The sequence below is a fragment of the Phoenix dactylifera genome, chromosome 2 (genome assembly GCF_051530095.1).
Source record: "Phoenix dactylifera cultivar Ajwa chromosome 2, Ajwa_hap1_PhDact_Kaust_v1.1, whole genome shotgun sequence".
NCBI classification, from domain to species: domain Eukaryota; kingdom Viridiplantae; phylum Streptophyta; class Magnoliopsida; order Arecales; family Arecaceae; genus Phoenix; species Phoenix dactylifera.
In genome coordinates, this window is record NC_143191.1 from 50802888 (window position 1) to 50946516 (window position 143629).

The 143629-nt window shown below is 40.2% G+C and overlaps 7 protein-coding genes, 2 non-coding genes and 1 pseudogene across 23 annotated transcripts; 4 read left to right on the top strand and 6 right to left on the bottom strand.

The window, feature by feature from the left end:
• Positions 1–10613: 10613 nt before the first annotated feature.
• LOC103723513 (syntaxin-132-like) lies at positions 10614–20547 on the top strand. The gene is made up of 11 exons (XM_089929140.1): positions 10614–10631; positions 10861–10917; positions 12637–12685; positions 12815–12903; positions 13702–13775; positions 13876–13918; positions 18200–18260; positions 18386–18411; positions 18502–18579; positions 20017–20082; positions 20292–20547. The coding sequence occupies exons 3-11, from the start codon at positions 12679–12681 to the stop codon at positions 20454–20456; spliced, it is 609 nt and encodes a 202-aa protein (XP_089785266.1). The 5' UTR covers positions 10614–10631; positions 10861–10917; positions 12637–12678; the 3' UTR covers positions 20457–20547.
• Positions 20548–28330: 7783 nt separating this feature from the next.
• On the bottom strand, positions 28331–40295 carry LOC103723515 (pentatricopeptide repeat-containing protein At4g35850, mitochondrial-like; annotated as a pseudogene). The gene is made up of 14 exons (XR_016398956.1): positions 40249–40295; positions 40008–40149; positions 39759–39921; positions 39528–39593; positions 39253–39350; positions 38806–38923; positions 38510–38716; positions 34807–34883; positions 33138–33189; positions 32735–32803; positions 30703–30768; positions 30542–30619; positions 30089–30190; positions 28331–29817 (listed from the first exon to the last, which is right to left on the bottom strand). The product of XR_016398956.1 is annotated as a pentatricopeptide repeat-containing protein At4g35850, mitochondrial-like (transcript).
• A 1382-nt stretch (positions 40296–41677) lies between these two features.
• On the top strand, positions 41678–51317 carry LOC103709145 (phenylalanyl-tRNA synthetase class IIc family protein). 2 transcript variants are annotated; one of them, XM_088716816.2, is made up of 10 exons: positions 41678–42042; positions 42485–42678; positions 47183–47389; positions 47464–47581; positions 47721–47833; positions 48401–48580; positions 49100–49144; positions 49646–49750; positions 50822–50935; positions 51018–51317. In XM_088716816.2, the coding sequence occupies exons 1-10, from the start codon at positions 41769–41771 to the stop codon at positions 51066–51068; spliced, it is 1401 nt and encodes a 466-aa protein (XP_088572942.1). In that variant the 5' UTR covers positions 41678–41768; the 3' UTR covers positions 51069–51317. The 2 variants fall into 2 exon arrangements, with proteins under 2 accessions (XP_088572942.1, XP_008792581.1); XM_008794359.6 differs by having other exon boundaries at positions 47721–47797.
• Positions 51318–54026: 2709 nt separating this feature from the next.
• LOC103709143 (Mitochondrial substrate carrier family protein) lies at positions 54027–67505 on the bottom strand. Of its 9 annotated transcripts, none has more exons than XM_008794354.5 (9): positions 67348–67505; positions 67106–67216; positions 63796–63857; positions 63463–63699; positions 63205–63372; positions 62992–63041; positions 62745–62877; positions 58015–58052; positions 54027–54404 (listed from the first exon to the last, which is right to left on the bottom strand). In XM_008794354.5, the coding sequence occupies exons 2-9, from the start codon at positions 67209–67211 to the stop codon at positions 54308–54310; spliced, it is 891 nt and encodes a 296-aa protein (XP_008792576.1). In that variant the 5' UTR covers positions 67212–67216; positions 67348–67505; the 3' UTR covers positions 54027–54307. The 9 variants fall into 9 exon arrangements, with proteins under 9 accessions (XP_008792576.1, XP_008792579.1, XP_008792578.1 ...); XM_008794357.5 differs by having other exon boundaries at positions 54268–54404; positions 63011–63070; XM_008794356.5 differs by having other exon boundaries at positions 54358–54500.
• An 878-nt stretch (positions 67506–68383) lies between these two features.
• On the bottom strand, positions 68384–76329 carry LOC103709142 (uncharacterized). Of its 3 annotated transcripts, none has more exons than XM_039125239.3 (4): positions 76004–76329; positions 70289–70855; positions 70000–70119; positions 68384–69822 (listed from the first exon to the last, which is right to left on the bottom strand). In XM_039125239.3, the coding sequence occupies exons 2-4, from the start codon at positions 70808–70810 to the stop codon at positions 68698–68700; spliced, it is 1767 nt and encodes a 588-aa protein (XP_038981167.3). In that variant the 5' UTR covers positions 70811–70855; positions 76004–76329; the 3' UTR covers positions 68384–68697. The 3 variants fall into 3 exon arrangements, with proteins under 3 accessions (XP_038981167.3, XP_038981172.3, XP_038981169.3); XM_039125244.3 differs by having other exon boundaries at positions 70289–70825; positions 76004–76199; XM_039125241.3 differs by having other exon boundaries at positions 75810–76042.
• A 2971-nt stretch (positions 76330–79300) lies between these two features.
• Positions 79301–81593, top strand: LOC108510829 (uncharacterized). Its single transcript, XM_017840980.4, has 2 exons — positions 79301–79439; positions 81100–81593. The coding sequence occupies exons 1-2, from the start codon at positions 79349–79351 to the stop codon at positions 81222–81224; spliced, it is 216 nt and encodes a 71-aa protein (XP_017696469.1). The 5' UTR covers positions 79301–79348; the 3' UTR covers positions 81225–81593.
• Positions 81594–84240: 2647 nt separating this feature from the next.
• LOC120110410 (uncharacterized) lies at positions 84241–95158 on the bottom strand. Of its 2 annotated transcripts, none has more exons than XM_088716820.2 (8): positions 94757–95158; positions 94131–94682; positions 90898–93590; positions 90523–90792; positions 90298–90378; positions 84906–85017; positions 84747–84807; positions 84241–84619 (listed from the first exon to the last, which is right to left on the bottom strand). In XM_088716820.2, exons 1-8 carry the CDS (start codon positions 94818–94820, stop codon positions 84520–84522), a joined length of 3933 nt encoding a protein of 1310 aa, XP_088572946.2. In that variant the 5' UTR covers positions 94821–95158; the 3' UTR covers positions 84241–84519. The 2 variants fall into 2 exon arrangements, with proteins under 2 accessions (XP_088572946.2, XP_038981162.3); XM_039125234.3 differs by having other exon boundaries at positions 84747–84813.
• Positions 95159–95260: 102 nt separating this feature from the next.
• Positions 95261–95332, top strand: TRNAP-AGG (transfer RNA proline (anticodon AGG)). The gene has a single exon. It is a non-coding gene; the product is annotated as a tRNA-Pro (tRNA).
• Positions 95333–120731: 25399 nt separating this feature from the next.
• Positions 120732–120803, bottom strand: TRNAP-UGG (transfer RNA proline (anticodon UGG)). Its single transcript has one exon. It is a non-coding gene; the product is annotated as a tRNA-Pro (tRNA).
• Positions 120804–124397: 3594 nt separating this feature from the next.
• On the bottom strand, positions 124398–136949 carry LOC103724304 (uncharacterized). 2 transcript variants are annotated; one of them, XM_039125231.3, is made up of 5 exons: positions 136555–136949; positions 136363–136478; positions 135669–135737; positions 135531–135580; positions 124398–128301 (listed from the first exon to the last, which is right to left on the bottom strand). In XM_039125231.3, the coding sequence occupies exon 5, from the start codon at positions 128110–128112 to the stop codon at positions 124888–124890; it is 3225 nt and encodes a 1074-aa protein (XP_038981159.3). In that variant the 5' UTR covers positions 128113–128301; positions 135531–135580; positions 135669–135737; positions 136363–136478; positions 136555–136949; the 3' UTR covers positions 124398–124887. The 2 variants fall into 2 exon arrangements, with proteins under 2 accessions (XP_038981159.3, XP_017702418.3); XM_017846929.5 differs by having other exon boundaries at positions 136704–136911.
• Positions 136950–143629: the final 6680 nt, after the last annotated feature.

Sequence of the window (143629 nt, forward strand, 5' to 3'; positions counted from 1 at the left end):
TTCCACCTGAGCCTATTGATTAATTGTTGTTGTAGATTTCTCTATATTTTGATTCTCCATGCTTGATTATTCTGTACATGCATTTGAGGGAACATTGAGAGGAAATATGAGGGGTTGATGAGTAATCAATTTGATCTGAATTGTGAAATGACTTCTTTTGTAAATTGATTCCATTTCCTCTATTTCAAAGATTTGTAGAGCCTTTTTAGTGGTATATTGAGTTGTATTGCACTTCCTTGACCCTCACTCCCAACCCTGATGTTAGTTTATGATTGGGTCGGAGTTGAGTGAATGGTAGTCTTGATCATACTCCTTTTTAGTAGAGTATTAGGAGGGTGCATTATGGCATTTATGCATGGCTTGGCAGTATCTACAGGACACCTATAGTCGATGGGGGTTGAACATCGGCCTTTGTGCACATAGTAGCCTTCTGGGTGGGCGGAGCCCAGTCCCTTCCTAGGGGGGGACACGGCCCTAGGCGTAGGATCGGCCGGTCCTACGACTTATATTCTGCTTGCCGCCGGGCATAGTAAGACCCCGCGAGGTGCAGTATGGCTTTCCGCGGATGTAGAATTCCCGCGAGGTGCCGTTTAGTATGTAGATGTGAGATGGATTTCTGTTCTGGATACTGGCCAGCATTTATATGATCAGTGTGGTGTCTTATCCTGCATATGCATGTGACAGTAGGGAGTTGTTGCTGGTTCGCCTGGGGCGTAAAACCCACCTCCCGATAGCTGTCTAGCATTTATGTTATCGGTATGGTGTCTTATCCTGCATATACATGTGACAGTAGGGAGTTGTTGCTGGTTCGCCTGGGGCGTAAAACCCACCTTCCGACAGCTGTCTAGTGATGATTTACATATTGGTGTGGTGTCATATTCGATGTATGCATATGGCAGTAGGGAGTTGTTGCTAGTTCGCCTGGGGCGTAAAACCCACCTCCCAATAGCTGTCTTGTTGATGATTCAGCCTATTGACACCTGATTTATATGATTCAGTACTATGACCTGTTGAACATATTCATGAGTAGCATATATGTTGACTTGATTATTCCATATATGCTTCAGATGAGCTGATATTGATTGTGGTGATATTGATGATTTACTCCATATTCTTTATGTTGAGTTCATGTTCATCTTGTTATTGATCTTGAGATTTTACCTCGAGCCATGATTATATCTTGTCTCATGTGCATAGTACTCTCTACTCCACTCACTGAGTATTCATATACTCACTCCCCAGTTTGGTGTTTTTGATTGCAGGGCAGGTATTGTATAGAGAGGAGCAGGGTTAGAGATTGTCTGCTTACTGTGCCGCTCCATAGTATAGTATAGTATAATGTAGATAGAGGTTTATACCCTTTTGGTATATTATAAACCTTCTGTTGTATATAGTGTATAGTTACAGTCGTAGATCCTGTTGTGGATATGGGTTTGACCATAGATGGAATGGGAACCAGATTTTTATACATATGAGTTATATGCCTGAGATAATGTATTGATATATATTGTCCAGGTTCATTATGTGACGGATTATGTGATTGCTGCTCTGACAGGTAGTGTGTTGTATGTATTGAGATAATCCTGACAGGTCACTATAGGAAAAGTGATCATTTTGTGCATGCATCATGCCAAATTTTTCAAGATTCATTGATGATTGATAGGTAGTAGGGTTCTACGCGGTGGCTGGTGGCCTTATGCCTACCCGCACCCTAGGACCGTCGCGGCGGCCCGCCGGGAACGGGGCGGGGGTCGTGACACTTCCCAAGAGGGAGTCTCCTGCGCCGCTTGCTCGGCCGCATCAGCCTCAGCCCCAGCAGCCTCCTGCTCCGCCTCGAGAATGGCGGGAACATGAAGGTCCCGTTGTCGGAGCTTCCGAGCACGCTCTCTACTTCGACCCCCATTCTTGGCCGAATATCTTTAAGGTCGAGCTGGAGGCAGAACCGCTGCATCTTCCTTCGGAAGTTCTCGAAGCCGCGGAGGAATCCGTCCACGGCCTCCTCCTCCATCAGATCGCGGAACTCTTCCGACTCCTTGAAGAGTGCCACCGCATCTCGGGCCTGCTCCAGCACTCTTTTTTTCCGAGCTTCGAGCTGCTCGACCTTCAGGCGGAGAACCCCCCTTCATACTTATAGCCGGCGGCCTCGGAGCGGGCCTCGGCTAGATGCGCCTCGGAGGTGCGCAACTCCGACCTCGCCAGAGTATGCGAGGCTTTCTCCTCCTCGAGCTGGTTGACCGCCGATCGCCGCTCGGCTATGGCAGCGTCCATCCACGCGATGGCCTCCAACTGCACGGCCTCAGAGTCGGCAAGCCTCTTCTCGGCCCCCTCCAGCAGCCTTTGGCCCCTCCGAGCCTCATTCTGGCACTCCGAAGCGATGAGCACCAGCATGTCGATCTCATGAAAATGCTGTAGGAAAAGCAATGATAAGTGAAAGTTAAGGAAATACCAATAATCGAAGCAAGAAAGAGGAGACGACTTAACCGGACGGCATTGCAGTAAGTCTGATCGACAAGATTGCCGAGATCGACGGTTTCGAACTCGGCCCAGTCAACTGGGAGCAATGCGCGGCGAAATACCTCGCGCGCGACATTGCTATCACGGAGGGCCGAATCGCCCTCATGAATCGGAGACTTCGGGTTATCAGACCACCTTCCGGGGTGATCGCCGACCCCGGACGAGCTCGGGATGTTGGCCCCCGACGAGCTTGGCCTACCCGAGCTCGGAACGGCGGGACGAGGCGCACTCAGGACCCTGCTCGGCTCGGGGCCCGAGCATCGCAGGCGGACGACTAGCCGCCCCGGCCGCTGGGAAACGGGGACGGGGCAGGCCGAGGGTGCCGAATCCCTTGCCCTCCTAGAATCCGAGCTCGCATGCTCGGCAGCTAGAGTCTCCTTCCGGACGGATCCAAAAGTTCCAGCCCCAGGGCCCCTCGCCTCGGTAGGAGCAGAAGTCGAGGCCAACCTAGCCTTCTTCCTGGGCTCAGGATGAGCGCCGTCGGCCTCAGCCGCTCTCCTTTTTAGTCGGGCGAAAAGTGCAATGTTGCTGGTCACCATGTTGGGAATGTCTGAAAAGAAGAAAAAATTTTCAAGTGTGAGATCAGCACCAAAAGAGAAGGAAAGAAACGAATAAAACAAAAGACAGCAAAATGAAGGAGCAGTGCGACCGCTCTTACCCTCGGGGCGCACCGAGCTCAAGCCGACATTCATCAAGGCCTCCTCGCTCAGGAGGTCGGTCAGAAGGATATTCTTTTCGAGGCCATGCAGAGCGTCGATAACCCTCTGCTCGTCCGCCGAAAGCTGGGGGAGCTTATTCAGGGCCTTCAGCCAGGGCTGCCCCCACCTCGGATCAAATCCGCACGAGAGCTTGGAGGAAAAAAAGAAAAATTTTTCGTTCCACTCGTGAATGGAGGAAGGGGCACCTCGGAAGAGTGGCCTACCGCCCGAAAGGCGAGGTAGAGCCACTCTCTGTCCGCCTGGTTCGACTTCAACATGAAGCACCGGCGGAAGACGTTCACCGAGGTCGATATCCCGTGCGCAAGGCAAAGGGATAGAAACCCAATGATGGTCCTCCACGAGTTCGGAGCGAGTTGTGCTGGGACGAGCTGGTACGTCACCAGCAACTCGTTCACAAACTCATGTAGGGGGAACCTAACGCCGGCCCAGAGTGTCTCAATGTACGCCCCGACCCGACCTGGAGGAGGTCTCGTCACCCGGTCCACCGAACCGCAAGCTCAAGACGAAATCTGGTCCGAAACAAAAATTTGGAACGGATCAGCTCCAGTTCCTCCTCGGTCAGGCTAGACCCGACCTCACCTGGACCACGACCCATTCCAGAAAGAAAGACGAAGAAGGAAACAAGGGATGAAGGAGGAAGAAAAAAGAGGAAGAAAAAGGAAAAATCCTCCGAGCTAATGTAGGAAAATGACCTACTGTGGAGCCGCCGGAAATCGCCTCAGGGCACTGCCGGGAAGACTCGGTCACGACTGGGAAAGAAAGAAAGGAGACAAAGGAAGAAGAGGGGAGCAGCAAATGCGGCGGCCAAATGAGAACTTTTAGGGCCAGGTCTGGGGTTTATATAGAGCCTCCCAACGGCCTAGATCAGAAGACGGGATTCCGCCTTCTGTCCAGATCGTGACACACGTCAGCTCCGAAAATCGAAGCGGCGTACCAACCTGGATCGACACCTCAGAAGCGAAATCGAGGCGGCGTCCCATTGGATCCTGCAACCTCATCATGAGCCCACGACATGAAGCAATCTCAAAAAATGAAAGGGCGTCGCCCCGTCTCCTCTCATTAAAGATGCCCCGAAGCACGCGGAACGCCAGAATAATTTGAAGCTTTCTGGCCCCCACTAGTACAGTAAAGGCAACTACTTTCCTCGCTCGAGCTCATAAGCGGCTCGAACTCGGAAGTCGGGGAGTAGTGTTAAGGAAAAATAGATCGCCCCAAAACATGTGAACGCATCGCCGGCACGCGACTGGAGGCGCCCGACCTGGGGGCGCCCGACTTGGAGGCACTCAACCTCGAGACTCCTGACCCGGGCACCCGACCTGGAGGCACCCGACCTGAAGGCGCCCGATCTGGAGGCGCCCGACCTGAAGGCGCCCGACCTGGAGGCGCCCGACCTCAAAGCTTCCGACCTGGCGCCCGACCAGGCGCTCGACCTCGAGACTCCCGACCTCAGCATTCTTGACCTCGGAAGCCCGACCTCACCATCCACCCGCTGCAGTCACATCCTTCTGCAGCTTGACCAGGGATCATGCCCTGCTACCGCTGTCTTAAATTAATGCGCATGGCCTCCGCAGATCTTCGGCTCACTCAACAGTTAATGCGCATGGCCTCTGCAGATCTCCGGCTTACTCAACAGTTAATGCGCATGGCCTCTGCAGATCTCCGGTTCACTCAACAATTAATGCGCTTGCTATCCATGGGTCTCAGGCCCTCCACGGCGACCAGTTGACCCACTCGACTACGTCCAATCACCCACGACGACTCATTGGCCCTAGCCTGATCTCCCACGGCAATGCATTAATTCATATGATCGTGCTCAATCATGACGGTAACTCGTTTGCCCCGTCACATCACAGGTAATCCTATACTCCTCTATAAAAGGAAACATCTCCCTCTTAGAAAGGGGGCTGGACTCTAAAAAAACTCCTGAAGATAATTTCTCTCCCCCTACACAATAGCCCCCTCTGACTTAAGCATCGCAAGGCTGGCGCCAGAAACTCCGGCCACCGGCTTCTTGCAGGTCCTCCGGAGGACACAACCCGCTGACGAACCGCCGCCCGCTACTCTTGCTGAAGCTCCTCCTTCTCAGCCAGTGGTCACCCCCGGGTCCAATTTCCAGCAACAATAGCATTTCAAACAAACCATATTGACTTGTAGGAACACTAATGACCAATTTGTGCAAAGAATATCTTACTTTTTGAGACGAATTTATGGCTACAAGTTTTTTTTTAAAGTACTATTTTGGAATTGTGTTAGAGAAAGAACACTAGCATGTCAAAATTCAGTAAATGAATTCTGAAAACAATTGCTAGCAAATTTAGTTCCAAATTTGAGATGTCTACAACTTGACAATAATAGCATTAATCGAGATCAAATTTAGGTTTAAGTTATCGATCCATTTACAGATTCCTTCAATCAAGACTTGAGTTAGTTTCATGACATGTCTTTACATTACAAGGTAGTTACCTATTTCTCTTATTCTATCTACAAGTGTTGGGACTAAATCCAAAATAGCAATTGCAACCCTGCAACAATAATATCAGCTAACTATAGAGAATAATAGCCTCTGATTTTTCAGTTCGTTAAATAACTAAATGGTTGCATGGGGGGGAGTAAGCTTGATGCAGTGATGCTCCTTGGATAATTTAACAAATTTATATAATATTAGTTCCATACTATGCATCAAGGTGCATTAGATACAAAACAAATATTTGATATAATTAGTTTAAGGTCTGCAAACCATTGCAAAAATTCTATCTAATGTGAGTTTTATTTTGTAGTTATTCTTCTTTTTTCTTTTATTGTCACCATCACAATAATGCTATTAGAAATTCCATTCAAGAAGTCAAAATTCCTTTCAATAAGTCAAGCAAAGTTTTGGAAGCATAACAAAATATTTATTACAATGGGGAAACAATCTTTAGACTTTTTAGTGAATTCTTTCTAAGCCTATCTTTCTAAAGATCTTTGCGTGGAAAGTAGGCACTCTTGTGGCGGCCACTACGACCATGATACACGAGTCAAAGAGACTCATCGAAAGTAGGACATTAGAGAAAGGGATTGTCTAAGTTGTATGATTCACACCCTGGTTAAAAGTCAAGTTGGGCTTGGATTCGAAGCTGGATGTAGTTTGGGTCCAATAAGCAATGAGGTTGTTGTTGGGTTCAAGAATTTATAAAGATGGGCTAAAGAAACATGTTTTGGTGTTCATGATAAATTGCTTAACATATTGTTCCATCTCATTCCCTACCTATGATCAGTGATTCTTTTTACATTTAGACCTCTTCTCCTATAATTAAGGGAAGAATGGATGACCGGATTAAGGGTTTCATAAAAGATGAGTTTTGAACATGGAACCTCTTTTAAATATAGGAGAGGTGCAACCATAGGGCTATACCCTACTTTAAGACATATTTGGATGATTGGGCTGAAAATCCTACTAGATTGGTGGGTTGAGCATGTGCAACCAGTAAAAACATAAGATTATAGACTGGGCTAGACCTATATTCGTAAGTACTTAGTATAAAAAAGGTTTATTTTTTTTCTTCTATAGGATTCGAGTGGGTCAACTTCAAAGCTATTTCTGGGTACTTATATAAATATTAGGTATAGCCCAACCTATAATCCTATGATTTTGCTGGTAGTCATCATAGTTGTTGGAGTAGGAAAAGTGAGTTGCGTCCCACCCAGAGGTATTGTCCGCTTTAGGAAAGAACACCCACCTTTTCAGGGCGATGTTCCCTCTCACGACTTTGCCTTTCAAAAGATGCCTCTAGGAGGAAGGGGTGTTGCCGCTCTATTTAAGGCACAATTTTTGCCACTAATCAACCGATATAGGACTAATACCATCCTAACACTACCCCCTTTTACACCCCTAATACTACCCCCGAGTGGGAAGGATTGTGCGGGGGAGAGATCCACACACCCGGGGCGCCCTATCTGTTGGAGCAGGAAAAGTGAGTTGCATCCCATCCAGAGGTATTGTCTGTTTTAGGAAAGAGCACCCATTTTTCAGGGCGGTGTTCCCTCTCACGGTTTTGCCCTTCAAAAGGCGCCTCTAGGAGGAACGGGTGTTGCCCCTCCATTTAAGGCACAATCCTTTCCACTACTCAACCGATGTGGGACTAAAAGTTTGTGACCCTCTTTTACACCCCAAATAACAGTCTATAAATATTTTAGTTGGATCTTGAACTTGACTTCTTTTAATATGTAATTAGTGGTTAACTTGGCATAGTTAATGCACATGATTATGGGTTAGATTTGGCTCATTTAGTAAAATCTTCAAAGGCTTAGACTTGATTTAAGCTACTATCTGAATTCATCAATTAAACATGGACAATAGTCAACTTTGTCGTAAAACAAACTTTATTATAACTCATGGAGCATGGTACGCCATATCGGCTCGAACCGAATGGTACGGAGCGTATTGTACTGTACTGATTCAGGACTGATATCCGATATGGGTGGCATATCAATACTCGATACGTAAAAAAAATTCAATACTATACTGTATCGATATTGTACTAGTGTAGCACTGATGTGCGATAACCAGTCTTAGCCATGAAATTTCTCGGTTGCCCCTCATTTTACTTTAGTAAAAGGAAATATGCTACATCAATCTTATCCATCTTTATTTTGTTTTTTTTCCTCGCCTCACATTCATTATAATCAAACCAAACTCCCCGTAGAATATATTAAAAAATTCTTTTCTCCTGCAATATAAGACTGTCTTCTGTCCTAGAGCAAATCCTAACTAAGTTTCTCATGGACTCAATAATGTTGGGTCCCACAAATCTTACTCTTAAGCTCTAAGGACAGATGTCTCCTCCTAGCCATGTAAAAAACGAAGTCTTTTCCAATAAGACAAAATTGCCCCTATGTCTCCCTTCCCCTATTATTTATTTTTTATTTCAGAATCTCTTTTTTTTTTTTTTTTTTCTAAACCAAAAGGGATAGGGGAGGAAGGGGCAAGCACACCCCCGCGTAGCAGCCCCCACTGGGCCTGCCAGGAGAATGTTCGATGCGGGCAGAAATGGCCGTGTGTTGGGCACCCCGACCAGTTTTACTCATGCCTTTCCCACCCATGGGCCCGGCTCAGCTACCCCTCTGAGCTCTGGCTCGAGTCCCAAGTGTGAGTACGTCACACCTGGCACCACCCCGGCTACTAGCGGTCCAAGAGCGATTCTATACCTCATGTCCAACTCGAACTTGAAATCATGAGGTTAGAATCTCCGTCCAATACCACTAGACTACCACCTTGGTGGCTCCAGAATATCTGTTAACTAAAATAAATCTTTCTATTAAGGAAGCATTTCTCGTTGAGTGGACTTCAATCATCCTGGAGGAGTGACCCCCGCTAAAATCGACTCCTTCCTTCTCTGTATTTGCTTACATGGCGTGCTTCTAATGGTCCACTGACTGTGCCGCGTGCTTTTTGATGTGGAGCAGCTGATCTGAAGCCTTAAAAAATCCCCGCGGAGGCCTTCCGTCCGTCCTTCCTCGGTTTTCAAATTGGGACCCTAGACTTGGATTTCGCTCGTCTCCCCTTGGAGAGTGGAGACCAGGTCTATTACATTGATATCGCGTTGAATTCTTGGCTCCTGGAGCCGATTCTAGCTCTAGATCTGGGCATTTACTGCGGGAATTTTGGTATCTGGAGCCCATCTCCTTGATTGAATTGTTTCTTCCAAGATGAACAATCTTCTCACGGTATTTTTCTTTTCCTTCAATATAAATCCCTGCAATTCTTTTGGTTTTCATGTAAGGATATAATTTTGGGCCATAAAGTTCTATAAACCCTTGGTTTATGTCAGTAGGGTTTTAATTTTTATGGTACCCACAACCCAACATGGAAATATGTGCTTTAGTAAAAATCAAAATTACTTAGGGTTAGAATTTTATTTCTTATTTTTATTTTAAAAATAAAATCATAGAAATTGAGGCTAGAAACGTGTTTGTTGCTATTATTTTTATCTTTAAATTTTCAAAAATCGTTTTCATTGTCTTTAGAAAAAGGAATGTAAGAAATTCTTGTTTTCACTTTTTCAAAAATAGGAAACTTGTATCTTTTACCATCACTATGGACACCACCTCCATTGTTGCCACCATCATTGCTGCCGTGGCCATATCAATCACCACCGCCATGCCGCCACAACCATTGTCGCCACCACTCGCACAGTCTTTGCCACACTTCCGTTGCCACCATGGCCCCCTGCACACCACTCCGCCATCATTGCCGCCACCACCACATTGTCAATGCCCCCAGCACCACTGCCATCATGACCACCAGGGCACTATGGCCTTCATTGTCTCAGCCACCACTTTCACTACCCTGGCCACCATTATCATATTTATGTTTTTTAAAATAATCGACTACCAAACATGTTTATATGTTTAGAAATTTAGAAATAAATAGAAGCAAAATTTCTATTTTTATATCTGAAAATAAAAAAAATGAAAGTGATAACAAACGGCGCCTTAGTGTTAGATAGATTGCATCTTTTAGTGGTTATAATTCAACAAGATGAATGGTGCCCCAATTAAGATCCAGGGTTTTCTAGGGTTCACCAAGAAGGAGTTGCATCCATGTCTGAAGGTTTGGCTCAAACACATCATATTATAAAGTTCTTGTGTAATACTTGAGATGGAATTGCATTAATTAGTACCGGGCAAATGTGGTTTTGATTGTTTTGGATGTGGTAGATTCAACTATATTGAACAAAACTTGCACGAGTTTCGTTCATTCTATTGAGACTCATTGAGCATACAGAACCTTAGAAATGGGTCATTACAAGCTTTTTAATATGAAAAAGCCTCACATCCTGATGCCTTCCCATTCAAGTGGATCTGGGTCAAAAGCTACTAGATACTGTTTTCTAATATAGAACCCTTTTATTCATTTTCCCCTTCATGTCTTTAGATTTAGATTCTTGTTAACATCATGCATGACAACAAGTACGCATGATTAGGACAGCATCTCCTAATGTTATTTGAACCTTCTAAAGAACCTTTTTTTTAATATTTATCTTCAATTATTTGTAGAAAAATGATTTTGACACTGTATGTAAAACTAGAACATGATCAGGTATAAGTCTTTTAATTTTTCATAATGACGTGGCATATAAGTTTGTCCTTTCTATAATTTGTCTTTTATTTGGAAGTCGAGAAAGCAATGGACAGATAACATAGAACTATAGATTTTTCCATGATGGTGTTTATCTGAAGAGGATCTTGCCCTTTTCTGAGAGGAACTTGCCTATTGTTTTTAATTCTGTTCTTTTCTTTGGCTAGTTTTGCCAAAGAAATCTTACCTTTTCTTCTTATTGTGTTGTTTGATAGGACTCCTTTGAGCTCTCTTGAGTTGAAGCTTCAAGACATGGAGATATTGAATTAGGAATCCAGGTTCCAACAAATTCGGGAGAACTGGTGTTGGGAAACTTCTTCCAACAGATAACTATGGCTTATTTTTGGTTACATGAGAGATGACTACTGTCAATTATTCTTTTGACAAATTATGTGTACATATGTGACTGTCTCAGACATTAATAAGCAGTATTACACTATTGATACTTTCCCTTGTTCTGTTTCTCATGTACTATTGATACTTTCCCTTGTTCTGTTTCTCATGTAGGTTCAAGAGATCGAGAAGCAAATTGAGACGCTATCAAAACTACTGAAGAAGCTTCAGGTATGGACTTTCATGTTATTTCCGGTTCAGAAAAGGCCATTGGATTATGTTTTTGTTCATTATAGCTTGAGATGTTATCCATTTTCAGTTTCAAGGCTTCAATAATCTTCCAGTGCACCATCTGAACTTATTCATGATCAGAACTAGATCAGTTGTATTCTTTCTCAATATGGAATCACAACATTTGAAAATATTGGTGTAATTAAGGTGGCTGTTTTTTGTCTGGCTTGTGTGACCAACCCTGTCTGATCTGTAAAAAATTCATCTGATTACTCACTCTGGATTTTAATTTCTGAAGCTTAAATACAGGTTGATTCCAGGCCTTTATATTGAAAATCCAGTTGTAATGGCTATACAGAATTATAGATTATATAATTTATAAGAGTAGGTGTCATGACTCTTGATAAAATCTAGGAATGTGATAGTGTTGGTATTTAATTTATCCTTTTCAGGGAAGGTATTTGAGCATGGGGCTGTAAGACTTTCCATTGAGCATTATCAATCATGTTATACCAATTTTTATAGGCTAGGACTTGTTGGATGTTCTGAAAATATTTATTATTGTTATTTTGTTAGAGATGTAAAGTTCTTTCTGAACCTTTTGGCCTAGGTAATTGTTTGTGATGTGGAAAAACTTGTAGACCCAATTTGAGTTTCATTTATGTTTGGATAAGCCTTTTAATGATTGTAATCCGATGGTAGACCTGGTGGAGCAATAGCTGATCATTCGCAGGCATAATGTTTTTTTTTCAACAGTTATATGCTTGTGTATATTAAAGCTTGTCCTGTCCTGTGTTTATTCTTTTCAGGCTTTTGTTTTGAAAGAAGCCAAATTACTTTGGGAGATTTTCATAACTCTTCCTTTTGGAGACAGAGAAAAGACTTTATTTAGTTGTTACTAGTAGGAAACTTCCACATAGGATTGTGTACACACTCCAGAATCTTTCCAGAAAGTCATCCCTGCATCTGCTTCCTAAGGATTTCCTCTTTCAGATTTTTCTAGAGAAACTTGCTTCCCCATACCCACACCCAAATCTGCATCTACACCCACTTCAAGTAACTAAGACTTAGCTGCAATGAGGCTTGATTTTTGAAGTGCTTAATGAGATTGGGCTTGGACTTTTAAGCTTGGAAGTTTAACAGGCTTGGGTTATCATAGGTAAGTGGTTGTGGTAACTTTAGAAATGCTTAACAGGCTTGGGTTTTAAAATTTGAAGGCTTTACTTTTGTTACCAATTAGTAAGTGGTATGTGAAGGAGATTATTTGCTTATCAGGTCCCTTTGAATTGCACTATGATGTATGGCACCATCTGTTTTCATAGTGTGATGCCACATCTAACCACAGGTCACTACCAGCTGCCAAATTAACCATGGCAACTGCATTAAGGAAATAACTATGAAAGATGGAGTGGGTATATATTTTAAAAATGAGTTCTAGCTGATTTTTCAGATCATTTCAGGGTCCATATGATGTGGATGTTTGATTGAATTTCTTATTTGCACTCTGTTTTTGGGTGACTTTTTAGATATTATTCTTCCTGGTTTTAATTTTTCCTTATACAATATTTTTATTTTATAAAATTAATGTACAAATTTGAAACTACAGTTTATTTCAAGTACTTCTAGAGCTCAGATGGCGAATATCTGATGACTGTTTCTGTTTGTTCATGATAGCTTCTTGTTCTTTTCCTGTCGCTAATTTTCTGGTTACATATGCAGGATGCTAATGAGGAGTTTAAAGCTGTTACCAAGGCAGCTGCCATGAAAGGTAATGTGGTAAGTTCAATATAATCATTAGCTAGCAGAGATCTTCCAAAGGGAGCCTGCATGCTTTTTATGATTCAATTTTGTTATCCATTTAACAGTCATAACACAATTAGTACATAACTGGTTGCAGCCATCAAGAAGCGCATGGAGAAAGATATTGATGAAGTTGGGAAAATTGCACGCCTAGCAAAATCAAAACTTGAAGAACTAGACAGAGAGGTACGAGGCTTCATTTTTGGCCTGTTAAAGTGAAAACGGAAGGCAGTGAAATTTGCAACATGTCTTGTTTCAAAGTTTTCAAATATTTTAATGTAAAAGTCAGAACATATCTTGGCAAGTAAAACCTCATTTCTGAAATTCAATTTATTATGCACTCTAGAACATTTTTTTGGATTATTTTGGCTGTTTTTGTCTTCCCTTTTCTGAGATATTTTCATAATTCTGTTTTGACCAATAAACTTGTACTATCTTGAACGTTTGTATAAGTTTAATCTACCTATTTTTCATTTTGTGGCATTCTATCTAATTGGTAAATTTCTCCAAAAATTTAAGGAAATTGAAGCTATCAGTCACTATTTATATTTCTTACAAAAAATTATATTATATTGCTTCTCTTTTGATTATTATATTTCTTGATCTCTTTCTAGTGAAGATCTTTGTTATTTTCTATATTGCACTGCAAAATATTACCATTTTTGACCATTTTTCTTGTATGGATTCTTTTGGATCATTTTCAACTTACAATTAATGCTGCTTCTATTCTTCACTATGAGTTAACTAAGTGCACATTAGTTCTAGTAGAAGTTCTGAAGCTACCACATGATTTGTTATTGAAGAAGAAAAAGTTATTTGGTTTAGTTAATTTGAAACATTGCTAACTAAATTTTAGGGAAATGATTTTTTGAGTCACTTGTGCCACTTTTTTTCCTGCTTTTTTCACTTATGTCAGAGCTATGAGAGTTTGACTCTATGTTAACCTTGAATCTCACTAACATTGGGCTTTGTTTCTAACTTCAGAATTTAGCTAACAGACAGAAGCCTGGATGTGGAAAGGGATCAGGCGTAGATCGATCTAGAACTGCAACTACCATGTGAAACTTTCATGCCAAAATACATGTTCATTTTCTTTAATATTTTTGTTAAAAGTAAATTTATGGTTACATTTGTCTCATTTACTGACTTTGAATGCAGTGCATTGAAAAAGAGGTTGAAAGAACGGATGTCTGACTTTCAGGTAGTGCATTTGTTCCCAATAATTTATAACAAAGCAATCATTTTGATGGAACCTGTTTATCTCAATCTTTTGATTCAACATTTTAGTGACCTTGTAATAAAGTTACATGGAAAATGTTATTGTAACAGAAGAGAATATTTGAAAGCAAAATAAAGAAAATGCTTTTCTTCTTCTTTATTTATTTTGTGAGACAATTTTCTTATTATTGTAGCATAATATTTTTAACTATCTTGCAGAAATTAGTTAAATCACACCATTTTACTCATTAGGCATTCCATGCTTATAAAAATTATCAGCATACAAGATCAAAATACCGATATTGACACTGGAAGATGGCTTTAAGTGTTTTGACAAGAGAAAGGAACATAATTCTTTTGCCAATTTATGAGGACATTCTACTTTTCTTTTTTGACTAGATTGTTTACCCTGGCTCACCATCAACCGTCGTGATAAATTATAGTTGAAAGCAGGATGAATGCAAGACAAAACCCTAAGAAAATCTTCTTCAGGAAAATTGCTCTTCATGATTTGTTTCCAGAAATATAGAAAAGACTATTTAGAAGTTAACTAGAACAAAAGAAATCCACCCTACACAACAAAGATCTCTTCTATTAGCTCCCCAGGAAATCACCTGCGCTGTACACAACCGCCCGCCTTTAAACATTATAAGAAAATTGGCATTGAAAATCTTCCTAAAGTTGACTCCATGATAAACTCCAAACCAAAGAAGAGTGCTTTGTCATGAATTCCCATAGTTGTCCTGATTGAGAATCTTTACACTCTGTATCCTCTTTCATGTTCCTACTGAAAACGATCTGCTTTGCTTGATCATTTGTTTTTTTTGGAAAAAAAATCTCTACTGTCTGAAAGTGTTGCAAGCGTCTTGCCCTCTATTCACCCTGAGGTTAAGGTATCAAAAGGATCATCAAGCTCCCCATCCAGTCTTGATTAGAAGAGAGGCGATTAGGAGAATGACCTCCTTTATATTTATTATGATAGACAATCAGTAATAGGAGCAAAGAAGGTCAGTGTTATATTTCTTTCCATCTCCTCCTTGATGGTTTTAAGCATCGTAAGAGTCATTAGTACCTCTAACCAATGTTGAGTGAAAGAAAGACTGGGGAATTTCCTCTTATCCCTATGTCTCAAACGACTGTCAATAAGAGCATAGGAGGTTAGGTGCTATGATGTTTGTGGAACTTCCATTGTGTCTTCTGCTCCATGAAAAGACTTTAACCACACCTGTTTCCCTTCCCATCACTCTTAAGATAGACAAACATGGGACAGATATGAGTATCGCATTGTGCCACATCACTCTACTTCATCTCCAGGAAGGAGTAACAATTGGCTTACCTCCAATGATGGCATCTTACAATAAATACAAAAAAGAATAATTTAGTTCCTTTTCAACATATAAAAACAATACAGATGAGTTATCACCTAAAAGGACATAGGAGAGGAGGTCATTTGAGGATTCAACTAAGAATAAATCACTGAAGCAAGTCAATGGAGTTATAAGGGTGGTGACATGCCTTACTCATCATCCATTTGAAATTTGAACAATTTAACAATATATTATGCTTTGTAACATTCATTTTTCTCATGCATTTGCATGGAAATGAAGAATTGCGTAGACCTCTTTTTTAATCACCTAATGAAATGAGATCATTGATCCATCTTGTCCTCTCTTTTAACTGTTCATGTCCCTCCCAAAAGCAGCTCCACTTATTGTCCAATTCTACTAGGTTGATACTCGACTAAGATGTAGACTTTGCATAATTTTTTTTACTACCCATTTGACAAAGTTTTGTTTATTTGCATTAAAACTCCACTGTAACATGGTTATAGGAGTGCTTTACAATTTAGAGGAACCTCTTACCCAACTCTTGGTGCACTCAAAATTGCAAACAACGCAATGAAACAATGCTCCAACAGTGAAAGGGTAACATGGAACACATTCACCAAACTTAGCTGATTGTTGTTTGAATATTAGTTTGTCTGCAACCACCAAACAAGTGCATAAAATCTGTTCCATCTTATAAATGTTTCCATCAAATTTTAATAATAAAGATGTTCTGAACTTATCCAAGACACAATATCTACAGAAGGATCCTGATCTACTTCTAATCTTGATGACCCAATTAAGAGCATAAGTCTTCTCTCACTTTTCAGGCACGAGAAACCTTGTAAGAATTCCTTCACACAAGTTAAGAGGAAAGCATAGTTGTTACCGGCAATAGTGCAGGCGCCTAGGCTACTTACTGCCCAGGCTACAAATAGACCTCTTAATGCCTAGGCGAGATTGCCTGGGCCATCATTTATATATACATTCATATACATAAAGATTCATATATACGTGCATATATAAATGTATCTACATCTACATTATATATACATATATGTATGAATTTATACTATATATAAATGCATATGTGCAAATATAATATTAGTTTGTATATATAAATGAAGTGTAGGTTAAAAAATACATAAGAACACTTGTATACATATATGTGTATATACAACTTCATAGATGTATGTATCTGAATATGTATACAAGCACATATATACAGTATAAAGTATTTTCTTGTGCTCCTTTCTTATATGACGCATGCATATTGATAAGGCAGTGAGGAACTTTATATTAACCTCAAGAAAAATAATATAATGTTAAAAAATAAATTAACTTAGATTTAAGTGTTAAACAAGTAACCACAAAAGGTTCGTTCATTCAACAATCGCCACTTTACTCAATCTGTAGCAAGACAGATGACTAAGGGAGCTCGACAAACTCCACCAATTCAGCTAAAACAGCAACAACAACAACAAAATATATTGTTACTTCAATAACATTTATTATAAATTTAGTAAAAGTTTAACAAATTATAATATATCTTGAAAGAGAATTGTTTATGTTCATAACGTATTCCTTAAGGTACGTTAAAAAGTTAGCTTATTGAAATAGTTTAAAATTCTAATTGTGAAAATAAACTACTTGAATCGGAGAATGATTGAGTGAATATGTACAAAGTCTATTGCCTGGGCAATTGCCTAGATGCCTAGGTGACTGCCTAGGCTATGGGCTAGTCTATCGCCCAGAGCCTCCTAGGGTATTTGACATCTATGGGGGAAATACATCTTGTCTTGGTTTACAGGAGTTGTGCTAGCTAATACCATTCGAGGTCATTATTTGTGATGTGGAATCTCTTTGATGCCATACTTCCTGTTTGATTCCATAACAACACTACCGAGGACTACTTATTCTCTTTCTTGCTGTTGATCATCTGAGCATGTCATCAGTGGCTTTGCTGCAATGCCACATTAGTCTATCTTTTGCAATCCAATCAAATGGAATTTCTCCTATTGGCTTAAATATTCTCCATAGAGTGTTACACCCCCCTTCTAGGTGTTTCCTTGTGCAAAATATTTCTTCTCTAGAACTAGGTTTCCCTGCTACCAGACCCCAAACTGCACCCACATCTGGTAATTGAGGGATTTTCTCTTCTTCCTTGAGCTCTCTCTATCCATAAATTTACAAGCTACATCTGGCACAACTACATGGATGCATAAATGAGCACTTACATATATGGGTGTGTGCATGCATGTGTGATGGCAGGTGCTCGGGTATGTGGGAGCAGCATATAGAATTTTAAGGTTTTGTTGTTGCTTGAAACATACTACTAAATCTTGCAATGCCTAGCTTTTAGTCACCTTGATTGGGAAAAACTAGGCTTTCTAGTGACCCTTTCGGACTGTATTTTCTTTCAAATGTGGTTGTTGCAACATTTGTTGATAGTATTTACTTTCAACATAATCGAGGCAAAATTTCTGAATAGTTTGCCCAGCAGTTTTCAAATAAACGTATTTAGAACATGATCTAAGCTCTAGAGGTAGATTTCCATTAGTTTCTAATGAAACTAAATTAAAGAAACGGTGCAAATGAGGAAAAAATGGACACAAAGTCAAGCTTTTTAGGGAGTTTCAGTCAGAGGTACTTTTTAGCAAAAATTAGCCAATTGAAATTGACCCATTTCAACTGGAACCCAGAAAATGGGGACAGTTTTGGAGTCTCTCCTTTAAAACCAGCTTGTTTTAGCCAAGAAGTTTTGTTCTGGTCGGAGGCTTACACTTTGTTTCCTAACTCGAGTGATAAAAGAACATGGAGAAACTTATCATCCTGATTTCAAGCATGCAAGATGATAAATTCCTAAAATTACCAGGAAATTTTAAATCCAAATCAGTAGATTATATTTTCAGTTGCTTATGTCCAAATATTCTATGCAGGCTCTGAGAGAAACAATCCAGCAGGAATACCGGGAGGTTGTTGAGAGAAGGGCTTTTACAGGTTTTTTGTAGTTGTATCAAAAATCAAAATATTCATGGCATTTATGTATTTTCTTCTGAGGCTTTTTCTTATCTAATCTATTCGCTGTCTGCTTCTATTTTCCTTCTGGATTTCCACAAGAACAGTAACATGCAATCATGCTGATGAGGAGGTGAGGTAATTCTTTATAAAAGACAAATTTTTGGTAGCACTACCACTAATTTTATATTTATGCTACTGGATTGTTGCTTTGACTTTACAGACAATTGACCGATGGATAGAAACTGGAAACAGCGAGCAAATTTTTCAGAGAGCAATTCAGGAGCAAGGACGTGGCCAGGTTTCCATATACATAAGCATACACGTTCTTGGGTGAATGTTCTTCAATTATTTGCTTTATTCAAATTCTGAAAGAAGGTGGTTGAGCAGTCTTAAAGTGTCTTCAAGAGCTCTACGAACCTCTTGAGGAGTGAAGCAACATTGTCAAAGAAGAGAAGAGCAATCTACAAAGCGATAACTATTCTCTTACCTCTTCCTTAAGTGCATAATTGTATTACCTGCTCATTTAGGAGCTTTAACCTTCTTCCCTATTTTTTTTTATAAGGTTTGTTAGTGAGCCCGTAAAACCAATGGTGTAGGTTGTTGGTGAGCCCGTAAAACCAACGGTTAGGTTTAATTAGTGATCCTGTAAAACCAATTGTAGGATTTTTGGATTGTGAGCCCGGTAAAACAATCCAATTGTAATCCGAGGGATTATAGTGAATTTTCAAGGGAACGCTTGGGAGTGGACGTAGGTGCCTTGGGGTGCACCGAACCACTATAGCTCTTTTGTGTTTGTATTGTGTTTATTTTGCTTCCACTGTACTTATATACTTTAACATAAGCCAAAACAATTCACCCATCTATCAACTTAATTAAGGTCCTAAAAATTTAGAAAACCCAATTCACTCCCCCCCCTCCCCCTCTCTTGGGTTGTTATCTTTGGCAACAGGAATCTTGGTGATTTCTGTTCTTGGTGAAAGTCATATGGAAATAAAAAGATGACTATTGAAACGAGGAATAAAAAATAAAAAAAATGAGTTAATAAAATAAATTATACTTTATTTTAAAGTATAATGTAAGATTTTTGGATTATTTTGATCTCACACTGAGGCAATAAAAAAAACTATTTTTAAAAATTTAAAGTCTTTAGTGTAATATATTATTTGCTGTTTGATTGCAATATGGCAAACAACAATGTTAATAGTAATACTTTATATCTCTTTGGAATCTAATTTCAGAATGTTTCCATCTTATCTCAAACTCAAACTCGCGGATTCTTAGTTTAATTTAGAGAAATGGCTTCCCAACATATAAAGAAATGAAGAAATGGAAAAAGATTCGTATAAATTAGTACTAGCATAACCCCACACAACCCTAGTTCTGGATCAATTCTGGCCAAAACTGAAACTTTTCAGTTTTGGTTTCAGAGTATTCAGTATTGGACGAAGCAAGAAATCATGGATGAGGAATCCCTTAGCAAGTGATGATATTTAGCTGAAGAGTGGATGGAAGAAAAAATCAACTATAATTTTGAAGGACATAGTATGCTGATATGTCTGTGATCTGTGAGTTCCATCATTTCATCACACTTGGAAGGGGAAAATCTGAAGGGAGGTGAAGTTCTCCAAGGATTCATCCATTAAATCTATGCCTTTTTTTCTTGTTTCTTTCTGATGCTATTTTTCTTGCTTTCTCATCTCATATCGAAATCATCTAAATCCAATTTCTTGTGTAGATTTTCCTCGACATGGCAGTATTGGTTGAGGCACAAGGTGACATTTTGGATAACATTGAATCCCAGGTATGGTGCCATCTTCTTGATGAGTACTGGGTACCTATAGGTATCATTTGTCTCATTATCGGAATGGAGCCATTTGTCATATTCCTGGTGCACCATACATGTCGTTCATGGTAGAGTTAGGGACTACTATAATTGACATAAATAGTAAAAAAAGGAAGCTCCTCGCAATGTTTTGTCATTGCAGCATGTTTTTCTTTTCTTTTCTGCAGGTTTCAAGTGCGATCGACCATGTCCAGTCTGGAGCAACTGCTCTACAGAGAGCAAAGAAGCTACAGAAAAACTCCCGTAAATGGATATGCATAGCTATATTAATCCTTCTCATAATTGTCATCATTATAATTGTAACTGTAATTAAACCATGGTCAAAAGGCTAGTAGTGTTTCAGGATTAGACTTCATATATACATGTATATATTGTCTCTTAAATGTATCTTCTCTTGCGAGTTTAATGACCCATTTATATTCATATGGTGCTGCATCGAGGCTTCCCTTGCCTTGGGAGGATATGAGCATGGAGTGGGGAAAAGATCGATGCGATCGATGCGCAAATTATTAGTAGGATTGATTTTCATTTATGTTTAGTTCTTGCTGACCAAAAATTCTATTTTCATTCCTTAATTTAGCCGGGTATTTTATGTTTGATCTCTGGCCCATGCCCAATGTGTATTGGCAGGTCTAATCTTGTATAAATACAGGTTTAACATTCAGCTGTGCAATTAAACCATCAATTGGCGGTCTCTCTTAAAAATGACCTTGAAGAAATTAGGGTTAGGTGGCTAGCATCCAAAACTTTTTCATACAGGGACTGCCTTGCCTGGCCAGGAAAGAAGCCCTTCGACCCTAAACAGGGGCCATCTCTGAATTAATCAAGGTTGTTTTTTGAGAGTTGTCAATTGTTTTAGCAAGTTTGTGGTCGATATACATGCTTCGATGACCGGTCAGCCAGCATATCCCATTCATCTTGTTAACTCCTGATCAATTCTTGTCCTAAGCAAGTTAGCTTGCATGCTTGCACTTCACATGGCTAATGGAAGCAGGTAATTGTGACCAAGGCGATGAATTTATTCATCTGAATAACTGATACCTGTGTCTAAGGGCACATTTTGATGACAAGATTTGTACAGGTGTGGTACTCTTTTAAACTACCAAAAGTGCTGCAAATCTGTTTGCTTTATCATATATATATATATATATATGAAGGATGCGGGATGACCGATCTTTTATAGGATGTTATCTTATGTGAAATGGAATCATGCATGAAAGGAGGGGGTGGGGGAGGAAGAGAGAGGGGAGGAAAAAAAAAAGGGGGCTAAGTGTCGGAACAGAGCAAAAGCTTGAAAATTATGCATGTTGAACAAATACCTCTTTCTCCAGCTTGAGACTACTGTTTTCAAAAAAAAAAAAAAAGTATGTATTTTCTCTTTTACATTTTTCCTTTGAAATTAAGAGAACAAAAAAAAAATCCTCTAAAACATGTCCGCCTTAGTTCAATTTACATGGTTAATTCTAAACTATAAAATATTTGGTTAATTCTAGGCTTTGAAAATTAGCCCTCCTGTTAGATTCCTAGCATGGTCTAAACCAATGACATGCCACTAAACATAAAAAGTCAATTTCCAAGAAAGGAAACTTACCTTGTTACCCAAAAAAAGACAGGAAACTTACTTCTCAGAGTCTACGATCTAGCAAGCATTGGGAAAGCTTTCATAGATCTTCTAAATTTTGAAAGAATTCATAACGAGACAAGTAAAAAAAAAAGATGGCAAGATTTTGAAGGAACCACATCCATGTGAGATATGCTATTGTTGGTGCCAGGCCCAAACAACAACACCCAAAGAAACCAAAATAAGGAGCTGAAGAGGGGAAGCAAAAGATAACAATCAGAGGTAAATCATGAGAAAAGCCAAATCAACAATATCCCCATGAAGGACATCACAAAAATATACAAGTAGTTTTCTTCTTCGATGCTTGCTTAGTTGAAAGCTCCTTTGGCAACACAAACAAGAAAACAAAATAAATGAGCCCTCATCAACTATATGCATGATTAAGCTTAAACCATGGTGATTACATAAAACATGCAAGCCCCCACCAGAGAAACACCCTTCCATTCAACGAAGTGATTGAAATGAAGGAAAAAATTTAGTATGGACACAAACTAATTCAATGTCAAAGAACACTTCAAATGCTACTAAAAAGGCAAATATCTAAGGATAGCCAGAAGCCAAACAGGTCTCCCAGAATAGCCGGTCCTCTTCAGCAGAATCCACCACCTCTTCCTCCTCTAATGCCGTCACCTCCCCTGGCGACCATGTCATCACTCTTTCGTGCTCCATGTTAGCATCATCATCGATAACAACATCAACACCATCATCAACACCATCATCAACACCATCATCATCATCATCATCATCATCATCATCATTGCTGAAGTTGTTGTGATCGGTGTGGACGTTGTCATGTGGGTCATGGATGCATGACTCGGTGTCATCTTCATCGGCTGCTGCGTCTTCCTCCATGGTTAGGATGGCGCGGCCGGTGAGGGGATCCAAGTCGGCCTCCGAGTCGCCGCTGGCTTCCATTGCCGGTCACCAGGAGTAAATGGCTCAGCTCTTGATGGAGTCAGAACATGTAATGGCTTTAAGGGGCAGAGATGGCCATGGTTGATGTGATGGGAAGAGTGACCCAGAAGAATGGAGAAGTCCACCAATGCCTTCTATTTGCCTACATACATATGCGGAGTACGCTGTGAAGAGTTACAAGAAGCTTTGTGGAAAACAATGATGCAAGATAACAAGGAAATAATTGTTAGAAAAAAAAAATGTTATTATTTATTTTTTTATAAAGAAAAGCAACTATAGAAGCATATTTAATAGAATTATCCAGTTCAGACATTTAAAAAGAATAATACCTCATAATTTAAATCATGTGGAGGAGGGAGGAATTCAGTGGGCCACAACTCAGTTTACTCTCTCTCTATATTTCACCAAACTAGATTTCATATGAGCAAATATGGTGGAGGGTTGCGATGCTGAACTATTTTAATAGCTAATCAAGTCTAATTCGAGTTTAATTTCAAACCAAGCCAAAAATGATGAGTCCATTTCAATTTAGGTGGGGCCAATCAGGCTCAGTTCGAGCTCAAGCCAAGCTTGATTCAAGTTTGGTTCAAGCTCGATCTTTCTTTCTATCATTTCTTAAAACAAAGGTGGCAATTTTTTTCCGAGAGAAAGAGATAAAGGAGGAGATCCAATTACACTGTAATAACCCATCCAAAGTTTTTTCAGATGTACTAAGAAAGAACTGACCCCAGAACCTGTAGCTGCCAAGCAAAGGGTTGCAGGTAGGCCCCAATTACAACTAAAGATGGCATTTAATTATTTAACTAGATCTAATGGTTGATTATATAATAATAACTTAAATATATCAGATATAAAGTTTTAGTTTAAGTCTCATCAAGCCAATTCTGATCAAATTGGATTCGTATCGATTCAACTCGAACTGGATTTCAAGCTTATGTTAGAGTTCAAGATCAGTTGAATAACATTTGAATGAAACCCAATTTATACTTATTTAAACTTCAAGTTAAGCTGCTCAAATCAGTTCTGCCCTATCATAGAGAGAGCAGAATCTAAACCCTTATTTGTTTACAGGAAAAAAAGGTAAAAAATTAATTCTGTCTTGCATAGCCAGTAAAAGAAATATTTAGCTTCATCTAAAGCGAAAAAGAATTGTTAATGAAAACATTATTCACTGGGGATTGGGATCCTTATCCTAACAAAGATATAGTTCCCGACCAATCTGAACCTTTAAATCTCACCTTTCTGAAAAGAGCACTTGTAAGCTTAAGAAGAACCTCAAAAAAGGTTGCCCAGATGAAGTGTAGTTTCCTGTTTCTTGGACTTCCATTAGCACCTTTTGAAAGCTACATATGACCTTTATGACCTTTTTTTCTCTGAGATTGCTTTGTTACTAAAGCATGAGACATGCTTTAGTGACACAAAAATCTTGTACAAAAAAGTTACAAATAACTCATGCTTTTGCAGCAAAGAGATCTGAAGGTGAAAAGTTATATAGCTGATAGATGCACAGAGTTAGTTGAATCATAGATTCATAGCTAACACATAAACTGCAAGTCCTCCAGAATCCTAGTTGTGAGAATTACCTTTGCAAATCCTATATGAGGACTTTGGTCATACCAAAATCTGAACCAAAATTATCTCCTCTGGATAAATATATTGCTGTCCAAAAGAAACCGGCCTATAATATTTCTTTCTAAAAAGAGGTGACTTTGGAGAGGTATTTTTTTTTCTTATCTGTATCATTGCATTTCTAACAGGAGCTAAAAAAACAAAGACCCATGTCAATGACCACATCATAGATTGGCAACCCTGGTGCCATCAGACCAAATTTATGTGGTACACATCATAATCAGAAGAGTGTGAATTGACGAGAGTTCTTGCGCAATAAATTATTTCTAGTAGTTGTAGCAACCCAAGACCTCACCCAAAATAGCTAGTCGTAAAGTATTATTTGGGTTCCTTGATTTGTATAAGTACTCAAGATCTATCCAGCGAATAACTGATGTGGGACTAAACACATACCCGCACGGATCCTTACATACTCCCCTCGCTCAAGCCCTGACGTCCTCATTGGGCTAAGAGTTTTAAATCCATTCAAATCTAATCACAAACATCACGATCAGTTTATGGTCATCCCCAATGGATCTGTACTGCAGTGTCCCCTAGTCCACATAGATTATGGACTAGATCCACTTTGATACCATTTATAACAACTCAGGACCTCACCCAAAATGGATAGCCGAAAAGTATTATTTGGGTTCTTTAGTCCCGTATAAGTACCCAATATCTTCTCGGCGAATAACTGATGTAGGACTAAACACACGTCTATAGTCTATGTGGACTATAGGATACTGCAGCACGGGTTAATGGAGGCTAACCACGAGCCTATCGTAGTGCATATGATTAGATTTGAATGAATTTGAACCCTTAGCTTAACGAGGATGTCAGGGGTTAAACGAAGGAAGTATGTGAGGACCCGTGCGGGCGTGTGTTTAATCCCATGTCGGTTATTTGCCGAGGAGATTTTGGGTACCTGTACAGAACTAAAGAATTCAAATAATACTTTCCAACGAGCCATTTTGGGTGAAGTCCTGTGTTGTTACAGTAGTGATAATTTATTACCTTTTTCAAGTATTTAGACTTCGATAATTATAATACCGCTAGATAGATTTAAAGAAATCAAAGATTCTACAATGAAAAGGATTTTGGTTGCAGATGCCAAGGGTCACTGCTCGTCCATAACAATGATAGTTGGCAAAGTATGGAAGCACCTAAAACTGCATATAGGACACCTAGCAAGTCCAACAAGAGTTGTGTAGATCCACCGCATTCATAGCTGGATATAGTAACAGAGGAGTCTCCTTGGAGTCCCCACTAGCTAGGCTTCGGAATTAATTCTTAGGTTTTACACCATGCTGCTGAGATGCAACTAGGGTTTCTCGGTAACCTTAGAGACTTAAAAAAAAAATCTAAATGAGATTCTTTTTCTATTTAACATAAGTTTCTGATCAATTAAATGTGGGTAGAGTTGTATAACTAATAAAAGTTAGGTTAACATGCTTTTGGAGCGTTTTGGTTCCAAATTCTTCCCGGTCGAAATCAATAAAGGATCTTTCAGAATAAAAACCGAGATCTTGACCTATGATGTACATAAATGTTTAGAAACAAAAAGTCACAAATTTTTAAAATTTTCTACTCATGCATCAAATGAAAATAAAATTGACATCTTCAATAATATGATAGCATGCTGTAGTTTGATCTTTAGCTTATGAACGTGCAAATTAACTGCAATTCTATATCGAATTAATATTTTAGATCTACAAATTAAATAGCTTATGCTATATTTCTGCTCACTAATTATATTACTATCGTTGTTTCTTGCTGACCGTATGCATAAGTAGGAGATCTCAAAAATTCATGATTTTTTATTTCTATATATTTTATGTCATAGAACATGACCAATAGAACAGATTTGGTTTTTGAGGGGACTTTTAATGATTTCCACTAGAAAATATTTGGAGCCAAATACTAAAAAGTATTTCAGCCTAACTAAGAAATACTTGTTATATATCATAGTCTCTACCAAGAAATTTCCTCTAATTAGGTTTGTAGCGAACTTATTATGTCGGGGTACGGGACGCATCAACGAGCTTAATTTCCTGGTTAATCTAAGGTGAGATCATCTAGCTATGTCACAGTTATCTGATCAGGTTATCTGATCCAATTAGCTCCATGGTTTTACTTCTGGAAATTGATATGCTTTGGAAGCCTTATACCTTATCAACCAAATAACCGTACAAAAATGAATGTTTAATTTAATACAGTTAAGCCCCTTTATAGCAGTTGTCTAACATGATACTACTAAGATCGAGTATAACCACTTCTCTGCTAAAATAATTGTTTTCTTAAAATCTCTGAAACATAACACTATCAGCTTTTAACAGTATATTCAGCTGAAAAGAGAAACCAAACACACATTCCAACAAGTTCTATATAACCATTTAATTAGCTTATCAGCAAAATTACTGATCTTGTTATGAGTATTGACAGCCAAGATTAATTTCTTTGAAACTTTAATCTCAAAAAATAAAAATAATAAAAAAAAAACAAAGGATTCTTTGAGACCTGACTATAGAGTACTCTACATAAACTTTTTCTAATTTAAATTTAGGTTTTTTTTGTATGAATATCCTCCTAAATATCGAATTTTATATTAATATCCTTCTAAAATTGATATTTGCATGTATACCCTCGCAAAATACTTGTTTTCTTGTTCTATCCTTTTTTATCTTTTTTTCGCATATGTACCCACGTCATCTAACACCATTAAAAAATTAATGGTTTCAAATTAAAATGACTAAAATATCCTTAATGGATAAATGTGAAAAAAAAAATATTTATAAGGCGATTACGATGGAGGACAAAAAAAAGTAATTTCAAAATTTTATTTTATTTTTAATTAAAATAAATATGATTTTTATTAACGGTGTTAGAGAACCATTGTATTGAAGTATTTGTACAAAAACAGTATTTTATGAGGGTACAGAAATAAATATAAATTTAAGAGGGTATTCACGTATATTTAAATTTTTAGAAGGATATTTATACAAAAAAACCCTTTAAATTTTTGATATTTGTACCTAAAAGGTTTTCGTAGTAGGAAAAAAAAAAGAGAGGCAAGATTAGGCAAAGTGGGTGAAACAGTAGGTAGATAGGCAGGTTCTGGTAGTATTGCCAACGTGAATGCTGATGACTTAAAAATGAGGAAACGGTGACAATGGATATGGCCATATGGGATTGCGAACAGTGGTCCATGGGAGCCGCCCTTCTAGAAGAAGCTCAAGAGATGCCAACCAAGACAAGCAATAATGGAGGAAAAGCAAACGGACTCTTCTTTTTCTTCTGGAATTGCTTGTAGAAGAAAGCATTGGAGAAGGTGAAGTGGACCCTAGAATTCTAGTTGCCTTGGAAGGACAGTGGTCAAAGGTAATCATGGATTATACTATCTGAATCATGCTTTTCCAACATGATCATCAGCTTACTTTGTTAAAAACTAGCATGGCATTTGAGAAAAATGAGATTCGGATGGATGGATATCATGAATAGTACATGACTATGATTCAAGCACTCCTTTGTAACTCCTTCAATATGAAGCCTTTTCTCCAGTGACAAGGTATCCAAACATAGCCTTGTACTAGGATGCTACAACCAAAGAGAAAAAATTGATGCATGCTTTATAAAACATGACCATCATGATGGTTTGACACTTTTCTAATCATGTTGTAAATTATAAATAAATGGCATATGAATCACGGTCGCCGTCCGTGTTTAGTGTTAATTACAAAATGGCCTATGTATGCTTTGTAACCAAGTGATTGGAGAAACAAGACACTGATTATTAAAAGTTCTTACTTGCTAAATTGACCTAGTTACTGTAAAAAGGCATAGAGTACGAAATACTAGAATTTTGAAATCATGATGAATCGTAGTTTTTCATGGTAGAACATGCTTTGATTTGGATATGATGCAATGATATATTCCAGCCAGTAGTTTAGCTCTTGTTCTTGGATTAGGTCAAATATCAGCCTAGGGGAAAGTTGGGCAAAACTGACAGGCATTGGCATGACTAGATATAACCGAGATATCAATTTGATCTTCATAAACTTAGAGCCAAACCCAAACTCTACCTGGAACCATCAAGAAATTTGGTCTTGTTATGGGACTGAATATGAGACCCCCACTAGAATTTCTACAAGGGACAGGCTGAATATGAGAGGAAAGAATAAGAGGAGAGAGAAGAATAAAGAGACCGATGCTTCCTTTGATAACTGTATGAGGAAGACTAATCAGATTTTAGGTCATAATATTGTCCCCAACCCATCATTCCCCAGTGTTTTAATGGATGTAGCCAGCTTCTCAATCTTACTGCCAGATGAGAAAGAGCCAAACATGAAGCTGCAACACCTTTATGTTCTGCCATGCTCACTGCTTGAGCCATAAGAGTTGCTAGCTCGTGTCATATATAACCTCTTTAATTTTCAAGGCCAGATAAAATCTAACTCTGGCCATTTTCAAGAAGCTCTTACAAATGGGCAACATCTGAAGATGCTTCTAATCACATATAAGGCTTGAAAAGAATCAAGTATAACCAACTGGAGACAATGGAGCCTAAAGAAACCCATCAACAAAGCATTCCCTTAACCATTCCTTTGCGATTATAATCGCCAGGTTCCACTTCAGGAGTTGTCAGTTTTTCAGTTCCTATGTTACCAAAAAGAAGTGATTATAGGACTACATGAGAAAGCAGCTATTTTTAATTGGCTGTGCCTGTGATAATATATAGATAATGCTTCTTGCAAAACTTCCACGAGGTTCACATTGCAATTATGTATTAATTGCCTGCAGGGGACGAAGATCATCACCTAAATCTTCAGGAATTATTAGCAGATCACAGAAAGACATAAAACCCAAGAATCACTTTAGCTATCAGCATAGAATTCTTTTTTTATCCTTTCTTTTATTCTTTTTGCATTGAAATGAGCATAGGATTCTAGATTGACCACAATTCAGCAAAACTGTGGAACAAAAGCTGCTGGCCCTACCACTGCCAGGTCAGTGCAATATGAGAAATAATGCAATCAGGAGCTTAAATGCTAGTACAGTTGCCAACAGTCCTAGTTTAGCTGGTTTTCATCTCCCTCCACTTGGACGAGATCCACTGTTCAAGGTTCAAACCATGGTGGTGGCATTCCCCCCACATTTCTCACTAAAAGAAAAAAAAATGCTAGTAAAGTTATCTTTGTTACAATTAAAAATAACCATCAAGTTGTTGCTCTATAGAAGACTATGTAAATTAATTTTTTTATCTATAATTTAACACTAAAATTGTGCTCTGTTCTGAATATCTTGTACAAGTAGACCTCATTCATATTACAATGTTACTTTCGGTAGCCTCTAACTGAAGATGACTGCACCTGTAAAGCTAAGAAGCACTGCACCCAAATAACATACAGGGAAGAGAAGGGGGTCCCTGAAAGCAGACTGCAAAATACTGGTCCACTCTAAGCATTTCTTCTTCCTCCAAATCTAAGCCTGAGATTATCGAGCGTGCGTGAAACCATCAGAAGCTGTGGATCATCTACTGGTATCTCCCGTTGCTGGAATAAAGAAAAAGCATCCGATATTTTCTCAAGGCACTATAGACAGTGTGTTCTGTATAGGAATCTATCATCTTAAGAAAATGGCATATAACAATGGTGCGTCCAGTCATATGTTGACCATTTTAAGGCCAGTTTGACATATTAGGCTGTAAAATCATATGCATGCATCTATTAGAAAATAAACTCTCTGTATATCGTTTGTCTACTTGTTCCACAACGACTCAACTATGTTGAAGCATCGTATGCAACAGTAGAAGGAAAACAGTACCTTCAAACCCTCGTGGTAGGCCTCCACCACAGGAAGAGAAGGATCAATCTTGCGGCTTTGTAATAGATCCCATATATAATTGGCAGTGGTGTATCCACCCATCTGCACACAGTTAACAGCTTAATGTATTACTAGAGTTCATGAAAGTACCAGTTTCGAGCTCTACAACATTCCATTACAGAGCAACTAAATACAAACAGATCAATTATTTAATGTAATCCCTTTTTTGAAAAACCTTCTAGACATCCAATATTACATGCAGTTAGTTTACCTAACAGAAACCTTCAATGCATTCAGCACCACTTCACGACAGCCAACAGTCAGATTTGGCGCAAAAATTCTCAGGATAATATGATCATGAACTCTAAAGAAATAAAAACTATATCTTGGAAGAAACAAAAGCAGGAAAATCACTACCTTTTTTGGTAATCAGAATTATATCCATCTGCTTACCTTTTCACCTGCAGCTGCCAGGAGGAGATCGCTTCCCATCTTGGGATTCAAGAAAAATCCTATTGCATTCATTTTTCCCTGAGATCGTAAAATGTAATATGCAAGCCTAGTAAATTTGATAGAAGTAACAAGCAGACTCAAAGATCAGAGGAATCAATTACCAGGGTATCTTGTGCAAGTTGCATCCCTTGAGGAGTATAACCAACCATTGCTCCATCAACTAATGTCTATGGAATCCGAGGTACAAGAAATTAACACAAACAATCTTTCAAGTATTATGAAGCAGATCATTCAAGCAGAAAATCAACTTTGTGCAAAATTTGGTTGCAACATGAAGAGCAACACAGGAAACTAGACCACAAGAAGATCATAAAACACTAGTAAAGAGGGAATTGAAACATCTTCTTTCTTCTTCCTCTCCTTTTTTTTTTTATAAATTTAGCTTTTTTATCTCCTTCCCTTCCATTTTCCCTCTATTAATTTTGGAAGAAAAACAAGATTCTAATTGAAAATGTTGCACATCTCTCAATGAACATATCTACATATCATGTCCAAGATTACATTCCACAAGCTGTAAATGATTTCAGAAAGATGGAAACGGATAAATATTACTCTTGCAGAGAACTTCCTTAGTCAACCATGTAAAACAATCTATTTCAATATTACAATTTCTTCAAATAATAGCAAACTAAAAGGATTGATTTGACAATGTTGAATTTCAATAACTATGACTAAAATATTAGCAAAAAATCAATAGTGAAGCAGATAATTATTAATCACACAAGCTATGTGACTATGCTACCCAACTCATCGTTGAGTTGATATGGGGGTATGGCATCCGCCTCGTTGAGAGGAAACCCAAAGTTCAAATCCCCAAGAATGTACTTCAAGCATTTTGAGCTTAGGTGTTGTGGATCTTGATGGAAATTCAAGTAATGGAAAGGTCAAACATGACTTGATGGTCTGGAAACAGGTGGTACAAATGCCTAAACAAGCAGAACTTAGGGCTATTTTGACCTGAAACTGTTAGACTAACTTCACCCACCTAAGTGTTCCATGGTTCAAGTTTTGGTCAAGAATGGCAAACCCATCAACAGGTCAGGTCAAGCTTAAGCTAAGGTACTTTGTCATGTCAGGTTACTACATACTTTTTTACGAATATGTTATTAAAGATCAGTAAGTAAGGCTGCATATGGGTTGGGTCAAACTAGGGCATGCATGACCCCAACCTCACCTGAACCAATTTCATATTTGGGTCATGATTTTAGACCCGCCAATCCATTACCTAATTGCGTCAGGTGGGACCAGATCTACAGAAAGAACTATAGACCAGCAGGTTGTTCAAGTAGGGTCGAGATCAAGTATGACCTAGACGCAACCCAAAATGACTAGGTTCGGTTAGGTTTGCTGTTCAAGTCAACCATCTAGCTATTCTTTCCCAGCTAAAATATAATATTGATATTTAAATATAAAATCATTAAAAAAATAAAACTAAAAAGAGCGAACTGAAACTTGAAATTTCATTCAAAAACCTTTTAAATTTTATCCAAGTAATTTACCATTCTTAAATTTACAAACTGTAATTATATATATATAGATAGATAGATGTACTTAAGGACATTACAAATTAGAATCCACCAAAACAAATAATGAAATATTCATATTTAAATATAATTAAACAAAAAATAAAAGAGAGATACAGTTGTTGACATGAAAAAGAGAAAATAGTTTGAATGAAAGTTTACTCGATGAATTAGGAAAGATATTCAAAAGTGAAGGAGAAGGTGTATATGATTCGGATTTTTAGATTGGGTCAGGTCGGGCCCATTTTTTATTGGCCAAATTAGATCCGGATGATGTATGGGTCGGATCGGGCTAGGTCAGTTGAAACTACACGACCTAGATCCGAACCAGAATTTAGATGGGATCCATTTTTTAAACCCGACCTAGCCCATTGGTCTTCTAATACACATCAGATTGGGTCTAATCAGGCAGGGGCTAAGTTGGGTCACGGGTTGACTCAACCCATTTGCAGCCCTAAAGAAGATGCTAATCTATAATCCAAAAAAACACTTTAATCTCCTTTTCCTCTCCAAATCTACCAACCTCCCTTCAACTACACCTCTCCTCTCCTTTTCTCTCCTCCCCTCACCTTTGGTTCCCTCTCTCCTATAACTCGCTCTATTCTTCTACCTTCTCTCCACTCCCATCCTCCAACCTCTCCTCCCCTTCAACCTTCCTCTTCTTCTCAACACCTCTTCCCTACCCATCAGCCCAAGTCACATTACCTCCATGGTACCTCATTGACTCTTATGTCCTTGTTATCAACTTTTTCCCTATGCTTTATTGTCATTCTTTGCCCTCCACCACAACTTGGTCACTCACTGTTGCCAATCTCCCCTCCATAGCCTGTCAATTGCAGTTCATGGCCTGCACTGTTGCAGCGCACTCTATTGTCATACTTCGATCACCCCTACAACTTTCTCACCTACTGTTGCCCCTCACCCATCTGCAGCCCACCGCTTGTAGTTCGTGATCTGTTACCTCATGGTAGATCATCTCCATTACAGTTGCTTATCACTCCACTGCAACCCACTGCCCCACCACCATCAATGGGCCCCTTCTCTGCTGCATTCTCGCTCTCCTCCCTACTTACCCAGGTCAGGTTCCAGTTAATCAAATTTACCTGCCAAGAAGTTTGATGGAGGAAGCATGATCAGTTGGCATGTGAAGTCAGGTTCAGATCAGGCTGATTGGACCTTGGTAATAGAGGCTAACTGAAACCCATCCATTGCAATCCCTAGTTCATACAAATGAAGGGTCAAAGTTGAGTACTTTATCCGGATGAATTGGATCCAAACCAAACTGTAACTAGCATAGATGAAGCAGTTGCAAGCACAAATGACATATGTCAAGTTCATATGCCAATTCTAATTTAACCTATATGGCCAATTGGCCAAAGTCTTAGGTCTCGATTTATGATCTTTGGACATATCATGTAAAAATGGCATAAGCCTCATGAGTTGCAGCAAGTAAAGGCTCACATATGCCCATGGCCTGTTCAAACAACAAAAAACTTATGTTCTGGCATTCTTCCATCATAAGTTGCCAATGTGCATACTGCATAGTACTATCATAGAATATTCCCGTTTTCTCACATGTGCTTATTTATCAGAATTTAGGATATCTGATCCTATTTTTCTTTATTTATCTTTTTGCATGTTTCTAGATTTTCTATGGAATTATTTGTCACATTTGGATTTTCTTTGATTTTTTGAATTATTTCAAGCACTCGAAATTGTTTCCCCTCACTAATAGTAAGATGTTAGTAAATCTTAAAACATGTTAGATTTCTATAGATGAAGTGATTCTGACATAGCTTGACTTTTGATAATGAGAAAAGGAGAGTTGAGACAGCTGGTAGGAAAAGATCCACTTGTACTAACTTCTAAACAAAATGTAAGATAAAATGTGAACCAAGAGAAGAAGGTGAGATAATGCATTAAAAAAGTTGATTATGAATTGATTATTTCAGCTATTTTAAAAAATTAATAAAATTATTTTAAATTTAGAATCTTTAGCAACTATATGCCTCTACACATGCACTATAACTACTGTTAACAAAAAAAGTTTGTAGAACTCAATGGGCATATAGCATGGGAATGGATCATATTATAGGAGCTAAAATTTTAAAATAGAGTGCTCTGCTCTGAGACTGAGAAAATCGAGCAGATCAGTGAGCTATGGTACCCAACCTAAACAAAACAACCAATGGACTCCGAACCCAACCCAATTTCACAGATAGACCAGATCTCACCCAATGTTTGGAGTTGGGCTGAATCAGGCCGTCGCAAACTATTAGTATGTGATGGGGAATGAGGCTGCAAAGCGACTGAGTTGGTAAAGCTGCTAGCTATTGAATACTAGCAAATTGATAAACTGAAACATTACCTGGTCTGCAATTATCTTAAAGTCGTATCACTTCGTATAACTGATTCTATTTGCAAGGTAAAATAAGGAGGCATAGCTCTAACTACAGGATACTTCTGTACTCATATTACCACACAAAAAAAAAAGAGTGATACTAATACATCAACCAATGTAAACACTGAGATTACATTCTCTTGCATCAGACGAAAACACACCACAACAAAGTCCAGCATAAGTTTAACCATTAAGGATGTTGCAGGATCCTTGATAAAGAACATATAAATCTACAAGCTAGAAGTAACTCTACAAAACAAGGCATCTAAATGAAAAAATACCTCAGTGCTTGCATGACAATGAAGACATCATAAGAATAGCCATCTCTTTTAAGCATTTCAAGAATTGTTTCCATTGTCTGCAGAAAGAATAGAAAGCAGGAGTCAGTTAACAACTCCTGATGCAATACATGAATTGATATTTATGAGCTGTGGTCATATAGTCCACTATACACTGAATTCATGCTCCCTCAATTATTTTTTTGTAATAACAAGATAAAATTCAATTAATAACCAACAGTTCAATAATCAGCCATCAAGAATTAACATTTCAATTACAGTCTACAGTTTCACGAATACTAATACTATAAAGCTAAGAAACAAGGCAAGGGAAAGTCCTTATTGATCAAATAACCACTCCCATTAAATCAAGGAAACAATTAAATTATAACGTAACAATAAAGCCAAATCAAAAGCATCATCAAGCTACATGTTAATTATGTTAGCCAGTTGTCATAACAAGATCATATTAGCTATATAATTAAAATCTATGTTACAATGAATGAGGTTTCACTTAACAAATATAACAACATTCACAGGCATAAACATGGCAATAAATTACATGGAAAAGAAGTCAGTAAAATGATCGACAAAAGTGCGAGGAACCACAAAGTCCGGTATTGAGTCCCACATCGGATATTTGCTAAGGTGGTATTGGGTGCTTAAGCAAAACCAAGGACCCCAATCAATAACCTTCTAGCTATCCCTTTTTAGGAAAGCTTCTGGGTTATCACAAATGGTATCAAAGCCAACCCAGCCTACAGCTTATGCGTGGCTAGGAGGCACTGCAACATGGGCCTTTTTGGAGCAAACCAGGAGATGATAGTAGTGTTTCTAATTGGACCCTTCCCCCTAGAAAGGGCACTAGGGCTTAAAGAAGAAAAGTACATCAGAACCTGCACGAGCATGTGTTTAGCTCATCGGATGCATTTGGGAGGTCTTGGGTACTTAAGTAAGGTCAATGACCCCAACGAGTAACCTTCTACTAACCTTTCTTGAGTGTTCTACACCATTACAAAAAGTAAGTTGATCAAAATGTGAATATCAGGTCAAGATTATATGTTATACATTAATTAATATTGTAAAGAAAGTTTAACCCCCATCCTTACAATCATAATGATTAATGAACAATTTGATGATATGGTTTAGAAAGTCAAAGGGAATACATTTATGTGAGAGAAAGATAATTCAAATGTCAAAGGGAACATATTTAATTTGAGAGCAAGATAAGTCAAATGACAAAGGGAATACATTAGTGTGAGAGCAAGATAAGTCAAATGGCTTGATAATCATAAATAAGAGTCGCAATTTTTTATAGGAAAAGATGTTCCAAGCCTTAAACCAACTCAAATATTTAAATTTACCAAAGAAATTAATGGAAGAACTACATGGATTTTCAGCAAGCCTAGAATAAAATATCAGAGATAAATAATTTCTCTAGACACAGGCATTTCCATCATTTGGAGAATCAAAAAACCTATATGACAAGGCTCCATGATACTTGTTTATCAGTGCAAGATTGACATATCCATGACATGTATTTAAGATGTAGATACAAGGTAATTTTGATCACGCTTTCAAAATGCTCTGTTAGGAGATCTTGGGTCTAAGGTCAGGGAAAGTATGCCTAGCTTGAGTTCAGCGACAAGCATGTGGATGCAAGTCATTGGCTGCAATTTTGATCCACGAGCAACAATCATGGTCAAAAATAAGGTTCGTCGTCTCAGTACCGAACCCCGTATTAGTGCCACACTAACATAATATCGGTATGGTACAGTACGAAATTTTTTTGGCATACCGAGTGCCGGTACGCCATCCGTACTGGATACCGGTACCGAACTGGAATGGTACGGTATGCTCCATACCGCCTGATTTGGACCGGAACTGTGTACCTTGGTCAAAAACTAGCAACACACCATGTATCTTGTACTTATTAATAGCAGCCAAAAGATTATGTCATGAAAAAAAATATGATGAATGAGGAGACAGTTATTTGATTAGATTTCAAGCATATCAAGAATCACGCAAATTTAAGTTTAAATAGAAAGTAATAGACGAACATTATAGTGCTCAAGGCTGATAGTCAAAACACCAATAGTTAGGACATAGGAGTTTGGCGTCGTGAGCCGATTACAGGCTTATTTATGTAGAACACCAGATGGTTAGGCATTCACTCTTGCAAATTTGAGAGAGAGAGAAGAAATTAATCCGCTTTTGCTATTGTTTTGGACTTTTTTGAGTTTTGTAATTTCAACCAATTTGTTTAGGTCATGGAACACCTTTAAGTTTACTAGTAAAAATACAAAAAAATCTTTAAGCTTTCAAATCAATGGGCAAGATTAGCTTTAGGTTTATTAGACTTGTACTGAGTTTCATCTAGAATAAGCTTTCATTTAGTGTAGGGACTAGGGAGAGTTGAATATCAGGTTCGAATTTAAATAAATCCTTTTATTATAGGTGGGGTTTCGGCATATTTTGAAGTTGAGGACACCAGGTCAGCAGGTCCCCTCTTTCCTCTCTTTTTCTTGCTCCCTCTTCTTCTCTCTATTCTCTTTTCTCTACATCAAAAAATTTGGTGTCAAAGGTTGAAGGCTTAGCCTAAATGGTTCAATATCTTATAGGGATATCAGTTAATGCAAATTCAACCCCTTACAACTACGTTTTGCAGCCCAATAAGATGGATTGTCTATTGAACTATCCAAAATGACCGCAGCATACATAGATCATGTACAAGCAATGAACGTTCTTTGCTAGGCACAAGCATCTTTTGCAAATGCTTCTGCTAGAGCTCCAGAATTTTGTTCCAACTTCCAGAGCCCTTCATTACAGTACCACTAAAATCCTGCACTAGGACGAAGTGATAGCATGAAAGCATCATACCCTACAGCTCAAGCTAAATGTGAATGCTTCTGAATCCAGATTTTAAGATTCAACATGTTTGTGTATCTATCTGAATGTGTACAAGTATGATCTTAACATTGAACCAAACTCTTCCAATAAAAAATGCATAGAACTCGGAAAACAGCCAACTGATACTTACTTAGAAACAAGTTCATGGTAGGCATAACTTTTAAAAGGGGGAAAAAAGTATCTGCATTCCAATATCAGATAAATAAAATTAACCATCACACTATTTAGGCCACCACAGAATACATCTGCATCACTAAATATTGTTCATAAAAATAAAGAACAGAATAATTCTAAGTTTTCAAGTCGCATATTTGACATATTTGACTTTATCGACTTCAGTCATGTAGTTAGGACCAACCACATCAATACAAGAATGAAACCCAATAATTTGTGAAAATTGCATTCAACTTCTCTTACGATCTAATATAGCATATTCTTTTCTGATAGCCTAAAGTATCATCTGTATATGCTTCAGCTACAGCCCAAAGGCCCAAATTATAGAACTCTTAGTTGTACAACCAAATAACTACTTTGGATTATTCAAGCAAAAAATCAAAATAAATGCATTTTCTATAAGCACTCTAAATTATATGCATTATAACCATATAAAAACAAGTCACTGAAAGGGTTTAAGAGGCAAAACTTACAAAAACTAATTACTGCTAAAAACATCTTCTTTTACAGCCCAAGAACTACAGTGCTCAGACTTTGCATAATAACACTATTATTCTAGACACTCTATCCATAATATTGATCAATAACAGGCTCCAGTTTTAAGAAAAGATAAAAATAATACCTCTTTACTCTTTAAATCTGCGCATGCATGTAAAGCTACATAATAAACTGTTAACTATCTGTTTATAAATCCCCGTCTGTGCACATATTCTCCAGTTGGGATATTATACAATTCCTCCTCAGAAACATTCATCATCACATTTTCTCCACTATTACTTGAAGTTTCAATTGATGACCACCCCTTGGATTGCTAGACAAACTCGATGATCTTTTCATTAGAGCACACATTTAGAAAGACATGGAAGCAAATATCAGTAAAGAAGAAGAAGAAGATTTATAACAGCATGAATCACATACTTTTGTAGTAGTCTCCTTGGTGATTGGTAACTTGTTCTTAAATGCAGTTATAAGTCCAGCATAGCAAAATTTGTTTAATCCAAGGCCAGCAGCAGTCATATCACGAACAATTGCATAGCTGTAACATAAATTGATTCAACTTAATGATCAATCGATTTTCAATGCATTTAGATAACCTGAACTTAACAGAGCCTAGATGCATGTACTACAAAATAACACCTGAAATGTACTGCAGTGATATTATGCTTTAGCAAATGGATTCTTAAATTCCATTGCTCGCCTACACTGACAATAAATATTCCACATTCACATAAAAACCAACTACAGAAAAACTATCAATGCAAGGTTATAAGAATTTCCATTCATGTAACAGACTGACAAATTCAAAACAATATTGATAAAATTAAATTAAGATTAAGCGGCATTTAATCACCAATTACAACATACACTTGATCTGTACGTCCAGTTGCTGCACAAGCATTAAGGAGGCAAATGTAAGTCTCTCCTTTCAACTTCACCCCATGCCTCTTCATTTCTTCCAAAAGCTTCGTTATAATTTTTTTTAAAAAAAAATGACTATCAAGTAATAATATAGAAGGTGATAACTGACAAGGGAAAAGAACATCACGATCACTACACCCACCAAGTATTTCCAGATCAGTTTCAAACATTGCTAAACAAGAAAAATTTCAAAAAAAGATGTCAGGCAAAAAACAACACACTTTTTTTGCCGCATCAGAGTTCTTGCATTTCCCACAGGTCGAGATCAAGAAATTGTACAGATTAACCTGCAAAACCAAGAAGGCTTCTTCAAGCCCTTTCCATCCAAGACTCCAACTCTTAAAGCTTCTAAACCTACAAGATTTACGGTCACTTGTGACCAATCCACAACTATATCCAGAATTCACGGTACAATAAAAGATAAAAGGAGCAAATAGGACAGGAGAGCCGACATCGGGGTGCAAGCCCATGGCATTCATCTGGTCGCGGAAGAAGAATCCATCTTGGAGCCGGCTGCATTTCATGGTCCCCACAATAAGAGAGTGGAATGTGTCGCGCACCGGCTGGACGCCGTCGAGCAACATGTCATCGTACGCATCCCTCAGCAAGTAATTCCTGAAGCCCACATTCCACAAAACCGATCAAGAATGAGATCTAAGGGGCAATAAAAGCGAAGGAGGCAAGAAAGATCGGAGCTTTGCCTTCGCTGGGCGATGAGTGAGCTGATGACGGTGTTGTACTCGGAGATGTTGCTGGCGTAGTTCCTCTTCGCGTACTCTGCCGTCTCCGCCGAGAAAGGCCTGGAAGAGTGCTTCAGGAGAGCCAGGGAGCGGCGATTCTGAGCTGTCATGGATCAAAAAAGAGGGGGGAAAAGAGATTTTATGTGAGGGTTGAGCAGAGAGATTGGGGAGATGGAAGGTATTGGATTAGGAATCAATTTACAGGAGAAGATCCGCACGAGATTCATGCCCGGAGGCCGGAGGGGGGGGGGGGGGGAGGCGAGAGAGAGAGAGAGAGAGAGAGAGAGAGAGGCGTTCTTTGTTTTGTAGGGAAGGTGTTTGAGAGAGGGAGGGAGGGCGGGCAGTGGAGGTTGCCTGCGAGGAAAAAGAAGGCAAGCCAACGGTTTTGAGGGGTTTTGGGTTGGGTTTTACACTTGGGACAAGACGCAGGCCCGCGTGATGTTTTTCTGCCCATAGATAAATAGATGAATTTGAAAAATTTAGATTAAAAAAATAATTAGAATAAAGTTAACTAGTCGTCAAACAGATATTTTAGAGAAAAATAAATTAACTAAAACCAAATCATTATTATCATGACTTGTTAGTGATTTAAATTGGACTCTACTTGCACGTTTTAAAATTCATTATCCTAATAAATTAGCTGGAGGTTAGAAATATCTTCCTGTTATATCAAAAAAAAAGAAGTATGCTAAAAATATAAGAAAAGAAGGAGGAGGAGACCAAGCTAAATATAATATGACAAGAAAAAAAAAAAAGAATATATCAAACTTGGAGTGGAAGAAGAGGAAAGAGATTGATTTTTTTTTTTTTTCAAAAACAGATGAGGCAAAACAGAATGATCCAAAAGAGTACAAGAAGAAAAAAAGCTGAAAATATTATAAACCTCCAACATTCTGGCTAACAAAGATCTCTCAAAATCTAATATTTTAAATTCAAATGTCAAAATGCCTCCCATACAATACCTAAGCATTCAAATTTTAAAAAGTTTATGGAGTTGATTTATATTTCGCAGGATTAGCCTCTCATTTTTTATTTCTCTCTTTTCTTTCCAAATTATCTCTTTTTATTTTCTTTAATATTTTCTTCTTCATCCTACTTTTGTACGTATATTATATCAAGTAATATGTGCGGCGGTCTTTTCTTATTTTTTTACTAAGAAGAACATAAAATTAGAGGTGGGATTCAAAAAATAAAAAATGAGATATGCCGACATTCTAGCAAAACAATAAAAATCTACTGCAATAGGTATAGCTAGTTTTTTTTTTTTTTTTAACAGCCTCTATATATCTTGAACATAAAAGAATAATCAAAGTATGCACTCGAGAAAAGTCTAGATAAATAGTAAAACTTAATTCACTTTAGCATTTTTTTAATTTTTTCTCATATTCCTGAAAATAATTTATCTTGTAGTGATTGCCCATCAACATGTTGAACCCACCATTGGTCTGAGGGGATTATTTGATAAATGTATTGGAGCAAATACTTCTACATAAATGATTATTATCTTATCAATAACAGCTGATACTGCTACTATTATTTTGAATTTTTACAGTAAAAAATAACAGTAAATAACTATTTTCAGAGGCATCCGTCATCTCTTTGTACCCTCCTTTTTGATAAATTTCTACAGCGCGGCTGCAGTCTTCTCTGTGGCTCTGCGAGCGTCCGTGGGAGGCTCCGGGGGAAAAAATCCCAGCTTTTTTTGACCTCCGGAGTTAAAGGATGCTTATCCGAGTTCTCTCCACCCATCCCGCCCTCGCCTTCCGAATGGCGACGCCTCTCTCCCACTCGCCCCTTCTCAAATCCCCTTCCTATCTCTTTCTCCGCCACCATTCCTTCGCTCCTCCATCTCTCTCCTGCTTCTCCTCCTTCCGTTCCTTCTCTTCTCCTCTTTCTTGCCCCTTTTCTTCACTCTCTTCCGATAGATCCAGCAAGAAATGGATGCAGCCAATCGCCGCTCTCCTCGAAATCGGCGGCGTCAAGATCGCCAGAGACGGTAGCTACTTCTCCTTTCTTCTTCTTTCAAGAGATCACATTTTTGTGTCATTGGTTTGATATTTGGTTCAAAAGACTATTTTTTTGAACCATTGATTCGATTTGTGGGTTTTCCTCTCCGTTTCTTGCATTTCTTATGTCAAAACATCACATTTTTATGGCATGTTTGATGTTTGAGTCAGAAAATTATAGCGCCTTTGAATAATTGACTCGATGTTTGTATTTTTCCTTTCCGTTTCGTCGTTGATGTTTTCGTTCTTGTAAAAAATGAATATTCGCATTGTTGGTTTGATATTTTGTTAGATAGTATTTTTGAATTCATTGACTCGATGTTTTTCTTTATGATTCTTGGTTTGATGTGTTTGCTCTTTGACAAAGTTGACGATTTGGTAGCATTGACTTGATTTTCTGGTTTTCTTTCTGCTTCTTGGTTGATGGGTTAGATGTGGTAAAGGAGAGTGATCCCGCGAACAATGTCCCGGACACAATATTTTCAAAGCTCGGAACGGAGCTTCACCGACGAGATAACCATCCGATCGGGATTTTGAAGAATGCCATCTACGATTACTTTGACACTAATATCTCGGCTAAGTTTGTCAAATTTGATGACTTATGTCCCATTGTTTCCGTCAAAGAGGTACCAAGGAATTACTTTTATGGATCTATTCATACTATGCTTGGTCGTCTTAGAACTTGTGCATAAATTTTAATTCAAGATCCAAAAATTCTGTCTTTAAGTTTCTTTACCTAGCGAAAATTCACTCATACAAATATGGTGGTGTGTAGCAGGTATTAACACTTCTGTTTTCTTAGAATAACTCATGAAGAAGGTGGGCATAACAAATGATTATACAGGTGTGGATTTATATAATAACCATGTCTCAGGATTTTTGTAATGACCTATTTAAAAATGATTTCTAAGATGCTCTAAACTTTGTTAGGTTATCTGTTTATGTTGGTATTATGCCAGAAGATGTTAGTGAGAAAACCTTTAGCAGTAGTGGGATATAGAATTGTTGATGTTGCAGAATTCTAAAGTGGCAGCTGCCTTCTAGTTGAATTTGTGAACCTAGTGTCCTCATTATCAGGTCCTTGACTTTTGCCTTTGGTTCTTATTCAACAACCAACCTTCTGCATTTGGAAGCAGAATAAAAAGTCCAGAGTAATTGGGTTAAATGGAGTCAGTTGGAGGGGAAAAAAATCTCAAAGTCTCAGCTCTCAACAAGGTATTGGTGTGCTGCCTTACCTGACACCCACATCAAGCACGTCCTTGATGGATATGTATCCAAGTGGGATACGCATCAAACACTTGGATACTTATTAAATTCTTGTAAATATAACTTTTAAAAATTGGTAGAAAGTTGAACTTTTCCAACAATGAGTTCGACCCACTATAATAATATTAAAAGTGAGCTTTTGTTCATCTTAGAGATTGGTCAAGAATGCAGTTAACTAAATTACTTTCATAAAACATCAATTTTTTAAAAAGAATCTTAAGCTAATTAAAAGTTTGGATGCGAAACATGCATATTTGAAGACATTAACAAATAATAATTATACTGTTTTCTTTTAGACAATTAGACAATACTTAAATATATAACTTTTTAGTTAAAATTATTTTTTCTACATGATTCTCTATTTCTCCTATTTTCCTCTGTCTACATCAGATAGTTGGGCCCATGTCCGAATCCAATTCTCGTGTCCATGACAACACTGCTGACATGGAGAGGAGGTCATGTCAACACAATTTGGAAGTGGAGATTAGTAATATACGAACAAAGCAGATGATTATTCATAACTTAGGTGATTGTCAAAGTATAAACTGGAACCAGGGGGGTTGCTCCGAGAAATCCTTTCTTTCTCGTCCACTCCAGGGGGTGCGGACACACATGCGCGGATTACAGGTGACGGTTACAAGGGTGAAAGTCAAATACGAACGAATGGGCTTTCAAGTATGAAAGTCGAGGGGCAAGAGTCGCTCGGTCATCGGTGAAGAAAGCGATGGGCGGTCAAGTCGAAAGAATGCACTAATCAATCCAAATGTCTAATCCAATACCTTGACTCTTAATCTCCCCACACTCAGGGGTGCAGAAAATAATTAGTCAAAAAGGTTGGTAAGAAAATGAGCATTGTAAGGAGCGAACCAAGATCTTTGGTGGACTATTATGGGCATTTGTTGAGAACCTTGATCAGGTCTGTAAACATTTTGTTACTCAAAAATAGAAGCTGGGAAATAAAAGAATAAATATGGAGCAAAAGTTACCTTAGGTCCATGGTGTAGGGTTTGTTTGAATTTTTTATGATTCACACAGGCTTTAAGAAGATAAAGAACCAAAAAGCGGTAGTTTTATGATATAACAATATCACATCACACAACATCTTCTCCAAAATAAATAAAATGAGAGTTTCAAGGAAATTCTGAGGCTAGAACTATCACTCCCTTTTAGCCAAAGTGATTCTTAGCAGCCAGCTTCCTCCCTGCTTAAATATTTTGGCCAGATATATTGATTGCTGACTCCACTCGGGACTCTATAAACATGAAAGAAAAAAATGAAAAAAGTGGCAGTCAAATCTATTAACTTTTCTTGAAGGAAGTAAGATAACTAGATTCCAAAATCCTATTGTCTAATGGCCAAACATCAATCATCATCAAATGCCAACAGATGTTGAAGATTTTGGGACAATAGGAGCCTACAATTTGCCTAATTAGTTCCTTTCATATTCTTTTGTAACTAGCTGATTTTTTTCTTTTTCTTTTTCTTTTTTTTCCCCTTTTGGTGGGTAGGGCAACACCACTAGAGCAATATAGTAATATATGACCATCATATATGATATATAACATCATTAAGCTTATGATTTATGCACATAATCTAATGTTCTAAACCAACTAATTGCAACCAATACCCTGAACTACGGGTTGATCTTCGAATATGCGCTTTTGTAAGTTGGACTCCATACACCTCACATTTTCATAACGATCATTGTATTGTGTTGCAAGATGATCTGTCTTTCCATGAGTTGATTTGTACGCTAATTGGGAAGTTCATTCACCTTGTAAGAGTGAAAAATTTTACTTGGAGTATGATGAGTTTGATATCTAGATATTTTGACTCATGATAAGCTGTGTTACATGGCAACTCCATTTTTCAAGCTTTGTAAGTGTCGACACTTTTTGATACTTAACATGACACGATACAACGACACATAGCTGGGTACTTCTTTTTGTCCTGCTTACATCAGCAAAAAGTGTTGTGACATGGCACTATTTTTTTAAGTGTCATGCAGGGGACTCATTCAAGTGCCTAACATTTAATATAAAGTCATTGTAGCTATTTATCAACTTAAATATCTTTAACCTTAAGGCCCTATCAGAATGCTGGAGCATCTTATCCGGGGATAAGTTATGTTTTAATCTATATAGCCGAAAAATCAGAAGTATAATCTATAAGGCAAACTTTTATTCATGGCAGTCTGTATAAGTTAAAAATCCTTTTAAAAGGAAGGTAGCATCCTATTTTTTGGGGATTGCTGACTGCTCCCCTCATTTTCTAAGATTCTTCTCCTCGAGTGTCACTCCTTCCCTCATGTTCTCCAGGAAAGCATATATTATTGCCGGATAAGTTGCTCCTGCATCCAAAAGGTCCTAAATATGCCCAAGAAATAACTTAAAATAACTAAGGGCTCATTTGGCGTCGTTGTTGTTTTTAGGTTTTTGTTCTCTCCAAATTAATGACATAGCACTCAGAGATGCACGTTGAAGATAGCACTTGCACAAAACTTCCACTGCTCCTTGCTTTTATTATCTCTGGTTTTTGAAATCAATAAATCTATGATTCCAGAAGTTATAGAGATTTTACAAAAAATTCAAAAATTAGATAGGTTTCATCACACATGTTGTTCGGTCTTGTTCATTTTCTTCCTGGGCTTTTGAAAACAAAAACAGAAAACTGAAGGAATACCAAATGACCTCTAAATTATCAACTTGACCAATATAGACCTAAGGGATGTCTTATCATGCGCATGAGCAAGCACAAACATATGCACATGCATGCACATATACATACACGTGTATATGTGTACATGTGTATGTGTACTTGTGCTTCGTCCCAGTATATAGATTTTAAATGTTGCCATGTCCAATAATTGGGGGACACCTGGGCACTTGGCACCCATGCCAAATGTGCAGGTAACAGTGATAAGCCATCTATAGGTGCCAAAGAAACCTCACATATTTTTATACATTTTGTTTCAGATGCAGTTGTAATCTATACATTATAAGTAGCCAGGCTCTTCGGTCTCTTTACTACAGTGGAACAGATTGATTATTTCATGCTTATAGCGTTATTTTTAAAAATTAAATTTGCTGTATAACTAGTTGATCTTGTGAATGCCTTGTATGAAGTTACAATTTTAATGGTGAATCTGTGATGCTGTAAATAAGTTCACAAAGTAGAATGAATTAAAAGCATATGTTTAAATTCAGCTAATGATATAAGTGTAATTAGAAAATAATTGTATTCGATATTTGATTGTACAGCCAGCTCAATATATCCAAAATACTAATGGCGCCCTATGCCCTATCTCCGCAGCAGCTCATGATGATGAACAAGAAATATATTGCTAGTCATCTCAGAATTTTGGATATCTTGAAAATAACAGATTTGTCCTTTTTCTGATATATACTTTTCACATTAGTTTTTATATGAACTTAATGAACTAATAAAAATTTATCTCAAGTACAAAGTATTAGGTCTTGTCCTCTTTTCTCCTCAGATGATCAACAAGAAAAGAAAAATTTAGCGTGAAGAAAATGAGATGTATATATGTGTCAATATAAAGGAATTTTATGATGATATTGGAGCTCTGAGAACTTTCTTGGATGATTGATTTTTGAGTCATCTTAAGCAGCAGCTTTCACGCAGACACATTTCAGCTATATCATAAAGGCAGAATCAAAGTGCTTTTGATGAGCAAGCTACGCACTAATGAGATTGCTACAACATTTTTTGATTTCCTGTTCCATTACTGTCACCTGCTGTCAAGTAGCTTTGTATTCAAATTCATGAGCATGTGTACTCTTTGAGGGCCATATAATTGATGAATCATTTCTTCATAGTGACCATAAATGTTGCTTCTTGCAGAATTTTGATGATGTACTGGTTCCTGCTGATCATATAAGCAGGAGTTATAATGATACATACTATGTTGATGCTCAGACCGTCTTGAGGTGTCATACAAGTGCTCATCAGGCAGAGTTATTGAGGAAAGGACATACCCAATTTCTTGTAACTGGGGATGTCTATCGCAGGGACTCGATTGACTCAACTCATTATCCTGTCTTTCATCAGGTTTTCATACTTCAACTTTTAGAAATTCTTTTTCGTTATTCTATCAATTATTTTATAAGTGCCCACAAATACAGATGGAAGGTGTTCGTGTCTTCTCTCCTGATGACTGGGCGGGTTCTGGCATGGATGCAACATCTTTTGCAGCCATGGATTTAAAGAAATCTCTTGAGGGTTTGGCAAAGCATCTTTTTGGTACTTTTGAACCCATAACTTTCTTTTTTGCTTTTTCTAACATTGATTGTTAGCTGCTGCTGCATTTTTTATTTGTAATGGTTATTGAAGGACCTGCTAACCTGAAGTTCCAGTCTGACATACCCTATGAAATGTGCAGGTACTGTGGATATGCGCTGGGTTGATACTTACTTTCCCTTCACTAACCCATCCTTTGAATTGGAGATATATTTTCAGGTGAATGTCTCCATTTTATACCTCTACCTTCTTCAGGTATATAATGCAATGCAAAGGCTAGCATATCTTCTTAGTTGAGCATTTAGAAAATGAATTTGCTTATCCTGTTAGTTACGCATTAAAGAAAGGTTTAAACTGCCCTTTCTAATTGATGTAATTTGCTTATCCTGTTAGTTACGCATTGCTTGAATTGTTTTTATATGCTTATAAGTAGTTTGTCCTGCCTAATTTGTCTTTTGTTGTGTATTGCTTCACATGAACTGGATGCTTAATGAATAACATGAACCTGGATGGTTGAAAGTTTAGATATTTTACAAATGTGCTAGTGTTATTTGAGTCCTAACCTTCCAATAATGGATGGACGATGTATAATTGAATGGAGTTGGAATTCCTTGATGGGAAGAATTAGGTTTAAAGATAAGTGCAGGCTCTGGCTTATGCTTCACTTTGCTAACTTTGCTTCTCTTCCCACTCTACCATTTTACCACTTCACCATTTTACCACTTTCTCCTTTATAATTTTGTATCTAATATATCTTCACATGGTTTTCTTCATTTTTAGTGTTATCTGAAGCTTATTTGTTACTCTCCAATGCTGTTATAGGAGAAATGGATGGAAGTGTTGGGATGTGGAGTGACAGAGCAGGAGATTCTCAGAAGAAGTGGTAGAACGGATGGTGTTGCATGGGCCTTTGGACTAGGGTTGGAACGACTTGCAATGGTTCTCTTTGATATTCCGGACATTCGACTTTTTTGGTCAACTGATCAGCGATTTACATCACAAGTACTTCTCGACCTGATATGCAGCTGGTAGAATTAGGATTTCTTGCTAGATCTTTATATATATATATATATATATATATAAAGTACGTAGATATGCGTATCTTGTCGCATGTTCAAATGTACATACTACAAGCAACATCCACCTAGAGGAGTTTGGTAAAAAATGTAAAGACAAATATATGGAGGAGGTTATCTTGATATGGAGGAGGTTATCTTGATATGAAGTTATCCAGGTTTAGGAGATAGAGCATTGCTGGCGTGCTAGTGGTGAAGTTAGCAAGCATGTACATCAACAACTTGAAGCCTATTTGTGCTCTCACTAATTTCTTGTGCTTAGAGTTCATCATTTTACACACAGTCTAAGTGAATATGAATATGAATACATAACTTTGGTAGTTTCTCCATTGAGTTGACGTTAGGAACCCATTGACCAAGATGTGCTTTTATCCACTGTTTCTGTTTAGTTTATAAGCTTCAACATCATGTAATTAAACTCTGACATTTTGCTTCTTGTGTACAGTTTTCTGAGGGAAAACTCGGGATCAAGTTCAAGCCATTTTCAAAGGTATTGTGATGAACTTCATGGCTTAATCCAATGTATGCAGAATCTTAAAGGTCCCGTGAACAGATTAGTAATTAAGCGTTCATATATTGAACTCTTACTGTAGGCATATATCTCAACATTAAAATCGATATAATTATGCAATAATAAACAACAGCTTTGATATGTGCATTATATCCTTATTTTCTTTCAAAGGAAAAAAAATCCTGAGTTGAATTTACAAAATTCTGGCTTTTCTGGTATTTGAAATATGTTATATGAATATCAGCAAAGTTGAGCAGATTTTTTAGCCAAAGCTCAATTACTAATCTTTATATGACTGCATTTCATTATTACTGACATGGTATTCCCATCAAAAAAAAATAAATCATGAAAATGAGCAACTACTAATACTTACAAGGGGAATTTTTTATATTCTTTATAGTAACCTTCTTACGTTTTTTAAACTCATCAGAACTGAGTGTACTTTTGTTTACTTATGATAATCATTTCCTTTTCTTGCAGTATCCTCCCTGCTACAAAGATATGAGTTTCTGGATCAGCGATTCTTTTACTGAGAATAATTTATGTGAAGTTGTTAGAGGAATTGCTGGAGATCTTGTAGAGGAGGTATGACTTAGCGCTGTTTTTTCTACTTCACATATCTGTCAATGGATTCTTCCCTATCAGTCATTGTTTGATTTTTAAATTATGTAACTGTAGCTTTGACCAATATGAACCGGTAAATCATAGATGAGGATAACCTCTTGCCCCCAATGTTCTGTAACTTACCATTTAATTACAAACCTTCTGAGGTCCAGATTGAGAATATGTTAATCTACTCTGACAACCTCTGCAGTACATTTTTGCTCAGGGCAGGCATACAGCTGCATCATTCCTGAATTGGTATGTTGACCTGCTTTTGATAACTTATGCAATGCAGCATATAGTTGATAGGGTCAGGCCACGGTGTACTCTGCATGATTCCTAAAAGATTATCTTTACCTTGATTAATATGTATTTTTTTTTATTCATGAGAATCCATGAACAAATCCTAGTAAGTGCCTTGAAAAGTAGCAACTGGAGATCCAGATTGTGCATTGTAAGATGTTGAACAAGAAGTCAACAAGCAATATTCCATCCATTTTGGTTCAGTTTGTCATATCTACTTTGCTACCAAACCCTATCGAATTCAAAGTCTGTTATGATTGGAGGTTTCTTGGTCATCATTATTTCCATCCAAAGGTTTTTTTTTTTTTTTTTAATTATAGCTTCTCCTTTTTGATGGATCAAATCTATATCTTACCTTTTACACCAGGGTTGTATCTAACATTATTACCTATGCATAAACGCTAGCACAGCCTCACTTTTGTCCTTAACTGGCACTAGTTCTAATCTGAGGTACTCATGTGAACCGCTGATATTTTGAGCTCTCTACGTCTGCATCAACAGTATCTTCTATTATTACACTTTTGTTTTCTGTGTGCATGTCTGCTAGTTACCGTAGACCATCTTATGATAGAAATCACATATCTACATTGTGAGATCAGTGATTTCACTTTCAAGTACAGGGTCTGTTCATTGTATAATATGTACTTTATTTGCAGTACTGTGTTTGAACCTGAACAGACAGTGCACTTGGGTCTTATCACAAACTGAGCACCTAGCCTTTTGCTCATTTGAAGTCTTGTTTGCTTGCAGGTGCAGTTGATCGACAATTTTACTAATAAAAAGGGTATGACCAGCCACTGTTACAGAATTGCATACAGGTCAATGGAACGTTCACTAACAGACGAGGAGATTAACCAACTGCAGGTATGAAAAATGTTTCCTCAACAAATAATTATTAGGATGCAAAATCTAAGAAATTACTGATTCTGATTTTCTGTGGTTGCAGTGGCGTGTTAGAGAAGCAGCGCAGAGTAAACTGAATGTTGTGCTAAGATAAGATTTTACCCCAGGAGGAATCAATTTTGTCGTTGTAACTGTACAGACGCTAATTTTATACAAATTGCAATAAAATGCTGCCAATCATGTTGTATTCAGATGTTCTTGATAGTTCAATTGGAAAGAAAGCACGCATGTAGATGGGCAAATTAGTTACACTTGGTAAGGGCTAACATAACTATTGTGCTGTTTCTATGTCTTGATATACTTTATTATATATTCAAGTTTATATCTATTTTATATGATACAAGTACTCTTGTGACTGATATATGCATGTTGAAATGGAAGTAGCGAGAACCTTCACTGCCTCTTGGAAGATTGGACAGCAGGGCATCTTAACTGCATTGATTGAACCAGCTTAGAAATCTTTGTGATAGAAAGATCACAGAAATTTGCATCATCTGTGTCGTTGGTTATTTTGGAAGAGTTTTGATGGTCTCCTAGGGCTGTGGTTAAATAGGATATGACACAGGCTTCCGCTATGCTGAAATATCAGAATTGAGCTTGTCTCGGGCAATAAGACTACTGATTACCACATGATAAGGCTGAGCCAGTACATAGTAACAAATCTTGTGATAGAGATTTTCTGGCAAGGGAAGTTCTCAGAGATGTAAATGTAAATCTTGATTTTCTCAGATTTTACCCAGGAACTTCTTGGAGGTCGCGGTATCGAAAAAAAGGTATGAAAAAGATGGAGATCATGGTCAGTAAGCGGCCAAGAAGTTATACATGATCAACATCATTGTAATTTCATAATGGTATTGTTAGATGATCATCAACCATAATTTCATTAGGTTGTTAAGCATTGCTGTATATTTGGAAAACTTGAAGAGGCATTTTTTGGCTGGACTTTTTAAGCGACTTGTTACAGAGTGTACATGAGCCTATGCATCTTGAAGAAATTGTGCATTCCTGTTTTGTTCAATTATCAGTAAGCATCCCATCTTCAGCCAACCTAGTCATAGATTGAGTCAAGTCGTAGAACTGCGACTGCCACATTCTTGGAGAAGGCTAATCTCCGGTTGCTGAAATACCAGATTAGAAAGTGGTTTAGACATCATATTAAACAACTAAGTAGGCATGACAACATTGTTCTTCATAATTCTTTGAAAACCTCTTGATTCTTTCATGGTTTTCCAATCGAATGATTGCCTCTTTGGTAACTGAAATTGAGTTACTCATAACTAGTTCAAGGAACATAACTTAATTAAATGACTACGTGTACATTGTTAGTAGTATTATTTTTTTAGCTATTGTTTAATGCATAGCTTAAAAACCCAAAACTCAAGTGGACTCGAACCTAGTGAGTTTTGGGCATCAAGACTAAAAGGGACATTATTTAGTTACAGTCTTAGCAATCTGAGATCCTAGAAGAGGCAAACCAGGCTTTACAATGTCATATATTCATACAATATGAATACTGTGACTACCCCAGGACTCGAACCCACACTATATCCCCTGTCGGCCTAATCCTTTTACCAGTGCACCAAGCAATGGCCCTGTTTGTTGTTGAATATTTATTTTAAAAAATATAGATAGAGATATGTTTATACATGGAAGCCTTAAATCTATAATATATTATTAGTATCTAATCAATATATTAAATTAATAACTAAAATAAAAAAATAAAGATATCAATGACTATTTGACATGCTATCAACTACTATTTGCATGTTGGCATCGAACGCTAGGAGGAAATTGCCAACATAACACCCTCAATGCATTATAGGAATTGAGAACAAAGGGATTATAGGAGTGGGCGAAAGAACTGGGAATGAAGGGGTTTTGCAGTTGGTGAGGAATTGAAGCCCCAGCTCCTTATTTTCAATTTACATTGTTATATTTTTCACACTAAATATACTAAAAGACGACTCCTTAATTTTTCAATAACTTGCTTTCAGTGAAAATCTAGAAAAAAAATACATTAAAATGGACAATGTTTAGTGTTTAAAACTTGATCGAGTCAAACAATGCAGAGCAAATTTCAAGTAAATAGGCAAGTTAGCCGAGTCAAGACCAATCTAATATCTGAGTTTTACAAAAACTGAATTTCCTACCGAATCAGCTCAACAACTTGCTGGGTTAACTTGGCCGAGTCCTGAGTCAACTCAATGAGTTTTTAAACTATGATTTAATGTTCACTTCCCTCACATTTGCTTTTAGGTATACATACCTAGACACAACATATCTCCCAGTTTTATTTTTAATTTTTTATCATAATCTTTTTTGGACTTCATGCAATTTCTATGCATTCTTTTTCAGATTTTCTGGCTGAATTGTCTCTGAAAGTTGAAATTATGAATCAAAAGTGGAGTATAACCTTAAAGTATCCTCACCCCACTTCTTTTGAAGCTGAACTGAACCTTGTTCAGTCCCAGTACTTGCAGAATCTAGAAGATTATACCGTTGGTAGAGCTCTCGTTAGTCTTTTCTTGCAACCCAACAGGCATTGCATGACCTTGTACCTGCAGTTGATTCTCCTCACGACCTTGCCTAAGAAACAGCAAGCAATGTATGTTGTAGCACCAAGGGAAGCATGATCATCATACATCAATAATGATACATAATAAGTAAACAGGTGAGAGTAGAATGAAGATGAACCTAACTACGAGCTCATATATATCTGAAGAAGAGATGAGCATCAGTTTAACAATTGATATACTATAAGCCAGATACTTTTATCTATATGCAGAATATATTAAACAAGAATATAATAATGCACATCTCAAGACTGACCTTCAGTCATGGCTAGCCCAAATGCAATTAGAAAGAGGGTGACCGAATCTTCTATAATTTTGAACTATGTTATCTCAAGTGATTCCATTTTAACTGATCTTGTCATAGTGGTTTCTTGGCTTAACCTGGAGGTTCATCAGTTGGCGAGGCTTCAAGCTTTCGCGCGGAAGCTAAAGTTTCTTGTTCTTGACTTAGTGTTCCTCAGGTAATCAAATGGACGTCATAACAGCTGAATTCATTTTTTATTTCCTCGGAATGATGAATGCCATGTACAATTAACAACTCAAGTTGAATGATCAAATCAGATAATGCAATATAAATTACAAACCAAATTGGTAAAGGAAAGACCACTATTCAAGTACGATTAACGCCATGCATCTGTGATAGATCTGGTGTAGCCTCTGAATGCAATCACAGAAGGAATGGCGGCATTGCTTGTTGGAACATATCAACGAGCTCGCATTCGGAAAATGGCAGTCCATTAACTTGGAATATCCACCACAATTAGATGGCCTTCATTCCAGCAAGTTCCCGTAGCTTCTCGCAGACAATGAATGTGATTGTGGTCTGGGGACCTAATCTTGCAAAGGTAGCAAAACCTCTGATACACAAAAAATGGATGCAAAAGAAACCATTACATAAGTATTCAGAGGCACAAATTCTTCGTTTAAGTTTCCCAGCTGAATGTCATATGTTCCTGGAAGACAAATTTATTCAAGCAACAGTTTCTTTAGAGATTTCTTAAACATAGAGCATTCGGGCAGCAATATTTGCTGATCGTATATAACAGAATGCATGTTTTCGTGCCCATCAAGGATAAATGAAAGCTCAAAAGAAAGTAGACAATGCATGGCTTATGAATAAATTAAGGCGGCAAAAGGATTAACTAGCTTAGGTTGGGTAAGGATAAGCTCTGCCATGAAGTGCAAAGAGTAAGCTTTTACCGCTACTGATCCACAGAAAATAGTACTTACATTTCTGAAAGACAATATTTAATGGTTCTGCCATTGGGTTCATATAAATAAAAATCATGCTTCACCATGAATCTCAAAGTTCCAGATGGCATCAAATGCCAAATGGGTGACCATTTTTTGCCTCTTTGCAGCTGAATAAACCAATGCAGGGGAACTTCACACCCAGTTCTTTCATTAACTGGCATCAGATGATTAGTCCTCACGCAGCCACTTTACAAGTAGTCTTGCAAACAGTTAGGCCAGTTTTTGCACATAGGACTTAGGCCTGTCTCTGTACATGGTTTAGACACATTTATGCATGAGCCATGGATCAAAATAAAATGCCAATCCAGAGGCAGACAACAACTTGCTCAAATAATAAAGGGAAATCCATGGTAGTTAAGGCACTCAGTTCAGATAGCCATTACATGTCGCCCAAGGTTCGCCGTACCGGTACCGAACCCCGTACCTGTGCCGCACTAGCATAAGCGTACCGAATGTCGGTACGGTACGGTATGCGGTACATCAGGCGTACCGACACTGGCGTACCGATACCGGTATCCATCGGTACGGGTACGGTACGCCCGGTACCGACCTGTACCGATCGGTACAGCATACCATATTTATTATTTTGTCGGTTTGAATGGACTGAAGATTTGGCATATAGGACCCTATGCTGATAATGATGGAAATCTTCAACTATCTTCATTTAGAAAATTATTTATTTATTAAAGTTGCCATCCCATTTAACAACGACATGACACCATTCTAATCAGATATCCCTCCTCTTTTAGTAATTTTCAGGTCTCTACCGTTTCCAGAGACAAGAATCAAAATAGTATGTCAACATCTCCTATCTAATCATAACAGAAAGGGACTCAACCAAGAAAATATCATGATTATTGCTGCATGCCAAGCAAAATTTAGACCCTAAGAGCCAACATCATTGACCCTGGCACATACTAAATAACAAAACTAAAAAAAGTTCAATTATTGCATTTTTTAATTGCAGGCATTGACCGCTCTAACATAATAGGATTTTTTGAAGCAATCAGCAGACAGGTAAAATCCAGTATTATACATCTTACCTTCTTCTTTTGTTTTTGAGAAGGATGGTCGGAGTACCACCTTCTCTGTTTGGACCCAGAACCTTTCCTCAGCACATGTGTGGGAGAGATGGGTGCCAACTAGAAGACCCAAGTCTCACTGGCTCATCACATTGGTTGTTGCTTCTTGTTTTCAAGGTTCCCATTTCCCAAATCCCTTCATCCATATCCTTCCAAATCAGTATATAGTTCAGGATAGCCATCATTTTAATAAACTGCCTGATGTTTTTGTTACTACTGACTTTGTTGTGGAAATCTTGAAGAAAGAGTAAAAAATATTTGGTAAATATTCCCCATAAAGTTATTTTGTGGCAACTTGATAGGACGCTACAAAAGGTCCTGAAGGAAGATACATTTAAAGAGCAGACAGACAAGACTCAAGGGGAAGAAAGCACTTAAAAGGATGTGAAAATCCTAAATTGCTAACAAGAAGATCTCATCCCAACCTAGTTTTGAAGTGGATTCTATTCATAAACTTCTCTGCTTGGTATGCACGTTTACCATGACTAAATATTCAAAGAAGGTGTCTGACTACTTAGTTTCTTACAGGACAAAATAACTAAGAGTTACTACAAGTGAATTAAAAAATGGAATGATCAACCTTTAATAATCGTGATACCATGTAGTTAGTCAGTCAGTTGTATCTAAATGAATCAAAATTTACCTTTATCTAGGAAGGTCATTCTGAAAATAATACTCACATAATTTTCACATATTACAACCATCAACAGTGTAAAAAAACAAGGCTTACCCTATTTTTTGCAAATGAGATATTTGATCTCATTCATGATGAGATAGCACTGTCTATGTCATTTGCAGACACACTCCTGAAAAGAAAAGATGAGGTTGAAAATTGAAATGGACTGATCAGGAGGAATTTGGTAGTTCAGCCTCCAAGGACAGCTAGGAATGATCCTTTGGGGTGCCAAAAGAGATACGACAAACAAAGCCTGGAGTATTTCTCCCCTCTTTTCTTCTCAAGTAGAATCCATCGTTTCTTTATAATTAAACGGTTTACTCAAAGCATAGGGGTAAATGATAAAATGGGATCTTTCCATTCTTTTTAAAATAGAAACTCAAATGTCTAGTTACAAATACATCTAATTATCTTAACACTATATTTGTAACTTGATACCCCCCCCCCCTTCGGGGGAAAAAAAAAGACTATAAAACTCTGCTATTTGTCTCTTAAACTCGGTCATTCTCATATGACAGTTTGGATTCTCGGACTGGTTTTGTCCAGTAAGCAAATTTTAGATATCTTAGAAAGTTAATTTTCATGCTAAATAAGGAAGCTGTCCTTGTCAATCAAGGAAGCAATCCTTATTGGGATATGAATGGATTGGAGAAGTACTTCAAGAACTCCATTCACAGAATGGTAATGTTGAAACTAAAGTGGCTAATTTTCACTCATGAGATCATTCTTTCATCCACAACTTCGATCCCTTCCCTCAGCAGCAAATCTTCTTACTGCTCTCAACCTGTCAACCTGCAACATACGGCACATCCACATGCATTCCTTTCTCTCTTTGCCATAGTGGCAAATTAACTACTAGACCATCTCTCAGCATGTTTCCGCACTGTATGGCTTGTGCGAAGACAAGACAAGGATCATATTTACATGGTTTTTAACTAAAGTTTCTTCAAGATTTCCGATCCATTTAAATTCCTATTTTGTTATCTTCATTTCTATGTTTCAAGTCAAGCACATGATAGAATAGGATAATAAAAAAGGGTTTGAAAATTGATAAGTTGTATCTTCCCGTCCTTTTGGAAGAACAAGGAGGGAGAACCCACCCAATTAATAAGATAATTCGAAGGAAGAAAATACAAACTCATTAAGGCCAATGGTAATGAAGTTTGAGAGAATTGATGGAAGGTCTTCAATTGAAATCATTACACGCAACATGTTGAAATGATTTGATGTAGTGTGCATAGTTAAGCAAAACATTACACAAGAAAAATGGCATTCCTGAAAAAAATCGTAGCTAGGTTAAAACGGTACAACCCTGTTCAACACCAGTAAAGATAAATTCCCCAAATTATATAAATAAGACTAATTGAACATCAGGCACACCCAAGAATGCTTGTGTGCCATCAATATTTGCATCAAATACTCTGATGTTTGATAAAGTTTGCAAATGATCCTCACCCTTTATAAAGTGCTCTGAAGCCCTCTGTAAACACAACCTGAAAGCAAACCAAAAAATAAATAAGGAGAAAAAAGAGAAGTAAAAGCTCGGTAAAACCACTAGTGTCTTTTTCTCATCTGGACTTTTAAGAAGAAGATACTTCAGAATTATGAATAAAGCCAACTAAAAGAGGGGGAAAAAGCATGGACTATTAGCAAAAAGTTCATCTCACGCTATATGCTAGATCAGAATCAAAATTTTACATAAGATACGACCAAAAATATTATAGGCATTTCAGTCTATTCCCTTTAATATCAACCACAAAGAGTTAAGTATTTTAGATTGCTTCAAGCAAAGAAGGGAAGAATCACTCATTATCTTGACTTGCTTGCCAACTAAGCATGGAAGCTGAAAAAAATTTGAAGTAATAGTTTCACTCGCTTAGCTAGTCGGAGTGTCAGACTTAATATGTAGTCAAACCATGAGGCAATCAGGTAATATTCAGGCCAGCATGGGGAAGAGAAATAATTATTTTAAGAGCAATAGGAGGATTGAAGTAATGGTACCAAAACCTGTACTGGTGTGGTATGGACCAGTATGGTACGGTAGTGAACTGAGAAAGAGGGTATCTCCCTTGGTGCTTGCACAACAAAATGCATGTAAAATACCATGTAAATTAATGTCATCACAATATGGGGGTGGTACCTTATTGGTACAATCTTATATGGCTGGTACGGACTGATAAGGATTTGTACTTTAATCCTTGGATGATACTATCACTAACCTTGTAGATAGATCATGAGGGTAGCAAGCCTTTTTGTGATAGCATATCATCATAAGACTGCCTATATGTGGATAATTTTTGAAAGGAGTGATCGATGAGTTTTAAATGATCTGATATCATTTATAAGATGAACATAGCCAATTTAAAACTTGCCTCTCTACAAGAGGGAGGTCTGGTAACTAACAGAAAATGCTAACCATGTCACAAGGAGGGCAACAAGTGAGCAGCTGTAGAGTTTTAGCTTAACCACTTCAATAGGAAGAGCACAAGCAAACACAAGCAAACACCTAATAAAGTCATCCTTTACAGCACAAAAGATAAAAAAAAGAACACAAACTGCTATACCTTTGACATCATCTATAGCCTCTCCACCATTGGAATATGGCCTTCATATTTACTAAATCTCCCCTCTCCAAAAAAACATAATTTCCAAATTGAAGGATGAGTTTTGATTCAGTGTCATAGATTTTATTCCTCTTAACTCCATTGTCCAAAGTAGTGGCCAAGGAACGATATTTCCAAGTCAATCCCCTAAGAAAAGATAAAATCAGAATTTGATAAGAATCCTCTAGATTTCTAAATTACTTGTCACCTTTATTAAGTGAAAAAGGCTTATTTCTAATGTTAATTATATCATGAACAAATGATGGGTCCACTTATTATTGACATTCTAGAATCAAGAAACAAGCTCTTCTCTGAAACCTATCTGAGATATTATGTTTCCACTACAAGAGGTAAGGTAACACTCTATATACTTTCAAATTCAACCAATGTCTCCTGATCACCAACACCTCCCTACCTGCTGGCCTCTCTAATTAAATACACATCATAGACCAAGAGTTTAACCAGTGGAAATCAAAAGCATGCAAAGGCATGCTTTTTCATTGAGAAGGCAGAGAGCTGCTCAATAGGATATCAGAATATAGCTTCTGAAAAATTAGGGGACTTGAAAATATGAAATTATGGCTACCATATCAGCATACGTACATGCATATATCTGTATTTTTATGTATAGTGTACCTGAAGTTTCATGTTTAGCATCACTGCTTCTTCCTTGACAAATGACAAACTCTTAGACGCAAACACAATCTGCAGTCTGTCTCGAGTTTGAAGGAGATGTGTACTGAATGTAAGATTTCTGGTCGGCTCTGTTTGGGAGACCATTTGTCAGCCAACCAGCCGGGGATGGCTGGGAGTCCACTCTCTGGTCGAGTGTAGGGAGACATTTGCTACCAGGATGGCAGTCAGATTTTTTCTGGAGTCGAGGAGTCTCTAGGTTACGCTACTGAGGGTGAAGTATGGGGACCCAGCCACCCCGTTCGCCTTTCGAGCTGGACGAGGTTCCTCCTTCATCTGGAGAGAGATTTGTGCCCGCACCCCGAGGGTGCTTCCGGCGACCAGGTGGGAGATTGGGGATGGTCAAGCCATCAATATCTTGGAGGATAGGTGGCTATCCGAGGATACATTGCAGGGCTAGTCCACACTGATCAACCACGGGTGGTTGGAGGGTCGTAGAGTCTGTGACCTATTTGTCCGGAGGGAGCGGAGGTGGGACTCGGATCTCGTTAGGCGGATTTTTGGTGAGCAGCTTGCCGAGCGGGTACTATCCCTGCTGATCCCTGATATGGAGCTTGACTAGGAGGACGACAGTGAGCGCCCATGACGTCTCGAGGATGGCTGGGGGATCAGTGTCTCAGCAGATGGATGGCGGATGGATCTGGAGGATGCGCATCCACCCCCGTGTTGCTTTATTTCTATAGAAGGTGGCCTGGGAATGCTTACCTACCAGGGGCGTGCTGGTGCGGCGGAGAGTGAGGTGTCCTACAACCTATGTGGCCTGTCCGAAGGTGGAGGAGTCCATCTACCATTCTCTTATCGTGTGCCTACGGGCCAGTCAGATTTGGAGGTGTGCCTTGGTCCATCCTGGCCAATGGCAGAGGTGGGTGTCCATCGAGGAGTTCTTTCGCTTTCTAGAGGCCTCAGCACGGGGTCTGGGGTGGAGGAGAGGGGGACTCGTGCTGCCTACCTGGCCTACCACTACTAGCTGGATAAGAATGTTCGAGTCTTCGAGGGCAGCAACCCACCCTCGAAGGTGGTGGCGGCTAAAGTGCTATTGCATGCGGCGGAGTTCATCGGTACCACTGAGGTTTCACCTATTGAGTTGGCCAGGAACATCTAGGGCTCCCTTCCTGCTCATGCAGCATCCAAGTATGTGCTCGTATCCTGGGTGCCCCCACCTCTGCCTTTCTGAAGGTGAACCTCGATGGTAGCGTGGTTGACGACAGAAGATGCGGAGGTGCAGCCTTCGTTATCAGGGATCACGACGCCATACTAGTGGCGGCGAGCCACCTGAGAGAGTATCTTCTATGCTCGGTGGACACTGGGCACGGACCGGCTCCTCCTCAAGGGGGATTCGGCCACGGTGATCGATTGGATCCAGGGCCGGAGACGCGCAAGTGAGGGCAGACCGTTGCGCCACGACATTCGCAGACTACTAGAGGAGTATGGCTCCCATTAGGCCATGCACGTCTATAGGAAAGCAAACGGTGCCGCCGACTGGGTTGCTTCCTTTGCGGCTTACCACTCTGGAGGTTTCGTATGGATGGATCACGGTGCAGTGCCGGAATCCTTATCTAGTCTTTTGCTTTCTGATTTTGACCCGTCGAGTGTGAGCCACCGTTGTACCAAAAAAAAAAAAATGTAGGATTTCTATTCCATATAACAGGTGATGATGTACATGGCTATTAGATCAGTAATGTATTTCTGTCCATATAGTAGGCTAAAGCACAACCGACCCAAAATTAGATTGTTGACATGCATTTTTACACTTTTCTTAATCTTCTTCAAAAATTACAGAATGTTACTTAAAGAAGAAATTGTTGAAATCACATCCACAAGATATTGGAGATGGAATTTAAGGTTTTCTCAAATGAGAAGCATACTTAAGCCTTTTGCAGTACGATCAACAAAGGCAGCGTTTGGTTAAAAGTTCCCAAAAAACAGCTAATTCTTAATTAGGAGAAGATGCAAATGGAGATCGACCCTCCCTATACCTCAAGATTAATTTATCTATTGCTTCCTTTTATGTTGCCCTCAGTAGCATGACAGATATGAGTCTGATTCATACAAAATGTATAATAAAAACATCTCGTGACTGTATCTATATCAAATATATTTCTCCAAAAATATAAATTATACTGTTTACTTACAAATTCTACACTACAAATTCAAGCCCATTAGTGCTTTCACAGGTAAAGTATAAATTTAAGACTTCTCAGCGTGCTGCATAGGTTCCTTGTAATCATTCATACATTTTTATTATACATTTGTCTTAACTCAGCAATTTGTTGGCTTTTGGATGGACTACAATGACCATGTAGGAGTTGTTGATACTGTTCACATACTTCACATCCTTAATATATCTCAATTACTTGATCTCAACCACCATTATATTCTGGAAGAAGGTATTCTGCAACCCAAAAATATCTGGCTTCTAGGAAGTCAGTGAGAGTTAAAGCCAGTATTGGCTTTTAGGTAGGTTTTATCCCACTTTCATTTCAACTTTCAGCCAGGCTTCCACCCATCCTAATTCTAAAAAAGAAAATCAGAAATTACAAATCAAACAATTTGATGCTTTTGAATTACATCTTAATTGAGCATGACGATTGCAGGCTTCCAACTGCTAATGATTATGAAATGCGGTATAATTTTTCATGTAAATATGCTAGCTACCCAGGTGGGTTGCTGTGATTGTATGATGATGATGACTTCATATTTATCCATATACACAATTTTGTCATTGCACAGACCTCAATGGGCAATAAGGCTAGGCCACTAATGAGCAAATAAAATGAATAGACTACAGGATTGTACCAACTTATACTGGATATTCAACACAAAATGCATATGAGCAATATTGCTCAATGTGCAGAAAAACTTTGCATCGTGACGCCTTCTGTTTAATACCTGGTAAGCACAATGGAATCCATTTCTGTAACTTCTGACACTCCTGGATTCTTGTTGCAACATAAGGCGGGTTTTGATCATGTCCATTGGTGCTGTTACAAGGCTTCCGACTGTTCCAGCTATGCAACTTGAGCTTCATATAGGCACAGACTGATGTTAGTTATTTCTAAGCATTCTAATCTAAACGCAGCTTCAGAATATACTTTGCAGATCTAGACAACAAAAAATAACCAGGAATTCCCTATACATGAGATGTAGATGGAAACCTTCTTCAAGGGGTGTCCATTTGAGCAAGGCCTGAATCGGAGAAAAGTAAATGAAGTTATCTACAAAAGCAAAAGCCTAAGTAAAAAAAAAGGATAAAGGATAATATATTGTTCAATTAAATATTTGAAAACAATGTAAAATGTCTTCTAATAAGTAGAGAAAAAAAGGTGGAGCATCTGATGAAGAGCTAAACCTCCTTGGATTCATCATATGTTGCCATCTGTGATGCAGTCAAACAACCAGCTCTGGCCATTGCTGGGCCAACACCCTTCCAAAGTGCTCTTATGCCCTCCTTTGACACGATTTTATGCATCTCTCTAATAGGGCCCCTTCTGGCGTTTGAGTTCATTTGCAACCTCACCTGCATAAATGCACAGGTAAAGAAAATTCTCCATTAAGTAAGGATTATAACAACATTTTTCCAAAGAATTCACAGTGTGCAGTATTCTACCTTTAAAACTTCCGTTGGATTGGTCAAGGAAGTTGCTATCGCACCAGAAAATGCTCCAGATGCAACCTTTACAAGGAAATTAGTTGACCCAAACATGTAGTCACAAATATATTTGCAAGGCTCATATAAGCCTAACCGAAGACCTCCGTAAAGGACAGACCTAGTCAATGCAGGTCCAAGGCCCAAATATAGTGCTCGAGGCCCTTCACTTTTTATTATTTGTGCAGAAAGTTCTCCCTGCAGGTTTCAAAGATTATGTTTAGCAACTATCTCCAATATCAGAAGAAAGAAATCTAAAAGCTTCCTGAGACAGCTAGCAGCCATGGAAGATACCATCCCAACCAAATTTCCTCTTTGGCCGGCAAGCTGCATCTGAAGTCTAACTTTGAGAACATCTGCACCACCAGTTTCATTTTACACATGTATCAGCAGGTAAGATAGTTCACTTGGTGTACACAATTTCAAACAAGGGATATTAAATATTAAAAATATGAGAAGATACTAAAAACATGTTTACCATGTAATCTTCTATATGCCTCCAAAAACTTAAAATGCCAGAGTTGCAGTTCTAAGCAATGGTATAGTCGGCCAAATTATAGATGAATCATATCACATTTCTAAAAGTTTTTAAATACCTCTATCCTTAACCAAGCTCCAATAGCAAGAGCTCATTTCCAACGTCATTATGGTGGATTGAACTCATAGCTAAAGAGCCCAAACCTTGAGCAGTCTTTAGGCTTTGCAATAAAAGAATTTGTTAAGTAACCAAACTGTTGGATGTGTATCAGACTCACCTATACATGTACAATGTAGAAAATTGAGCTGGACATAAGGCCCATGTAACATTGCTCCACTCTGTGTACGTCTATGACACACTTTCACTTCCTTCAGCTTCATAAATGTAACTTTAAATCTTCAATCAACATAGAGCAATATTGTGTTTGCCTTTGTTAAATTTCAGTTACCAACGTACCATGTCATTGAAATCAGTCTTTAGAAAATCTAATAACTGAAACACCCCTTCTATGTTTAAGTCTTGCTCCTACTTCTTTCTTTATGCAACATCATTTACTTGTGTCTAATTCCAGTAGATATCTAGTACACTAGGAAATATAGACAAAATCAAATTTCACTTCTTTAAATATTGTCAGCATTGATGAAGTCAACAATGATGAGAACTCGTTAAACATATGCTTTCCATCCATTTCAGGAATTTGACTTAATTTGGTTCTTGACACCAAAGTAGCATTTTTTTTTTTGCTTTGGCAGGTTCTTCATATAATATGTGTACAAATACACCCAATGAAATCAAAAACTAAAAGATCACGGAGTGCCCGAGGCAACTCTCCCTCTCCTGCCCACAAGATGCTCTCAGAATGATTAGCCACATGACCGGCCACCCAATCCGCGGGCCCATTGGCCTCTCTAAAAACATGCTTGGCCTGAAAAGCCCCACCATTCCTCGTCATCATCCAGATGTCCCAAAGCAAAGGATGGTCTGAGCCCACATCCCTCGAACCCCCTGGATCTAACTGATCACCGTGGCCAAGTCACTCTCCAGGTAACCAAGCTGGCCTGTAGCACTCGCTGTGTATGTTGAAGACCCGCCTAGCAGCCCTCAACTCTGCCCTGGGGACCAAAATGTAGAATAACTAGCAGCCGCCCGCTACCACCACCTTGGAATTTGGGTCTTGTATGACAAACTCCGCACCTCCCCTCGTGCCTCCATCCAAAACAGACCCATCGGAGTTAACCTTGAGAAAGCTTGGGGGTGGGGGCTTTCAAGTAAAGAACACCATATGAGAGGTTGCCTGAGCAGAGTGGGAACCCCAAGTATCCTGAGCTGCGAAAGGTCTATCAGAAGAGGAGGTGTGACTGATCTCCGCCGTCTGCGCCCGGGCGTACTCCACCATAAACCTCGGTGACATCCTGCGCTTACCAAAAGTACGAGTATTTTTTGCCAGCAAATTCTGGTATGCTGTGCAAGTCACTCTGACGGCTTTCTGGCGTGTCTGTAGGCTACTCGACCACTGGTGAATCACCTGTTAGAACAGCACCCTCTGACTCCAGGCCTCCCGCGGAGACTCTGCCCACTGCCACGTCAACCTCGCCCATGCATCCTGAAATAGCATGTGGTCCACGGTCTCATCGACGCCACACCTCCCGCACTCAGGAGGGATCCTCAAACCACGTCTACTCAGCGTCGATCTCGTCGGAAGGCGTTTCCAGATCACCTTCCACAAGAAGAGTGATGCCTTTGGGTGAAGTCTGAACCTCCAAATTCAAGTGCAGTCCGGCCCTAGCTCGCGCTCCCGCCAGATAACTCGGGAGAAATCTCCCACCCTAACACTGGTACTGCACGAGGTGCTCCAAACTCGGATATCTAGTCCCACACAAATCGAAACGGGGAGGGACCGGACCCTCTAAGCAAGATACACCCAAAACAACTGTCGAAGCCTAGCTTCATCCCACTCTGCCCCTCTTGGTGCGAGGAGGTAGCACACCCGTAGTCCCTCTTCTACCACAGCATCAACCATAGTCGACCAACTCCTTAAGGGAAGGGCATCCATCCTTAAGGGAAGTAGCGTTTACTTGACACAAATTTTGTAGCCATTTGTCTTTTGTGTCCAACGGAAAGACAAAGACATTTGTTTACTAAAGGGACTCTAAATGATGGTTTTCAATCATAAGACTTGTATCGATTCATATCTAAGTTTATCATATAAATACTTGACGACAATTTCTAGATAACCATGGTGGAATAAAGAATGTTTTAAACATCCCACAGGAGTCCTTTTGTTTTCCAACAGGTTTTAAAAAAGATTTGCTATGTTGTGTAGGCAATTTTGGAACTAAATCTTCTCTCAAGTTGTCTAAATAAATTACAATTAGAAGTCAATTGTCTAATAATATTATCCCCCCCTTACATGTATTTATTCAATGGCTTTTGATTATTCAGAGTCAATTTTTAAAAATTTATGTGCATATCCATGACAACATGCATTTGTAATCATATTTCTCATATAACCAGAAGGTTGTTGAACATCCCACAGCATCAAAAAATAGTTAGAAGATTCTGAGTTATCCCTGGGAATCAAAAGGAAGAAGAAGAAATATAAAGAAAAAGAAAACAAAGATCTAAACATGATTTAAGTATGCACTTTGGGCATCACGAGCAAACGATATGTACAAATTGTGGTGGGATTTTGATTTACCATGGCCCGTCCCAAAATATATGAATGATAAGAAAAATAAGAGTTAATAGGAATCTTTGAAAAAATCAAAAACAATAAGAATACATGCAAAGCTATATAAATCCTACAAAATAACGGACATCTCTAAAAAAAAAAAAACCCTATATGCACTCAACTCTAATTCACAGTATCCACATTTTATTCACATCCATAACCATTCCTACAGGACAGTGCAGAGAACTCCATCATTGAAGTGCACTAAAGGTGGTTTCAATCTTAAAAAGTCGTACCAATCATAACATTTATTCTTCGATTCCAGTTTAGGAATTCCAAAAAATCCAGATACATTTATCCATCACTAGACCAATCCACTTCATATGAAATTCAGAAGAAAATGGAATCCAATCAAGATGCCAGAATAGGAACAAGAATAATAATTAAAAAAAAACCTAGAGGATGGGTGACGGCGGTGGCAACAGCAACCGCTGCACCACTGGTGGAGAAGTGGTAAAGGGCATACGACACGTCAGATCTCTGCTTCCCTCCACTTTCCATAAGCCCTGCAAATCATCCAAGAATTGCGTCAAAAAAAAAAAAACAAACTTGAAACATCTGAGAAAACAAGGTGGCTCAAATTATTCCAATTTCAAGAAATATATAACCAGGAATATCGATATTGGAATAAGCATACCTCCTGATGGAAATGATCTATTCCTCCACTTTGATAAGAAAACTGCTTTGCTATTCCTCCTTTTAACAATAAACTCTTGTTTTCGTTATTCCTCCTTCGCCCGGAGAGGTTTGAGGAATCGGTTTGGTCTGCGCCACCATACACACGTACCATTTCCTGGATACGATGACGCCTTAACGACCCTTAAACCATAATTATCATTATCCATCTAAAATTTATTAGCAAAATATAAATAAAAGGAAGGAAAAATGGAAATATATGACGCCGTTAAGGCGACAGTTCTTTGGGTAGTTGGATTGGACTAGGGCTGGATTGGAAAGGTTGGGCTCTCCTTCTCCCTTTCCTTCTTTTCTTTTCTTTTCTTTTCTTTTTTTAAGCGGATGCCTCATCCAAATCGGGTATAAATACATAAAAAAATCAAAAAATAACAAATCTCGAAATATACTGGGTAAAGGGTTGGGCTCTTGGCTAAGTTTATATTTAGGCTAAGTTGTTGAAATAGGGTGGACAGAGAAAGAGGCTTAAATTAATGCATATTATTGTTTTCCAACTAGTATTTACTTGCATCCACGGCTTCGACAAGAACACACAAATAGCGTGGGACAATGAAAGGACATTAAACTTGTCTATGGATGCTACCTCCGGCTGATTGGATGCACGTAGGTATTTTTAGACCACATAATAATAAAACAGGATTTTTTTGTGAAGCACATTTCATGAAAATAAAGAGAATTACCTATTTTTTATGAAACTTCTGTAGATTTTTCAGGTTTAATGACTTGCCAATTTTAGCAGAGCAAGTTTCCTGGAAAAGCAAATAGCCATTTTATGAAAGCTATTCATTTTAGATCATTTGTGAATCTATTTTCGGTGTAGAAGCATACTAGACAAACAGCAACAGAAAGTTCTATCACATTCATGTAATAGAGGAATTCAGTTCTCATACCCAAGCCATAAGCACAATTTTAATTCAGTTTTATGTACTATGTTGGCTGACCACTCTGCCCCATTGGACAATTGCAGTACAGGATCAGAGTAAATGTAACAAGCATATTGGCAACTTCTGTCAACAGAGTCACAGACTGAATGATCAAGTTCCAAATAAAAAATTTAAGAGAACTTTTAGCACTGACGCAGCAGATAAGATACTTACAGCCCATAAATATTGCTAACAGGACACGTGTAGGGGCTCACTCATCTAATAATTTAATATAGAATACTACATTCTGAGCATGTACCAATACATAGAATATCCAATAAGCGAACAAAGTGCCTGGAATTGGCATTTTCTAGGACATTGCACCAAATGCCTTTAGTCTTTAAGCAATGGCAGGATCTTCCTGTTTCAGGCTACCTCGAAGACTCATCTGTACGAATAAGAAGACCAGTAAAGGAGTATCGAGATGATACAGGCAGGGACTGAACTTCGGTCCTGCTATCTAGATGTCGGTATCTCTGGTTGTAATCTGAGAGAGAATCAGCTGCACGAGTAGAATGCAATCTTTCAGGCTCAATGACCTGCTCTCCATATTCAACCTCACCTCGCCTGGATACACCATACAAGTCGGTAAGACGAGATGCTGGTCGGGAAAGTGGAAGTTCAGCCACCGGCAGTAACTTATACTGTGTCTCATCCACTCTCCTCTGGGAGAGATCTGTCTGATAATCCAAAGGATTTTGATATAGCGCTCTACTAGATTGATATAGCACAGTTTCATTAGGATAATTAAGATCCCTGCTTCCATGGGACACGTCCAACGTCGAAGGAGCAGAGATGGAGGAAGCAGGAGCTGGTATCAGAGGTTCTCGCCTCAGACCATATTTCTGATACTCCACCTCAGTCACAAAAAGAGGATCATGTTGAACAAAATCACTAGGTACTGAAGAGGTCTGTATGTGTGAAGGTGGTTCTCGCCTCAGACAATATTTCCGATACTCCTCGTCGGTCAGAGAAAGCGGATCAGGTCGAGCAAAATCACTTGGTGCTGAAGAGGTCTGTAGGTGTAAAGGCGGCATGTAATACCTCCTGGCTTCATCCAAGGCATATGGACCTCTGGCCAATGTTTCTGGGTATGGATGCAGGGGAGCTTCTACTGTTGGTATAAAAGACCTTGGTGGTGCAGCATCCCAGGTTCCATGGGACAAGCCTGACATGGAAGCAGGAGCAGGCATTGGGGGATCTTGCTTGAGACCATATTCTCGATGCTCCTCAGTGCGAGAAAGAGGATCATATAGAACAGAGTCCCTTGGCGGAGTCTCCTTGTAAGGGGGTGCATTATAGTAGCTCCTGGCTTTATCAAGGCCATATGGACCCCTGGCCAATGTCTCTTGGTGCATATGCAGAGGTGCTTCTACTGATGGCCTAGTAGTCCTTGGTGGTGCGGGGACTGGAGCTGGCTGTGGAGTACGAGCATGGACCTCAATATTCGATTGGAGCTTAGGAGAAGAGCGAAATAGCACAGTAAGCTTCTTCACCTGTAAAATGTCACATCAAACCTACTGTCAGACAAACCTGTGAAGGAAGTTTTCCTGTTATGAAATTGAGGAAAGAAAGGAGGGGAAAAAAAAGGTCCAAGATAAAATAAAGCCAAGAAGAAGAGCAGCTAAGATGACTGCACGATTCGTGATTTCTGAAAAGAAGATGGTCCTCACTTGCTGGACAGTTAGTTGAATGTTGAACTTATTCTTGTTGCCTTCATAATTGTCCTCGATTGCCTTCTTAAAGACGCTTTCTGGCAGAGGCAAGCAATCCATGTGAACCTCAAAATGGACCTGCCAAAATATTTGGAAGATATTAGAGATTTTCCCAAGGAAAATAAGAGAGCAGTGCTTGTCATTCTGTAGTCTACCATGTGCCTCTGAATGCATGAGTTGGTTTATTTTCAGCAGTATTTACTATGAAGTAGTACTATAGATAGGAAAAGCTAAATAAGAAGTGCACCTGTGCAGGAAAGGACCCATTAAAAGCAGATGGCTCAAGTTTCATCCCACCTGCAGATGATGCCTTATAGATGCCATACAAAAGCTTAACATCAAAATCATATAGGAAGAGCTTTAGACCAGGCTTGATACTCTTTACAAGCTCTTGCTGGTTCGGTGGATAACCCATGACCATGTAACGGAAGCAATCAGGTTTGGTTTTTCCATTGCACATGAATATCAGCCCACCAAGCTTCTCTTCATCATTTTGATCTCTGTGGTCCTTTCCCTGTGTCTTTCCATTCTCTTTTCTATTGGCCACATCTTTTTCTTTGTTTTTGTAGTCTTCATTCTTATTCTCAGGTTTTACTTGAACCTCTGGAGATCTTTTGGATTCTTTTTTTTTGGCCAAGCTCTGATTTGGATCTTTCTTTGCAATTTTTGTTTCAGGCTTCAGTGCTTGGGATGTTCTTGTTTCAGATGGTGCTTTCTTTGATACTTCAATGGCATTCCCACCTTTTCTCTTGTTACTTCCTGGGGCCATAGTTTAATCTGCTAGCTATGATTGCCAGGCGTAATGGGTTATAACCTGTAACAGAAGATCTCTATCTACTTCAATGGAAGGGGACACTTCAATCATATTTGACATTAGAACTGATATTCAAATTGTTTAATATTCAAGGGGCAACTATGACTACTCATTCTCCTGTCAGTTATATTTAACAACACAGATTAATGGGAAGTAAATGTACAAGAGCAATGCCAGACGACAACAATGGAACTAATTACCAGACTTTGTCCAGTACTGATCTAGCATAGTATTCCAGAAAGTGACAGAACTCTGTTTCACTCCAAACGGTCACAAAACTCAGAACCCACTAACCACGTATTACAAAATTAAGAAAAGAAATCATAAAACAGACTAATTCTAAAAATGCCAAATCATACAGTGATTTGGCATAAAAATGATTTAAGCACAATAACTACCCCAAGTACTATTTTTACTCAAGGTTTCGCTACGTCGGGTCTTTCAACTGAAATGCATCAATCCGCAATATTAGTACCTGCTCTACAATCTCAGTGGGGTCGAAGTCCTGTTTGATATCCTTGATCTCCTCATTTAATATCTTAGCCACTTTTTTATGGAGTTGATCCGAACATTGACAGGCATCTCCCATCTCCTTATTTAAAAAAAAATAAGTAAAAGGTAATATCGGGTCGTTCGCCCCAAAATGGATTAGATCCTTTTTATTGAAAAAGAAAAGAAATGATCAAAATTGAAATTCTTTTCAAATCCAATTTTTTTATTTTATTCCAAAATTACTTAAAAGGAAACAGTTTGGTTGCCTAGTTCTAGATTAAGTTTATTCATTTTGAAGATGAGCTTTACATATTATAGGTCCACTTATTGTTTTCATGAATATTCCAGGTCTTGGTCAGTCATACAGTGACACAATGCCAAATCATTTTTAATTGCAATATATAAAAAGCTACTGCAACACTATAGCCGGCGGAACCGTCTCAAACCGGACAGTTCCGGTCATACCGAGCTGTCCCGGCGGCGGACCGGGACGATTCCGGCAACGGAAACAAAATCCGTTACCGGAGGGAGAGAAGGAGAAGGAAAGAGAGAAAAAGACAGAGAGGGAAGGAGAGAGGAGGGTGGCGGAGGCTGGCAGAGGGCTGACACCCAGGCCGGAGGCGGAGGCCGCGGCAGGAGGCAGAGGTTCGAAATAGGGGGAACCGGCTGCGGCCTCCGCCGGCCCCCCGCTGGCGTCCGCCACATCTCCCTCTCCCTCCCTCCCTCCCTCCCCTGCTCGCTCTCTCTTTCCTTCTCCCTCTTCAGCTCCGGCATGCATCTCATTTCTACAGCTGGAACCGTACCAGTGATCCACCCATACGGCTCAAAACGGGCGGAACCGCCTGATTCGGAACAGTTCCACCGACCTTGGTAACATGTACAAACTGATATATGTCGGTATAAACTAAGGGTTAAAAGTTAAAACTATTTAAAAAATTAGAAAATAAGAATAGGAAACTTCATCATTAAACATGTAGGAAAGATAAAACAAACCTCCTTATCATTTCTACAGCAAGCAATTAGCAAATCTAGAACATCAATTCAGAAATTTTTCTGACTTTGTAATGAATTAGTGATTATACTTTCAAATGCACTTTCCTTATATATGAGTCCATCACATTCCTATAGTAAAGAAAACACCTTCACACTTCTAAGTGAACTTTGTTTTCTCTAACTTTTATTTCTTCTTCTCGTCAGGTTCTTCCCTCTTTCCCTTCTTCATCAAATGTTGAAATGAAATGACAAAAAAACATCTTACTCTAAAAGTTATAACTCAAAATAACACACACAGATAAGTCTTAATACGCACTAATAGTTTTAGCTCAGACTGGTCTGTACTGGCTTGTACTAGGTCAAGTCAATTGATACCGCTAGTTTGTCTGCTAAATAGACCAATAAGAACCAATAGTGGTTTACACTGCAAGCCAGCCCAATGGTTTGTCTGGTAAGTAGACCAAAGAGAACAAACAATGGTTTACACTTCAAACCAACCCAACATTGGATTGCAAGGGAAACAAAGAGAAATTATGGACAATCTCGTAAGGAACTAGCTAACATAAATTGTGCTATAAGCTGGTATTTGAGTCTATATTCATCAATTTATCCTTAATAGACAATAGACAGCCCCTAAAGATTCCTGTTGCAACAACCTCCACAATTAGTTTCAAGTTCCAGAGAACTCTGCGCAACATCATTCACACATATTACACTTTATTTGTGGATAGAGTAATTACTGAGGACAGCAAAGTCATTCAAGGCACAACAGACACCAGCTCGTCGAGGTCTCCTGCAACATAGGTGCAAGACACAACGGAAGGTGCACACCATGCATGTGCTTGCGTGAGTGTGTATTTGTTTGTGATTTTGTTCGTACATTGTGTTTGTTTGTGTTAGTTTTATTATCAGATATGTTCAACATCATGAATTCATATATGTATTTGCACATATATGTTTAGAGATACATGTATGAACATATCTATATATACAATTTTTTATACATACAGATATACATGTATATGCATATAAAGTTACAAACATGTGTATGCATGTATATGCATGATTAGACATGAGCATAGGCCGGGCCGAGTTGGGTTTGGGCTGGGCCTGTCTAGTATCAAGGCAAATTTATCAAGCCTGAGACCAGCCTAAGAGTGGTATGATATAAACCAAGCAGGCATGAGCCATGAATAGGTTGGGCAGGTCGGGCTTGACCTGCTTGACCGGACTGGGTTCATTCCAACCCGATTGAGCCTGGACCGACTGAAGGCGAGAGATGGTAGAGGTTTTGAAAATTGGGGGGAGAGGGGTTCTAGCTCGCGCCTAGAGAGAGAGGACGATTGGAGGAGGCCAGCCATAGAGGAGGATGACTAAGAAGAGAGAGGAAGCAAAGGGAGAGAGAGGAAGTCGAGGTGGGGACGGAGGTAATAGCATGACAGCTGAGAGGGGAGGGAGAAACTCACTAGATTGTGCTAGACCAAGCTGGGTTTGAAATGGGCAAGCCCGATCTTGGGCTAAAAAATTAGGCCCTACCAGCCCATCAGGCCAAAAAAAACTAAGCCCATGCCCAGCAAAAATCAGGCCAGGCTGGTTTCTGCACAGGTCTATGCATGATTTATATGTGTTTTTGTATTTATATATGCAATATATAATTTATGCACATGTATATACATGTAATGACTTGATGACGTTAAATATGTTTGATATAAAAATATCAATAATAAACAAACAGAATACACAAAAAATCCACATACAAACGCAAGAATATAATTTCAGCCACCCACAGGCAATCATACACATGCACATAGAAACAGAAAACACACCTAGACAAACACATATGCACACGCTCATCAAAGCACACAAGACAACACATTTGCAACCATTCGGAGTCATAAATATCAATATAGCACTAAAAGGATGCCTTATGCCACAGCACCTTAGCAAGGTGCAGAGAAGGTCAGCTTTTTGAGGCCTCGGCCGGAGGTAGGCAAGGCATTGAGCATGCACCAGGGCATGCATTGTGATTCAGGTACAGATTAGGTGTGCCCTTTAACAACACTAGACTACAGTAAAAATGATTTCAGGAATATACAAGCCATTTAAATAGATTGAGAAGCATATATACTCAGCAACATTCCATGAAACAAACAAGGTGGAGAAATAGTAGCTATGTCTACTATACTTTTGAGTCTAGATCGAAGAGTGTGTACCTTCATGAGTCTATGGTACAAGATAAAATACAACTTGCATTCGCGCATCACATGTTTACAGTTATAATTGATAAAACATGTGCAACTTAACCATGAATGACTGATCCTGGAATCAAGGGAAAAAAAATTGCGCCAGAGGAAGAAAAACTAATGTACATGACTTGATTATTCCCTAGACTCAAGTTGAAATGTGCAACAAATGGGCATGGTGATCTTAGCTAGATGCTAGAGATAGTTACACGTAAGGAGAGAAAACTATGTTAATACAATCGTAAAGCTTTCAATCATTAAAAGCCAGTAGGACCACGAAAAATATGCACAAATTCAGAACCAAAAAGTGGGAAAGGTCGTAATGAAGGCTCCAGTTCAAATCTTTACTTATTATGATTCTCAAAGTCTAATATAACACAATTTTTATTGCTTTCTGACTAAGAAAGTGGCATGTTTGCTTCCTCATGATGGTTGATTTCACTATCAATTCATGATTTTGGCTGTTCACATGATTAAGGTAAACTGTGTCATAGCACTACTTGCCAAGGAAGTGGGTTAGCTCTCCTGAATTTTGCAAAAGACAAGTGCCCTAAAACTCCAAATTTAGTAGTCTAAAATATTAACTAAGGGACCTTACTTCGATAAATTAAACATGGCGGAGTACATCAGAGAACAAGCAGAAAGGCAATTAACCAGAACTGGGTGTTTATCCCTAAACAACAGCAAGAACAGCAACGACAACAACAACACAAATCACAATTGTGCTTGTCGGATCAGTCACATGCATCACATGCATTAACCAAAGACTAGGAGCACATTTATCAACTAATACAGATTGCAAAATTCATGGTAAAAACATTTTGATAGTATAACAGCCATCAATCAGGCACACCTGCCTCTTGAAACTGTCGCATGCATTGCAGGTGCACATACTAGTAGTACCAATTCAACCAAACAAAACATTCAGCAAAAACTATGACAAAATAGTTTAATTTTTCTCTAAAAATAGTTAAAATCTAGTAACATCTCATAGATAGCGGAACTCGCTCTGAATGATAAAAAAGTAGCATACTTATCGTACTCCACAAATGCATCGAGAAATTAATATCATCATAAAGAAAAGGAAATTGCTTATGTAGCCCTTGAAGAAATCAGACCAGATAAGAAAATTCTTAACTTAAATTCATTGTAAACCCTACTGATTTAGGGGAAAAAACAACGGATATCTCACTGAAAGGAAGAAAAAGGAATCTGCAGACCCGTACCAGAATCAAACCCTAGATTACATGGAAGAAGTGCTGATAAGAAGGAATCGGAGCTACAAGATTTCAATTTGTTCGGGGAAATCTTCACTCTCAGCAGACAATCCCATAAAATTTAAGAGATCTTGGATGGCAACCATAGAAGGAGATCGATTTCAAGAAGAGGGAGAAGTAGGGTTGTATGGTCCGAATCGTACCTTATGAGAGAGAGAAAGAGAGACGACGACGACGATGCCAGATAGCTTGAGGCGAGTTCCGGGAATTTCATTGAAAGAGAGGGTTTGGCATCGGGCTTTCCATTTCGCTGCAGCTCGCGCATAAGGGGCGGCCGCATCCACGGTGATAAAAATGGTAAAAAATAGTGGTCGTCATACGGTTTCACGTGCGTGCTATGCACACGAGAGAGAAAATATGGACGATTTTTTTATGAAAAATAAAGGGAGAAACATCATGGCTTTGAGTTTTGGAGATATTGTCCGCTCCTCTTCCCAACGCATGATTTTGTCCCATAAAGGACGTCTCTGAAGAGAAAGGAGTAGCCCCCTCCATTTAACGAACAGACCTCTTCGCTATCTAGTGGATGCGGGACTAAGTTCGGACCCTTTATTCCCACAACATAGCCTCTCCAGCGGAGGAGTCTGTGCCGGGGTCAAGGGCTCTCAACGAAAGCATCATTAATGAGGTCGGAGAGTATCCCCCGAGTTTCAGAGCTCAGTCTCCACCGGTCTCAGACAGCGGAAGCGACTGCTTCTCCTCAGAGGTATTGTCCGCTTTGAAGGAGGTTTCATAGTCTCTTACTAATATACGATTTTGCCCCACAAAATGCCCCTCTGAAAAGAAAGGGATAGCCTCCCTCCATTTAAGCAACAGACCTCTCCGCTATCTAGTCGATGTGGGACTAAGTGCAGACCTTTTATTCCCACAATTGGTTGAATTTTTTTATTTTCAATAGAAAATAATAAAATATTATGTTTAATATAGACTCGGAATTTTAGTAAAAAATATTAATGGTAGAATGAAAAAAATAAGGTAGAGGCACGCTACAAATATGATTTATTGCATATTTTATTTTGCAAACCGTTTTAATTATAAATAGACAAAATTACCCTTTTCAACTAAAGTTAGTATTTGGTTTGTATTGTAAAGAGTTATATTTTTTGTATAAATTTTTAGAAATATTAATGCATAAGAATAACTAAGTTACTCCTTCTTTAAAGAATATATTTATTAATATTGTTAACAAAAAAATCCAACAAAAGGGTATAGTTGTGAAAATGGACTAATTTAAGGGGTTAATCAATAGTAACTTTAAAAATAAATATGTAATAAGTAATATTTGTAAGTGTATACATTCAAGACCCTAAACCACATAAAGAAAAGATATTCAATGGATTAACTTGAATATGGTATTCAAAAAATAAAAAGAAAAAAAACTCCATTGTGACATCTTGAGAGAGATTGGTGCTTCAGATCCTACCAGGCATCGCACCAAATATGAATTGCAACAATCATATGGTATAGAGCTTGCTTTGGTACCAAGATTGGACATTGTATCGTTACTTTTTCTTATATTAATTGTTTAATAAATAAGATAGGTTGAAACTATACCCTTATGGTTCATTGCATATCATTCCCTAAAATTTTTCTTACTTATATATTAATATAATTATAAATTTATATAATTAAATCTTAAGGTTATATCTATTAGATGTGTTACTCTTTTCTAGGTTGTCACTAAGTTGAGCTTTATAAAATTTAGGTCTAATCAAGCTGGTTGAAAATAATTTCAAGCTTGAATTCTAAGACCAAGATTCATCTACATCATTATTTTGAGTTCAAATCAAGCTTAATTTTAAATCAAACCAAACAAGATGCTACTTAATTTGTTTGATAATAAAGTAGATCAACTCAAGACTAAATCTAGCCAGCTCAAACTAAAATGAATACTTGTTATTGAACCAAAGAATGAAAGAACATCCCAATTAAACTTTATTTCAATGCAATTATATTTGAAACATATAACAAGTATAACAATTATATTTGATCAAGTTGGGTTAGTTTTTGTCTCAGCTTGAAATAATTTGGAGTCTTCTTTTGTTTGGGTTAGATCAACTCAAAACTAAATGTAGCCAGCTCAAACAAAACTGAATACTTGTTATTAAACCAAAGAATGAAAGAATATCCCAATTAAACTTTATTTCACTGCAATTATATTTGAAATATATAACAAGTATAACAATTATATTTGATCAAGTTGGATTAGTTTTTGTCTCAGCTTAAAATAATTTGGAGTCTTTTTTATTAGTTCAAGCTTGGTTTATTTAATATGTTCAAAAGAAAAGGAGATGACAATTGCTAGGTTTTCTTATTTGTTCCAAAAATATTTTTTAAACTTTTCTTTTTATAGAATCATTTTCAATATAATATTGTCGAATGCATTTATTTTTGTAAAAAAGAGTATTTTTTAAACATCACAAAAATATTGTTTTATGCAATTCCAATATATGCTTAGCTTTAAATCAATCTTTTTTTAAGCTTTTCATGGTAAGCTGGAGCAGCTTAGTTCATTTGATACTCCTATCTATTTTATTTCCTAACTTAATTTATGTGGTAAAACAATTTATAATAGTAAAGCTTAAGCATATGTTTAGGAGAAATTTGGTAGGATAAGTCAAAGAGGGAGAGTGCTGAGGGAAGAGTGGGAGGGGAACGGGAAGGGGGCTGGTCAACATGCAAGGTTTTTTTCACTTATTACATCAACCATCTTTATAGTATTATCTTACCAATTTTTTTTCTTCGGTATTAGAAATATATTCAAAATTTTTTAGAACTCAGCTAATTTTTGCCTTACAACCTCGAATGCACCTAAAGTCCTCCGGTACCAGCCAATTTTTTTCTTCCAATTTTTGATGAATTCAAATTTTTTTGAAACTACAATAATTTTAATAGTATCACCTAAAATACAATATTACGGTGAAAATACATATTAGGAATACTATTATAAATTTTTGATAACTACGTTTTATGAATACTAAATTATAATATTAATGGTATAATAATATCAATACTATAACATTATATTATTTTCATTATAATATTATAAATTAATCATATAATAATATCATATGAATCGGGTTGGGAGTAGGTCAAGGCAGTGTCAGCCGTAAGATGAAACTTAGGTCTGTAAGATTGGTGCCAATGGGAGAGATGCAGATTGACGGCAAAATATTTCCGTTAGTCGGATCCGATTTTGGAATAAATAAGCTTCAAATGAGTTGGATTGGCGTCCGCCCCCTTCTTTGCCTCCTCCGCCGCGCAAACCCCGTCGGAGAACGCCGCCGGCATCTTCATCCCCTCCACGCCGTCCCATCCGTCTCCGCGGGGAGCATCTTCGCCGCCTTCTGCTCTGAAGGGAGTTCGCTAGCTCGGCCATCACCGCCGGTTCGCCGGAACTTCTCGGCGGGGACGTGAGGTGGAGGGTGGGGAGACGATAAAATAAAAGAAATCTGAGGCAAGAAGCGGGGCTTCGGGGTGTGTTTGAGATGAAGTTTGCGGATTGGTACCTGAAGATCGCGGCGGTATCGGCGGTGTGTGGAGCCGCGATGGAGCTCTTCATGATCCACACCGGCTTCTGTATGAGACCCTTCCCTTTCTTCTTCTTCTTCTTCTTCTTCTTGTCTTACTCTTGCTTTCTTGTGTCTTCTTCTGATTCAGGGATAAAAGAGAGAAAGAGAGTAGCATTACATAATTGTAGATATGTCTACAAGCTCAAGAGAGGCCTTTGTCATTTGAATCAAATTTCTTGGGCAATAAATTATAAAAAGGAGCTTAATATCAAATGATTTATGAAGCTGTAGGTTTGTCTACTCCAAAAGAACATTTGTTATTAGAACATTATGTGTTTAAACTACTTAAAATTAAGACATGATGCCGAAGTTCTTTACAGTTTAGGTTATGAAAAGATGAAAATTGGATTTGAAATTTTGGGTGAAAATGAGTTTCCAAGGTAGATTTTCTTGGTATTTGTATTGTGGATTGAGTAGGGCCGTGGGTAGGGGATCAGGAAAGGTTTGGGTGTGGGGAAATTTTTATGAGGGGGCTTAGCAGGTCCGAATTTGGGTTGTAGAGGAGGAAAAAGCTAGTGAGGAATTAGTTCGTAGTCCAGGACTTGAGATTCCAGGGTAGTTCTTGAATTTGGAGAGGTTAAAGTAGGGTTTTTGAAGGAGAAGATGACAAGCTATAGGAGAGTTTAGAAGGGTTAGTATTCTGAAAACAATTCTGATTACTGACTGGTGCAAGACTAAACACAGAATTAGTAAAAAATTATAGAAGATATGTTTTTAATCTCAAATACAAACTGATAACATTTATCGTATAAGATTAAACACAAAATTATCAAACAGTTCTTAGAGATTGTTTTAAAACTGATTAACCATCTGGATTAAGATACAAAGGTGTAATACCTTCAAATTTATCCAAGGGATGGAGGTATTATCTGACATCCGTCCACTTCAAGCTTGGGCTACGCCCTATTCCCAAAAGCTTTTGCAGTATCAATGTATCATGGCTAAACATTAACTTTAGGCAAATCTAAGCATGCTCCAAAATGTCAGATTGCTACATTTAGGAGTTGCTAAACATTTAGAAAGTTGTATATACACATGGGAATGAAGAATGGAGCTAGAATTCAAGTAGCTAGAATGAAGGTAGAATGGTGTACTAAAGGTCTGCGGTGCCGGTACCGGTCGGCATACCGGTGGCGGCCCGAACTGGTATGTACCGGTTCCATACCGGTACGGCAGTCGTATCGGCCGGTTTTTCAAATAAAAGCTTCCGGTACCGAATCTCACGCTGATCCGGTACCGGTCCTAGCCCGGACCGATTCGTACCGGCCCATACGGGCGGGTACGGCATACCATGGTGTACCACATATGTTACATCTTTTGTGACTACAGACCGCAGCAACACTGATAATCCTGATCCTACATTACTGCTGGTTTCAGCAGCAAAGTGTAAATGAAAATTACAATAATGGTTATGTATTAGACAAAAGCTGCAGGATTGTGATACAAATAAAATAACAATAATGAATTTTGATGCATCTTATCTATTTTCATACTAGGAATCAAGAAGAGTGCCATTATATAGGCTGAAAACAGCGGTCTAGAAATGAAGCAGCATGTTTATGTGTCCATTTTCTTGTGACTACCTAATGCAGCTCTATTAATTCTGAATCCTGACAGTTGTACTTCCACCGTATTCACAGAATGATGGGGTGCTCTCATTTTTGCAGATGATAAGGTAACTGTTCTGGAGTCAGAAAAGCGAGCATGGGAGAGCTCTCGAGAAGCTCAAGCTATCAAAGAAGCCCTTAATCCATGGAGAAAGATAGATGAAGAAGCCAAAAAACCCTCATAATGTAACAAATGTCAAAGGTGTGGCCCCATCAATTGACCTCATCCCTTAGGTTGAGCAGTTCCAAATAGAGATTTGTTTGTCTGGAATACAGATTTCGCATCGGCTAATTTGGTTTGTATTTCTCAAGAACCAGCTTATTAGATAAAAACAACATTAAAGAATAATTAAAGTTTTCGATTCAAAGGGTCAATCTTTATTGAAACTTCCATTTGAGCATGTTTTTGCCCTACAGAGTTTAGCTCTGAAAATTACTTAGCAGATTCAAAACATAGATGTATCTATGACATAGGGATGCACAACCCAATTATGTATCTGAGGACATCTTGCATGTTGAAGATATGATCTCGTTGAACTGAGTTTCATTTTTCATCCTCTATTGTCATACGTTTCCTATTGCACTTTGTTTTATTGTTCCTGTAAAGGAGAGAGTACAGCGAACAAGCATGGTAAATGAGGTTAGCTTCAGGGTAATGAGATGAACTTAGTTAGCCTGTTGGTGCAACTGATCATGGAATTGCTTCATACTTTATGGTCTTTTGGTTGCTTTTTTTTTTTTTTTTTTTGATACAACGGCTGTTCACACCCTGCGGGTGTGGATGCGGCCAACAAAATCAGAAAATAACAAAGCAGATAAAGAACTCGGCACTTTGTCATGCTCCATCCATACGAAGCCTTCAAAATGGTGAACCGCATAGGATGCAACCCAATTAGCTAGACCATTCGCTTTTCTGTAAGCGTATGTGGCTTGATGGGTGCCACACTCCTACAGTAAGTAGTCTGCGAATATTGAGGACATCTTGCTTCTTTGTCAGGTTTTTTATCTGTATTTGTAGTCTGTCTTTTTTTTGAGCAATACAGTGGTAATTAAAGATGGCAAAATGTGACCCGATCCATGTTCGACCCGATATAAATAGGTTTAGGTTTGACCTAAACAGGTTCGGGTCGTAAACAGGTTGATCCGTTTAACCTGTTTATTAATTGGGCATGATACATATTTTAGATGTCTGACTCGTTTAACCTGTTTAGGTTGTAATTTGATCTGCTGTCGTCCATCTCGATCATCAGACGGTTTATAATCAGCAGGGTCCTCGCAAACCATAGCTCTTTTATATTCTCCTAATCCACACTTCTTCTGCCATCTCTCGTCGGCCACTGAATGGCAGAGCCCTTGGAGACGTACACGTGCACGCCCTCGATGGAGCACGGCCGCAGAATCCTGATCTCCGGCAACCCCAAGACCAACTTCATCGTCTTCACCAACTGTTGATCGGTCATCATCCGACAGAACGCTCTCTCTCTCTCTCTCTCTCTCTCTCCGTCGAACCCTCCTGGCCTCCCACCTCTCCGGCCCTCCTTCTCTTGTCGAAAGAAATCCCGAGTCCCAACCCCCACCTCTCTCTCTTGCTAGAACCCCAATCCTCCACCTCTCTCTTGCTGTGGACGGCACTGTGGGTGGTGGCCGAACGAGCGAGCGGAGAAGTGAGGGTGGCGAGCGGCTCGGATAAGGCGGTGGAGCGTCCGATCGGGAAGGCAAGGGGGCGTTAGATCCGAGCGGCGGAGCGGCAGAGACAGCGGCGCTCGACGGAGACAATGGCGCTTAGCGGTGGCAGCTCGGTGCGGCGCTGCAACGGCGGCAGAGCGGCGGTCGCAGCAGATCTTGAGGCGGTGGTTTGACCGGTGAAGCTCTGGCAGCGACGTGGCAAGGTGGAGGCCGCGGGCGGTGCAGGGTGGTGGCTCGAGCGCAACCATGGCGAGGGAAGCCGATCGGGGAAGAAGATGAGCTAGGGTTTTTTTTTCTCCTTTACCCTCCTGCCTCTCTCTCTCTCTCTCTCCCTCGAGTCTCTTCCTCTCCCATCCTCCCAGCCCCCACCCTTTTCTTTCCTTAAACGGGTTTTAAATGGGTCGGGTGAGGTGACCTGTTTATTAAATAGATCGAGTTCAGGTTGTAATTCCTGACCTGTTTAATAAACAGGTCAGATTCAGATTTATAATTTTCTAACCCGACTTGTATCTGACCCGATCTGTTTATGCCTCATCCGATCCGATTGCCACCCCTAGTGGTAATATGTAATCTGTCTACATGGCCAGACCTTCAACCAGATGCTTGACTCTTTTCCCTTCCATGGAACAATACTTCCTCATTAGTTCTATTCTAAAGTTGAGGTCGTCCGCTTCTGATTGAAATACTTATTGAAAAAAAGAGAGATGCCTGTATAAATTAATATCAATATGGAAGCTATAATTTTTTGCTTAGAACCATGAGAATTCAAGAGCAAACAATTCATACCCCTGATATTTGTTTCTTGCATATTATCTCGAGGGAGAAATTTGAGTTTTTATGGGGGCCAAGTTCGAAGTTTTTTATCATTATGTTGCTCTAGAGGGGGCGCTATGCTTTCCTTTCAATCAATCTTACACCTGCGATATGCTTTCCCCGGTCCTATCATCACACCTACTGGAGCAGGCATGCAAGAGGCAACCATCCAGGCGTTCGCCAAGTTTGCCGTGGGGAGACTTGTCCTTGGAAACAACTAGCCGCTACTCTACGGAATGGAACAAAACGCACCATTGCAAAGCGAGTAGATGATCTCAAAGTAGATTTGGCCCCGATTACACCTCTAAACCGACGAGGAGCATTCACAAAGATAACTTCAGCATTTAAAGGGCCAATCTCTTACTTGGCGTACCCTCCTACTTCAAGGTTCTTGGCACCAAAACGACCTGCTCGCAAGAATCACCTGTTTCAGTAGAACTCTGGATATTGCTAGCCCCTGCTTAGCGTGCACAAAAATTTTTTCATTACCGTACTCTGTAATTAGCCAAAGGAACCATATGAGTAGCATTTTGTCCGCTTTGTTCGACTGAATAGAAAGGAATCTAAAATCAGAAAGCAAGGGGGGAAAAGGAAAACAAAGGATGGAAGCAAGATGATCCATAGCATCACAACCTCTCCAGGGAAAAATTCACGGAAAAAAAAGGAAAGAAACAACCATCTCGATACAATACAAGCCAATCATTAGGAAGCTCACCTTTTTCACCTTAGGAAGAAAATCATGATTACCGGTCATGCAGAGATAGGTACAGATTTAACAAAATTCCTCTTGGAGAGGACCAAACGTTATAATTAGAAAAAGGAATAACCAATTTACATCTTCATAGGTTAAAAAAAGAGAAAGAAAAGATAACTGCGGAGATGAATATGATACATACAATACACCCTGCATTATCTTAACCCGAGACCATTAACTTAGCTCTTAATTTAATGAAATCCCTCCACGAAGAGCTGATGAAATAGCTATGCACACTTGCTGACAGGAAGAAACCGGCCTCCATCTTTGTGTCTTAACCATATTGTCGAGCGGGTTTGTCTAACATGATCCAAAAAGAGTCGATGTCTGGAGATAGGAGGAACACAACAGAAAGTTGGACTCAGGAAAGTGCTTAACTGTACGTGATGAAAGAGTACAAAATGGTGCCCTTCAGAAAAAAAAAAGAGGAGAGTACAAATGGTGTACTACTAACCTCTCATACTCCAGCTTCTGGATGACTATACCATTTAGTAAAAGCTCCGAGCTGAAAACCCCTGCTCCTGAATGTTGAATCCACATGAATGACGAGATATTGGCCTTCTGAGGAAACCGTTTGTCCAGTTGAAATAATAAAATAAAAGACATATATTACCTTTCTCAATGAGAGGTATGCAGATGGAATAGTCTTCTTCACAAGAAATTACTAAAAGATCCTCTGGCACTTTGTCTTCCTTCATGGCAGATCTCCCAATTCTCTCCATTGGCTGCATAAAATGTTAAATTGTCTTTTACTACATATGCAGAAATAAGGTGCAATGATGATGAAAGACTAAAGTGCTATGTCACAACAACTATGCACACAGACTATATGCCAGCTTCTTGCCTACCGTTTCCCATCTACCCAACTGGAGGAAATGATAGCATTTTAACTTGTGTAAGGGTAAATATCTGTTTAAGAAGATGACTTAGAATGTATGGTTGAGACTCTTGAGAGTATATTGGAGCTTGAGAAATGGGAAGTGCTTGGAGATCTTTTAGTTGTAAAACATGATTAATTCATTTTCATTGATTCAATATATCTAATTTTCATTTAATTGATTCAAAGTATATGATTTATTATTCAGTTATTTAGAAAGAGGGGTTTGACTTTTGAAAAGGGAATGTTAAAGTAGAACTGCAAGTTGAGAATAAGGAGGGGGGAATGAAATTTGGAAAAAAATCCACCTAGAGTATACATTTTCCATCTCCGTAAAAAACATAGCAACACATGCCAAGACAAACTTCTAGATGATTATGACTTCTAGTTTCAAAGAGCACATAGAATCACAATTATTTTGTGATTTTATCATGGCACGTCCTTACGTCTTGCATATGTTACCTCCTCCTTGCTGTTCACCAGCACCAACAGGCTACAGTTCCATAAGATCTATGATGACACCATGTGCTACAAGCACCAATTGGCAGTAAACTACAAGTTCTTCAGAAAAAATCAAGTCATTACCACATCACAACTCCTTCCCTTTATCAAGTAATGAGCAAATCAGGCTCACAATGCACAAGAGAGATGTAAAGCTAAGTTGGTCAAGTGGGCCGGTTTTGCACATGGATACACATTTTCATAACTTCGGGTTACAGGATTGATCGCTAAATATATTTTAGTAAATACGAAAGATCACAATTACTAATCATAATCATAACCATAAAGCTTTTTTCCATCTATTTGGTGCTGGCTTTATGTATCCTCGTTTGCCAAGTATTCCTATTTAAGACCACTTCTAATATTATTCCATGTTTCTCCCAACCTTTCTCACCATCTCTATTCATGTTATCTTATGTCTTCCCCTCCATTTCCTACCAAGGTCAAAGGAACCGGTACCGGGTACCGTACCGGTTCTCCAGCAGTACAAGTCGGTACGGGCCGTATCGGGCCTGTATTGATGGAGAAAAATGCCGGAGCCGTAGAAAGAGAAGGAAAAAAAAAGAGCGGGGGAGGGAGGGAGAACGAGCGGCGGCCGCGGGGGGTGGGGGGGGGGGGCTTGGCCTCCCCCCACCCCGCAGCCTCCGCCGGCCCTCCGCCACCCCTCGATCACCCTCCCTCCCCCGCTTACTCTCTCTTTCTCTTCTCCTTCTCCGGCATCGACACGAGCCATTTTCAATGACTGAACCATACCAGTGAGCTACCGGTACAACTCGGAACGGACGGAACCGACCAGTTCAGCTCGGTTTCGCATTCCTTGTTTCCTACCATCTTTAACATAAACCAAAATACCTCTCCTTAATGAAGCTCCTTAGATCATCACTATACATGTCCATACTCCAAAACATCTCAATTTATTTTCCATCACTTTGTTTTTGTTTGTTCAACTCCTATAGCTCCTCTAATATATTCATTTCTCATTTCATTCTTTCTAGTTTTACCAAATATCCATCTTAACATTCTCATTTCTGCTACATTCAACTTGTTTTCATGTACGTTCTTTTTTGCCCAACACTTTGAACCATACAACATGGCAGTCCTTACTGTTGTAAAGATCATAATCACTGAAAGATATAAATTTAAAGTTATAAGAAAGATTTCATCTCATTGCACATCATTAAAACCAGTGGGTTTGAATTGTTGGCTATGTGCACCATATATGCCCTAGAGGCTATTTCATGCATGGCCATCTACAAAGGGTGCTTAGGAAATATAATGAGATGGAGTTTTATCTTAATGGGAGTCTGATCCAATCAGGATAAAATAATGCTCAGAAGAAGGCTCGAGGAGTGTAGCCATTCATATAGTACTAATGGTGGAGCTGCATTAGTATGAAATTTCTCTTGTCCTTTACTAATCCACATGTTTGCAATGACTTCCATCAACGAGCACAGGTTTTCGGGGTGGCGTTATGTGTTCATACCCCTCACGTGGCTCAGCACTAGCCTCAGTTTAGATTCTCTGCTCTGCTTGTGTCCACTTCCCTAGCAACGGTAATCATGCAATTCAAGTTTCTCGCTAATATTCCCTCAAAAAAAACCCACCAATATTATACCCATGGAGAAGCACAGTGCTCAGTCTATGATTGATGCCAACTAATGTGGGTACTAGAGACACCTTCAGTCCATACATTGCAAAAACAAGAAAAACTTATTCTCTGTTATTTTACATTAATGAATTTTTTTAAAAAAAGAATTCTTCTTTTGCTTGCTCATAGGGTATCTGGCACAAGATGATGATTGATTCATGGGCAAAGGTGGACTCTATCCATGGATCTGGAGTCTACAACTGAATATGGTAGCAATACACCACTATGTTGAAAAAAAGGGGAAAAAGATTAAATTGTTTGGTGTGTTTCTGGTGGGGCTAAATCATTGCTGAGCTGCTAACCAGCTGGCTGTTTGAAGCTTGAACACTGCTGCCTTGCCAGACATGCAACTCTTTAATCCCATCTCATTCCTCTCCATTTCTCTTTCACATCCCTGTTTTGGTTGGATCTTCCACTTAATGCTGGGGCACTGATTCAAAGTCGGAACATGTCCACCGTGAAGGTGCACAGGACAGCATAAGGCCATTGCTTCCTTCTTGAAAAAGGAGTCCAAATGGGAGAAAGAGTTGGGAGATTGTGATGCGATTGGTTTCTTTTGCTAGATTTTGACCATTTTATTGGATTTTAATGTTTTAGGCTGTACTAATACTGATCATTTTTCCACTTTTATTTTTATTTTTTTGCTGGAATCATTGCCTGCATTTGGACCTATGGTGAACCAGCCCAGACCTACGTGACATGAACCTAGCTTAGACCAGATCTTCACATGAAACAAAACAAAATCTTGAATAAGTCCCTTAAAGGGCCAGCCACATAGGAGCAACTTTTTGTTTGTGGCTAATATTTTGGATCTGGTGCTTTTAAGCTTATCCTGATAGGTCAGCTTGCCCTATCATAGAGGAACAGGAACTAGGCTCTCATGTACTACTTTCCTAGAACTCAGATTTTTCTGGTTCCAAGTCAAAGTGTTCTACACTAAGGCATAATTGTCAGAATTCCCTATTGGGTTCATCCTTAAGAAGGCATTTTTATAGCACTTCATTTTGGCATGGATGTATCAGCTAAGGGGTTTTGGACCCTTAAAAGCCTTCGCTTTCATCAGCTTATAAAATTACCAAAGTGAGGGAGATATCGCACTTATAACAAAAAGGAAGAATGATTATGAATGATAACCTACCGCTTTTTAATATTCTTACTCCCATGACCATTAATGTATTTGAAAGATTTACTAAGCTTTGTTCACCCGAGGAATAGTAAAACTAGGTTAACCAACTCATTTTTTGGATTTAAAATCCAGGATAACCTCAAGGTTGCCAAAAGCAGAAGACATCCTTAAGGCAATAGGACACCTATAATGCTTGCGGTGCTAGACACCAAAGAGGCACTCACCTGAAAAAAGCAAGGCATTAACTTATGAAAACTTCAATAAATGCATTTAGCAACAAACATTTTATGTACGTGGAAACCATACAAGTATTATAAGATTAGTTATTCAAGTTCCGCATCAAAAATTCTAATTATCTTGAATGTTAGATATCATGTTTCACATCTTCCAAAACATCATATAGAAATACCACTTCCTATAACATGTTTCTAAGCAAAAATCAGCAAAAGAAACCATTGGACATCCTATTTAGCTTTAAAATTCAAACATGATAGCAAAATACCACTTCCCAAAACATATTTCATGTTTCTAAGCAACACATAGCGCAAAATATTAATCATTAGACATTCTAGAGTAGCCCTTTATTTACAAGGACTCCAATAGAACAAGATGACCCTCAAAATAAAACACACAACTCTAAAAGAATGGGCTACAGAAGGAATTGGAAGAACAGAGCTGGACATAGGAGAGATGCTTGCCCAAATACCCCTTGTTTTGTCCCAGGTGCTTGCCTAGGCATCGTCTTAGTAAAGTCATCTTGCCTGGGGACTGTGGAGGTGCTCCAAGGCTTCCTCACCTTTTTTTTTAAAAAAAGAACCTATTCCAACTTTTGGTAGAGTAACTTTATCATGTTTAAACTAGGTCAGCTGGGAGAAAATGAATGCTGACCCTATTCTAGTATTTTCCTAATGTTTTCCCTCAAGCTTAATCCAAGTTGCAAATGCTCTTTAGATTAAAAACCTATAATAAGGACACTTTCACCCATGGTTTGCCGTACCACCCTATACCGTTCGACATAGGGCGTACTGTACACATACCGGTAGAAAATCGATACAAAACTTAACTTTGAGTCAGTATAAACCGTACCAACCGTACTGCCCCATACCGAGAGGCGTACCGACCCATACCGAGATGTATCGAGATATGTACTTACACGTACCGAGGCGTACCAACCTGTATCAAGATGTAGGGAGATAAAATTGACAAAAATGGTTAGAAAACCATTTCAGTACAAGATGAATACCGTACCATACCAAACCGATAAAATACTGATATAGTACTCAATGCCGAGATTGTGGACCTTTTCACCCCTCATACATTGACAGCCTAGAACCAGAGATAGACTTATCGTACGTATTAGATGATTCTAATGATAGATCTTGAAGGATGGCTCCAAAGCTAGTAAATCCTACACAACTTCCTAACAAAACACTCCACAATTCTTCACAACTGAGACTGATGGCAACAATATCAAGGAAAATTCTTCATGGTGCCTATTATGTGCATGCTAAAAGTCGTATCCACTATCACTGACTTGGCAACTTAGTAAATAAGCACCCTTGTCTATCACACTAAATCCTTGAGCGACACCAATGCTCCTGCATGATGTGGCAAGAGGAACTTTTGATGTGCATAAAATTGGCACCCCATAGCATAACTCCAATATCAAAGAGGACAAGACACCAAGCGTGAATCATAAACTAGATCCCAAAATATATTATACTTCACACTGTGTTTTTGACCTTCAAAGATCTTCTCGACATAGGACAGTGTTGATGAATCTAAGAAACAACAAAACTAACAAGGAAGTCAATCAAAAAAATAACCAACCTCAGACATATAAAATTACATACCTGCCCATGAGCTGCCTTAACCAAGCCTGCAATAAGCTCTCGAGTAGGTTTTACATTTGCAGTTATGAACACTCTTTTACCCTACAACGAGTTATGAAGAATGAAGACTTAGAACAATCTATAAAATATCAAAAATGCAAATAGATGCATGCCCCAGAACATTATAGTCTATGTTAAGTAATCAGCAAAACTAGCTTCACTAATTCAACAACGATCAGCAACTACCTGCAAGAGCGGACTTTGGCATGCACGAGCCAGTGAAACAGGCATGCTAAATCCTATCTCCTTTTCCTTCTTAGCATCTCGCAATATGTAATTCTTCTCATCAATAAAACAGCTTGCTTGTCCGCAGCTTTCAAGCCACAAATGTGTAACCACTGGTTTACCAAAAGCGATTGCTTCTAGCATATTCCTTGTGCGAACAAACTTATTTGTGACAAAATGTGTAGCATCTGAAATAGAAGATGCAATAGGAACTCCTAAGCGTCCCAAAATCTACAATCAAAACACGACACAGTTAATGTATGCCATGAACTCGCTCATAATGCAAATCAATTGAAGAAACAATCAGAACATAGAAATGATAATAGCATAAGTAACCTTTTTCTGCTGCTTGATCATAACCTCATCCAAGTGATGGCTGAACAGAACACGAACACTGCACATATCTTTTCTTCTTCGCAAATCTTTCAGAGCTGGAGTTGAAGCTGCTTCAGTGGCTTCCAGTCTATGAAGTTCTCTAAGAAATAGGGACTTTGATAAGCCTTTATTGCACGTTCTAGGAAGATCTTGAGCCACACAAACAGGAGACATTGCATCTACATTCTTAGATGGAGATTTGCATGCTAAACCAGATGGCTGAACCTTTTCTTCAGGTGTCCCTTCTGGTTTGGCATGTTCTTCAGCATCTTCCACATGAGGTGTAGAATATACACCTTGCTTAGGTAATGCCGCTTCTTTAGGATGCTCTACAGGGCTTATGACACCACTGGAACAATTATTAGCTGCATCAGCTGAACAAGCTTCATGTGAAACTGGCCTAGACAAACATCCCTTGGCATCCTTTTCCGAATATGGTTTGAACGAAGATGACTTTGTTCTCGCAGCAGATACTAATGACAATTCTCCTGTAGCAGAAGGCCCTCCATCAGCTTTATATGTTGTGTGTGTGAAAACAGATCTTCTTTTCCTTTTGGCAGCATCTAAAATTTCAGAAACACTTCTGATAAAGACTTTTTTTCTTCCTTGTTTGCAGGACTGCTTATTTGTTGCTGGCAAGCTATCATCTGCTATAGATGGTTCGTTCAAGTTGCTGGTCATGTTTGGGTTACCTGAAGTAATCTGACTGGTTCTCCTCCGTTTAGGGTGGTTCGAAGCATCTTTTGTTATAGAACTGTTTTCAAGTGCATCTTCTTGTAGCCCCTCAATATTCTGCATGGCAGTATGCAATGTAGAAGTCCTTTCAACTCTGGCAGTTTGATCTGGACCCATATCCACACTTCCTTTTCTAGCATTCAATGGTCCAGATGCATCTAGAACAAGCATATCCTGTCTTTCTATGGACCCAGGAATAATTCCTCCTGTTAGGTCGTTCATATCCTTCCTGTATTCATTAGATGAAACTTCAGGGTGTTTTGATAAGTTCAGTCTTTTGGAATGCCTGGTTCGATGTGCAACAGGTGTAGCATTCGCATGATACTCCCCTGGCGTGAACTCCTTGTGCACTGAAGGCTGGCCATCTGATGTCAGTGGATTGTGACATTTGTCAGCCTCGTTAATGAAGGTTCCATCCATTGCACCTTGGGTTTTCTCTCTCTTAAGAGATTTAGATGATGCATTTCCATTGACCGAATTTTTACCATTTAATTGCGGCTCTTGATTCCACACTTCCCTCTTTGACTTTGTTTTCCTCCTTTTGTCATCTGAACTCTTTTTCATTCTTGAACTATTCGAGTTCTCCCTAGAAAAACTTGGGCTTTCCCCCCTCCTTGATTTGGTATGAAGCATCCTTCTACGTTTAGATCGTGTTATGGTACCTTCTAAATCAGTAACAGAAACCCTCTTTTGGAGCAAATCTTTCTTTGATGAAGCCGTCTTTCTACTTGGACCTTTGCTGGAATTCTCATTCAAATGTTCAGCTACTACATGCTGATTCTCCTCCATTACATAATCAACAGGAGGTACATGAACTAAGGCCTCAATAGCTTCAGCTGCCATTTGAGTATCAGGGCCAACATCATATAAATCTTCAATACCACCCTCAACATGAGTTGCTTCTGGATGCTGCTCTAGAGATTTTGGGTTTGATTGTTCATCCATATCCTTGAAAAGACTCTTCTTTGTCTTTGTTTCAGAAGTACGTATCGCTTTACTTCTTGTAGAATTGTGCATCATCAATCTTGAATCTGAATGGGCTAACATTGTTATTTTCCTTCCATCAAGGTTCGCACGTTCCTTCTCGCCACTCTTATCAAATGCACCTCTGGTTACTTCAGAGATAGGATGTCTAGCTTTTGGGGGATAGCTTTGTGATTTCCGTGAACTGCTTTTGCTTTCAAAGAAGGAATCTTTTCTTCTACTGAAGAATTCACCTCCACCCTCATCCTCAAGACTGTCAATCCAGTCAAAGATTCCTTCCTTTCCAACTGGACTTCTATGATCAGTCTTTTCAGCCAAACGCTGAGCTCCTTTTGTACTGGAAATGGGCGGTGACTTCATCATATCAGTTGCTTTTCCAGTGTTAGCTTCTCGAAACGATTCCATATAATTAACAGAAAGAAACTTATCTACAACATCTAAAGCATTAGCTTGGGACAGATCACCAGGTTCTTGTGACCCAACATAGCTTAATCCTGCAAGATCAGAATCAGTTGGGAGTGAATGAGGCAAGTCCCCTTTTCCAACAATGTGGTCAGACTTAACTGTGGTTCCATCCTCCTCAGAAGGATCCACCTCATAAAAAAGTTTTTTCACTGTTGTGTTAATCCCATTTTTATTGCAGTCCAGTGTACACCCATGGGAGTTCTCAATCTCATGGTCCAGGTCTATTTCACCTGCTTCAATTCTTGGAGAGGTGATATCATTTCTGCCATTTGGCCATGGATCCCTCCCAGTGGCCATGTCACCAGCCTGTCCGCCTAAAGCACCATTTTGCTCTTTACTACTTCGAGCATTACTAAGAGAAGATTGTGATTCAGTGCCACTTATCATAGAGTCAAATTTGCGAGCAGCAGCAAGACCAGAAGACCGCAGCGATGCTATACGAACTGCAGTGAAGGTCCTCCTTGAACTTCCTAAGCGTTAAGATGCAAAGATATGGAATGTAAGTGTAAAACACAAGCTTCCTACAAGTACCACAATTATGGTTATGAGTTGATTAAACCTTGGCTACAAGTTCTTTAGAAGGGCTGAAACAATAAATATGTGAATACAGAATTTACATCAGTTGCACCAAAAGAAAAGATCCTAAAGCAAGTACAAAAGCCCCCATAGTTCATAGTAATGAAAGTGTCAAAATTAGGTCCAGTTATTCATGTATCCCGAAAATAAACAATATCAATCAAAAAAATTAAATGAAAATCAAAATTGATGCTGAGAGGTAAAATATAAACAAAATTTAGAAACTTGGCAGCAGAATGAGTAATGCCACAGAACCATTCATGAAACACATTCTATCAACTAAAACAATAGCAAAGAAAGTATGAGTGTCAAAATCAAATCTTTCTATTCCCAAATATATCAGTTAAAGCAAAACCAAGCACAAACCCCAAGCATTGAACTACAAAAAAGTAATGCAGCATAAAATGTCCCATGAAACCGAAAAAGGAACAGACCTGCACCATCATCTTCATCAGTAGAAGCATCCGAATCCACCAAACCATTTTCGTGCCCTTGTTCATCCGAGAATGAACCATCTCCGTTCACCCTTTTCTTTATCCACAGCTCCACACCTCCACTTTTCCTCTTGCCTCCACAAGGAGTAGCCCCATCGTCGGGCAACCCCTCGTCGCCACTCAGCACCTCAGTCATCTCCATCCCTTCATCACAACTATCAACCAATTGTGTCTTGCCCCAGTCGCTCGTGTCCATCCCTTCATCACCACCATCAACCAATTGCGTCTTGGCCCAGTCATTTGCTTTCGTCTCCGCCCCTTCATCACCACTATCAACCAATTGCGTCTTGCCCCAGCCATCGACACCCCCATCCCCATCACCGGCATCATTATCGGGGTCATCCAGCGCTTGGGTCTCACCATATTGGTCGGGGACCTCCCTCAAGCTCTCGATTGGAAGCGTATCGGCCATCGGCATTATGCCCTGATCAGGACTCACCCCATCATCATCATCATAACCACCATCATCAGTTTCATCATCAGATCGAACTCCTGGATGGAATCAGAAAGACGATTGAGATTCCAAAAGGTTCACATGATTAAAGATCAAATATTTAGGGCATTACCCGGTAGTGGAGGGGAATTGGCGTCTAAGACCTGGGTCTCTTCGTGATCTCCGGCGAAAACCATGGGGATCGGCACAGACCGGATTAAACTGAAGAATACATCACAAGAAATAAGAAATCGGTGACAGACTGGAGAAAAATCAAGGAAAAAAAGGGGGAAATTGAAAGCAAGTGGGGATCGGTGATAAATTAGGGGAAATTGAAGAAAGACCACAAGAAAAAGGAAACTGATGGAACGGAGAGGAGATCGGGATCTGTAAGAACTAAACAGAGAGAGAGAGAGAGAGAGAGAGAGATAAATTAAAGAAAAGAAAAAGAGAGGGTTTTGGAGATCAAGAGATGTGGTTTTGGTATTAAAGAAGGGGAGGGCGGGAAGAATTTGGGGGAAAGAAGAGGAGGCGGCGGGTGAGAGGAGGAAAAGATGAGAGCGTCTGGATTTGGCGGGATGCAGAGGAAGACATTAGAATAATATAAATAATATGTGAGAGCGCCAACAAATAAATCGGGCATTTGGTCTAGTGGTATGATTCTCGCTTAGGGTGCGAGAGGTCCCGAGTTCAATTCTCGGAATGCCCCTAAATTAACTTTTTTATAACAAATTAACTTTTTAACTTAAAATTTTTTGGTCTTGTTTTTAACCAATTAACTTTTTAACTTAATTTTTTTTGTCTTCTTTAACAAATTAACTTTTTAACTTCAATTTTTTTGGTCTCCTTTCACAAGTTAACTTTTCTAAAATTTCACTTAATCCTTTTTCAAGAATAAATGTTTACATATTTTGAATTGGTATAGTATTTTATCTTTCTTCACTTTTTTTTTTCATAAACTCTTCTCATTTTCACCTTCGTAGACTTTTTTCATACTAGAAATAGTGCAATTTAGACCAAATTAACGATATGTAGAAATAATAGTTTTGAAATAAAAATTATTCCTTTTTCATACTTGAAAGATATTATGTGTTTATCATGTATATATTATGTGTTTACATATGTTACATATATATATTATGTATTTATCTATATATAAATATAAATATAAATATAAATATTATGTATATATGCTGCTAGATTTGGCTATACTCGAGTGGATCTTATCGGTGTTCTGAGCTATTGGATGTGATATACTACCATTAAATTATTTACATACTAAAAATTATGTGATCTGGGGACCCCTAAAGTTCTAACTCATTCATCAAAATTGAACAATCTAAATAACATTAAATTATATATATATATCACTTGATGCATAGAATAGAGGTTTTTAGATAATGTGACTTTTGGCATGTGAGAAATTTAGATATAACAGATCACATCTAATTGCTCATATTCTTAGTGATTATTATTATCCAATGTAGATCTAACTAGACCTAAATGGAGATCCACTTAAGTATAGATAGTTCTGTTCCTGGAAATTGGACCCGGGGGCCGCCGCGAAACCAGGAGAGGAGGAGCTCCGCCGCAGGGAGGGCGGACGGCGGTGCGCCGGCCGGCTGCGTCCTCCTGGAGGGTGAGCGAGTGAGGGAGAGTGCGTCCTGTCCTGTCCTGCAAAAAAGCCGGTGGCCGGGCTCCCCGGCGCCGGCCCTCCGATGCTTAAGTCAGAGGGGGCAAATATGTGGAGAGAGCAAGGAAGAGATATGTGGAGAAGATGGAGAGAATATTGTGCTTAATTGTGTCTGTGCTGTTTACTTGTGTTCCGGTCCCCCCCTTCTTTCCTCCCAGGCTCCCTTTTATAGAAGGATTTTATGTTGCCTGGGAGGTGACAGGGAGTTTGTTCTCTTTTGTAATAATTGGGCACGATTTGGCCCATTAATGGCGTAGTGGAAAATAAGGCCGAATCAGACCGGAACCAGGGAGTTGTCACGATCGATCGGACCTGTTGGAGTGGTTGAACCGCCGGCCGTGGTAGGCTTGGGGTCCATGGATGGTAAGTGCATTTATTACCGAGTGAACCGGCGGTCAGAGAGAGCCATACGCTTTGATGGTTCAGTGATCCGGAGATCGTCTTGAGCCGTGTTCATTAAATGACTGAGTGCATCGGAGACTTGAGGGGGTCTCATGCATTAATGGCAGGTCGTGCCGAATACCTGCGGAGATCTTATGCCTTGATGGCTTGGAGATAGCGGCAGGTTGTAGTGGAGTTGTCAGGTCCCTCAGGGGGTTAGGCAGGAGTTGAACATTTGGTCAAGGCAATCGGCTCGGCAGGGGTGCCGAGCCGAGCTGGTCGCCCAATGGGGCGCCCTGTGGCGGGGTTGCTTCTAATGCTTCTGGTCAGCGTCTTCTAATCGAGCGCTTTTCTGGTCGGCGTCCTCTGGTCGGCTCTTTCTAGCCGAGCATCCCTACTTGGTTGTGTTGGTTCGTCCGAGCGCCTCTTCTTGGCGCTCCCTCTAGTCGGCGCTCTTGGGCCGAGCATCTTTTCGGATCGGCGCTCTCTAGCCGAGCACCCCTCTGGTCGGTGCTCTCTGGTCGGGCGCCTTCCTGGTCGGCGCTTTCCTGGTCGGCGCCTTCCTGGTCGGCGCTTTTTGGCCGAGCGCCTTTTCGGTCGGCGCTCTTTGGCCGAGCGCCTCCGTGGCGGTATGACTTGGGGTTTTCCCCCAACACTACCCCCCGACTTCCGAGTTCCAGTTGGCTACCAGCTGGAGCGCGGGAAGTAGCTTTAGTTGGGTCATTATGAATTCCGAAAATTTTAATTTATTGCGCATTTTGAATTATCGGACGCTTCGAGATGCCTTTAATAGGCGGCGTCTCTTCTTTCCCAAAAATCCTCATTATTGGGACACCTTTTGCGAGGCGTCCTCGCGCCGTGGGCTCATGATGGGGCCGCACGATCCGATGGGGCGCTTCGGCTTTCGAAGCGTTAGCCCTAATTAAATGCGTCGTTCTGTCTTTTGGACCGACACGTGTGGTCATCTCAACGGGGTGCGGCTTTTCTTTTTGCCGATCGGGGCCGTTGGGGAGGTTTATATAAACTCTCCCCTGGCCCTCCGTCCCCTTCCTATTGCCTTCTGCTTCCAGCTTTTCTTCCCCCAGCTTTTCACAGTCCGAAGTTCTTTTCTCCGACATCTTCCTCAGGTCCCCCTTTTTTTTTTTAATCTCTCTCTCTCAATGGGTTCTCTTCCCAGTGAGGTTGTATCTACCATGAGCGTCCTGGAGGTCGAAATGACCGAAGAGTGGTTTTTCCCTCTTCACGGGTTCCGTTTGGAACCCGCCAGGCGTGGGGATCGGGTAACCGATCCTCCGGTAGGCCGGATTGGGGTGTACCTAGAGTCACTCTGGGCCGGTCTCCGATTTCCTCTTCACAGCTTCGTAAATGAGTTGCTGATGGTATGCCGGCTGGTTCCGGCGCAACTCGCTCCGAATGCCTGGAGGACAGTGATCGGTTTCCTGTCACTGTGCTTACTGCACGGGATTCCGACCTCTGTCAACGTTTTCCGGCGACTTTTTATTTTTAAGTCGAATTCGGGAGACGGTGAGTGGCTCTACATCGCCCTTCGGGCGGGTCGGCCACTCTTTCATGGTGCCCCCTCGTCCATTCATGACTGGAAGAAGAAATTCTTCTTCCTAGGTTCTGAACGGTCCTGGGGGTTTGACCCCAGGTGGGGCCCGGCCCAGCTCAGGTCCATCAACAAACCCCCCCAGCTTTCTACACGTGAGCAGGGGATCATCGACACCATCCGCAGCCTCGGGGACGGCATTTTGCTGAACGGCCTCATATGTGAGGACGCTCTGGTGAACGTGGGCCTGAGCTCGGCACGTCCCCACGATAAGGATAGTTACAGTCTCTTTTATTTCCTTACTGTTCTAATGTTCTAATCCTGTTCGCCTTTGCAGATATCGCAAAGATGGTGACTAAAAGCGAAGTCCTTTACGCCCGCTTCCAGAAGAGGGCAGCTGAGCTCTCGGGCGAGCCCACCGAGCCGAGGAAGAAGCAGAAGGTCTCGGCGACCTCAGCAACCCCGGCGACAGCAGTGGCCGAGGCGGGTCCTTCTCGCCCCGCGCACCCCGATGCTGGTCAGAGGGAGGGCGCGGATTTCAGGGGCTCGGGCTCCCGGGGAGCTTCAGCGGTGCTCCCATGCCCGGTGCCCCTGGCACAAGTTCCTGGTCGGCAGGACGCTCCAGTTGCCGACCAGGGGAGGAGTCCTGTGGGTCCCGCGCTTGCGCGCCCCTAAGGCATGGAATTCATCTCTCCAAGAAGATGTGCCCCAACACATCTGAGGAGATTCAACGCATGAGCAAGATTCCTTATGCATCGGCAATAGGAAGCCTCATGTATGCCATGCTATGTACACGACCTGATATAGCTCTTGCTGTGAGTGTCACAAGCAGATATCAGTCGAATCCAGGTGAAGAACACTGGACAGCTGTGAAGAATATTCTTAAGTACTTGAGAAGAACTAAAGATTTATTCTTGGTTTTTGGAGGATCATCAGAGTTAAAGGTAGAAGGGTACACAGATTCAGACTTCATGACTGATGTCGATGACAGGAAGTCAACATCTGGATACGTGTTCTTGTGCAATGGTGGTACGGTGAATTGGAAGAGTTCTAAACAACCGATCATTGCTGATTCTACTATGGAAGCCGAATACATCGCCGCCTCTGAAGCTGCTAAGGAAGGCTTCTGGTTCAAGAAATTCATTGCAGAGCTGGATGTGATGACATCAGATGCCATAACACTCTACTGCGATAATAATGGCGCCATAGCCCTTGCTAAGGAGCCAAGGTCTCATCAGAAGTCTAAGCATATAGAGCGGCGCTTTCACCTCATACGCGACTATGTGGAGAAGAAATATGTAGAGGTGCAGAGAGTAGACTCCGCGGATAACGTGGCAGACCCTTTCACTAAGCAGCTGAGTCAGCAAAAGACTGAAGCCCACCTTGAGAAGATGGGCCTAAGATATATGACCAATTGGCTTTAGTGCAAGTGGGAGATTGTTAGATGTATGCCCTAGAAGCCAATTTGGCTGACACATTGTTGATTCTAGGGACATAATTTTGTACTTGACTATTTATTATTGAATAAATAAAAGGCATCTTTTTCATTCATATTGTTTATGTGTCTATGAATCGTCCAAGAAATTAATAAGATGATGATACATATTCTCAAGAGTTGAGAATTTGAGCCATGTATCATTGGTGATTAATTTCTAAATGCTCCTGATCAATGGATCATCACGAGGACGGTGATCGATCCGATCAGTGCACAGATCACTTTCCTTCTGGATGGACGAGACTTGAGTCCACAGTGTAGGGACACTGAAGTGATAGTGCAGGTGCTTGTTAGAGAACAAGGGTACTGAGCGTGACCAAGACAAGAAGTCACTTGGATGTCTATCCACTCGTCAGTGACTTACTTGATGTTGCAGTAGTGTGACTGGTCCTTTGACCTGCGGTGCTTCGGCTACTCACAGTGAGGTTATTGTAGTTTGACTGCACACATACATGGTCTCTAGCCATATGGGTCCATGCAGTGTAGATTGGCTGCAGTAGGTTCACTGTAGGAGTAGGGTATGCACCTATAAGGAATCTATCGACCTTGATAGAAGAGGAGTGATCCTATGTGATTTGTTAGACTGAGTTCTAAGACCTTGGCCAGGGCAGTAATATAAAGTGGAAAAAGAGTTTTCCATTATCGAACTCAAGTCGAATAAATCTTGACATATGACAGACGATGGGGTTTGACGAGTTGTCCATGACCTCCGTCCTGTAGGGATCCACGATAGTAGGACTGTATCACATGTTAACTGCACCTAGAGGTTCATCATTCCATTCTGCTGGGTAGCCACTACATGCTGCTAGGTGTCACTGGTGGATGGTGGGACTCATAGGGATTATCTTGATGATCGATAAACCCTAATGAGTTGAGTTGGAATCGTTCCAACCCATTGAAAGGAGTTTTCAATGATATAGTGATAGAGATCACAATATATCTCACTACCAGTCAGAATAGAACCTATGGGGTCACACACACTAGAAGTATTGACCGATCCGATGGTTGAAATCGTGATTAGGAATCACAAGAAATCAATTTGATTGATAAGAAGTTGAAGAAGGAAAAGGAATTAATTAATTGGACTTGAAACAAGAATCCTACTTCGGATAGGATACCTAGAGCTCTAATTGGATTAGGACTGGCATTCCTACTTGGAATAGGATTCCTCAATCCTAATGAGATTAGGAGTTTTGAATTAAAATTGGATTCCTACTTGGAGTAGGATTCCTAGAAATCCTAATTGGATTAGGACTTCGGATTCAAATAGAGTCCTAATTGGATTAGGACTAAAATTAAAACAAATCCTAATTGGATTAGGATTCCTTAAGTCTAAATTAATTATTAATCTAATGAATCAACATGACTCATAATTGGATTAGGATTGAAGAGTTCAATTGAGTCATGGTTCATTCAAGTCCTAATTGGATCAGGACTAGCATAGATTGAACCCAATTTGGCCAATCCTAATTAGATTAGGATTAAACCATGAGAGAGGCACCTAATCCTCTTTGGAAGAGGATTAGGTTAACCAAGTAAGAGGGGCATCAGCCCCTCTCATCTTGGATGGTGCGGATTGAAGAAGAGAGGAGCTAGGGCCGGCGCCCCCTTCTTTCTTTGGAAAGTTATCTAGGGCTCCAACTTTGGAGGAGCCCTTGATAGCTATAAGAAGCACCATGAGGCCGGCGCCCTAAGCATTGGAGCCCTCTTCCCTTGTGCCGTGGCCACCCTCTTCCTCCCTCTTAGTTGCAGCCGCAAGCAAGAAAGAAGGAACCTCCAAGTGTTGGCGGCCTCCTTCTCTTCCTTTTCTTCATCCAGCGCAAGCAACAGAAAGAAGGCTGTGCAGGGGTTCATCTACTTCCTCTTCTTCATCCTTCTTCTTCCTCCTCTCAAGCACTTTCAAGAGTTGAAAGAAAGAGAAGAGATCAGCCATCAAAGGAGTCTTTGCAAGGGAGCTAGCACCCCGGGAAGACAAGAAAGCTTTGATCGGTTCTCTACTTCGTGTGGATACCCGTAGAGGCCGGACGTTTGAACGGCTTCAAGCGAACCCTCTTCCTAAAACCACGAATTCAGATTCGCGGTGATCATCTACCCACGCAAGGTGAAGATTTGATCTTCCTAGTAGTTTTAAAAGTTTTAATTCTTACCTAATTACGAAAGGTCTCGAAACAACGTTCATGCGATGAACGTCGAACTCGCGCATGCCGATTCCGCTGCCATCTGAAAAATTTTTGAAATATCAGCGGCATGGGCGGGTTCCCAACAGTGGTATCAGAGCCTAGGTTTCGTAGATTAAGGTAAGAATTAAATATCTAAAGGCATATTAGATCTGAAAATTAAATGATCATGCATGCTGAAAAATTCTGCATGCAGATTTTTCAGGGGTGCTGATTTTTTACATGCTGATTTTTATGTGATAAAAAGATGATTCTAATTGCATTGTTAATGGGATTACAAAGTTTAGAATCATCATTAGCATGATCAGCAACCTATGTCATGATATAATCAGTTAAGTTTCAGATCTGAAAATTATAATTGTAGCATACGGTGATGATCATAGGATTCAATCCCTTTTGGTATCAAATGTAATGACCTGCGATGTGATCTGCGATGTCATGTAATTTTTCAGATGCTTGCATGCATCTTATTTGATGTTTTGAGAGGCTTGCGTGCCTCCTAAAAGGAGATGTAAATTATTTTTATTTTTATTTTACATCTGGTTGTATTTCTGTGATGTGATGTACATCAACGATCAAGTTGAAGCAAAGGCATGAGATGAAAGGTGATCTAAGCGGTTGATGGCGATGGGATCAAGAGTTGATCAAGGATCGAATCAAGGAAGCTTGGAATCAATTCAAGAGTTGAAGACCACTTGATCGATTGATGTGCATGTGCTTGTAATACGACCTAATTAGAATCCATGATCATCACCTAGTTAAAGTTTAGCTTTAATTATTGCCGCGATTATAACTGCCTGCAATGCGCCGTTTGCATGTGATGTGAATGAGAGTCGGGTAGATAGGCTTACATGTGATGTAGCAAACCCAATTGAGACCTAAATCAAAACCTCCTCAATCAAGTCGAGAGTGAACCGACATGAGCAAGTCATATTAGATTAATTGATCTAATTGGTGTCTAGGAAAGCATGAAAGGTGGTTACTTAATTAGGACCTTACTCTCTGAGTAAGGGGAGCCTCCCACCTGCTTACCTGGCCAATTGTTCGATTACCTCTTATGAAAGGCTCAAGTTGCAAACACTAAGACCTGATTAACCAATATTAAGTCAATAGGTCTTCCACTGTAGTAGAGCTGCTAAGGCCTTTCTGATGTTGACTTGTCTCGGCTGGATACAGTGGTCAAGTTGCATTGGGGGGCTGGACCTCTCTATAGACATGAGATGTTGTAGGGTAAAGGTGGGGTTGGGCACCAATAACTGTTAGGTGAGGACCCAATGACGACTTTATTCCTACGGTTATACGGTGGGTCTGACTTAACTAAGAAATGGGACCAATAACTGTTAGGTGAGGTCTTCATGGCTTAGAGACCAAGTTACACTGCAACATGCTTGAGAAGCATTGTACAAGAGTTGTACACTCATCCATCTATGTGTCACCAATAACTGTTAGGTGAGGTGGCATGTAAATCGGTGGGACCGCAGTACCCACTAGAAACCCTATTTCTGTGGGATTTCCGTTTTCCTACCAGGGGAGTGTGAGGAATTCGAGAAAATAGTGGGAGTCACAATTTGTTCTAAAAGACCTTAGGACAGATTAGGATCAAGTACAAAAGTCTAACTAGAATCTTTACTCTCTGCAGATACAATGTCGGCTTCAAACCCTTTGACCCGTATTCTTGAGACCAACCGACTGACCGGAACCAATTACAAGGACTGGCTTAGAAATCTCAAAATAGTTTTGGACTGTGAGAATATAGGCTACATACTCGATTCAGATATCCCCACATTACCAGCACGTCCCACTGATGTTCAGCGTGAGATGCATAAAAAGTGGTTGGACGATGACATTAGAGTAAAATGCTATATGATGGCATCTATGTCTAATGAACTCCAATGCCAGCATGAAAATATAAAGACTGCTAGGGACATACTGGCACACCTGCAAGAGTTGTATGGTGAGCAGAGTCACACAGCTCGTTTTGAAGTGTCCAAGAGGCTTTTCAAAGCGAAGATGCGCGAGGGGCAGTCTGTCCATGATCACGGTCTGACCATGATCAAGGACCTAGAGGAGCTTGAGAAGCTCGGTATGGACATGCACAAGGAATTGCAAGTGGATTTGATCCTACAGTCACTTCCTGATTCATTTGGTCAGTTTATAGTAAACTACCACATGAATAAGATTGAATGCACTAAGACTGAACTAATCAACATGTTGGTAACTGCTGAGGGAGCCTTGAAAGGTTCAAGGGGCAATGTCCTCGCTGCTGAGTTGACTTCTGGTTCCAAGAGAAAGTCTACTTGGAAGAAAAAGAAGCTTGCAAAGAAGCAGAAGAAAGACAAGAAGCCAAAGAAGGAAGTTCAAAAGAAAAAGGCTAACGACAAAGGAAAATGTTTCCACTGCAATGTCGAAGGCCACTGGAAGAGAAACTGTCCTTCATACCTCGAGAGCCTGAAGAACAAGAAAGGTGACACACCTTCGGAAAGTATAGACTTGCTCATAATTGAAACTAATCTAACGGTTTCTTCTACTTCTAGTTGGGTTATAGATTCTGGTTCTAGTGCTCATTTGTGCACTACCATGCAGGGTCTAAAGGAAAGTAGAAGGCTGGCGGAAGGTGCGGTAACCCTTCGGGTTGGCAACGGGGCAAAAGTTGCTGCTGTGGCTGTGGGCACCTACCATCTGCGACTACCGTCTGGATTTAGTTTAATACTTAGAGACTGTTATTATGTACCTGTTGCTAGCAGAAATTTGATTTCTGTTTCATGTCTAGCACAGGAAGGTCATGTTTTTACATTTGACAAAGACTGCTGTTCTATTTATTTAAGAAATAAAATAGTCGCACGTGGTTTCATGATTGACAGTCTCTATCATTTACATATGGATGTATCTGTGAATGTTACCGAGCAAGATGTGAGTGCCAAAGGATCCAAAAGATCCAGAGATGAGATAAACCAAAGATATTTGTGGCACCTCAGGCTTGGCCATATTGGAGAAGACAGAATGAACAAAATGGATAAAGATGGGCTTTTAGGCTCATTGACTTCCGAGTCATATCCAGTTTGCGAGTCCTGTCTTCAAGGAAAAATGGCTAGACTACCCTTTGTAGGACATGGGGAGAGGACCACTGAAATACTTACCCTGATACATACAGATGTATGTGGCCCATTCGATGTGCTAGCCAGGGGACGTTATTCATACTTCATTACCTTTACCGATGATTATTCACGATATGGGTATGTGTATCTTATGAGACACAAGTCTGAATCCTTTGAAAAGTTCAAAGAGTTCAAGAATGAAGTAGAAAAACAAACTGGAAAACCTCTTAAGGCTCTTCGATCAGATCGAGGAGGAGAATACCTTAGTGGGGAATTCCGGGACTATCTCAAAGAAAACGGCATAGTCTCACAATGGACACCTCCGGGTACACCTCAACTCAACGGGGTGTCAGAGATGAGGAATCGGACCCTATTGGATATGGTCAGGTCCATGATGAGCTTCACTGATTTACCTATGTTCCTTTGGGGAGATGCCTTACTCACAGCGATTTATTTATTGAATAGAGTTCCCTCTAAATCCGTTCCTACCACACCGTATGAGATATGGCATGGTAAGAAACCAAGTCTGGGTCATCTCAAGATTTGGGGATGTCCGGCCAACGTCAAGCGACTACAGGCGGACAAGTTAGAGGCTAGGACCATAAGTGCTCGTTTTATAGGATATCCTAAAGAGTCATTAGGATATAATTTTTACGTCTCAGAGGATCACAATGTGTTTGTGAGCCGTCATGCCATCTTCTTGGAAAATCAGTTTATCCTTGATAGAGGCAGTGGGAGGAAAATTGAGCTTGAAGAGAAAGTCTCTGAAAAGCAACGAGTCATGGATCCTATTGAACCCGTTCATACAGAGCCAGTACACGATGTCCCTCGACTACCTCGTAGATCTAGTAGGGTCTCCCATCCTCCCGATAGATACTTAGGTATACTAGAAGAGGATACCGAGGAAATGTTCCTAGTGGGAGATAGGGATCACATACAGGATCCCAAAACCTACAGCGAGGCGATATCTGATATCGATTCCGAGAAATGGCTGGAAGCTATGAAGTCAGAGATAGACTCCATGCATTCCAACCAAGTCTGGACCTTGGTAGATCCACCAGAAGGTATTGTACCTATTGGATGCAAATGGATCTACAAAAGGAAAATAGGTTCGGATGGAGAGGTAGAGACCTATAAGGCAAGGCTTGTGGCGAAAGGGTATAGTCAGCGCGAAGGCATTGACTATCAGGAGACCTTTTCACCTGTAGCCATGCTAAAATCCATCCGAACATTGCTTGCCATTGCAGCATTTCATGATTATGAAATCTGGCAGATGGATGTGAAAACTGCTTTCCTGAATGGATATCTTGATGAAGATATCTATATGGAACAGCCTTTGGGTTTCACTTCCAGTGATGGAGATCACAAGGTCTGCAAGCTGCAAAGGTCCATCTATGGACTAAAGCAAGCCTCTCGGAGTTGGAACACTCGTTTCGATGATGCAATCAAAACGTTTGATTTCATCAAAAACGAGGGGGAACCATGTGTTTATAAAAAGGTTAGTGGGAGTGCTGTCGTTTTTCTCGTACTGTACGTAGATAACATTCTCCTGATTGGGAATGATATTCCCATGCTAACCTCGGTCAAGGTCTGGTTGTCAAAAGAATTCTCCATGAAAGACCTTGGGGAAGCATCCTATATTTTGGGAATAAAGGTCTATAGAGATAGATCTAAAAGGATGCTTGGCCTGTCACAGAAAATGTACATAGAGGAGGTGCTGAAGAGGTTCAGCATGGAAAACTCCAAGAGGGGTCTCTTACCCCTAAGGCATGGAATTCATCTCTCCAAGAAGATGTGCCCCAACACATCTGAGGAGATTCAACGCATGAGCAAGATTCCTTATGCATCGGCAATAGGAAGCCTCATGTATGCCATGCTATGTACACGACCTGATATAGCTCTTGCTGTGAGTGTCACAAGCAGATATCAGTCGAATCCAGGTGAAGAACACTGGACAGCTGTGAAGAATATTCTTAAGTACTTGAGAAGAACTAAAGATTTATTCTTGGTTTTTGGAGGATCATCAGAGTTAAAGGTAGAAGGGTACACAGATTCAGACTTCATGACTGATGTCGATGACAGGAAGTCAACATCTGGATACGTGTTCTTGTGCAATGGTGGTACGGTGAATTGGAAGAGTTCTAAACAACCGATCATTACTGATTCTACTATGGAAGCCGAATACATCGCCGCCTCTGAAGCTGCTAAGGAAGGCTTCTGGTTCAAGAAATTCATTGCAGAGCTGGATGTGATGACATCAGATGCCATAACACTCTACTGCGATAATAATGGTGCCATAGCCCTTGCTAAGGAGCCAAGGTCTCATCAGAAGTCTAAGCATATAGGGCGCTTTCACCTCATACGCGACTATGTGGAGAAGAAATATGTAGAGGTGCAGAGAGTAGACTCCGCGGATAACGTGGCAGACCCTTTCACTAAGCAGCTGAGTCAGCAAAAGACTGAAGCCCACCTTGAGAAGATGGGCCTAAGATATATGACCAATTGGCTTTAGTGCAAGTGGGAGATTGTTAGATGTATGCCCTAGAAGCCAATTTGGCTGACACATTGTTGATTCTAGGGACATAATTTTGTACTTGACTATTTATTATTGAATAAATAAAAGGCATCTTTTTCATTCATATTGTTTATGTGTCTATGAATCGTCCAAGAAATTAATAAGATGATGATACATATTCTCAAGAGTTGAGAATTTGAGCCATGTATCATTGGTGATTAATTTCTAAATGCTCCTGATCAATGGATCATCACGAGGACGGTGATCGATCCGATCAGTGCACAGATCACTTTCCTTCTGGATGGACGAGACTTGAGTCCACAGTGTAGGGACACTGAAGTGATAGTGCAGGTGCTTGTTAGAGAACAAGGGTACTGAGCGTGACCAAGACAAGAAGTCACTTGGATGTCTATCCACTCGTCAGTGACTTACTTGATGTTGCAGTAGTGTGACTGGTCCTTTGACCTGCGGTGCTTCGGCTACTCACAGTGAGGTTATTGTAGTTTGACTGCACACATACATGGTCTCTAGCCATATGGGTCCATGCAGTGTAGATTGGCTGCAGTAGGTTCACTGTAGGAGTAGGGTATGCACCTATAAGGAATCTATCGACCTTGATAGAAGAGGAGTGATCCTATGTGATTTGTTAGACTGAGTTCTAAGACCTTGGCCAGGGCAGTAATATAAAGTGGAAAAAGAGTTTTCCATTATCGAACTCAAGTCGAATAAATCTTGACATATGACAGACGATGGGGTTTGACGAGTTGTCCATGACCTCCGTCCTGTAGGGATCCACGATAGTAGGACTGTATCACATGTTAACTGCACCTAGAGGTTCATCATTCCATTCTGCTGGGTAGCCACTACATGCTGCTAGGTGTCACTGGTGGATGGTGGGACTCATAGGGATTATCTTGATGATCGATAAACCCTAATGAGTTGAGTTGGAATCGTTCCAACCCATTGAAAGGAGTTTTCAATGATATAGTGATAGAGATCACAATATATCTCACTACCAGTCAGAATAGAACCTATGGGGTCACACACACTAGAAGTATTGACCGATCCGATGGTTGAAATCGTGATTAGGAATCACAAGAAATCAATTTGATTGATAAGAAGTTGAAGAAGGAAAAGGAATTAATTAATTGGACTTGAAACAAGAATCCTACTTCGGGTAGGATACCTAGAGTTCTAATTGGATTAGGACTGGCATTCCTACTTGGAATAGGATTCCTCAATCCTAATGAGATTAGGAGTTTTGAATTAAAATTGGATTCCTACTTGGAGTAGGATTCCTAGAAATCCTAATTGGATTAGGACTTCGGATTCAAATAGAGTCCTAATTGGATTAGGACTAAAATTAAAACAAATCCTAATTGGATTAGGATTCTTTAAGTCTAAATTAATTATTAATCTAATGAATCAACATGACTCATAATTGGATTAGGATTGAAGAGTTCAATTGAGTCATGGTTCATTCAAGTCCTAATTGGATCAGGACTAGCATAGATTGAACCCAATTTGGCCAATCCTAATTAGATTAGGATTAAACCATGAGAGAGGCACCTAATCCTCTTTGGAAGAGGATTAGGTTAACCAAGTAAGAGGGGCATCAGCCCCTCTCATCTTGGATGGTGCGGATTGAAGAAGAGAGGAGCTAGGGCCGGCGCCCCCTTCTTTCTTTGGAAAGTTATCTAGGGCTCCAACTTTGGAGGAGCCCTTGATAGCTATAAGAAGCACCATGAGGCCGGCGCCCTAAGCATTGGAGCCCTCTTCCCTTGTGCCGTGGCCACCCTCTTCCTCCCTCTTAGTTGCAGCCGCAAGCAAGAAAGAAGGAACCTCCAAGTGTTGGCGGCCTCCTCCTCTTCCTTTTCTTCATCCAGCGCAAGCAACAGAAAGAAGGCTGTGCAGGGGTTCATCTACTTCCTCTTCTTCATCCTTCTTCTTCCTCCTCTCAAGCACTTTCAAGAGTTGAAAGAAAGAGAAGAGATCAGCCATCAAAGGAGTCTTTGCAAGGGAGCTAGCACCCCAGGAAGACAAGAAAGCTTTGATCGGTTCTCTACTTCGTGTGGATACCCGTAGAGGCCGGACGTTTGAACGGCTTCAAGCGAACCCTCTTCCTAAAACCACGAATTCAGATTCGCGGTGATCATCTACCCGCGCAAGGTGAAGATTTGATCTTCCTAGTAGTTTTAAAAGTTTTAATTCTTACCTAATTACGAAAGGTCTCGAAACAACGTTCATGCGATGAACGTCGAACTCGCGCATGCCGATTCCGCTGCCATCTGAAAAATTTTTGAAATATCAGCGGCATGGGCGGATTCCCAACAAGTCGTGCGGCAGTCAGATCGGCCGCTTGTCCGACCCCAGCCCCCTAGCTCCGAGCCGGGGAGCAGTCAGGGAGCCTCGGGGTCGGCTCCGCCGAGGCCAGCCGATGCTGGCTTTCCGGGCCCATCAGGCTCGGGGGAGCGAGTGCCTCTTGCACTCATCGGGTCGGTATTCGAGGGCGATTCAGCCCTCGAAAACCCTCGAGTGGCGCGCGAAGTATTTCGGGTCGCGCTGCTCCTGGCCGACCGGGCCACGATACAGTCCATGAGCTACAATGCCTTCATGGACGCTACCCGCTGCAACGCCGTCCGGGTAAGTAAAAATTTTCATCTGTGTAATTTGTAAAAAAATTTTACTCGCAGCGCCTTATGTTTTTCTTTTCGTCTCTTTTACAGCACTTGCACGAGACGGAAATACTGATGCACATAGTCCAAGACTACCGGGAGCGGGCCCGGAGGTGCCAGCGTGGTTACGAGGAGGCCCAGGCGAGGTACCTGGCCGCCGAGGCGAGGTACCCGGCCTCCGAGGCCGAACGTCAGGTGCTCCAAGAAAGAATTGGAGCATCCGAGGAAAGAATTCGAGCTCTGACCGCTGAGCTCGATGAAGAGAAGGGCGCGCACACACTAACAAGGTCCGAAGTGCGCGCCGCCGAGGCTCGTTTGGCCGCAGCCGAGCTGGCGTCGGCCTCCCGCGAGCAGGAGGTGGGGAATGCCCGCCTCCGACACTTAGAGCTCGAGCAGGAAATAAAAACCCTCGAGCGGAAGGCCGCATACCACGAGGCTCGGGAGCTCGAGGTTCGGGAGCAAGCCCAGAACGCGGTGAGGCTCTTCCGCGAGTCGGAGGAGTTTCACGACCTCCTAGCAGAGGAGGGCGTGAACGGGCTAATTCAGGGCTTCCGGGACTTCCGCAACCAACTGCGGCGGCTTCTCCCGGATTTCGATATAAACCTGCTCCAACCGGGAGCAGGGGTCGAGAGGCCGGAGGCGGAGGCAGAAACTCCGAGGGCCGACCAGGGAGGTCCGGCCGAGGCGACCGAAGCCGCCCCCGAAGCCGCCCCTGAGGCTACTCCCATTGCTGCCGAGGCTACTGAAGCCCCGACTGCTGAGCCTACCGCTCCCGATACTGCCGAAGCCGAAGTGGTCGAGCTCGAGCCTTGATGTAATTTTTGTTATTTTGTAAAGTCGGGATGGCCCCCCATACTTGTAAGGGCCGAACCCGAATTTTTGTACTCAGCCTACGGGCTTTTTGAAATGAATATACTTTTTTGGAAACTCGTCTGTTGTAGTCCAAGTTTCTCTGCTCGGATCCATTTTAGGTTCCGAGGATATGGGCTCTAGGGCCTCAGCTTTACCCGCCACAGGGTTTGGTTTTAGGTTTGGCTAGCCAAGCTCCATTGCTCGGTCCTTCGACCAGTGGTATAGCGACGCTTATGCTTATACCAAGGGGATTTGGGCTCGGAGAATTTTTCCGAGCCTAGTCCAGAATTCGACCAAGCCCTGGGGCGGTCGCTAGGACTTGGATTTTTTTTAGCGTAGTGAACTTTGAATCCGAGCCTCGGGTTGCCGGGGCGGACCGGATTCTCTTCCAACGAATGGGTCCAATGCTCGTCAGCTCGTGACGGGGATTCAACAGACTAGGTTTATACCAAGTTTGTTGGTATCGTGAGTGTTTTCATGCCGAGGCGACTAAAATATTCTGCTCGGAGTCCACTCTTTGAGGACGTCGGCAGAGAAATCCAAAACAGATAAGATAATGTAGAAACATTAAATAAATGGGTACCTTGTACCGTGTGCGTCCTTGCGCTGAGGCGACTGAAGACGCTTCCTCTGCTCGGGGTCCGCTCTTTAAGGACGTCGGCAGAGATCCAGGAATAGATAAGATAATGTAAAAATATTAAGTAAATGGGTACCTTGTACCGTGTGCGTCCTTGCGCCGAGGCGACTGAAGACGCTTCCTCTGCTCGGGGTCCGCTCTTTAAGGACGTCGGCAGAGATCCAGGAATAGATAAGATAATGTAAAAACATTAAGTAAATGGGTACCTTGTACCGTGTGCGTCCTTGTGCCGAGGCGACTGAAGACGCTTCCTCTGCTCGGGGTCCGCTCTTTAAGGACGTCGACAGAGATCCAAGAATAGATAAGATAATGTAAAAACATTAAGTAAATGGGTACCTTGTACCGTGTGCGTCCTTGCGCCGAGGCGACTGAAGACGCTTCCTCTGCTCGGGGTCCGCTCTTTAAGGACGTCGGCAGAGAAATCCGGTGATGGAGAACGAGCCGAGCTTGTTGGTTGAAGCCGGTAGAGAATGAGCCGAGCTTGTCTTGGTCAGTGAAGACCGCATCCCAACGTATCGGGGCATCTCGACGTCTCGAGGCATCCCGGCCGAGGTCGGGGTAGGAGAACGAGCCGAGCTCGTTGGCCGATGGAGCACGAGTCGAGCTCGTCGGTGGAAGTCGATGGAGGACGAGCCGAGCTCGTCGGTCACTTAAGACCGTATCTCGACGTCTCGAGCCATCCCGACGTCTCGGGGCATCCCGACGTCTCGGGGCATCCTGACTGTGGTCAGGGTAGGAGAACGAGCCGAGCTCGTTGGCCGATGGAGCACGAGCCGGGCTCGTCGGTGGAAGTCGATGGAGAACGAGCCGAGCTCGTCTGGTCAGAGAGGACCGCAACTCATATCTCGACGTCTCGAGCATCCCTATAGCCGGGGCATCCCGACGGATCGGGGCATCCCGACGTCTCGGGGCATCCTGACCGTGGTCAGGGTAGGAGAACGAGCCGAGCTCGTTGGCCGATGGAGCACGAGCCGAGCTCGTCGGTGGAAGTCGATGGAGGACGAGCCGAGCTCGTCGGTCACTTAAGACCGTATCTCGACGTCTCGAGCCATCCCGACGGATCGGGGCATCCCGTTGCGGCAGGGCATCCCAATATATTGGGGCATCCTGACGTCTCAGGGCATCCCGACGGATCGGGGCATCCCGACGTCTCGGGGCATCCTGACCGTGGTCAGGGTAGGAGAACGAGCCGAGCTCGTTGGCCGATGGAGCACGAGCCGAGCTCGTCGGTGGAAGTCGATGGAGGACGAGCCGAGCTCGTCGGTCACTTAAGACCGTATCTCGACGTCTCGAGCCATCCCGACGGATCGGGGCATCCCGTTGTGACAGGGCATCCTGACCGTGGTCAGGGTAGGAGAACGAGCCGAGCTCGTTGGCCGATGGAGAGCGTATCACGAACTCACGAACATCTTCAGGGAATCCTCGTAAGTCCCCCATCATCCCGAGACATCGGGGCATCCCAACCGTGGTCAGGGGAGGAGAAATAAACCTGGGATCATGAGATAACCAAGAAAATTGGTGAGCTTGGAATGAGTATTCAGACCATAAGTTTATTATGAAATGAAATTCATAGAATGAGATTCAATAGTTGAATAATGAGGGACCCCTTGGGGTTCTACTGGTGGCACACGCGGAGATTTTCAGAGCTCCAGCTCCGCGGAATGGGAGTCCCATCTAGAGACTCCAATTTATAAGTTCCGGGTCGGCGGATGCGCGTGACTCGGTATGGTCCTTCCCAGTTCGGGGCCAGCTTCCCTTGCTCAGTTGGTCGGGAGGCTTCAGCTCTTCTGAGGACAAGGTCTCCTGGTCTGAAAGATTTGACTTTGACCCTGGCGTTGTAGTACTGAGCTGTCCTTTGCTGGTACCTTGCCATACGAACTCGGGCGGCCTCCCTTGTTTCCTCGACTAGGTCAAGGTTGCTTCTGAGCTGCAAAGAGTTGGAGCTGGTGTCGTGATGCTCGACTCTTGGAGAAGGAATCCCGATCTCCAGTGGGATGACAGCCTCCGTCCCGTATGTCAGGTTGAAGGGAGTCTCGCCGGTGGGGACGCGGAACGTAGTCCGGTAAGCCCACAGGACATTGTATAGGTCTTCGACCCATTGTCCTTTGGATTTGTCGAGCCTGGCTTTGAGACCCTGCAAAATAGTACGGTTTGTTACCTCGGTTTCTCCGTTTGTCTGAGGGTGCGCGACCGAGGTGAAGCGGTGGTCAATGCCAAGCTCGGAGCAGAATTCTCTGAAGTGAATGTTGTCAAACTGGCGACCGTTGTCAGAGATGAGGATGCGGGGAAGCCCGAATCTGCAGATTATGGACTTCCAAACAAAATCCCGCATCTTCTGCTCGGTGATCCGAGCAAGGGGCTCGGCTTCCACCCACTTTGTGAAATAGTCGATGGAGACGACCAGAAACTTTCTTTGCCCAGTGGCCAGTGGAAATGGCCCTAGGATGTCAATTCCCCACTGGGCAAAAGGCCAAGGGGAGCTGATTGAAGTTAAGGGAGCCGAGGGCCGGCGTTGGACATTGGCGTTCCTCTGGCCCCGGTCACATCTTTGGACAAAGTCCATAGCATCCTTCTGGAGTGTCGGCCAATAATATCCTTGGCACAGAATTTTATGGGCCAATGCTCGCCCTCCCAGATGATTTCCACAAATCCCTTCATGGACCTCGCGCATGGCGTAATCAGCCACCGTTGGGCGAAGGCATCTGAGGAGGGGAAATGTGAAAGATCTCCGATAGAGCTTTCCCTCGTATAGTATGTACCGGGTGGCGGAGCGCTTTGTTCGGCGAGCTTCTTGTTCATCAGTGGGAAGGACTTCATCTTGCAGATAGCTGATGAGTGCGTCCATCCAGCTCGGCTCGAACTCAGTGCAGAGGGTCTGCTCTGGCTCGTCTGTACTGGGCTTTTGGAGGTACTCCAGTACTGCCTCCTTGGGAAGCTCGCTCATGCGAGAGGACGCCAGCTTTGATAGCTGGTCGGCCCTGAGATTCTCCGACCTGATAATATGTTGAATGTGAAAAGAGTCCAGGGTTGAGGCGAGATTCCGTACCTTCTGAAGATACTTCTGCATGGTCGGGTCTCTGGCTTCAAAGTCGCCCATAATTTGGTCGACGACGAGCTGAGAATCACTGAAGGCCTTCAAGTCCTTTACTCCTAGCTCTTTGGCTAGCTTGAGCCCGGCGACAAGCGCTTCGTACTCCGCCATATTATTGGAAGCAGGAAACTCGAGGCGCAAGGCTTGCTCAGCGACCACCCCCTCCGGGCTGGTGAGGATAAGTCCCGCTCCGCTACCCCCCGAGTTTGAAGAGCCATCGACATGCAGAGTCCATGTCAAACTCGGGGTCGGAACCGTTGGTGGCTCAGGTTCGGGCTCGGCCTCATCCGGTATGGTGCACTCGACTATAAAGTCTGCAAGCGCTTGTGCCTTGATCGCCGGTCTGGGTCGGTACTCGAGGTCGAATTTCCCGAGCTCGACGGCCCATTTAGTGATCCGGCCCACACGGTCTGATCTTTGCAGGATTTGCTTGACCGGCTGGTCGGTCAGTACAGCCACTGTATGAGCTTGGAAGTAGGGTCGGAGCCTCCGAGCTGAGATGACCAGAGCATAGACAGTCTTCTCCAGCTTGGAGTATCGGGTCTCGGCGTCCCTCAAGACCCGGCTGGTGTAATATACTGGCTTTTGAAGTTTACCCTCCTCTCGGACCAGGACCGAGCTTACTGCTACAGGGGAGACGGCTAGATATAGATAAAGCAGCTCTCCCTGTTGAGGCTTTGTGAGCAGGGGAGGGGAAGCCAGTAGATGCTTGAGCTCCTCAAAAGATTGCTGGCACTTGTCCGACCACAAAAAGTTCTTCGGCTTCTTGAGGGCTGTAAAGAATGGAAGGCAGCGCTCGGCCGAGCGGGAGATGAATCTCCCAAGGGCTGCCACTCGGCCTGTGAGCCTTTGTACCTCCTTGACCGTCCTGGGAGGCGTCATCTCTTGGAGGGCTCGGATCTTTTCGGGGTTGGCCTCGATTCTCCGTTGTGTAATAATGAAACCGAGGAATTTGCCGGAGGTGACTCCGAATGCACATTTGGCTGGATTGAGCTTCATCTGGTACTTTCGGAGTGTGGAGAAGCTTCATTGAGGTCGGCTATATGGTCTTGTGCCACCTTGCTTTTTACCAGCATATCATCAACATAGACCTCCATGTTCCGGCCTATCTGGTCTTTGAAGATCCGGCTGACCAGCCTTTGATAAGTTGCCCCGGCATTTTTTAAACCGAACGGCATCACTTTGTAGCAGTAAGTTCCCCCGTCGGTGATGAAGGCTGTCTTTTTCTCATCTTCTGGCGCCATGCGGATCTGGTTATATCCGGAAAAGGCGTCCATAAATGCCAGCAGCTCGTGACCTGAGGTGGAGTCCACGAGCTAGTCGATGCTGGGGAGTGGGAAGCTGTCCTTTAGGCAGGCTTTGTTCAGGTCGGTGTAGTCCACGCACATGCGCCACTTCCCGCTGGCTTTCTTGACGAGGACCACGTTGGCGAGCCATTCCGGGTAGGATATCTCCCGGATGAAGCCAGCTTCAAGGAGCTTGCTGACCTCCTCGGCTGCTGCTCGCTGTCGTTCAGGGGCAGCGCCTCGTTTCTTTTGTCGCACGGGCTTGCTGGTTGGCTTCACTTGGAGCCGGTGGACCATGATCTCCGGGTCTATCTCCGGCATGTCTGCAGGCGACCATGCGAAGACATCCATGTTGTCTTGTAGAAAATTGACGAGGCGACCCCTCTCATGCTCGTTGAGGCCAGAGCCGATCTGCACGGTTAGCCCGGGAGAGTTCTCTCGTAAAGGAACTTGAATTAATAACTCACCAGGCTCTACCCGCTTTTTCTGAGGGTTGACCCGTGCCTCCAGAATCTTAGTCGAGGGCTAGTCGGTCGCTGGGACAGGCACCTCGGCTGGTCGCTTTGCCTCGTGGGTCGCCAGGTAGCATCGCCTTGCCACCATTTGATCTCCTCGAACTTCGCCGACTCCCTGGCCGGTGGGGAACCGCATGAGCAAGTGGTGAGTTGAGACCACCGCTCGGAGGGCGTTGAGGCCTGGCCTTCCGAGGATGGCATTGTAGACTGAGGGAAGGCGTATCACGAGGAAGCTCATCCCCACGGTACTTTCACGGGGGGCGAGCCCAGCTGTGACCAGAAGGTCAATCTCGCCCTCTACTGGGACTGAATCCCCAGTAAATCCAACTAACGGAGCATTCATCCTCCGTAGCTGTTCTTTGGTCATCCCCATTTTACAATAGGCACCATAATACAAAACATTCGCCGAGCTTCCATTATCGACCAAGATGCGCTTTACATCAAATTTGTTTATGATCATGGAGATGACCATGGCATCATCATGGGGAGTTTCGACTCCCTCTAGATCATCATCTGAAAAGGAGATGGCTTCAGAGGCGCGCAGGTGCTTCGAGGAGATTCCTTCCTCTGAAGTTTCTCTAACCGAGGCCCCGCCTCGGATGGTGTTGATGACGCCGGCGATGGGCCTGTTGGCATTTGAACCTTCAGGCTGTGTGGCTCCTTCGGCTGGCTTCTTCTCTTCACGCCGGCCTTGCACAAACCGATCGAGCACCCCTCGGCGGATGAGTGCTTCGATCTCGTTTCAGAGCTGATAACAATCCTCAGTATCATGGCCGTGATCCCGGTGGAAACGGCAATACTTCCGGAAATCACGCCGGATTCTGGTATCTTGTTTCGGAGGTGGGAGCCGGATGCGATCCCGACCCTCGATCTCCATGAGGATTTCAGCCCGAGGAGCATTGAGGGGAGTGTATTTTTCATACCTCTCCTCGGGTGCATGGGCCCGCAGTTGGAACCTCGGGCGGAGTGGTGACCTCTGCTGTGGCGGTCCCCTCAATCGGGGTGGACTCTTCGGGCGGGGCGGATTCTTAGCTCGTCGCGGAGACGGGCTTCTGGGCTGGCCGCGCTCCTCGCGGCGTCTCTTCCTGGGGTTCTGCTCGGTCCCGCCCCGCCTAACGGCCACGGCTTCCTCAGCCTTGGCGTACTTCCACGCCCGGGCGAGCATTTCGGGGAGGTCCGCAGGAAAATTCTTCTCGATCGAGAAGAGGAACTTGTAGGACTGGGCTCCAGTCTTCAGTGCTGACATTGCGATTGACTGGTCAAGCTCCCGGACCTCCCATGTTGCGGCGGTGAACCGGTCCAAATACTCCTTGAAGGATTCTCTCTCCTTTTGTTTGATATCAAGGAGGGAGTTGGATGTCCGCCGCTGGGGCTGGCTGGCGGCAAAATTGCCAGCAAACTGTCTGCCGAGCTGCTCAAAGGAGGAGACAGTATTCGGCTTCAGCCCGGTAAACCACAGCCGGGCTGGTCCTCGGAGTGTCGCCGGAAAAGCCTTGCACATCATGGCCTCCGAGGCTCCTTGTAGGGCCATTAAGACCCGGTAGCTTTCCAGGTGGTCAAGGGGATCAGCCTTGCCGTTGTAAGGCTCCACCTGGGGCATCTTGAACCGTAGCGGAACCGGTTCATCTTCGATCTCCGGGGAGAAGGGTGACTTCGTAGTGAACTCGAAGTCGCCGTCACGTCCTGATTTTCTCCCGTGGAGTGCCTGGATTTGGCGCTCCAGCTTCTCGACCTTCTTGTCGAGTTCGTCATTCTGGAAGATCGCTGCAGCGGTTCGTTCGGGTGCAAGTTGCCCCGGAACCGACTCAGCTTCTGAAGGTTGTGGCCAGCCTCCGTGGCCTCTGACTGGGTGCTCTCTCCAGAGGGAGGCCTGGACTTGAGAGTCCTGACCTCGAAGGGGAAGTCCGCTTGTAGGAGGCTCCGGTTGAACTGGAGCCGGAGGAGGTGATGCCGTTGGGATGCCCCTGGGTTGCAGGCTTTGGACAGCGGTGGCCAAGGCCTGCACCTGTCGCACCAGGGCATCAAACTGCTCCGGCCGAACTTGAGGTGCTGACTCGGCCGGAGGTGGTGAGTTTTGGACAGAATGTTCAGGACTGGGTGGAGGACGTCGAGAGGCGTTGGAAGCCCCTTTGCTTCTTAGCTTCATGGCAGCGACTCGGGCCCTTCCTCTAGCGCCAACTGTTGCTGGAAATTGGACCCAGGGGCCGCCGCGAAACCAGGGGAGGAAGAGCTCCGCCGCAGGGAGGGCGGACGGCGGTGCGCCGGCCGGCTGCGTCCTCCTGGAGGGTGAGCGAGTGAGGGAGAGTGCGTCCTGTCCTGTCCTGCAAAAAAGCCGGTGGCCGGGCTCCCCGGCGCCGGCCCTCCGATGCTTAAGTCAGAGGGGGCAAATATGTGGAGAGAGCAAGGAAGAGATATGTGGAGAAGATGGAGAGAATATTGTGCTCAATTGTGTCTGTGCTGTTTACTTGTGTTCCGGTCCCCCCCCTTCTTTCCTCCCAGGCTCCCTTTTATAGAAGAATTTTATGTTGCCTGGGAGGTGACAGGGAGTTTGTTCTCTTTTGTAATAATTGGGCACGATTTGGCCCATTAATGGCGTAGTGGAAAATAAGGCCAAATCAGACCGGAACCAGGGAGTTGTCACGGTCGATCGGACCTGTTGGAGTGGTTGAACCGCCGGCCGTGGTAGGCCTGGGGTCCATGGATGGTAAGTGCATTTATTACCGAGTGAACCGGCGGTCAGGGAGAGCCCTACGCTTTGATGGTTCAGTGATCCGGAGATCGTCTTGAGCCGTGTTCATTAAATGACTGAGTGCATCGGAGACTTGAGGGGGTCTCATGCATTAATGGCAGGTCGTGCCGAATACCTGCGGAGATCTTATGCCTTGATGGCTTGGAGATAGCGGCAGGTTGTAGTGGAGTTGTCAGGTCCCTCAGGGGGTTAGGCAGGAGTTGAACATTTGGTCAAGGCAATCGGCTCGACAGGGGTGCCGAGCTGAGCTGGTCGCCCAATGGGGCGCCCTGTGGCGGGGTTGCTTCTAATGCTTCTGGTCAGCGTCTTCTAATCGAGCGCTTTTCTGGTCGGCGTCCTCTGGTCGGCTCTTTCTAGCCGAGCATCCCTACTTGGTTGTGTTGGTTGGTCCGAGCGCCTCTTCTTAGCGCTCCCTCTGGTCGGCGCTCTTGGGCCGAGCATCTTTTCGGAACGGCGCTCTCTAGCCGAGCACCCCTTTGGTCAGTGCTCTCTGGTCGGGCGCCTTCCTGGTCGGCGCCTTCCTGGTCGGCGCTTTTTGGCCGAGCGCCTTTCCGGTCGGCGCTCTTTGGCCGAGCGCCTCCGTGGCGGTATGACTTGGGGTTTTCCCCCAACAAGTTCCAATATTTGTGTCTCATATGTTATGCACTCAGTTGCCAGTCTATTCTAATATACAATACGAGCCCCATAGTTCATGTTCATGACGTGCACCACTTGGTGAGTATTTCCACATTAGTTAAACACACGACATATTTCCTGCAACTCTTCGAGAACTTTTTTGGCATTGATTCTTTTTTTTTTTTTTTTTTTGCTTAGACGGATGTTTCACACTACTCTACTATGAATACATCCCAAAAAAAATCAGAAAACATGATGTCCCTAAAAACTCTCAAAGTACGCCATGCATAGCTAAGACCAGCCCAGACGACCCTCAATTCCACTCCAAATACTAAATTAGCGAAGTTCGGGCACCAGCCCGCAACAAGAAGTCTAGAATCTGGGCCATGGGTTCTTTTGAAGACCTATAAAAAGTCTAATTGCAGTCCATATTTTCTCTATTATTTGTATTTTCACTAGATATTGCCTCCCATGTGCTATATTCTAGTGTTAGGAAAGCAATCGCTAAGAGGGAAGAAAACTGATCTCCAAGCTCGCCAAACTCGTGTTCACCATCTACCTAATTGAACCTATCGACTCAGAAAGGCGAGTTTAGTACAAAAATTATAGAAGTGTATTAACCATCTACCCAATTGAACCTATCGACTCAAAAAAGTGGATCTGTAAACAATATGATATAAAAAAAATATTATATGGCGAATAAAAAAAAGCAGATTTGTAAAAAATATTATAGAAGTCTGAAGCTCAGGAAGGCTAATAAAAAATATTATAGAAAGACATTTCGGGGCATTCCGAGAATCGAACTCGGGACCTCTCGCACCCAAAGCGAGAATCATACCACTAGACCAAATGCCCAGATGTCCAATAAGGCACTATTAGTAAGTGTTTCAGCACCTTAGCAACAGCCAAACTGTCCAGTTTGGTACATTGTAAATCTGAAATCTTATGGACTAATTTTAATTTGTTTTCTAAATATTCAGATATGCTACTAGATGAAGGTGCCACGCTGCTAAAGTCTGTAGGGTTGGTATTAAAGATCTTGGTTCAAATCTCGCCTTCACCTTGATTTTAGTTAGGAATTGATGGAAAATCTAATATATCTAGAAGAATGATCCATGAAAGTTCTAACATAGTATTCGGCTATGACAATAAGAGTATTCGGTTTCTCGCTTCCTCTCTATGTTTTCTATTTCAAGAATAAACGGTGGTACCATCTTGATCCAGCCAATAGGGTCAAAAGGACAAACCTGAAACGCATGGTTCCTCTCACTGGAACAAAAGCAGACATTAATTTCTATCATCAACAGATAGATTCCTCACCAAATATGAATCATATACAAGCACTTGTTAGATGCTTCTTTTAAATGCTAGACAAAACTGGGATTTAATTTCAGAGAATTTCATGATCTCGGATGCACACCGTACTTGCCCTGACAACGTCATTAAGTTATTAATTAGATCTTGGCTGATATAATGTTGTCGACCGCTTAATTATAGTTGACCAAGAGGCAAGTAAGTTTCGGATGTCAACAGAAATAGAATAGTGCAAATTAGTAAGCTAGTCTCCTGAAGCATTATTATTATTATTATTATTATTGCTAGAGCGGATGGCTCATACATATCTAGTATGATGCACCCAAAAAGGTCAAAAAAAAAAAAATCCAAATCTTGATCCAACAAACAAGATAATTTTTTTACATGCTTCAAGGAAGGGCAGGAGGGGACCCCCAAGAAGCATGGAGGGGATGCAAGGTCCAAAGAGAACAGGAACAATTTGAATTAGGTGCTCTAGTAGTCCTCAAAACTTCCTCATTCCACCAGTCTTCCAAAGAAATTGTCCTCATGCATCTCTTCATGTATAGGAACAAGACCTGGCGATAGTAATCTAATTAACTTTTGGGTTGGCTTCTTGATGCAATTTCTGTGGAGGAAAGGTTTTTAAAGCGTAAAGGTGGGCACTAGGGTTCGTAAAGAGCAGCGCAAATACTTCAAGGAGTACCGCGGTCTCTTGAGGGAGTGCAAGGACCATTTAGTGGGTCCTTTAATTTGCGGTGTTTGAAACGAATGAGCGCAATTAGGAGGCCAATTGATCGAGAAGGGGATCTTTAGGGCCTTATCTAGGTTTTGGGACCAAGATTGGGAGCAGATTTCATTCCAAATTTTCATCCAATGGCCAACAATGGTTGCTGATTTGACTATATACTAGTTTAATTGTTTAGAAGATAGTTTGGAAAGTTTTAGAGGACCTTTGGTGGATTTTTTTTCCCAAGTAGCCAAATCATAATATTGTTTATCTCCTTTTTGAAATGTCAATTAGGAGAGCAATAGAAACCTCTATTTGCAAAGATTATGTTTCTTTATATTCCTTTTTATTGTGGAGTTCTTGTTGGACACAATTGGAATATTAGAATGTGGCTACTAGGGTCATAATAGAGGATGTGCTATGAGACTAGGACTTGGATCGAGCATGATAAAAATCTGCTAGCCCAACCTGTTTATTTGGTAGAGTTGGACTGAGGTTTTATAAGCTTAGATTACGTTTAAGATTAAAATCCCAAATCAACCTCAAGTAGAGCTTGGATAGGGTTGATCTTCAACTAAATCCGAACTTGACTCTAACCCAACCTGAATCCGACCTAACCTAACTTAAACCTATTTGACCCAATACTTAAATAAATAAAATAATTCATATTTATATGTCGTATAAGTAACTTATATGGTTATATAATTGTGCCTTTAATCTAATTAAATTATGTGTAAGTTCAAATTGAAGCCTCAATTTAATTAATTCAATAAAAACACCCCGCATATTTTCGTTATATTTAAAACTCCTATTCAATGTGACACGACTAGGCTAACCAGAATCAACCCAAATTTAGTGTATAATAGGATTGGGTTATGTTGGGTCAAAAAAACCCTAACCCTAGTCTAGGTTGGGTGAGAGAAACTCTAACCCTGGCAGAATTTTAAAGATTGGTTGGGTCCGGATTTGCCCTTAACCCGACCCAACCTACCCAAGTTGCAGTCCTAATGTCTTGGTTGGTTAAAAGGGTTGACCGGTATTATTTTGAAGGTTGGGTTGGGTTAAGGAAAAGCCATTTGCGGCTGCTCTCTCTCTTCCAGCCCTTTATTTCTTTCTTTTTCTCTCTATTGCAAGCCTTGTTTTGATGGTTCTGGTTATGGCTTGGTTGAAAGTTATCAGCCAGTTTGATCAGCCAAACAAGTGGCAGAAATGGAGTGCAGTCTTTATTTGATCAAATTTTCTTCATGGATGAAGGTAAAATAAAAACCAAGAGAGAGCTCCACCCACCATTCACCATTTTCTTAACCCTTGCCTAAGTTGCTATTGGCGCTCAAAATATAGGGACCTGAACCTGCAACAAAACCAGCTAAAATAACTACCACAGCACCTTGGAAACCGAAGGAAAGGTTACTCTTTTTATTATCGATCGTTATTCATCTCATAAGCAAATAACCATTACTGTCCTAGCTGCTTTTACATTATAATGGAAGACAATGTATTCAAAGGTTCCATCATCTGCAAATCTTGGTTACACTGTTTGTAACCTAGACGAAAGCATGTTGCTTAGACTCTAAGGTCCCGACCTGATAATAATGGCGAGGCACCAAGAATCTGTAGACGAGATGCCCCCAGGGAATATTTCTAAGTTGCTGCACACTGCAACTCTTACACCGCATGACCTTGGTGTTTGATTCCGATCCTTTTTCTTCAGATATTTGTTACTAAATCAACATGCAGTGATTACTGGAATCTTGATAACTAAATCTCATTCTGACACCCTTGATAAGTCCATAATATCAAAGAGAAACAACTTCTTGTACAGGCAGTGGATGTTCAGAAAAAGGGATACAACATGAGCTCAATCAACTGGCCTAATCTACAAACCAGATCACTCAGGAGTATAAAGACCATGGCACATACATCTTAGCCTAGTCCAGGTTAATTAGAGTCAAAATTAGTTGTAGCCCTCTCCACATGCACCAAGTTGTAAACCAAGGATTAATCAATTCATTTTCTTGAGAATCATGCATGGCTGGTACAAAAATGCCTCAGGGACATCAACATGATTCAAAAATTTTGGACAAAAAAAAAGTTTGATTCGATCATCTGTTAAGACTGTTAAAGAAACCCTTGTGGATAGAGAGAGTAGGACATTTTTTCAAAATACAACAGTGCAGGAGAAGAAAATGAGAAGTGGCTCCTAAATCCAAAACAAGGTATGAAGTGGTGGTGGGAAAATTCAAACCTTGCAAAAAAAAAAAAAAAAAAAGAAAGCTAAACAATACCACCACATAAAAAAACATGACCACCATAGCAAGATCTAGATGAATTCCTAGGTCAATTCTATCTAAACTATGGAGACTACTAGCAAAAATATAACTCAAAATAGCAGAGAAATGAGATAGGATCGTGAAAGGCACAACAACTTATCGACATCTAACCAGCCAGCCTTCTTGGTGTCTCATTGTACCAAAATGCCAGATTGCAGTACATCAGAACCCTGAACAAATAGGACTTCTAACATGAAACTAAGGGCAAGCATTAAATATTAGAATGTCGCCAAGCTAGTTCTGGTTGCATGATCATAGATCTACATATATACGAGTGTGACGATGGAGAACACTCGCTTCCAACTTGCAAAATGGATCAATTGAACAATCTGCAACCTTTCCAAGCTGGTATCTGCTTGAAACCTCCAAAAACAAGAGCGAAACATAGGCAATTGAAATTGTGATCCAGATTGGATCCAGCAGAATTACACAAATTCTGCGGCTTTTTCTGAAGCAAACTGGAAATCATTCTTGTTGCCTTTTTAATGTGAACCCGAGCTGATAAGGATCAACTGAAAGGTCATGAATCAGAATTATACTTGTGAAAGACCCCCAACCCCAATTAGCCTAATGTTTCAGTCAACATTTAAAACAGAAAAATCTCTGGCACGGATGCAGGATCAAGCTCCCAATATCCTCGTAGCTTGCCACCTCTTTCATCTGTTAGCCGGAATGCAGGTATTTGGTGAGAGAATCTCAGAAACTCATCTTCCAGAATCTCCATCATGGCAATAACATTTCCTTTTCTTTCAGGCCTGAATACAGCTCTATAACCATTCACCTTAGTTAAAAGCGAAACTTTAATGCCTGAACCAGTATGCTCACAAATCTCCACCATATCATACTCACAATTTTCTAAATCTGAGAGGGTCCATCCTGCACGCCACTTCTTGTATACAGCCCAAATCTCACCAATGCCGGGGAGGATAACATATTGGTTTTTTCTACCAGTTGGTCTGGCCTGTACAAGATGAGAAAATATATCCGTAGTATCAAATGTAACGCTACCGGAAGCAACTTTAAATGTTCCACATCCAATTGGCAGCTCCTCTCCCAACCAACGTTTCTCCTCCTCTCTTGAAGGACAAGCCTCGAGCCATATCATATGCACTCTAAAATCCTCCAACTCAACTTTCCTGATCCAACCATAGTATTTGGGAAATTTGTCAATATCACTGTACAATGCCCATATCTGGCCAAGTTGAAACTTTTCAATAGCCTTGCCTTCTTCAAAGTTATGGAACTCTGATTCCGGATATACATAGGTAATCGGGCTTTGAGATGATGATGTAGAGGGATCATGACATTCAGCATCACTGTTAGCATTGGCATTCTGAGGATCTACATTATTTTTGTCAATCTCTACTCTGGATGACTTTGTTTCATTTATATGATTTGAACCGGTTGTTGCCATATGCTGACTTGTACTTGCATGATATTTCTCCTCACAAACTCCATTTGTTCCATGAGAAGAGAAGTTCAGACATTTTATATTCTCAGTTTCCCCAATTTTGACAGTTCCCAGCTTCTCATCATCAAGTGCAGTCTTTGGATAGGAACCATTACATTCATCATCCAACTTTTCAACTCCAACTGTTAAACTGTCAAGACTGATGGAATGAAAAATCTCTTGAAAGTTGTTAGGGAGGGAAGCCGAATCAAGTTCAAGACAACCTTTTGGAATGCCTCCCTTTTCAGCTCCAGTCATCCTATAAGAAGGAATACTGTGAGAAAATCTAAGTATTTCATTGGGTGGTATGACACATGAGGCTGTTATTCCGCCTTTTGCTCGGATGAACAAGCTCACAAAACCCTTTATCTTGACCAATGGAACAACAGCTATGCCAGTGCCTGCTGTGACATCTGAAACAACTTCTACAATTTCATATTCATAGAGCCTGTGACTGTCTGGATCAGAGCTCCACCCAATATCCCAGTCCTTGTAAAGAGCCCAAACCTCGCCCTTCCTAGGATATATGTCATATGAGTTTCTCTTTCTGCCTTTTTCCCAAGATATAACATGAGAGAACATCAGGCGGTCCTCAGTGACTTCTGATTTCCCTAGTCTGAAGTTCCCACAAGCAACAGGCAATTCCTCATCAGACCATGCCATTTCAGCTTTATTTGTGGGTCCATGCTCTAGCCAAGTAAAGCGCAGTTTGAAGGGTGGGCCATATACATGCCTAATCCGAGCATAGAATCTAGGCATCCCATCCAGATTATCATAGACTGCCCAGATCTGATCAACTGCAAATTGAGTTGGACTCCTGAGCTTCTCGAAGTCAAAAAACTCTGGATCAGGGTAGGAAAAGGACCCAACATTAGGTGAAGCCTTGGAGCTTGAATCAACACTAGAATCAATTCCAGCTTGAGATATTTCCTCTTTCTGAATGGTTCCTTGTTTGCTTTCACGCAATTTATCTTCGGTCACTTCTCCACTTCCATTTGGCAATTTCTCATCACACATGGTGCCTCTTTTCTGTCTGCTATCCATTTTGTCTTCAGAAATATTGTTCTCACCCATTCTCACATCAACTCTATTGGCATCACCATCTGAAAAGTCTTTAACACTCTGATCAGCATTATATGATGATCCACCCTTTTTCAACCTTTTATGACTGGGAGGATTCATGTAGTCATCATTGTCACTTCCATCTTCATTATATCTGACATTTTGCTTCTGCCTGGTTGATCTTCGCAGGCAATGGCTGGCATCTGCCCCAGCACCATGCTCTGCAGGAGGACCATCTTCAATAACTATATCTTCACTATCAGTGCTATCTGAATCACTAGATTCGACGACTGTTTTTCTGCCCCTCTTCTGGCTTGTGTTTGCTTTTGAAGGCTTAGCCACCTGCTCTTTCTTATTCACCTCCGTAAGCTTTACTTTTTCAAACTTCACCTCATTGCCTGCCCCAACTTCAACATTCACCTTACTATCTACTTTTGTCTTGTTCATAGACCCACCTTCATGTTCAGAGTTGACCGCTGAAGTCCCACCCACATTACCCTGAAATGCGGCAGTACTAGAAGCAGCATGTCCAAATTGAGTTTGCTGGCCGGTATTATGAGCTTGCTGGTTAGGAACTTGCTGCGTCGGAATTCCAGAATTGTTATATGAATAGCCCGAACTTGTCCCAGGAGGCACACTTTGTGCATTTAAATCATATGCTATGAAAGGTTTCATGCAATTCTGACAGCGGAGAGCTCTGTTTAATATTGTCCTGTAATACTGGTATCTCATGCCACAAGTAGGGCATATGGTCCAAAAAGTCTGGGTACCACCGAAAGCTGATGGCTGTTGCTGCTGCTGATTCAAACCATTAAAAGTCATGTTATGAACATTGCTTCTAGCATAAGTAGTATTCTTGGCTTGCTGAGAAGGCTGCCTTGCTGGGGTAATTTTAACATTAGCATTTCTTTTGATGTCATGAAGGGACCGCTTCGCACGGTCAGATAGCGTCATATGTGCTTCTCCAATTAACTTAAATGCAGCTTCAGCACCTGCAAACTTGTTTTTATCGGGATGCAGTAAAAGAGCAAGCTTCCGATACTGCTTCTTGATAGATGAGTCATCTGCTGATGGTTCTACTTGAAGAATTCCATACCAGTCCATTTCCCCATTGACCTTAACTGCAGCAGAGCAATGCACTTCACAAACAGTTAACATCTGAGAGATGTTGTCAAGGTCAGGAAAGAGCTGTTGGGCCTTGAGAGCAATCTTCCGTGCCCCAACAAAATCTTTGTTTTGCATTCTTTTTTCCGCAATGTCCTTGGCTCTGATAGCCTCTTCCTTGTTGCACTCCATCATGATATAATAAGGACACCGTTGAATTCCTTCATGTAAGATGCTTCAACCAAAACAGGCTATGGTTCTTCCTCATGCTCATTAATATTCATGGAGCATGAATACAGTGGTTGAACAAAACCAGGATCTGGTATTGTAAGTAGAACCAACCCCCTCTAAACAATAATTCTCTACTTCTGGGAATTCAGTCACCTGCATGTAGCAGACAGAGGATTACTTGAACTTCAGTCCTCAAGAATAAAACAAGAGAAAATTTGATACAGCATTGCAGATTCACATATGGCTTCCATTACAAATATCTGAACTAAATCTTACAATACAACAGATAAGCTGCCAAAAGCTGGCTATATTTTTAATCAAAAAATTTTCAGATGCCTACCCATATCAAGATGAACAAGCCAAGACCTCAAGTGTTATATGAAGAATGGAAAGAAAAAAGAGATGATTATAACTGACCATATATCTAAAAGTTTTTGATTTGCAACTACAGAGTATGAAGGAAATTCAAAAACTAACATAAAAACTTTATTGATCTGAACTAATCTCTGCAACAATTTGATAGATTAACATGGAGGTTAAAGCTACCAAGACCTTAGAATAAATCTACACCAAATTTTTCATTTACATTCAAATTCCAATTATCCCTACATCTTAATTTTGAAAAGTGCTTATAGACTCCATATATTCTTTTAAAAAAAAAAAATCTCATACACAAAAATCTGACCCTTTTATCAGTAATACATTATAATAAGCTAAATTTAACTAGAAATAATGAATCACCTTATTATAGGCATAATCCTATGTCACTAAACTTCAAATCAAACACTGAGGGTCAAAAATATAGAACTTAAGAAAATAGACTATATCTTCTAGATATCATAAGGGCCTCCAAAAGAAGCATTTGCACAAATGAAAGAGAAAGTAAATTATAAAGAATACCTTATGTAATCTTACGTGGTGTTTGGTGACCCGAATGTGATAACCAAGATGATCTTAAATCACTAGTGATCCTTATCCCGGGTAATCTAATCCTTGGTGATCTAAGATCACCATGTTTGGTATGCTGTGTTCCAGTGATTAAAGATCTCCAAGTATCCATGAGTAACCTATTTGTGTTCCGTAGGAATCCAATATCACTGACCATATAATACCAAAATTACCCCTGGCATATTTCATAAAGTATATTTATTATTCATATAAATATATTATTATTATACATTTATTAATATATTAACTGCTACTATATTCCATAAAAATATATTTATTAATCCAAAAAATATGTTAATTGTTATTATAAAATTAATATTTTTATTTATGCTTATGTCATATCTATAATATTGGTATAATATATTAAGTATATTGATATAATAATTTTTGTCGCTGGACTGAGGGATATTTTTGTTCCCAAGATCACTGCCCTAAGATGATCTTGGATACCCGACCTCAAGGATGTGTTTTCCATCACTGAGTTAGGCAGTAATTTGATGAGTAGGGATGATTTGGGATCATTGCCACGTAGGATCTCCATGGTACAACCAAACATGATGTTCTCGTCACCTCTACCCACATCACCCTTGATGGAATGATCAACCCGTACCAAATGCCCCTTATTGTGACCATGATTAGTAGACTAGAGGACTGCTAGTAAGAAGATGAGCATCAAGCAAAAGCACAAAAAATCAATGACTTAAAAAACATTGAAAATCAAGTGCGACCATCCTATTGATATTACACTAATACGACAACAAAATTATCAAGGAAAAAGATGCAGCCCTATTACAAGTCCTAGTGGATATAATTTACACCAGGATGTCTTCATCAAGTGATATTCTGGACATCTCTTATAATAAGCAGATTGATCCAAAAGGTATTCTATGTTAGCAACGAAACTAAGAAGAAAACTGAAATTAGTTTGGTTTTGTTTCAGTTTATTTAATAATAGTAGTAAATTGGGGTGCCATAACAATACTATTTAGGTCAAAGTATGTTATTGGATCAAATTGTTGGTGAAAATATAGCCCTTCTGAATTACAAGAGTAGTCCCTCACTACTCAAGTACAGGATTGGGTTTCTCATATCTTATCCAGGTTTTTTCCCATTTGTTCCATTCTTATAGGTCTTTTAGCATAATTGATAAATCCCTACATGCAGCAACACTTCCTCATCAGATGAAGGAGAGGTATTGCCAAATGTAGTTCAAGCCCCAAACACAGAAAACCAACAACTGCTCTACATATTTCCAAGTTCCAACAGGGAGAGACCACATTGCAAACCTGCCAAATGTATTCTGGCTTTGAATGGTTGCCTATAGATAAGCTGTAAGATATAACATGGGGCTTATTCCAAAAATCTAAAAATAATTGAACTACTTAGATAATATATTTTATTTAGATATTATGCTTCTGTGCCAATGATACAAGGTCAGAACATAATCAAGCATTAGCCATTGACAACTTTTAGTTACATCAACTACAATTAAACTCTTTTCCCCTTTCTCCTACTTCTCCTCCCTTCTCTCTCGTTGTCATTGAACAAAATGACTTTACAGGTTCAAGCAAAATATGCAACAGCCCAATAACACAAGTTTTAAGAGAGTGAATTGGGGGCAGCCCAAACTTAAGCAAGCCCCTCTATGGCCACTTTTTCGGATATGTGAAATACCCTACTAGTATTAGTTCATCAGGCATATAAGAGAGCTACAAAGTGGACCTTGATTTTGTTACTTTTCTAAGGATGTTCTGGAAGAACATAATGAAAAATGATCCTAACTCATTATTGGATCTGTTTTTGATGCTTGATGATGTTCACAATTAATATCTAACTTCAAACACATAAGATGTCCCTCATGTCATATGGATCAATGGTACTACAATTTGACCCTATCGGGATTGTAGCAATGTCTCTTGGACTCTATTAGAATCAAAATGGCATCAATAGAAATGAAATATCATTTATTAAACAATGGCATCAATAGTAATCATTCTTGATAAAATTATGTTTTTTTCTTTTGAGGGGGAGGGGGTGTCGATACACAGAAACAAATCTTCCCTTCCCAACATACAAATTGTCCACCACCATTCTAGGACCGAATCAAGCACACTCAACTTAACACAGGACTTATCAAAGTAGGGTTTAGCTAATGATTGAACCCAAAATTGCAGTTATGGATAAAATTTTGGATCACTTAAGATACTAGAAAATCATGACATAATGTGAATTTACAATGTCTCTGAAATTACAATGTTGTTGTTGTGTACAACTAGTAGTTTTTGCTTTCAAATGAAAATTCAAAAAAAATCACTGAAAGGGTGGAAGCATAAATTTCTGGCAGAGTAATTTTCAAGTTCATGATTCCCTATCATCTTATATTTTTCCATTTTCAAAGATACCCTTAAACAACCAAAGACCTTGTAAAATATCTCAATTTTTAGCATTTTAAAATTTTAAGTTTGAGAAAGAAAAATCATGATATTGGAAATTAAGAACCTTGGAATGCAACCTAAATATATTTGTATTACAAATATATGGATATTTTGATAAAATTCATTGATCCATGTCTAAATCAAAAGATCTAACATCACCCAAACAAACTTTAGGTGGCCTTTGAAAATATAGCATGTTAGAATTTTTATGAACCATATTCATAAAAAGAAACTTATCGAGTTTTAATACTTAACACCTCAAAACCAAAGTTTAAAATATAGGTTGATACAGTATGTAGTGGTTTCTAGATGCCATACTAGCCGAGGACCAGTATGTAGAAGCACAGGTACATGCAGTATCTAGCCTAACCACATCCAAACCAATCCTAAATCATGCAGTTCAGGGCATATTGCACAAAAACTAAGCTTGAATCAAGCCCGGATCAAGAACCAAGCAGTCAGACCCGAACACAGCTCAAGATAAAATTTATTTGGTTTTGAGGCTCATTTTCCACCATTTAACTCTAAAACATACTTGGTTTCACCAAAAATTGATTAGATGTTCAATAACACCTTTTCATAATAAAGAGTTCACTTCAAGAGAGAATACACATGGGATACACCTTGCATTAGCATTTCTTATCTAATCCCAAATTCTCATCCTCTTTACATGCTTGTAGAAGAACCACAAGATGACTCTAAATATAACTAAGACCACATCTTGTTTACTTTACAATTTAACTAAAATGGGCTCAGTAAGAATTATAAATAAACTTCCTAAAACTAAGAATGCTTTTAATACTAAAACTTCTAATCAAATTTCACTTAGACTGAGTAAATTTCAACACCCTCAAACACTTAGCTAGTTATCAATCTGGACAATACTTTTCCAAATATTCACCATACTCGGGCTTTATCTGAAAAGGTGTTGTGTCTAGTCTAATACTAGTTTATCTTAAAACAAATTTGATCCAACTCTAATAACCATTGTTATGTTTGAACCTGCATGTAAGATATTAGCAATATAATCTCGAATTGAATTAGAATCAAGAACCTTATATGATTGATATAGCTCAGTAATGTGCACACAAAAACACACCCCATATGTAGATATACCATATATCATGTACTCCTTAGTCTGAAATATGTAAATTATGATCTGTTGTGTGTATGGTTATGGACTTATATCAGACTTGCATATAGCAAGATCCAGATTTGGGGGGGATTCATTCCCCTAAAACCTAATCAAGCTTGACATGATGCAGATCTTAATTTGTCCATTTTCCAAATGCATCTATCTATGTAATGTGTCAGTTCTCCTTTTGCAATCAAGGGGGTAGCAATGCAATTACATTCTCAGGCACTGCTTGTTTTAGACAAGCAACTGGAAGTTTCATGAGCATTCAGAGACGGAACAAATAAAATGGTCATTCATGTATACATATTTTAATTCTCTCATTCATTTGGCCTGTTGAAGTAAAGATGAAGGCCGAACATTTCTTGCTGCATATAGTCATATCAAATCATGATATTTGTGATGTTGGTTGACCATAGGGGTTTCTTTTTCAAAAAATGAATTTTGAACTGCGATGTAGAAATTTTCTACTTCAGTAGAATAATTGAAGTTCACCCTTGTCTTTGCTCACCATATGGTCCCCCACTCCGCATATTAGAAACCAAATAAGTAAAAAATCCTTATTTCAAAAGTCTATACATACATAATATAAAAAAAAAATCTAATCATGTATTTTTGAGTCATTGGCTTTCAGCACACACGTAAAATCATGACTACAGCACTTAAATCGACACTCCAGCCTTATTTTTTGGAAAAACTTAGCATTGTAAACCATATATGTATATCAATCAATACCCTTTGTCAGCATGATCCTCAATATAGGAACACTATCTTTCCTGCCCCAAGCAGGTACACCCCCCATACATTGATCAAACATTTGTTAAAGCAAAAAAAGGCATATTTATCCACTCATTGATGATCTCTTAATAACCTGTGAATCACAACAAGAATGCTCAACTGACTAGCTTTTCTTGTTATGTATTGAATTACTTTTGATATTTCGAAGAATTTTAGTTGATGACAGCATGGATGTGATTGACAGCATCGAAGGGAAGTTTACAAATCTTAAAGGTTACTATTGAAAATAATATGGACGTAAAGTACAAAGTTGCAGTAATGGTTCTGAAGAAAGGGTGAGAAAAGTTCCAACTTCCTGTTGGGCCACTAAAAATAGACCTAGGCTTATATCTCTTGATAATCACAAAGATTAAAGACCAATGGAATTCAAGAGGTGTGGCAATTTATAATTATTTCAGACCATGGGTTATTAATTGATGAAACAAAAAAAGTTTATCTACAAAAGTTAAAATGTCTACGGAAGCATTGGCAGATAGACAAAATTATATAAAAGACTTACTTTTCCCATAAATCTCTTTGGAACTTAAAGTTGAATACCTACAACTCATTTCAGCCTTGCAGAATCCAAGTTTAATCTAGGCAAAATGCTTATTTACATTTAATGACAAAATGGAAATGCCTCACAAGTTAGTCTTGACAAAAAATCCAAAATGACACTTGTTCCTGATCATTTCCTCTTTTTTTTTTGAATGAAATTTTGAGCCGCATTGCATGCTACTAAGAGTTGATAAAGCCACCAAAGTCAAATATCGAGCAATAGAATGTGCCCAAGCACGTAAGATGAGCAAGCATATAAGAAAATATAGGGCAAATATTTAGCAAAACATGATACAATTAAGTTAAAGGCAAGTAGATTATAGGGCAGATTGGTTGCATTAATTAATAGTAAAGCCAAACGACGAGTTTGAATAGATAAATGTTAGAGATTGTATCCTTCAATAAGAATGAACAGAAAAGGAATTGTAAAACCAACACCTAAAAGCTGAAACAAGGGTTGCCTGTTATGGTTAAGGCCATCTCAGTTGGAGGACTGAAAGGTTTTCCTCAAGCCCATCTCTTTATTATTTTAATGGCAGAAGCTTTGAAAGAAGCCAAGACTAGGAAATCAAAGAAGTGGCACTACACCGGGTATCAACCTGCTTCCATCCCTAACACTCTTCAACAGGTGAATCACAGCATCTCACTTTCCTGCTTCCATGAATATTTCTCCACTCAAAACAAAAAAAAAAAAACAGCATAGCCATTCATGTATCTTCTCACGTGCATCACACATGCAGGACCTTATAAAAGGATAAATAAGGGAAATATCATAGGCTCATAGCCTTTATAAGTTGGATGGATTTGTAAAGCCAACCTGAAATAGCTGAAACATGTCGTGTTGGTTTTGGATATATTTAACCCTATTGGAGGATTCAAAGGTTGTCCATATTCCAGAAAGGATAAATTGGGAAATTTCATGCTTTTTATACGTTGAAAATTGCACTGATCATAAAAGATAAAAGTAATTACATTGTTAATTACTCTCCTGAACCTTATGGTATCATACAGACCTGCAATCTGAACCAGAACTTCAATGCAAAGAGGAAGAACAGAAAAAAAACGAAAATCATGTCAAAAAATTCATAAACCAATAATAGAAAGATGGTGTCACAACCTTAACCTATACAGTAGACTAAAATAATCACAAAAAAACCTCTCCCATTGAAATAGTATAATTTATGGAGCATAACCCTAAGCGGAGAAGACTGAACAGATGACTTCAGCATCAAAACAAACCCTCCACAAATTATGCTAATATCAAATCTTTTAAATAAAAGGAAAAAAAATTCTGCCCATAGAAATTTCCTAGCAAAATTTAAGCAGATCCTACAATGCAAAATTAACAGCACAAATTTTTGCCCTAAGAAAACAAAGCCCTTATAGAAATAAATGCACACAATCCTTAAGCTCCACATACATCGATCGCAAATTTGCATATATCTAAAAAGTCAGCTCAACATGAAAGGAAGGGTCCATAACACATCTCAACAAAAATCCATAAATTTCATGAATAACACCCTTCTCACCGATGGTGCAGCCCAACAGAGATCCAGATATAAGCACACAATTTCAAAACCTGCAAAGCGAAAAAAAATTGTTTCAAATTCCTAGACGTGTGACTTTTCTTTACGTCACCAACATCATTAAAATAACACCTTCCTCACCTTAGTTAGCTACAAAAGTAGATACTGCAGCTCAACAGTAATCTAGATAAAAGCCTGCAATCTCAAAATCTGCAAAACAAATGTCACTAGCTTCAAAATCTTAGACATCCCGACTTTTCATTTGGCAATGATAACTAAAGTTTTCTAGAAAAGGATTAAGAACTTTCCAATTGAGTTAGCAGAAATACCCCATTAACCAAAACACAAAGCCTTCCAATGATTCCACAAACAAAACAACAAAAGCATTCAATAGTCTCTTTTAAAGCTATGGCACGCTTGATTCCCCAAATCTCCCCACCAAATACATTTCCCATTCATGAACAGAAATACATAAAATGAAAAAAAAAATCATTTTTTGGCCATTATTAATCCCAATGTCAAGTCCATGTAAAAAGTCATAGTATTTTAAGATTTCGGAAAAATAAAATTTATTGCCCTCAAAATTAGTTTTAACATTTGTTGATGAAAAAGTTTGATTCGGAAACCAACTCTCCATTAAAAGTTTTAGAATTTAAATTCAATAAAATATACAGAGAAAAAGGACATGACCCAGAAAACAACTTCTTACGCAAATTCCACCTCTAAATCACATATAGAGACCAGGTAATCTCGAAAGGGATCAAGAGAAAATTGCAACCAAAATCCTACATTCCACCGACCGACCAGATGAAAGCCTAAAACCCTAAACTCTTACCAAGACGGAAATCGCGAACACCAACCAGTTCTAGAAACGAGGAATCCCTCTAAGGAACCACCGAGGGCAAGAACAGAGCAAGGGAAGCGCGCAACCTCCCGTAGCCTCCAAGCGAGCTGAAATTGAGAAATATGGGGACGAGTGAGAAGCCAATAACCCAAAAAAAAAAAAACCACGGAGTAGCAAAGGTACTTCGGCAGGCCAGAGAAGGAGCTCCACCGCATATGGCCCCGCCGCCGCCCGGAACCCTAAGCGCGCGGCGGAGGAGAGGACGAGGAGGATCGAAACTTTTAGAAACCTAAAACTAGAGAAAGATCGAGAGACAGAAAGAGAGGACTTACTCGCTGGTGTCAGCGGGGGCGGCGGCGGGTGGGGGGGGGGCGGCGGGGGAAGAGGGGGAGGCGAGAGGGGGTGAGGAGGAGACGGAGAAGGGAGGGGTACGGAGGGGTAAAATCCGATAACCCGATCGCCCAGCGGGAAATGAAAAGGTATTGGAGGGAGAGAGAGAGAGAGAGAGAGAGAGAGCGAGCGCTTTGGGGAACGTAAATTGAGAAATGAAAGGGGAGAGTGAGATGCATTTGACTGACATTTGGCACGTTTTCATGCATGTGATGTTGTATGGACGATTGGGATTGCTTTCCAAAGTACTTTCTCCAATTTTTTTCATAACAATGGTTAAAGTTGTACCTTAAATTTGTATTTTGGGAAAACACTATATATGCACAGCTATAAAAAAAGGGAGGGGGAAAGAAATAATGTCCAAGAGAAGAGCCCAGAAGTTTGAGACATCTTGTAAGAAGTTAAGCATATGTGATGCATGTCAGAGGAAAATATTATGAAAAATAGAGTAGTTGATGGTGTTAGCTCCCCAAGCTGGTAAAATTCTTAATAATTATATTAATTTAGAGTAAATTTTATTTTTATCAGAATTTAGAAGGAGGGCTACCCTAATTGTACATAGCTTATTGCCCACGAATCATTTTACGAAAAAAAAGTAACTAGTAAAATTCTTAACAATTAGATTAATTTAGATCAAATCTTATCTTTACCGGAATTTAGAAGATTAAAAGTATTTGGATGAGGGCTACTCCTAATTATACATAGCTCATTGCCTACGAATCATTCTATGAAAAGAAGAAAATAATGTAGTAATTTAATTATTTTTTTAAAAGTGAAATCAAAATTGGGTTAGAGTCCCATGTTAGGAGTTTCATTATAATATTAGGGATAGAATGTGTTATTATCACGACGATCACTAATGAATCATCCATGAGCAGAGATCCTCTCTAGGTTAGGATTAAACTGGAGAGGTCCAATGATTGGTGATCCATGTATTTCAGAACAATTTGGTGATTGAGTGGGTCCTGCAAGGCAAATGTCCTATATTATCATTGTTAAACCACTAGTTATTTTGCAATATTTAGATTACTAGTAATTAAGAGCCAAGCTTTTCTCATTCAATCATAAATTAAAAAGGGTAGTAATTCCCCTTCTGCGACTCCAAAGATTTATAAAAAAAAAAAAGAAACAAGTTGTACATTTCTAAGAGCTCGGATATATATGGTAAAAGTCTTTCTGAAAAAAAAAAAGAAGCTAGAAGCTAGTTTTTTAGCTTCTGCTGAAAAGTAATTTTTCTAATGTTTTTTTCTTATAGAAGCATGTTTCATATATGCTTATCAACATTCTATTTTCTACCTCTCTTTTTGAAAATCCAACATTTTTTCTCCACACCACATTCTTTTCTTTTCCTTTTTCATCTCTTTTTAGCTTTTCATTGTACCCAATTGACTTTCATCGGTCTTTCAAAATATGTGTTTTTTGGCTAGGCATTAGTTTTATCATTGTTCTCAATCTGATAATTTAACAGCTTTTTAAGTAATTTGTATGTTAGGAAAAAAGTAATTATTGGAATCCCTATATTTTCATAGATATAATAGGATGGCAAAGTAACCTCTCAAATATGTTGGTTGTATCAATATGTGTGTGTATATATACACGCATGTGAAAATATTTTAATATTTAATTTTTCTTATGTATTCAAAATAAAAAGTTGAACATTAACCATAAAAAACTAAACTATTGATTTGTTGTGACTAAATATATATTGATTCTTTTACCTTGTATTATATCAAACTTTTCTATTTGCAAATATTTTATCTTTCTTTAATGGTGATTTACTAAATTGATTTGAATATGCAAGCTTCACCTAAGCCTTTTTGTTTATTGCTAACTATTTACTAATCATAATCGAGAGAAGTCTAATAATTATATACATAGAATTGTTGCTTAATTAAATATTTGATATATCTAGTCAACTTTTCCACCCAAATTTTTCTCTCATTCACCCTAATTAGAGCCTTACATTTTTTAATTAAAAAAATTAAAATATTGTATATAATATATACTTAATCTTAATTCTTATGCGAGTATCACAATTATAGATGTGACAGTTAAAGATAATTGAACATTGAAAGGAATGATACAAGAAAACTATTTAAAAATTTATTACTTCATTCTAACTTATATTTGATGACTTCAATGATCTCATGCCCTTTAGCCTATCCTAAAAAATACTAGATGAGAGAATTGTTGCCAAATTTTACTAATTACTCATTCATACATAACATATGCATTAATGTATAAATTTAAATAAGTTTATAATTATATTAGTTTTAAATTAGAGTCAATCTGAAACCAACAATAAGCGAGGATATCTGATGCTCTCTGATCCAATCCAATAATCTAATGACAAAAAAATAGTAATCCAAATCTAAATTGTTAAGGATTAGCTACTTGATTTAGACATTTGATATGAAACATTATAGATTAATGCTATGTCAATATCAAGCTTTAAACAGAGAAAAGGAAAAATGGGCAATAGAGAAGTCAAAGAAGAAGGTATTGGAGTTGTTTTGATGATTATAATGTGGTTAGAGATTAGTACCATGAAGGATAGAGGATCATGCAATGAGTGAAGTAGAGCAAATGGTGAAGGCGGTAAAAATAGGAGGATCATGCAACTTGGTCTATGACATGAGTTGAGACCTTCCTCTTCTACCTGAGGGGCTGCATGAGTAGAGTCTCTATCAAATTCCAGAGCATCAAGATTGTATATTTGGCCTATCACATCTAGCTCGTCAAAAATGGCCGAGTCTTCGAGAATAGTATTCAGCTATCGAGATTCACCTTAGAGAAGACTTTCATCTAGGTAGCAGAAGTCATCCACTCACCTTCTACTAGAGAGCCTACGATAGCTCAATGCATTTGGGACTCTACCTCAGCTCCTGCAGTGACTAGGATGATTTTCATCACTTGGAAGCGCCAACTCTCAAGTTTCCTCAAGATGAACTTCGATGGCAATATAAGTGACGACAACAGTAGAGGAGGTGTCGGGTTTGTGATTAGAGGCCATGATTCTCATCTCATTGCTGCTTGTGGGAGCTCGATCTATGACACCACTATCCTTGGAGCTAAGTTGAGAGCGGCTTGGGCAGGTATTACCTATAAGAGATTTTGCTTGTGAATGGATCTCATCCATCTAGAGGGTGGCTTAGCCATCATGGTTGGATGGATCCATAGGCAACTCACAACTACGGACGGACACCTCTTGCTCTAGAACATTTGGCAGTGCGCAAGGGATTGTACGACCTTTCAGTTGAGTATGTCTACTTCAAGTCCAAAAAAGGCATAGATTGGGTTGCATCCTTCATTGCTAAGCACTCTGGTGAAGTGTTATGGACTAGCGATGCAACCTTGCCACCTTCCTTCCAGGATAGTATTTTTTCGATTCTTTTGGATGTGCTTATACTAAATTTGTGAGATTCGTCCTGTCTCAAAAAGAAAAAGAAAAAGAAAGATGATAAAGATTCAAGAAATAAAAGAGAGAGATAAAATAAGGAACCTATTTACGAAAGGGAAACAATTTAATAGGCTTAATTTTGTAGAGGGCCTAGAGGCATAAAATGGTGGAATTGAAGAAAGAAAACGAGGTAGGCTATGATGACTAAAAAGGAAAAAGTAAATGGGGTAAGCTTAGGATTTCTTTTATGCTATTGTTTTTTATGATGGGTCATAAGAATTTTGGAAATATACTCTCTATTTGGTTTATATACTTGTCGGCAAATATTCATCTAAGAACATGTGCAATGGATTATTTATTGAAATATGAGTACGCTTATAATATTTCTAGATAACTCATAAGCTTTAAAATGATCATATGCTTATAATATGTCCAAGTAACTTATGAGCTTTAAAATGATCATATTTATATATGAAACTTAATGCTTTTCTTTTTTTTCTGTTACTTTCTCTTTTTAACTCATTTTTCTTATAGTCTTTTTTCTTATTATTTTATATCCATTCATGTAAGATGCAATGTCTATGAAATATATACTGTGGACAACAATTGAAGTCCCAAATTGTTTTAATACAAGCTGAACCCACTACATGTGGCTACAAGTCACTAGTTCCTATTGCATCAGAATTTATAATGAGAGAACAAAATAAATGAATAAGCAGAGTCAATTACAATCAAGGAGAAAGATGAAATGGAAGCATTCAAATTTATGCGAGAACAAGATTGGAGGCTCAAGCTATACCTTCACTATCACAAAGCGACTGTGGAATTACCTCAAGACCACCCCAGTCCAGCTAAGGAAAGGACACAAGGTGATATCGCAAGTGTCAAAAGTCAAAACTTTAAATTTAGATATACTTTTAATTTTAGTAGCACTCTAAAGCACATAAGCCTAGAATATTAAATCACATATAAGTTTGGCATGAAAATAATTTCATCATATCCAACATTAAGTAAGAGTTCTAACTGATTCCAAAATGCATCGTTTGGAGGTTAGACAAAAAAAATTATAGGCAAAATATATAAGAGGTGTAAATGCAGTCTAAGGTTGTAAATAGATTATCCAAAATACTACCATTAGAAAGCAACTGCCGATAACAAGGCTCCCATCAGAACAATTCTAATGGTAGAAACCATGTTGTCAGTTGGTTCTGAAAGGTAATTATCATATTTTTATGATTATATTTGATGGTAATTAGGTCATCATCAGATGGTTTTTAGCATCCAAACCATCCTTAAGGCATGAGTTTATTTCTAGATGCCTTCATTTGCAAGTTGTTTGAGTCTTAGTTGAGTTCTAAGTATTCCTATCAATTTTCATCAATGTAAGGGTCCTAGAATACTATAAATACACCATATATTCAGAGCGAATAAGGAATTAAGTTGAAGATTTCATCAATTCTCTTTGTAAGACTTGTTCATGGTGTGTCTCCGTCTCATAATGTTGCAACTTTGTAAGAGTGTTTATATGACTTAAAGACTTTTATTCTTCTAATGCAACTCCAAAATATTATATGCGAAGCTAGTGCATTGTCAATGGAACGTGGGAAGCTTGAGTGAAAATTAGTATGACTTTAGTTGGATTGAGGGATTCGATTGGTGAGAGCATATAATAAATATTCTTCTTAGATTTTGCTTTCTTGTTTGCATTTGGCCTTATAGTTCTCCACAGTTGTCTATGTTCTGGTTCCAATTTAGATTCAAAGCATTCTAGTTGAAATTATTTTTCTAGTTATCTTCTTCTTTAAAATTATGTAAAAATCCAAAAATATTATAATTTATTTTTTGCATTTTTAGAAACCGAGTTCCCATTTAGGATAGAGAAATCTTGTTTCAATTTTGTAGTTTATCCTAGCAGTATTGGTACCTCAGGTTGTTTCTTACAGCTATCCCTAATCTTAACCCTAAACACTTATACAACCTAGTTAAGGTAAAACTTATGCTTCCACATGTTGACCTCACACTACTAGGATCTCTAGTCTTCTACATCATATTTGCTTTGAATGTTAGTAGAGACTAAATACGATACTTAAATTAATATTATATTATAATTAATATTTAATTATATCATGTATTAGTGTTGTTGGGTTGGTTGTTATAGGATCGTATAAACTCCAGATTAAGACTAACTTGACTGATTACCATACCATAGAATAGGTTATTATCAATTTACTGAAAGTGATTCCTAGGTTCTTCGGTATTAAGCATGCTGAATTTTTTTTTAAAAAAACCATGGCTGAACCTGATCGGGTTGTCTACGTACCCCTTCACAAGAGAGATCAAGCCACACATAGTTCTTTTAAGTTTCAAAACGTAGCGAAAAAATCGAATCAAACAATTTTAATTCGTGCATGCTTACAAGATCAAATCTAGAAATTAGCACTGTAAGAACACATAGGATTATGCCAGAATCATTTAAACAATTATGCTAAAACTTTTATGCATGATTAACTATCAGATCTGAAACTTAAGAACTCTATTCCAATTAATCTCCAAATATCCATCGAATGAATTCTGGAGATATCTCCGTGAGGAGCTCCAAAAGAGGGTAAAACCTCGGAGAATCGGACCTAGATCTTGACACCATAATGAATGATTAATGCTAGATTAATACCTTTTATGATGGATGAAACTTGTGGATCTGATCCTTGACTTCGCAGTCACGCACACGAATGGCCTCTCCGAGAAGTACACGCGAAGCCCTGAAGGATCTTCTTCTGCAACAGTGCTAGCAGTTGTAGAACACTTTGAAGGCTGAAATCTGCTCTCAGGGGTTCAATCAACTCTTGATTAATCGTCTTGAAGCAGATAGAGATGAGGTTTGTAAGAAAAGTAGAGGACTCAGATCTAATCTTAAATCTTCTAGATATCCACCCTGAAAAACCTAGCTAAAATGGAGAAGAAGAGGAAGAGGAGGCATGTGAGGAAGTAGACTGCATTGGATGCTCTTACCGGCGCCCATCTTGACCCTTTTTTATAGGCACGCCATTTGCTCATTTGAATTCGAAATTCAAATGCAAATCTGGTATTTGTTGGTGCATGAAGGGGATAGTTGCAACAAGATAGATCTTATTTTTATTTGAATTCAAAATCCAAACAATATTTGGTTCATGCGGGTGAGATAGAATTGAAATGGATGGTAATGATCTTCCATCATCATCTAGCCATTTTTCCACATGTTCCACGATCCAAATTCCATCAGATTTCATTGAAAAACAACTTTTGGATCGAATCTCGGAAGTTCAAAACGTCCGCGAGCTCCAGATTTTCTGGAAGGAGTCGACCTTCCCGATCTTCGAGTTGACTCCAAGTCGTCTCGAGTCGACTCCTTCCCCTTCGAGTCGACTCTAAAGCTTCGCGGGTCGACTCTGACAGAGAACATTTTCTCTGATACGCCCAGCAAGTCGACCC

What these genes read in the sequence shown, in the direction of transcription:
- LOC103723513 (XM_089929140.1), top strand. An exon ending in TCTAGAACTGCAACTACCAT is followed by an intron (nt 13,776 to 13,875) that starts GTGAAACTTTCA and finishes CTTTGAATGCAG; the next exon opens with TGCATTGAAAAAGAGGTTGA. An exon ending in TGAGAGAAGGGCTTTTACAG is followed by an intron (nt 18,261 to 18,385) that starts GTTTTTTGTAGT and finishes CCACAAGAACAG; the next exon opens with TAACATGCAATCATGCTGAT.
- LOC103709145 (XM_088716816.2), top strand. Translation starts at nt 41,769, where the DNA reads ATGCTTATCCGAGTTCTCTCCACCCATCCCGCCCTCGCCTTCCGAATG. An exon ending in CCATTGTTTCCGTCAAAGAG is followed by an intron (nt 42,679 to 47,182) that starts GTACCAAGGAAT and finishes TGCTTCTTGCAG; the next exon opens with AATTTTGATGATGTACTGGT. An exon ending in ATTATCCTGTCTTTCATCAG is followed by an intron (nt 47,390 to 47,463) that starts GTTTTCATACTT and finishes CCACAAATACAG; the next exon opens with ATGGAAGGTGTTCGTGTCTT.
- LOC103709143 (XM_008794354.5), bottom strand. Translation starts at nt 67,211, where the DNA reads ATGGAAAGTGGAGGGAAGCAGAGATCTGACGTGTCGTATGCCCTTTAC. An exon ending in CATATGATGAATCCAAGGAG is followed by an intron (nt 63,042 to 63,204) that starts GTTTAGCTCTTC and finishes TCTCCGATTCAG; the next exon opens with GCCTTGCTCAAATGGACACC. An exon ending in TTCAGAGCACTTTATAAAGG is followed by an intron (nt 54,405 to 58,014) that starts GTGAGGATCATT and finishes TTTGTGTATCAG; the next exon opens with AGGTTTTGCTACCTTTGCAA.
- LOC103709142 (XM_039125239.3), bottom strand. Translation starts at nt 70,810, where the DNA reads ATGGCCCCAGGAAGTAACAAGAGAAAAGGTGGGAATGCCATTGAAGTA. An exon ending in ATGGGTCCTTTCCTGCACAG is followed by an intron (nt 70,120 to 70,288) that starts GTGCACTTCTTA and finishes ATATTTTGGCAG; the next exon opens with GTCCATTTTGAGGTTCACAT. An exon ending in TTCAACTAACTGTCCAGCAA is followed by an intron (nt 69,823 to 69,999) that starts GTGAGGACCATC and finishes GACATTTTACAG; the next exon opens with GTGAAGAAGCTTACTGTGCT.
- LOC108510829 (XM_017840980.4), top strand. Translation starts at nt 79,349, where the DNA reads ATGAAGTTTGCGGATTGGTACCTGAAGATCGCGGCGGTATCGGCGGTG. An exon ending in CATGATCCACACCGGCTTCT is followed by an intron (nt 79,440 to 81,099) that starts GTATGAGACCCT and finishes TCATTTTTGCAG; the next exon opens with ATGATAAGGTAACTGTTCTG.
- LOC120110410 (XM_039125234.3), bottom strand. Translation starts at nt 94,820, where the DNA reads ATGGTTTTCGCCGGAGATCACGAAGAGACCCAGGTCTTAGACGCCAAT. An exon ending in TGATCAAGCAGCAGAAAAAG is followed by an intron (nt 90,793 to 90,897) that starts GTTACTTATGCT and finishes TTTTGATTGTAG; the next exon opens with ATTTTGGGACGCTTAGGAGT. An exon ending in TTAAGGCAGCTCATGGGCAG is followed by an intron (nt 85,018 to 90,297) that starts GTATGTAATTTT and finishes CATTTTATGCAG; the next exon opens with CCAATGGAGAGAATTGGGAG.
- LOC103724304 (XM_039125231.3), bottom strand. Translation starts at nt 128,112, where the DNA reads ATGATGGAGTGCAACAAGGAAGAGGCTATCAGAGCCAAGGACATTGCG.